Genomic DNA, 132,210 nt, shown 5'->3' with positions numbered 1-132,210 from the left:
AGCCTCCTACAGTTAAGTGAGTGGAATTCAATGTTGTAAATGTACCACTGTTCTAATTACAGTAGATAGAGGCATATATATATATGTATAGGTAGATGCCTCATTCGAAAGCTCTAAGCACATAGACATGTCCGCCATCTTGCAATGGTCAACTTGACATCATTCACAATAATAATAATAAATGAAAAGAAATGGTATAACCTTTCACGGGTGAAAATGTGTTGGTTTGTGTTTTTAAATGTATTAACTCGATATTACAAGTTTTAAAACATTGGTAAGATTTAATGTTGCGAAAGCGAACATCCTCATCTATTTTTATAGTTATATCTACACAAAAACAATAACATTAACATTTTTTAATTAAAAATAAGTCAAAAAACACTTTGTCGGGCTCTCAGCTCACAAAACAAAATATTATAATTTTATTATATTTTTTAAAGTTATAAACATGTTTTCCAATATTCATTGATTATTATGGTAAATGACGTCAAGTTGACCCTTCCAATATGGCGGACGGCTTACATATAGCGGTCAATAGAAACAGTCGCTAATTAGGCATCTACAGATACATATCTATGAATAGAGGTACACGTGCATTTATTGCTGCCGTAAAACAATTAGCTTTTTTTGCGGAATTTTGTACCCGCTAATCAAACTTACACACTCCCAGAACTGAAATGTGGGGGGAAGTGAAAGAAACGTAAACCATTCGCCTAGTTAGAAGTCAATGTACCATCAGAATGACATTACAAGGTAAAAAAAACTTACACACATTTGCTTTAAAATAAACAAAACAGGTAAAAATAACAGGGTTTAGCCAAAAATAAATAGTCAGTGAGCAGGTGCTTGTTAGTTATATATATATATATATATATATAATTATATATCCTTGTAAAAAAAAATATATACATAAAAAAAAACATATCTATTGTCAACAAAAATTATCCATTGTTTTAGAAAAACAAATGGACACAAAAAGTGCTTTATATAATCACCTTGTTACGCCTATTTAATTCAAAAAAAAAAAAAAGCATTTTATAGCATCTAGCTTCAAATTTAAGTCAACATATGATAAACGGTTGATAAACATTGATTAAAGACTTGTTATTTAAATTACCATAGAACTTATTTCCAGATGCCATCGGTGACTTCTTCCTAAAGCAGCACATTCATTATTATCACTACAGTGTGTTTGATCATGCTGTCGTGGTGTTCACTAATCGAAATGTTGCAATTAAGTAAGACTTCAAATCATGATTCGCCCACCTCAGTGCAGGTAAACATCCATCATCTCTCACTCCCCCAGAAGAGGCCACTGCAGCTTAACAACCTGCCCAAAAACACTCACATGAAAACAGCTTGTTGACAAGCAAGTTTACATTGGGGTAATTGGTTTCAGGCACAAACCAGACAAGTTAATTAATTTTAATTACTCACTGTGAACGGCAGGGGTCAGACAAAAAGAGCAGGCGGGGGTGGAAAGAAGTTTAGTTTGCCACCAAGTTATTGACTAAGAAAAAATACAAACTTTGTTGAGACAAGAGGGCGGGTTGTTGCAGCTACTAATCTTCTCTGTGTCTGCCTCACAATTTCAAAGCTTGTCATAATATTTATTGTACATCATGATTGGGGTAGATTGAAATACTAACATTTCTCTAATACAATCATTTGGATTAAACTATCTGATGTTTTGATGTTACAAATCATAAGGCTTACTGCATCTTATTAGACAGCTGCAAAAAAAAAGCAAATTGGAATTACAGTTTTTTAATGAAAGACAGAAAAGACTCCAACAAGATGTACAAATGAGAAAGATCATGATATACCACCCTTTGTTAGACCAGAGAGATCATTATAATTACTTACATGGTCTAGTAATTACATGATTGTGTGGAAGATGGCGAGCCAGTTACAGCAATGAATGTAAATTCATGCAGTGCAGTGATTGCAAAAGAGAAGAGATAAAGCACACAGATCTGGGTTCGTGACATCTAAGTAAAATCTCATGCTTAGACAGAAAGGACACTTAGGTTGAACAATAAAAGAAGGTGCTTTAAAGTCAACTTGAAATAGTTTCACAAACCATTTACTGATCTAATCCGACATTTACTGATCCAATCCGTCTTATGCATTGTGCTGCTTATTCCCCCCCTCCCTTTTTTTGTCTCACGCATCCTTACCAATGGATCCTCTGCAGTAAATGGGTGCCGTCAGAATCAGAGTTCAGCTGATGAAAACATCACAATAATTTACAAGTAATCCACATGACTCCAGTCTATCAATTAACATCTTGCGAAGCATAAAGCAGCATGTTTGTAAGAAGTGATGGTTTAAAGTTAAAAAAGCATCCATCGGTGAGCAAAGATGTAAATTTCTTGAAATCTGTTCTGATCCAAAAAAAACAAAACAAAAAACAAAAAACACTAATCTACATACTGTATGGCCTGAGGGTGAGTTAATTTTCAGAAAATTTCTGTGTGAACTATTCTTTTAAAAGAGTTTAAAAAACCATGCCTTTAAGTATATATATATATATATATATATATATATATATATATATATATATATATATATATATATATATATATATATAAAAAATCACCCGATGACTTCAATAGCTCTGCTTGAAAAAAAAAAAAAAAAACCTCAATGATTGGGGTGATTTTGTAGGTAAGTAAATCAGTATACAAATTACAAGCACAGACAAATATAATACAACAAAGATACAAATTAAATAAACAGTGCTTTATATTTTTTCAGGTAAGTCTAACAGTATTCAGGTACAGAAACTGAATAATCAAATGTAAAATAACACTAGTCTTCACTGTATAAAATAAACCCAAATAAATCTGTTAAAGTTACAAAAGTGATTTTTCTCTATGTGTTTTGTTGTCTGATTAACATTCATGACACAGAAAGCAACAGGCACATTAAACTGCTGTGAGCCAATATACTGTTACCCATCCGTTTTCTTTTTCAGTTGTTTACCTTTACCCAAGCCATAAGCAACTGTGTTTACAAGGATACTTGCAGAGACATGCATTTTGGCATAATTTTGCCTGTAAGTGTCATTTCAGGCACAAACAGACAAAGTGAACGGAATTCGGTGTGCATCTGTGTGTGAGCAGAAAACAGTGCGTGTTCATAATTGAGCTCTATTTTGCACCTTTGCATGCTCAAATGGTTTAAAATACCCCAAAACACTAAAACATACAGCACCAACATCCTGTGATGTGACTATTGTGGGAGCGCAAATCACGATATCATGCAGCCCTAATTTTCAGTGACCCATTTTTTAGGTTCAGATATAATAATAAGAGATAAGCCTCTCTTATTGAGTCATTCACTGAACTGACTCATTTAAAACTCTGATTTATTCAGGAATTACACATAATTGTGATCCTGCAGTGACTCTGTTTGGAACTATTTTCACTGGTGGAGTAGAAACAAAAATAACAGGCAATAGTTCTATTGTGTCTTAAATAAAAGTTAATTAGTATTAACTTCTTGTTTATTGAACTGTTGTATAAAAGCAGCATCACACTGGCAATCATTGTAATGTATTCATAATAATCTGTGATACATGAATATATTTGATGTATTTTAACAAAGCATCATTCATCTAATCCAGATACTAGATGAAAAACAACATATTGATCACAATACCATCTAGCACAGCTAGTGCATTGATTTGTTTCAGATGAAAGACCAGGTTTTCCCAAATCATGACTTATCTGGGATGGGAGGATTTGTGTCAACAGCACCATTCTATCCTGAGGCCTGTCAGCTGTGAAGCATGGGATTGAATTTAGCTTGTAATCGAACAAATCATATTGTCTCAGTCTAGTAATGTTGTCTTTTCATGCAACTGAAGAATCTGTTCCACAAAGTGATTCTCAAAGGAGAAAAAGTCGAAGATTTCCGCTTCATTTTGGTTTTCTCTACGGTTTGTTAGAGCATTGTAATGGAGTCTGTTTGTGAAGTAATGGCTATACCTCAAAAAGAATGAAATAAAGTAAATATACCACACTCTGACCTTTTGCACAAAGTTTTGGAACAAAAGATTCTTAAAAATAATTACCAATGATATATAAGTGAAGTGAATCCTGGCTATCAAATTAGACAAGTGAGACGCAGTTGTCAGTTGAACTTGACTTGTTTCTCAGGAGCGTTTCTAATGTGTAACTCCATCAGGAATTTTAATTAAACTGCTGCTTAATCTCCGGCGTCCATTTTTCTTTCTCTCTCACACACATTTTGCTCTTGTTCTCTGAATGCTGTTGAATGAACACAGCCACATTATCGCTTAATTAATTTCTATCAGCCATGCCACAATGGCTTCTAGAGCAAAAACAGCATCTTTCAAAATGACAACAAGCAAGAATCTCTTGTTTTTATGGAGGGCTGATGTCGCATTCTCATTTTCACAGACCGTTCATTTGAAGCCTGTGATATTAAGAAAACTGACAGTCACACTGGATATTAGGTGAAGTAGTCATCTTGAAAAATAATGGGTATGGCACTGAACTAAATTGTGTTTCTTTGTGCAAAAATAGTTCAGTTAACATCTACATACATTCTTTTATTATATAAATATATTATTATAAGCATAATTTTTAACTACATGACAGTTTAAGGAACAAATCCGCACAGACAACATCTCTGTGTCAAAATAAGAGATAGTGAAAGAAAGAGAGAGACAATAGTAGCTGCTGACCACTGAGAGCAAATGCTAGACCAGCCAGCACAAATTTCCTCCGCCCTCAGCCATCAGTAATCAGACACAATGTAGGAAAAATTACTAATGTTTATCTCTTGCAGTGCCTAGAGGAAACTCAGCATGGACACCTGCTAACCAATCAAGAAAGCATCTTCCAGTGGTTTGCTTCATATTACCAAGAGGAGTGAAATGGGAACAGGTCTGTTCTCTGAAATGTGTAATATGTGTCCAACACTATTTTTAACCCTCATAATGCATTCAAAATCTGCATTCAATTTTCACATTAGAGGTCCATTTGGGCTCAAAGAATCATTTTATAATCGTTGTTTTATGTTTTTATGAAATTTATGAGAACATATAATATGGAAATGACCAGTCCCAAAAACATGTGAGATACAAGTAGTGTATACTAATTAGATTATTGATTATTTCTAGGTGATAAACCTGTTCAAAAATGTACATGCAGCAGATACAAGAAATTTGCTGTGCTTTCTTGTATCTTGCCACGGTGGTGAAAAGCATATTATGTTTCAGAATTATGAGATTTGATGGACACTAAATATTATATAGTTAAATCTTTCATACATAACATGCTTCGCTTGTAAAGATTCCCATCTCGGACTGAGAAAATTATAATTCTGGCAACAAATAAGTGCTGTGTCAAGCGTTGTAGGTAATCATGTGGAGTATAGTATCATTATAGCTTTGCTGCCAAGGTGCAGATCAAACACTTCTAATAGCTCAGCCTCGATCAGAAGTCGTAGAGAGAGAGAGACTGTGTGTAAATGAACTGTGATAACACCCTCTATCACAGATGGTTTCTGCAATGGAGCAGACCATATATGCAGCCTGAAGGCAGAAACTGAATTCTCCAGAGCAACAGTTATGCCCATAAATTTTTTTCTCAAGATGGCTAATGGGAGTCTGTCTGACTGCGCATAACCTTTGCCAGACTCAGAGAATGAGCTTTTAACATCTCACACCTGGCACCTTTAAGTACAGGCAGATGGGTACTGCGATTCAATTAAAATGGAAATCTTGTTCAATTAATGTGGTGGAACAAAGGATTTTCTGGTGGTAACAAGAAACTGGGGGCCGCTGATTATCTGAGGCTGTGTTGATGAGCCAGACAATGGATTAACATGGCACGCATTCACAGGCACAGACAGACGCACATACATGCACACCAAAAAACAACCTACAAACCCAAAATATCATGTGTGCCTCTTGTATTAGAGCTTACAGCAATGTAATACAAAAATGAAATCAATCAAAAAAAAATTAAATTAATATTAAAAGTGTGCCTCTTGTATTAGAGCTTACAGCAATGTAATCATTCAAGAAAACGTGAAATTGATCAAACAAAAATTGGAAATACATTTAAATACCTTTATTGTTTGTTTATTATTGTTATTACGACTACATAATAATATATGTGTGTGTGTGTGTGTTTAAGCAATACACACATATACAACATCAAGCAAAGAATATATATATATATATATATATATATATATATATATATATATATAATGTTCAAAATGGATTGTACGGTCATTGCTAAGTCAGAACAAAAATAGATTAATAAAATAAAAAATGTAATAAAACAAAACCTAAAACTTACAAAATAAATAAATATATTATTCTATTATGTTTCAGATAGATAGATAGATAGATAGATAGATAGATAGATAGATAGATAAAAAAATAAAATAAAATAAATTAAATTAAAGGAAATAGATTTTTTTACTTTTTAATTTATTATTACTAAAGTTGCATGTGGATTTGGAAGTCAGAACGAAACAAAACATTTAAAAAAGAAAATAAACAAAGGAAAACAAACAAAAGATTGTAGGAATTAATGAACAAAAACAAACAAACAAATAAATACAAATAAACAAGCAAATAACTAACTAAATAAATCGTTTTTAAATTCATTACTAAATTGTCATACAATTCATTATTAAAGGTATGGATTTGACAGTCACTATTGAGTCACTGTCTGCTTGTCTTATATAGGATCAGCATTACATTTATGGTTTGGCTTACAGGTTTGCATAAATCTAAACTTTTCGAGCTGTATAATTATTTATTAGTGGCTTTGTCCCGCAACTCATTAGAGGAGTCAATTTCAAAGAGTATGATATCCCCACAAGTCTTTGTCATAAGTTAGAAACAATTTTCCATTCATGAAACCCCTCCCTATTAATTTATGTTAAAGGGGTCATATGATGCCATTTCAGTTTTTCATTTCTCTTTGGAGTGTTACAAGCTCTTGGTGTATAAAGAAGATCTGTAAAGTTGCAAATATTGCATTTGTGATTGTTTCTCTGATCATAAATGCAGACATGGTACATTTGTAATGGGTTTTATTGGTTTTGTCTTGTCGTGCCAAGACACACGGAATCACAGTATGTTAAGGGGCGTAACATTTTCATCAAATGCTTGAGGTATTCAGCTAATCACAATGCACTGGATAACAGGCCAATCAGCATACACTTTTCAAAATGATGAGCTTTTTAAAATTGACGTGTTTCAGAAAGGCGGGGCATAGAGGAGAAACAATAATGTAAAATAATGTGTTTTTTTAACCTTAAACCGCATAAACACATTGCATTACACAAAATACACAACAATGTTCTTTTTAGCAACGTCATTATACCCCTTTAAAACATTGACTCAGCACAACAATAAATCACTTCTGCAGCAGGTAAATTTTGTCTTTGCACTCTCGTGTGTCTAATACTTCAAGTACCACTGACCTTGAATGACTTTGCTGTCCTGTTTTGAATGTATAATTAAAAAAAGACAAGATTAATCGTGTCAGTGTTTATGAAGTAAACCTGGCTGACAGGATGTTTAAGACAGTGAGCCAGCAGTTTTGGAGCATCTTTGGCACAAAGCTTTTCATCTGCTGAGAGTCAAATCTGCAGTACGGCCAATAACGAACCTCATCTAAACCTTATTTTGTAATTAACAGAGGAATCGCCCACAGTAAATGACACTGCAAGTCTGTTTAGAACAAGATGGCACCAAAGTCATTTTGAGCTAAATGTCCTCTCTCTCTAATCATACGGGTCTCCATACAGCAGGAAGCGCTCGCCCACAGCACATCTTGCTTGGAATGAATCATAATTAAAAAACTACAGAGAGTCTCATAAAGCCTTTGCCCTTACAGCAACAAAAACATTAAGACAAAGCAGCCTTTCATTCTGTGTGCTAATTACAATGGCATATGAATTTTACTAATTTTACACATTTGTATGATTATTTCTTTAAAAATCTGTTTTGAAAATGTACTGGTTTGTCATTGCATTACATGTTATTGTGAACTTTTCGTTTAGATGCTGTAGAAACATCAGTATTGTACGTTTTTTAGTGTCTATGTAAATGAAAGTAAATTTACGTTTTGTAGAACATTTTACGTAAATTACATGCAAAATTTCCCCAAAATGAAAATTTGCTGAAAATGTAATCAGGCCATCCACAGGGTTTCAGTGGGTGCTTAAAAAGTCTTACATTTAGTTGTATCAAATTTATGGCTATAAAAAGTCTTAAATGGTACAATAAATGATTTCAGGAGGTCTTAAATTTGGGGACTTTGTGTTACCAGGGAAACTGCTATATTTTTGCCGTTCTGAAAGCATCACCTACTGGCAGAGAATTAATTTGCATTTTTTAATAAGCCCATCTGCTGTTTTTGTTCAGATCAATGTGTAAGGTGACCCAAGAAGCTAATGCTAATGCATTATAAAAATCTGAACAATTAAGGCAAGATATATATATATGTTATTTAATTAATATAATAGCATTACATCACTTGCTCACCTATGGATCCTCTGCAGTGAATAGGCGCCGTCAGAATGAGAGTCCAAACAGCTGATAAAGACATCACAATAATCCACAAGTAATCCACGCCACTCCAGTCCATCAGTTAACTTGTGAAGTGAAAAGCTGCATGTTTGTAATAAACAAATACATCATTAATGTCTTTCAAACAGTTCACACTTCTAACCATTGCTTCCGGCTAAAGTACAAGTCCATAACCCATCAGTTTGATTTCTCCAGTGAAAAAGTCACCTCATCTGAATCAAGAGAGAAATATGCACAGATCAACCATATGTAAAAACAGTCCAAAACAAATATATTAGTGGATTTTGATGTGAAAGGGTAAAAGGGGATGGACTTTCACTGGATGAAGTGTTATTATGGATTATGGACTGGTATTTTAATCAGAAGCAGGTGTTTATATTTAAAACATCTTAATGATGGATTTGTTTATTACAAACATGGAGCTTTTCGCTTCATGAGACATTAATTAATTGACTGGAGTCATGTGGATTACTAGTGCATTATTGTGATGTTTTTATCAGCTGTTTGGGACTCTCATTCTGACGGCACCCATTCACTGCAGAGGATCCATTAGTGAGAAAGTGATGTAATGCTAATGATTTATTTATTTTATTTTTTCATTTTTGGGTGTACTATTCCTTAAAATGACAACAATACGGCAATATAACACAATTCCCTGTCACAGCTACGTACAATAGTCTGATGCGCCTTGTCTAAAGCATGAGACTGCAACTTTCTGCACTCATAAGTGTAACTGCATTTGAGGCTAACAGTACTCCACATATTTATGAGGATGGATTTGCTGCCTTTTTCCAGCTAGAGCACACAGCCACTTCCTGCCACACACCATCCACAGTTCTCGCAACTGGATGCTTATATTTTTATTATATGATGCATCTTCACCCATCTGAATGATACTCGAGACATCTCTTTAAAGGCTGTGAAACCTGTTCACAAACTATTTGGACTCTATATAATGACATTTACAAGGTTATTCGGTTAGAAAAAAAAAAGAAAAGAAAAAAGTAGGATGTAGGGTAGAAACTGTGACAACAGAAAAGTTAAAAACGATTTTTTTTGTTGAGTCAGACGTCAAAACAAAGCAAAAATGAATAATAAAAAATACAAATAAAGTCTTTATAAAAAATGTAATCATATACATTTATATCAGATATAATATAAAAAATATTTTATAACTTTGGAGTCAGTAACATTTTGAATGTTTTTGAAAAAAGTCTCTTAACAAGGCTGCATTTATTTAATCAAAATACTGCAAAACAGTAATATCATAAAGTATTATTACAATTTAAAATGACTGTTTTCTATTTTAATATATTTTTAAAATGTTATTTATTCCTATGATGCAAAACTGAATTTTCAGCATCATTACTCCAGTCTTCAGTGTCACATGATACTTCAGAAATCATTCTAATATGCTGATCTGTTCAATAAACATTTCTTATTATTATCTATGTTGAAAATAGTTGTGCTTCTTAATAATTTTCTGAAAACTGTGACATTCTTTTAATCATTATTTTATGACCTGAAAGTTAAAAAAAGTCACTTTTCATCATTTTACTGCATCCTTTATGAATAAGTTTAAAATCATATTAATAAAAATCTTGACACCAAACTTCTTAAAATCTTTAAGATATTCTTTAATAATAAGAAAATCTTTCATAAAAAAAAAATTTATATAATCAAAATAACATCAGAAATTATGCAAGCATTACTTTATTTTTCAGGGTCCTTTTTACACATGTACTTAGTAATAACAGTAAGTTATGCATAATTACATGCAAATATCCATAAACCAAACCCTAACCCTAGTAAGGATATGCTGTTAAATGTGTAATTACACTGTAAGAAGGACACCTTAAAATAAAGTCTAACCAGAAATACAGGTTTGCAATGACATGATGGTACATAAATTATAACACAATTAATTTTTTAATACTTGGAATATTTCTGGAATAACAAATTACATCTAATGCTAATGTACAATAGTGCTTTGTAAAATCTATTCTAACTTTTAACTTTTGATAATAGTATAATTTTTGCGACAAATTTTAGTATATTTATCCTCCTACTGCTAATATCAAAGCAGCATTTAAACACAAGCTGCTACAGACGCTGCAGTTTGGGCGAGAGTTTAAATTGGTTCATACCCTCACAAAAACTGCTCGGATAAGAATAATTCTGACATTACATTTTCTGCTCATCCGATAATCCTAATGAATACTTGATAAGCACACACTAGCGACCGAGATGAGGAAAAGAGACAGAATGGGTCAGCTTTGGTGCCTCAAGAAAGATTTGACAGAATCAGAGGAAGCACAGATGAGTCAGAGAAAATGAAAAGAAGCTTCCTCAGCTCAAGTCTAAATTGGCTGACTCATTTTTGATGGCTGATATGTGCGTTTCATTTGTTTCTCACACCAGACCCACATGACTAACACTGATGATGGCTGCAGGTGCTGGCGGCAACACCTCCAGTGTTCCTGCAGAGTGGCCAAAAGCAAAGTCACTTACCTCCTCTTGAGTGCTTCTGCCTGCGGTGTGGCTTATATGTTCCTGTATGAGCAGAGGAAGAGAACAGGTACAATCACTGCTCATTAAACCCTGAGGTTACAGCTCTCTTCAAGTGTCAAACATATTCCAGGCGAGAATTAAAGACACCTGTATGCTTTTAATGTTAATGTTATCAACATTAACACTGTAAATCACACACAAAACAACCTTTTCTACATTTCCCATCTACACAGCCTGATGACAATATATAGATATATATATATTATATATATATATATATATATATATATATATATATATATATATATTTATTAATTTTCTATATAAAAATACAGTGTGACAAAAATGTATTACACACACACTATGTTATATACACACACACACACACACACACACACAGTTTTTAAAGAATTTACTTGATCAAAAATACGGAAAAAAATACAGAAAAAATCTTGTTATTAAAATGTAAAAAATAAAATAACATTTTCTTTTTTTAAAAATATTATGTTAAAATAACATTTAATAACATTTTATTAAAAATAAAATGTTTTTACAATATAAAATAATGGTTTCTATTTTAATATCCTATAAAATATTATTTATTTCTGTGATGCAAAGCTGATTTTCCATCAGTCATTACTCCAGTATATAAAGTGCCACATGATCCTAAATAAATTATTCTAATATGCTGATTTATAATTAGAATTATCAATACTGGCAACAGTTGCGCTGCCAATTTATTTTATTAATTTTTTTTGGAAACTGCTATTTTTTTTAGGATTCTTTGATGAATCAAAAGTTTAAAAGAACAGCATTTATTAAAAAATAAATATTTTCTAAAAATGTTCCTACTATCACTTTTTATCAATTTAACAAATACTTGCTGAATAAAAGTATTAATTTCTTTCAATATTACATACATACATACACACACACATACATACACACACACACACACATATATATATATATATATATATATATATATATATATATATATATATATATATATATATATATATATATATATATAACTTTTTACAGATAGGTTGCTGTTTTATTGCATTCTTCATCTAATAAATGCAGCCTTGGTAAGAACAAACATTTTAGCAGGTAATTATTACATATACAGGAGGTTCTTTTCATGAGCATCATATTTTTGTTTCTTTGTATCAAATTGTTAGCATAATATTGACTTTTCTGATTATATACATTTATTATATAAAATGTTGGGGCATGGATGACTTAGTTGACCAAAAGTGGCATTTGAAAGTGATTGATAAAGGTCAGAGTAATTCTTTGGGCAGGCTGAATCTCCAGCTAACCTCTACATTACACGCATCTCCAGCATCCTCTTGACGTGTTTGATTTACAATTGCTGTGGTGAAAGATCTATTGTAGTACAAATAGTTTAAAACATTATGCAAAGCTGCATTCTACAGTCATAAGTTAAAGTTGTAGCGAATGCCAGGAGCCGCCCACCTCACGGATTCGACTGAGACTCGATCATCCTACACAGGAGAGTAAGAAGCGAGGCGCAGAGGGCACTGGCTCTGCAGGGTTATGAATATGGAAATATGGAATACACAGCCGGCTGATAAAAATAAAAACCTGAAAGTCAAGTTATCATAAAGTTGTAGAGAACTTACAGGAACACATACAATGTGACAGAAAAGGTGGAGCTGAAGAATAATGTACTACTGCCCCCTAGTGTTGTTAGAAAGTAGTGGTCAAATTATGACAACTACTTGTGTCTTACTATTACTGACTTTTATAGCAACTGTGAACAGCAAGAAACAATGAAAATACGCAGATTACATACTGCTGTTCCAAAATGTTCAGTATACAAAACAGCATAATGTACTTAAGATTTTCCAGTAGATTTCCACTATGAACAACAAACAAGTCATGTCTTCTGGACATACTGTAAGGTTGGACTGTCAATGGTTAAGAGTTATAAACACAATTTTTTTAATATCATATACTTCCTGTTTTAATTAAAAACAGAACACTGCATGCAATATATACTGTTCAGTATGCAGTTGTCAATTTCCAATACTGAAAATGCATGCAGTGAATACTATACGATATGCAGTATTCTATTATTTCTTGTTTTTCGTCTTGCAAATTAAAACTTTTATCGAGCAAGAATGCATTATATTGATCAAAAGTGACAGTATACATTTATAATACAAAATATTTCAATTTCAAATAAAATTATGTACTTTTGAATTTCTCTATTTATCATAGAATCCTGAAAAAAAGGTTTCCACAAAAATATTAAGCAGCACAGCTGTTTTTAACACTGATAAGAAATATTTCTTGAGCAGCCAATCAGCATATTATAGTAATTATTATAGTATTCAAATAGAAAAGTTATTATAAATTATAATAATATTTCATAATATTACAGTTTTTGATCAAATAAATGCAGCCTTGGTGAGCAGAAGAGACTTCTTTCAAACTTAAATAAATTAATGAATCTCACCAACTCCAAACATTTGTATATTCATTATTCAATTTCGAACAGAGCCTATGTACTTATGATAGTTACTTATGGTGAAATAACAGATGCAGTGACCAAATATATCTTTAATCTACTTTTTGACACTGATAAACAAGTATGAAGCTTGTCCATCAAATTTGTTGGAAAAAAAATGTTGCTTTCAAACAAGACACAATTCACCGATCTTTATTTTTGAAAGAGATTCAAAGGGTTTTCCCATAAATACAAAAATAGCATATACAGTACTTCAGTTTAAATGAGAAAATACATGTTGCAGGATTAGCATTTTAAATCAAATTATGATTAAATGAAATTATATAGTGAAGGACCAGGGCGATCGGGGGTGGGGGGGGGCAGAACTACACACATATTCTAAAAGCACACTTTGATCACATCCTTTCATAAAATAATTTGATCCCATTATGTGAACCTGATATATCGACAACTACACAGAGATGACTTCATGCGCTCACCAAAGCACAAACATTTTCACAAGGAAGTTCTGTTTGAATTCATCACACACTTAACATATGCCATACCACACACACATACATACATACGTATGCACACACACACACACACACACACACACACGAAAGGACAAACGAAAGGTCTACTTCACACACACACACACACACACACGAAAGGTCTACTTCAGTTAGCAGAAATTGTTAATAAGGTCACCGTGATCTCAAATGCATCAGTGTATTACAGTTAACCTGATAAGCAATACAACACAAAGTAGGACCGCACACATTTACACAAGTCATAACCATTAGCCACACTATCCACACCGGCTCTGCTTGATTCGGGAATATTGGACACTTACCAACAGACGGAATTAAGGCAATTACAACACATTAAAAGTGCTTCAGGGCAAATGTTTTTCTTTTTATAATTGTCATCACATATAAACTGAGGTTATAAATAAACCTGAGGCTAGACCTCTATACTTTAAAGAGACAGTTCAGCCAAAAATCGAAATCCTGTCATTTACTCACCCTAATTTCATTCCAAAACACAAACGGTTGACTTACTTTCTGCTCTGTAAAATAAAAGATATTTTGAAGAATGTTGGTAACCAAACATTATAACTGACGAAGAAATGGAAGAAAAAGTCACACAGGGTTGAAATGACATGAGGGTGAGTAAATGATGACAGAATATTAAAGGAATAGCTCACCTAAAAATGAAAATTTGCTGAAACGTTTAAAGTTAAAAAAGTCTTGATGGATTTCAAACAAGCATCTTTTCACTTTTTACTTCACAAGACATTGATAGACTGGACTTGTGTGAATTACTTGTACACGGTTATACTTTTAAAAGCTGTTTATACTCTCATTCTGACGGCACCCATTCATTGCAGAGGATGCATTGTTGAGCAAGTGATGTAATGCTAAATTCCTCCAAATCTGTTCCGCTAAAGAAACTCTTCAACATCTGGGACGGCCTGAGGGCGTGTACATTTTCAGAAAACTTTCATTTTTGGCTGAATTACTTATGTGAACTATCCCTTTAACCCTTTTTTAATTAAGAAAAATAAAAAATTAAGAAATAAATGTGTCGACAACATTGTCTAAGCAAAACGTGCTCGCTGCTTGTCACCAATCAACCCACTAGCCTATTTACAGTTCCTCAAGCAGCCACATGTGATCAACACTACTGCAAAGAAATGACGGTGAAAGTGACTTTAAAATATTGAAATGACTGCGTCTGATGTATGGCTATGCGCTGTGGTGTTGCTGGAGGAAATGAGCATAAGGCATGGGTGAACTGAAGCACCAGTACACCAGCGTGGGCAGAGCAGTGCTCGACTCTGCCAGGAGATGGCATCAGGCCAGTCTCATTCTTTATACTGCATATTGCGCACTATCCAAATTCTCTCATGTCAAGAGAATGAGCAAGATCCACTGCCAAAGTGAAATCTTTTTTTTCTTTGTATAATTTGCTTGAGAAGAAAATAAGTCCAGATGGAAAACCAAGACCTAGAGGAGCTAAAGCTGTTGCTTAGCCCTTGTTGTGTTTCTATAATGAAAGAAGTCTAACTCGACCTTCCCTCTGGCTGTGATTGACTGTGGCTATCTATTTGCTGATTGGCTGGAGAGGTGATGCTGGGCGTGTAAGGGGGTGGGGCATCGCTAATTCCACTGGAATCGTTGCCATCTGGGATGGTGATGCTCAGGGATGCGTCGGTTTCATCGTTTTGAGCGTACTCACTGTACGGTGGAGGCTTCAGGTCATTTGCTGCACAAAACAGAGGAGAGTGCAAAGGTCATGCAAAAGGTTTGAAACAGAGATGCATGGAGACTTAACAACAGTTTATTTCATTAAGTAATGTAGTGTTAACATGCAAAAATTTGACAGCATTTTACAGTAAAATTACATCTTATGCAGTGTTAAACCATTTACAATTTTTTACTGTAAGGTAACTAACAGTTAAACAGTTTTTAAGTGTAGTAATTTTTTTTTTTTACACATTTCTGTGGAAATTATTATTTTTTTAATTGGTGGATGGAAAGATAACAGAACACAAACATCCCAACTTTTATTGACTCACTAAAAGTACTAGATTTAATAAAATAAGAAAACACAACACTATTAATGCTAGCCACAAACCTTTAGCTACCATCTGCAGAACCAAAACTTCCAATGACTCAACAGTTTAACGTGCATGCTAAATAGCAAGGCCATTCTTAAAAAATTACATAATTTCCTTTTTCATGTTGCAGGCCACTGCAACCATAAATGCCTCATTTGGTCTTAAACAGCAAACAAAAGCAAATACTGCTAAACATTTTCACGAAACTCGTACTATACGCAAAGCTTTTGGGGAAAATGGGGGTTTTCCTTTACTCAAATATCAAGAAACGTTAAAAATGCCGAATGATGTGGCAATGAAGGTTGGCAAAAACCACATCCTGCACTGGAGACATCATCCTTCACTCTTCTAGGTCGAAGGAAACACAGTATATGGTTGGAGTTCTTTTAGACAGATCTACTTACTGAAATCTGGTGTCCATAAACTCATGAGACATTGTTAGAGATGATGAGAGCACAAATGGAATAGAAAAAGGGGGAAAATGCAAAAAAAAAAAAAAAATGCAAAAAAAAAAAAAAAGATACGGGAGAATGGAGCTGTGAGCCAGAATCTGCCGTTTGCTGCCAATCCACACAAAGAAGATTTCCTTCTCTGCTGTTGAATGAACAATCAGTCTCAGCTCAGAAAGTGAACTGATGCATAGAGCTTTGATTGCCAAACCTTTTCCATGCTTTAATGTCAATATCTGGCATCTGGTGTACATAAACGTCCTTCTCAGCATGTCAGTTATGAAACCTGCCAATTAAGAAGCATTGGTCTAATTTGGGATGGCTAATGTCCCCAGGCCCACTCTCCAACTGTTTGTTCCCTCTTGTCATAAAATTGTCCCTGTTAACCATTTACAGAGCAACAGAGTGGGCGAAAACACAAGACTTTCCCTAGAGATGTAATGTGACTGAGATGCTGTTTCTCAAATTAGGGTGAAGAGACATATTTACTGTTAAATTTACCCTTGAGATCTGACAGTCTCCTCACCATACCATATATGTATATATTCTTGGTGATTTTCTTGTAAACATATCTAACATTACTGTATTAAGCTTCTCATGGAAAAGTTTTTAGGGATGAACTAAGACTTGTGACACACAAGAGAGCGTCAGTGTAAGAGCTCATAGTTCAACACATATTTAATCATTTACATTCCAACTGCGCTCTGAGCGATCACTTGGAAAAGCACTTTCAGGGATGATTTTAAGTGTGACAGTCTACATATGCACTGCAAATAGTACCAGGATTTGCCATATACACAGAGAGCTAAAATAAAGCTAAATCCATCCTCCAAACACAAATCACGTGCAACTAGAAAATGATTAGAAGACAAATTCCTATGTTTTGGCTTATGGTTAACTTTTTCGCAACACTCCACTGACCAAAAAAATCCACGACTGTATAACAGAGGAATAAAAATGCCTTCTTAACAGAACAAAATGGTTCTGTTATAGGCATAGAGGAGAAAAACAATAAAAGCAGGGATAGGCAAACTCCGGTTAACAGCCAATCCTGCAGAGTTTAGCTTCACCCTCAAAAAACTGTATACAGTAATGTGGAAAACACTGATTTTGTTCAGGTGGTGTTTAATAGGGTTGGAGCTAAAACTCTGCTAAGTGGCCCCAGGACCGAAGTTGCCTATCCCTAATGTACAGTATGTGGAAAACAATTTTTGAACCTTAAAACGCATGAACACATTTCATTACACCAAATACACAAAATATTGCTATTTTTAACCAAATTTCCATAGAAATATTTGATTCTGTTAAAGAAATACTATTAATTTTCTGACTCCATTTGTCTGTTGTGTTTCCTCAACACATGACGACACAAGTCCTGATGTCCCTTACAGAGAAAAATATTGTTTGCAAAAGAAATTCATCCACCACCTTAAAGCTTTGAAATGGTCCTGAGACAACTTGAAAAAAATGTATACAACTGTATTAAAATATAATTGATAATTACAAAATAAACTGCCTGAAGTACCTCATTTGACAGATTTTTGAAATTACATTGTCAGCCCTTAACACTGTGGCATGTATGGTCTTAAAAAAATATCACAAAAAGAGCAAAAGATTCACAAGAGGAAATAAAACAGCAAACATAAAAAAAAAAAAAAAATCAAAAGAAGAAAAAAAAAATAAAAGCAAAAATTAAAAAAAAAAAAAAAAAAAATTAAAAGAAAAAAAAAAAAAAAGTTAATTGTTGGGTACCAGTGGCCTTTAAAAGTGTTCCAGTAAAAACTTATCAATTTTCTTAATTATCTTGAAATGAATCATTTCTGTCCCAGTGCAGACTGGGGTGTTGCCGTACAATGAGTCAGTCTTACCTCCAGACACTGCCTCATATGGAGGAGGCATGTCCAGATGAGAAAGTGAGGATGATGGTGGAAGAGAGGCGGAGGGTTCGCCCACCGAGCCGTCGTCCTGTGCTTCGTACCAACTGGGCCAGATTGATGTCTGTGGAGCAGAGCAGCAGTGGGAGTTAAACACCCACAATCAGACGCGAATCAAACACATTACACACAACAAGCTTCTGAGGTTGACTTCTTCTGTTAAAGACGACTTTAAATACATGTGGCAGCGAAACCAGATCCGGTCGATGCTTGCTATTAAATGGTGGAATTGTGCAATCACATCCTCAGGCCTACATATTGTGTTTATTACTTACAAGACCTTGGAATCTAAGTTTTGCTGGCAAACACAGTATTATCTCAGTTTCAGTAAGGATATGAGACACTTATTTTCTGTGTCATATGCAGCTTCATAGTTCTCACGAAATTTGCTTAGAGAAGGTTATCTTCTAGGTTGGATCTTAATGGTCTGGTATTTCCCTTCTTGATTATGCTCAGCAAAGCATTTTTTTTTTAAGCATTAAAGAAGTAACCATTGTAACATACCAGCACACTATTATTCCCCTAACAAATGATCTCATAAGACAAAATGCATTATAAAACTGCTGTACGATCGACAAAATGACTACTGGCACGTGCAAGCAGGCCAAAAGTTTATCAACTCCCTGAACTGTTTGTTTTGTCAAAATGAGGGCATTTCCTGTGTGGAGAGCTACAGGCAGCTAGGGTTTCTAAAAATAGGCCTATGTATCATTCTCACCATGTCTGAAGAAACTGCAGTTAAATTGCTGCATAATCTAAAACATTATATCCTATTAAAAATCAGTTTGCATGAGTATGATGGGGTAATAAATGTATAGTAAAAAAAGATATCAGTCTATTTTTATCCAAAATATCCAGTGAAATATTAAAATAGAAACCCTACTTTAACAGCAAAGGTCTTTGGCTTGATATAGTCTTCAATACTTGTGCTCCAAATTACTTCCAGGTGCTTTTCTGAACATAAGACGCTTTCTTTTACAAACAAAGGGCTTTTTCTGAATTCAAAAAGCAGCATTACAGCTTCAGAGAGAACACATTTCAGACTCTAAGAAATCCCATTTATAATACATTCACAGATGCCATAACTTGACTGTAAGAGTGAATATTCTTTAGTCAAACTGCCCCCCCAAAAAATAAAATACAACAAACAAACCAATAACATTACTAAAAATTTTGTCAGCCCTGTCACGGCCCTCAGCTATGGGCCCCGCTCGTTCCATCAAGTCTGCTTCTTCTGGCTTCTTCAGGCTTTTTCACAGGCACCGGTTAGTTTTGACAAGTGCTGAATACCAAAAAGATAAATGATTTTCTAAAACAGAAGAGCTCATGCATTTTAGTGGCCTGTGTGAATCACATGCACCCGAGGCCTGACACTCCTGCCCTCAGTTTGGTTTAACAGATCCTTGGTTGTAGCTTTGAGTTTAGAGAATGAAACATTTATAACATAATGAGTCAAAAAAATGCAGAACACCAAGGTCAAAAAATAGTTTTGTGAAACAGTAAAAGTGGAAGTTCACCAAAACCCTTGCTGTAGGTGAATGAAACATACATAGCACGCACAGAAAATGCAAATTGCTAAATTTCCACCGAATGCACACTTCCATTCAGTTAGAAAACTGACCAAACTGAAACCTGTGAGCAGATGTAAATTTCCTGTGTTTAGATATTAAAGATTCCCCTACAGGGAAAAATGTGGTTTTAAAATATTCAGAATTTTTTTCTAATTTTATTTGTTCAAAAATTCTATACTAAAGGGTATATTGTGAAATATTACACTAAAAAAATTATTTATTAATAATTTATTCCTGCGATTCCTGTCATTTTCAGCAGCCATTACTACAATCTCCAGTGTTACATGATTCTTCAGAAATCATTATTTTATGCTGAATTTGGTGCTAAAGAAATATTTCCTATTGGTGCTTAATATTTAATAAACATTAAACATTTTTCAGATATCTTTGATAATTACAAAGTTCAAAAGAACAGCATTTAAAGAAGAAATTGTTTGTAACAGTCACTGTTGATCAATGTAATGCATCTTTGTTGAATTAAAGTATTTTTTATTTATTTTTATTTTTTTAATAAAATTTTTTTAAATCTTACAGACTCTAAACTTTTGAACAATAGTGTATATATACAGTATATATAATGTTTAAATTAAAGAAATTGAGCGTTGTTATCATTTATATATCATCCCAAATATTTAATTTTATTAGATGACATTAACAGTTTCAAACTCAAAACTAAAAAGAATCAGAGAGAAAAAGACAAACTAATATTTATTTTGGTGTAATCTAAAACTGCCTGAACAGTGATGAGGGTTACACAGTGGATTTAAATACATCTTCAGTGCTTAATCACAACATCCTTTTCCCCCTTACTTAATCAAAGGGAAAAGAGATTTGTCTATCAGCTTATATCAGTGTCTCTGCCATTTACCTAGTCAAAGCTGAAGTCAACAGAAGATACTATATCTTATTACACTTCAGTCTTTACTATATCATATTACACTTCAGTCTATCTTATTGTTTTGCTGAATGTACAATGAGTTAATAAGACCCACGCTGTACTCCACAGGAAGCTAAACTATGCCATGTTTCCTAACATTGATTATATCAGCAGCAGCTGACGCACAGCCAAGCTGGCCACACCTCGAGAAAAAAAGAAAAAAATTATTCTGATTGAACTGAAATTGTAGTTTACTCACATTTTGTCTCTCGCAGACCTGGTGCAGGTACGCTCGTCCTCCAACAATGACGATCTGAGCGTTTCGGGGATTGCTGAGGTATGCAGCCAGCTGTCTTTGCCTTGAGCGATACCAGCAGATGTAGAAGAAGATCTTAATCATAATAAATATTATGACGACTCTAAAACAAGACAAAGAACAAGTTCAAAGTCTCAAAGGCACAAGCATGACTTGATACTGTTACGTCACGTTGCGTGATACATGCCATAAACAAAAAGACCAACTAAAGTAAACTGAAAAACAAAACAAAATCAACACTGATACAATGTTAAAGCACAAATGAGGCAACGCAAGTGTAATCACATCAAAACTTACATGTACCAGTACAGCTCCATGTCTCTCACCAGTTGGTATCAATTACCATAATCAGCTTCCAAGCTGTCAAACAGAAATATGAACCAATAACAGAGCTTGGTAAGATCTGGAAAGGAAAACGTCAATTTGAGATCTAGGCAATATTGATTTATTCATGATTATAATAATCATCCAACCCATATAATCACTCAAACAGTTAACTGATCTCTTGTTTAAAGCAGCTCAGATTCTTATGGTCACTCTAGAAACATTTAAAACAGACTTTATTTTAAATATACTGTGTAACAAACAAAGTTGGGTTACTGTTATAAAAGCAGAAGACTGAACACAAACTCACAAGCACACGCTTAGCTCACCAATATAAACAAACAAACATCGCACGGGAACACCAACCCTTTAAATTCACCCATAGAGCTTTTTCTAGTTCTATAATGTTAATATAACTTGTCATAAAGAAAAACAGCTCACCTTAAAAGCGCTTTAAGTGGCGTTATAATCCAGCTTTAGGCAGCTATCGAAGCCTCTGCTCCTCATGTAAGTTAGTTACACGGAGGAAGTCGCTTTGCTAACGGGCTTCAAAATATGTTTACCTTCATAAAACAGAAACACCGACTCCTGGGTATAATGTTTCGAGCTGCTCGGCCTTCGCTGTCTGCTTTCAGTCCGAGTGTGGCTCCTCGCTCTGTTGGTAAATGCTAATACTTGAGAGCCTCAAAGGGCTTCCGAGAAATCTTGAGCGCTGTGTGTTTTTTCCATGAGCAAACCGAGGGATTTTCATGTAGTTCTTCTGTCTCGCCAGGCGTCTGCACTTCCGTGGAGTCATGGGAGAAGAACGCCAAATTAAAAGTCTTTCATCGTTTATTTGACGTTTTGTTGTCGTAATTTACTTATTTAGGTGTAAATGTATTATTATTATTTTTGTCATTATTTAAGTTCAGTTTAAAATCGTAGATATGGTACTAAGACCTTGCGAGCGTCCACAGAGTAGCTATATATTTTATATGTAATGTTTTATATCATCTTAAATATCATTCGCCTGTTGTGTTTCGTACTGTATGAACGGTTCAAAAATAGAAATAAATCGCCACCTACCGGGCACAAGAAGCGTTCATGATTGCAAGGTTAAATTAATAATAATAAATTGATATATGTGTGTATGTTATTTAACAATCTCATGTCAATGGAGTATTGTATCATATTGCACGTGGGAAAAAATTGGTCAATAAAAACGTTTGAAGTTACGTACCTGTATATGCAAAATGAAAGTTCATTTAGTTATATATCTGTCAGTTACAAATTTTTGCCATTATTTGTCCAATTGCTAACTTTCTTTTTTTTGCCATTTATTTTTCTGTATAACAGTGACAATACACATTTGTAATATATTTTCACTAAATTTAAAAGAAATATATATCTATATATATATATCTATAACTATCTATCTATCTATATATATTATAGATATATTAACTTAGTATAGATGAATTTGCATTGCATTAAATGTTTCAAAGGAAGAACAACATAAAGGTATCAAATTGTTTTATTAACCTATATTCCGGTTACAGTTCATTGAATAAAACTGCTTTTCTATATCAATTCTATAATTGATCTTTATTTCAAAGCACAGATTTTATAATAAAAACACGCAAATCCTTGTGCAAAATACAAGATGTTTCAGTACAGGCACACTCATGTCCAAATATCTAGATCAACACAAGTTAATGTAGACTAATCTGTGGAAGATCAATACAACAAAAATCAAACGTGACAAATTTCAATTCAATTATCAGAGCTACTGAAATTCCCAATACTGCATAACACTGTTAAAAAACATTTTATCTGTTGTCTTCAATGACGATTGTCCTCCTGGGATACGCGTCTATGTCTACAAAGATATACCTGAATTCATATTTTCCAGTCTCAGGATTCTGTCGGAAGAAGCAGTAGATTGTCATAAATGTGTCAACGTAAAACTAATATAACCATTTTTATTGAGAAGTTGTAATGTACCTCCTTTGATTCAGAATGAACAGTTCCCCGTAATCCTGGTTCAGATCCCTCAATGTAAAACTTCAGCCGCATGTACTTGAGTCCATCCTTCATGTACTCACCATGACTGAAGGAAAAATCTTGTTAAACCATACGTGAGGTATAACAGAAATGTTTGTATTAATTTATATTTTAAATTTTACCTGACTTGTTGTCTTCTTCCACGCCGACTGGTCTCCCCAAAACCTTTGATGGGCTCTCCAAAAGCTCCAATTACCTTTACATACAGCAAAAACCTGATTTATTCAGTCATTTAACATATTTGGTTTGTATATCTTTATAGTTTAAAATGAATGAATCACCATATGCTGACCTCTGGGTGAGATCTGCACCTCTCAAAAGCTTGCCCATAAATTTTGCTCGGGCTTGAAGAGGAAAACAGCTCTTGAAAGACCACATACAGTAGTCCACCTAATAAGGACGACAACCAGATCATTTATTACACTCATAAACGTATACAATTTAATTTAATATTCTTTTATTGAACTCTATGATAATACCATCATCAAATAGATGTTTGAACCAGAGCTGGATCATGGTCCAGTAAGGCCCTGGGTACACATCTTTAGATCAGTGTTGTTAATGTTAACTAAAATAAATAAAAATATATACAGTACAGGTCAAAAGTTTGGAAACATTAATATTTTTAATGTTTTTGAAAGAAGTTTCTTCTGCTCATCAAGCCTGCATTTTATTTGATCAAAAATACAGAAAAAAAATGTAATATTGTGATATTACGATTTAAAATAATTGTTTTTAAATTTATTATACTTTAAATTATAATTTATTTCTGTGATGCAAAGCTGAATTTTTAGGATCATTATCACATGATCCTTTAGAAATCATTCTAATATGATTATTCATTATCAAAGTTGGAAACAGTTCTGCTGCTTAATATTTTTTCAGAACATGTGATACTTTTTTAGCATACTTTGATGAAAAAAAATAAAAAAAAAAAGAAAAAAAAAAAGAAGCTATGTTTTTAAAATATAAATATTGTGTAATAACAATATACACTACTGGTCAGTAATTTGGGGTCAGTAATTTTTTTTCTTTTTTTTTTTTTTAATAAAATCAATACTTTTATTAAGCAAGGATGTGTTTCCAACAGCAGAACTGTTTCCAACACTCATAATAAATCAGAATATTAGAATGATTTCTAAATGATCATGTGATAGACTGGATGTTACGTGTGACACTGAAGGCTGGAGTAATGATGCTGAAAATTCAGCTTTGCATCACAGGAATAAATTATTTTTTTTAAAGTATATTCAAATAGAAAACTATTACCTTAAATCCTAATAACAATCAACAATACCAATATCTTTTCTGTATTTTTGATCAAATAAATGCAGGCTTGATGAGCAGAAGAGACTTCTTTCAAAAACATTAAAAATAGTAATGTTTCCAAACTTTTGACCTGTACTGTATATATTTCACAAAAATTATTAAAAATGGTTAACTACCTAAAATAAAAGTACTAAAATCTCTAAAACTGAAATAAAAATAAATTAAAACTAAATAGAAATATTAAAAACTAAAAAAAAAAAATGACAAAAACACAACTACTTAAACTTAAATTAAAATAACTGAAAAGAATAAAAATAAAAAATCTAATTCAAACATTAAAAATAATATGTAAATAATACTAAAATAAACCCAATCATCATTATTAGGAAATTCATTTTGGTGCCTAAAAGTCCTTGTGGGATGAACCCCAGGCCCTGAAGGCCCCTGGTTAAGGTCCCTCGGCATGATGGTCCACAATCCAGCCCTGGTTCATGCCAAATCAAACACGTCACGTCACCTGTTACACTGAGTCCAATGAGCACCACAATCAAATAGGTGAAATCTTTGCCAGCTTGCTTGACTGTTCAGGAAAGACAAAACAGAATCAGACATTTATACAGGTCCTTCTCAAAAAATTTGCATATTGTGATAAAAGTTCATTATTTTCCATAATGTAATGATAAAAATTAAACTTTCATATATTTTAGATTCATTGCACACCAACTGAAATATTTCAGGTCTTTTATTGTTTTAATACTGATGATTTTGGCATACAGCTCATGAAAAACCCAAAAATCTAAAAAAATTAGCATATTTCATCCGACCAATAAAAAGAAAAGTGTTTTTAATACAAAAAAAAAAAAAACAACCTTCAAATAATTATGTTCAGTTATGCACACAATACTTGGTCGGGAATCCTTTTGCAGAAATGACTGCTTCAATGCGGCGTGGCATGGAGGCAATCAGCCTGTGGCACTGCTGAGGTGTTATGGAGGCCCAGGATGCTTCGATAGCGGCCTTAAGCTCATCCAGAGTGTTGGGTCTTGCGTCTCTCAACTTTCTCTTCACAATATCCCACAGATTCTCTATGGGGTCAGGTCAGGAGAGTTGGCAGGCCAATTGAGCACAGTAATACCATGGTCAAGTAAACCATTTACCAGTGGTTTTGGCACTGTGAGCAGGTGCCAGGTCGTGCTGAAAAACGAAATCTCTCATCTCCATAAAGCTTTTCAGCAGATGGAAGCATGAAGTGCTCCAAAATCTCCTGATAGCTAGCTGCATTGACCCTGCCCTTGATAAAACACAGTGGACCAACACCAGCAGCTGACATGGCACCCCAGACCATCACTGACTGTGGGTACTTGACACTGGACTTCAGGCATTTTGGCATTTCCTTCTCCCCCAGTCTTCCTCCAGACTCTGGCACCTTGATTTCCGAATGACATGCAAAATTTGCTTTCATCCGAAAAAAGGTACTTTGGACCACTGAGCAACAGTCCAGTGCTGCTTCCCTGTAGCCCAGGTCAGGCGCTTCTGCCGCTGTTTCTGGTTCAAAAGCACACGCCTGTGCACGGTGGCTCTGGATGTTTCTACTCCAGACTCAGTCTACTGCTTCCGCAAGTCCCCCAAGGTCTGGAATCGGTCCTTCTCCACAATCTTCCTCAGGGTCCGCTCACCTCTTCTCGTTGTGCAGCGTTTTTTTGCCACACTTTTTCCTTCCCACAGACTTCCCACTGAGGTGCCTTGATACAGCACTCTGGGAACAGCCTATTCGTTCAGAAATTTCTTTCTGTGTCTTGCCCTCGCTCGCTTGAGGGTGTCAATGATGGCCTTCTGGACAGCAGTCAGGTCGGCAGTCTTACCCACGATTGCGGTTTTGAGTAATGAACCAGGCTGGGAGTTTTTAAAAGCCTCAGGAATCCTTTTGCAGGTGTTTAGAGTTAATTAGTTGATTCAGATGATTAGGTTAATAGCTCGTTTAGAGAAACCTTTTCATGATATGCTAATTTTTGAGATAGGAATTCTGGGTTTTCATGAGCTGTATGCCAAAATCATCAGTCTTAAAACAATAAAAGACCTGAAATATTTCAGTTGGTGTGCAATGAATCTAAAATATATGAAATTTTAATTTTTATCATTACATTATGGAAAATAATTAACTTTTATCACAATATGCTAATTTTTTGAGAAGGACCTGTATACTGAATAACAGATATAATGAATCTTAAAAAAACAACAACAACATCAACATAGTGACAACAGTTCGGTAGTGTAAGATATCTGACTTTCTGTTAATTATAATTTTTTTTTTTTTTTTTTTTGTAAAGTGTATCTAAAGAATCATTTCGTTTCAATACTTTTTTCTAGTGACAGTGGTTGGTAATAGCGATTCCTAACCCTAACTATGGTATCTTGGTGGAAACTAGTTATGTTAATTGTGTGCTGCACGTACCTTTCTGTGCTGCAGACGGGCTTGGAGGTGTGTGGGAACTTCTGGAAACTGACACCTGGTCCGTGTCCTTCTGCCCATCGTTCTTACTACAGAAATGAACTCCTGTGTAAAGCGAGCGAGTGTGATAAAATGACCACGTGGACGCAGTACATCGGGTTGTTTGAAAAACAGGTCGTAAAGCGGAGATCTGCTGTGGTAGTCTGACTTGCACACGTTTTAATATATGCTGCAGACACTTTGTCGTTCGTTCGACTCTGAATATTGAATACATCATGATTCCTTCTAGTACAAATGATCTGTTTAGAACGTTAACCTAAACGAAGTACCGTGCATAACTCTAAATTAAATAGTTTTAATGCTGACTTTCATATGTCTTCTTATCGTTTACAGGCAGTCATATTGAACTGCCATTAGTTGTTGGCTTCACGCTTTCCGCCTTCAGTTTTCAAAATAAAAGTCCAGATTCACGTTAAGAGGTGCACAGATTTTTATCACTGGACTTTTTCTTTTGGTAGTAAAATATTTAACTGTAACACTAACAAACGTTTTTACAATATTTCAAGACGTTGCATTTTAAAATTCTAGAAACCACACATATAATTACAATAATGTAACCAAAATGGTGAAAAACGTGGTGGACTTCAGAAATCTTTCTTTCTTTCTTTCTTTCTTTCTTTCTTTCTTTCTTTCTTTCTTTCTTTCTTCTGCTGAAAAAACAAACAAAATAAAAACAGCTAAAACCAGCCTAAGCTGGTTGTCTGGTCTTAGCTGGTCTTCCAGCCTGACCAGCTAAAACCAGCCAAAACCACTCTAAGACCAATCTGCTGCCCAGCTATGACCAACCAACCAGCTTAGGATGGTTTTAATCATTCTCTCTTTCTTTTTCTCTTCCTTTCTTTCTCTTTCTTTCTTTGTCTGGAATTCAGAAAAAATACTTCATTCATAATCACATTTCTTCAAGCAGCAGTGAAATACAAAAACAAAACTGGCCCAAACTACATATTTGTATTTATGTTTTATAACATAATCTGAACCTTTGAAAGTTTCTAAAACATAAAAATACTGAAATACAATCAGTTAAAATTGTGGAACATTATTTCTCTACTTTTAACAAACTTCATTAGCAAATCTCCACCAGCAACTTAATTATAAACATTCATTTAGTTTTTGGAATTACTCATAGTATTTTAACTTAGTGAATGAAAGTCAATAAACAAAATATATTATGTATTCATGTTGTAAAGATACATTGCTGTCTCTTTTGTATTGTACATGGCATCTTCATTTTTGTAATGGCATATCAGCAAATTTCTGTCTAATATTTTCCATACCAACTCTGATATTTACAATGCTATTTTCATTATTCAGAAGTTACAAAGCTTTGTAGGAACATCGTTGATTTATTCGACATTTGTATTCCATAATCTGCTCAATTTTGTTTCAATTCCCATGTCCACGGCATATAACTTTATTAATCAGTGTATACATATCAGCCTATCTTACCAGATAACACATGCTTTAAAAACTAATTTTTTTGTTACTAGAAAATCACTTTCAAAGTAGTCCAACAGAATGTTTGTATCACTTTATTTAAAACAATCTGTCCAGCGTAAATCAAATATATTAACGAAATACGTTGTGTCAAATTAATAGGTTTCTCAAATTGTAAGTAGAAGGGAAATAATATGATATGTTGTACAACTTGATACCAATTCTTTGAAAATCTTGCTCGGCACACTTACATTATATGCATAGACATGACCGTAATTGACCTTAATGTTGAACATTAAGAGAATAAGTCTTGTGTTTAAACATCTGAGATGTTAGTCAGAGACATCTAAGTAGGCAATAGTCAGAGTAAAATCACTCCTGTAAAAGGAGGATTACAGACTACACCTGTTTATCAGTTGGTTCAAGTATCGCACCGTATGGTTTGAGAACATTTTAAAGGTCTTGAACTATGCTTCTCGCAAAGTGAAAACGTTATGCACCCACTCAGGACATTACAGTTTGTATTGAAAAATAATCTGAGCATTACAATCATCAAATCAGAGGAAACAAAAACATGTCTCTTATTCCACTGAATGAAAAATGTACATCAGTTTGTATATTCAGTTTCAGCCGAGTGTCTGAAAATTTGTTTTATTCCCCAAGAGCTTCACAGTATCAGCTACTTTTAGAAGAGTCTGTGTCAAGATATTCCCCATCAAATTCTAAAAATTGACAAAGTAGCAAGTTGTCACAAAGTCGCACCCCTTCAAATTCTTTGAGGCTGTTTCCACAAGATGTCAGTCGGGAGAGGTGTAAGGTATGATGTAACAACCTGCAAAGAAATGAACAGACTATTAAACTTCAGATCTAAAAATGTATTTCATTCATATTCAGGTTTAAATGAACGAATGTGTTGGTATTTACACTACTGTTCACAAGTTTGTGGTCAGATTGGTAGGATTTTTTAATGATTACGAAAAAAATTATCTTATGCTCACTAAGCCTGCATTTATTTGATCAAAAATAAACACAGTTAGTACAAATTAAAATATTTTGTCATATATATATATGAATAAAATATTCAATATATTTTAAAATGTAATTTTTCAGCATCATTACTCCAGTCTTCAGTGTCACATGATCCTTCAGAAATCATTCTAATATGCTGATTTTGTGCTTAAGAAGCATTTCTTAGGATTGTTTTTTTTTTTTCTCCAGGATTTTTTGATGAATAAAAAGTTTAAAAGAACAGCACTGATTTGAAATTTAAATCTTTTGTAACATTATAAATGTCTGTGCTGTCACTTCTGATCAGTTTAATGCATCCTATAAAATTATTAATTTAGATTGTAGTGTAAATGCTTCCTACTGTACATGGAACCTTGTTTTCACCACTGGTAAAAAAAAAGAAAAAAAAAGAAAAAAAAAAAAAAAAAACGAAATGTCTATATATATATTATATATATATATATATATATATATATATATATATATATATATCTATAGTATATATATATATATATAACTCACATATATATGCTATAAACTCTTTGTTCTAAACAGTAGATCTAAAACATATAGATATAAATATAAACTCACAATTACATAATATAAGCTTGCAATTCTATCAGAATTATAAAAAATTAAAAATCCAAACATATAAACTTCTCGATTTTACAATTCTGCCTTTTTTCTCAGAACTGTGTAAATCAAAACCAAAAAAAAAAAAAAATATTATCAGAACTGTGTAAATCACAACTTAAAAAACAAAAAAATATTTTTATTAAAAAACTTTTCTTTTAAATGTATGCCACACATAAAATTACATTTTAAACTAATAAACATAAAACATTTAAAAGTATAACATCAAAATGTATAAAAGTAAAAAGCTGGAACTAACCTTTTGTGCCTTCCACTTCAGATGATATTTTGTCTACGTATAACAAGAAAGCATAAATTCACCCATAATGTAAATTCATTCATTAATTAAAAACATTTATATTTTACTTTAATTATGTAGTTTCAATTCTAAAACAAAAATGTCAAGACAGAAACACTGACAATTCATGAATTAGTATGTTAACTTTAGTTTAAAAATGTAGCTTGAAAAACAGGGACATTTGACATATATTCTGTGTCTGTGTTCGTGTGTGCGTGTGCGTGTGTGTGTGTGTGTGTGTGTGCGCGTGTGTGTGTGTGAGAGAGAGAGGTGTTTTAATGTCTTGTATTTGAGGTTTTATAACATTTTGTTAATGGATCACATAAAAGCATGAAAAGTAAACATAAGATTTATAATAACTAATGTCATTATTAAATGTCATAAACTCATAAACTTGTTTTGGCGATTCAGCTGTTGAACAAATCATCTACAAAAGTTTGAACACCGTTAACATACAAAGTTTGTGAGCTACTAAAATGTAGCAAATGTTAACTTACAGCATTTGTCCTAAACAACAGCATCTGAAAGTTTACAGTATTTCAAAAATTGTTTATGTAATAGAATGTTCCCATAGTTTAATTTATTCATAGATGGTATATTATAAATCGTATGATTTATTGAATTATGATTGTTAGCATGCAGTTAGTAAGTATAGCAGTAAACTAGGGGAGGGAAAGGGCTTAGTGTCAGTCTATTTGTTACATATAAATATATATGTGTGTTTTATATATATATATATATATATATATATATATATATATATATTATATCATATATGTGTGTGTGTGTGTGTGTGTGTGTGTGTGTGTGTGTGTGTGTGTATGTGTAATTAAACCTATTTACAATAAATTTGTCTTGGGTTTGATGCTGTACCTAAATGCACAGTCACTCACTTTAAAAATGAGAAAGAAAGCATGCATACAAATCATAACATTAAAGTGACTGACAAATATGTGGATAAAGAGTGTTTGCTGAAAGTCACAAATATCTTAAATAAAAGCATTTTAACAAACAAAACGACAAATTTTGGTGGCAAAACATGGCAATAAAATGCATGCACTACAACAGTCCTGAAAGTACTAATTCAGATCTATTCACATAAATGAACAAACTTTCATGTAATGTTCTGCAATCCTAAACAAGTAACCTTAAAAAAGGCAATGTGCCTTAATTAGGAACTACACGTTAAAGCAATTTTATCACAGTCACTTCCTTTGTTACTGAATCCACGTCCTCCTTTACATCTGCAGGGTTTTTTGAAAAATTTCGCTTTAAAATGTCCATGTTATTATCATGCTGGTGTATATCTCCAGTCGACATTTTCATATTTCATTGGAGCCCATTCGTACTGATCCAGGATTGTACTATTTTCAAGAAGTCTACATGATGGAGACAATGCATGATGGGAGATGAGAAAAAAACACAGCGTTGCACATTACAAAGTATGACACACACAAAACCATTTGCAAAGCACAAACATAACAAAATCACCATTAATATGAAGAAATGCTGCTCTTTGTAGATGAAAATTAAGACTGACAAAAACTTCATGTCATGTTTAAAAGTATAAAACACATCAGTATAAGTAAAATGCATAGGTAAACTGTCTGGAAAGTTTACACAAATTTGTGTTTCTTTTTAAATTTAAAGCTATCAAAGACATTTTAAATTCCTTTCTTCTGTTCAACACAAAAAGGTGAATTTTTGTAGAATATAATGAAAGCTAATGATAGTGTTGTTATCGTTAATAATTAAAATTGTAATTGAAACGGTAAACCTAAAAAGTGTGGTCAAACTAAAGCTAATATAAGAACTTAAAACAACAGTAAAAACTTCAACAAAAACTGCAAATGTTACTTTTTTTTGCCAGCCAACTGAAATAAATGTGTTTAAGTGCTAAAACTACTAAAGTAATATGTAGAAATTCAATATGTAGAAATAAGAAAATGACTTTAAACTTTGAAATCTAAATACATACATATATACACAGCTAATTCTAAATATGACTAAATACTATAATAATACATTAATATTAATAAATACTGAAATAAATAAATAAATAAATGACCAAATCACTAAAACCTTAATTAAAATGAAATCTAGAAATGTCACCTTAATTTGCAACTAACTGACATAAGTACTATAAAATGACTAAATCACAAAAAAAACTAAAATAATTATATATAACGAAATTATTATGTATATACATAAAAACACAAGGTGTGAGTCAATTCAAAATATTAATAAATATTAAAACGGTATATAAATAATACTAAAATAACACTGGTGAATGATACTTTAATGGTGCTCTAGTTATCATTTTGGACAAGGTAGCCCAAATATTCTACAAAAATTCACCTTTTGTGTTTCACCGAAGAAAGTCAGTCAGGGTGAGTAAATAACATTTTTAAAAGCACTCCTATTTTTGTTCACAAACTACAATTTCCTTTCATTAGGGTTGAATGATGGCAAAGTGTATGTAAGACGAGCACAGATGGCCCTTGAGGAAGTATTGTTCTTCTGCTGCCCATACTTTTTACCATCTTGTAAGGGGTACTTAAATTTGCCTTTGACTGGATCTGAAATGCCTTTCAATTTGGATATCCTTAATAAAAATCATCAAATTGATTCCATGCATATTAGAACTGAAGATGATAACATACAAAACAAATGAAAGAAAGCTAAAATGACAAGCAACATATAATAGGACCTCACCAATAAGCAAGATGGTCAACAAGTCCTAATGATGACCATCTCAATGACAATGAAGGGTTTTGACAAAACAGAAATAAAATAGTACAAGAAAAAAATAAAATAACACTGACTCACAGTGACTAGACAAACATTTAAATACATTGAATTAAGTGTGTTTAAAGAGTCTTACCTTCAGATTGTCTGTTACACCCTAGTTGTGTTGTACTCAGATTCATGTTTGTTTAGAGACCCAATGAGGCAGAACCTGGAATATTATTGCTTTTATGTTAAATATCATGGTATTTTTGCGTAAAGGAATTTTAATGCACATTTCATTTGTTTGGGGTCTAGTTCTTTTGCATCCTGTCAGGAGAGCATATAAACATGCCCGAAATGTGCATATATAATCAATTTTTTTATTTTTTATTTTTTTTTTTACACTGAAAATCACTTCAAAAAGCTTTAAGCCATTTTCAAGAATTGGACGAATAGAAACACTCTTTTTTACTCTCTCTTGGGGATGCTTATTTTGCAACTGTTCAAAAGTTTGGTGTCATTAAGTTTTTTAAATGGTTTAAATGAAAAAAGTCTCTTATGCTCATCAAGGCTGCATTTATTTGATCAAAAATACAGGAAAAAAACAGTAATATTTTGAAATATTTTACAATTTAAAACAACTTTTTTCTATTTTAGTATATTTTAAAATGCAATTAATTCCTGTGATGACAAAGCTGAAATTTCAGCATAATTACTCCTGTCTTCAGTGTATCACATAATCCTTCAGAATTCCTTCTAATATGCTGATTTGCTGCTTTTTAATGAATTTTATTTCAGGATTCTTTGATGAATATAACAATTTAAAGAACAGCATTTATTTGAAATGGTAATGTATTCACTGACATAACAAATAATAATTTAGTAATTTTACTTTAATTCTTTGTATTTATTATTATTATTTTTTTTTACATTTCAGAATTTCAGTAAGATAATTTTTTTTTTTTTTTACATTTTTTATTTAAAAAGTATAAAAATAAAATTTTTACTGACCCCAAACTTTTGAACACTATATATCATTATCAAAACTGAAGTCATTTAGATAATTTCAAATATAATATTCTCTCTGAAAATTAACCTCTGAAAAAAAAGTGTTTATCCCTCAGTTCCATCTTCATGCAGCATGCCTATGGCTGAACATTAATCTTAAGATGTCAGCTTTGTTGATAGAGGCCTGTAAACATGCAGCAGGCATATTCTTAAAGTATCTTCTGCATCTCTTTTAAATCCAACTCTGACTGTGACAGCTGTCTTATTGACAAGAAAGAGAAGATCAAAGCAAAAGAAAAAAGAATAAAAAAAAAAACAGCTAAAAGAAAAATCAGTGTTAGGCTGAGTAGAGAAGCTAAAAAGGAATAAAAAACTAAAAGTGGGAGTAAATCATTCTAAAATATGCAATAAGTGGATTTTTTAATAATCAAAAATCAATGGATACTGACCGCTGCACTGCTTTCTCGTGTCTGGACAGCCTGTGGCTGGTGGTGGGCACTTCCTCCAGGTCATCGTCCAGGTCACAGGCATCCGCGGCATCTTGTGAGTAGGTGTGTCTCATTACCAGAATGTTCCTGCGGTTGGCTTGGGGAGGAAGCTGCCGCATGGGCTGCGGTGGGAGGTCTGTCAGGATGGCTGCCGTCGCCTCGCGGGCGCTCAGGTTGGTGCGGCTGCCCTTGCTGCTGGACAGCTGCGAGGACCCGCAGTGATGCTCGTGGACGCAGCGCGAGGAGGCGCACCGGAGCTTGTGGTAGTTCTCAAAGTCCTCGGCCAGCTCGGCCAGGTCCGCGGAGGTGGCTGCCGCGCTCCGGAGAGTGCAGAGCTCGTAATGTGGTGGCTCCTGGAACACCTCCTGGAACATGGTGGGGTCAAAGTCCTCCCGCCTCAGGATGTACTTCTTTCGCGGCTGCTTGATTTGGACGACCACCGATACGACGAGTAGGATCAGTACGATGCAGCATGTTACGCCAATGATGGTGCCGTTGGTGTTGTTGAGGTTGTCCAGGATGTTGGCTTTCCGCTTTTCTGCAAAACACAACAGAAAGCGTAATAAATTATTCCTGCAGGCATGCAATGTCATCGCAGGTTACCTTCTGTTGAAACTGTTGTACCAAAGAGATTACAAACAGCACGCAGAAGTAGTAAATCATTCTAATGGGAGAGCTTTGACATTTATGTAGCACAGTGAGTGTATAACATCTGTGCTGGCTTTGGTTCAGCGGAGAGGAGCATTTGTATTCAGTGGTGCAGACAAATCACAAATGAAGGCTTTATGATATGTTTCCAAAATGAAATATGACGTTATTGTACTAAAACCAAAACAAATTATTGAAATATTTTCTGCATATATTTTTTTGTAATTATTTAGTGTTATTTATTGTAGTATTGTAATTATTATTATTATTTTTTGTTCTTACCGTTTATCTTGGTCTAAGAAAAATATTATATAAACTGCACTGTATTCTAAAGCTGACATGTATTATATGATATGTAATACATGCTATTTCCATTAAATAATTAAATAATTAGGCTTTCATAATATCACTGTACTAAAACTAAATTCAAATTTCAAATATTATCTTTGTATATACATATTGTACAAATAATTTTCTTTGTATATATTATTTTTTGAATAGTAATTATTTGGTAATATTTACAATATTATTGTAAGTATTGTTTTGTTTTTTACTTTTTATTTCATACTGTTCATCTTGGTCTGGGGAAAATATTAAGTATTTAAAACTGACAGATATTATAAGATACCTGATACACATCTAATGTATTGTTTCCATTAAATACTATCTATCTATCTATCTATCTATCTATCTATCTATACAAACTAATTATTTAGTAATTTTACTTTTTTATTTCTAATTTCTTACTGTTCATCTTGGTCTGAGGAAAATATTAAGTACTGTATTATAAAGTTGACATTTATTTTACGTTCTTTGTATTTATTAATTTTTTAAAACATTAATTACTTAGTAACATTTATTTTGTATTCTTTTGAACTTTTCCTTATATTTTACTGTTATTCTAATAACTATTTTAAATTAATGCTAAATAAAAAGATGTGATTAATATTTCAACCAATCTTTAGAAAGCAAAAGCAAATAGCAATAAAATGTACTTTGTCAATGTGTTAAAAACATGTTAAAAACAGTTAATTAATACCTGAAGTTAACATACAAAGACAAGCCTAAAAAATACATTTTTATATGTTTTTTCATCTTAAACTTTCAATAAACTCCCAAAAATAATATATTTAAATTAAATTAAGTATTTATTATATCAATTAAGTTATACATTTAATTAAAACCAGTAATGATGGACAAAGATCAAGGATGCTCAAAGTTTTAGTTGAAATATTTTCTGAATAAATGAGCAAAAAATAATTTTATTTATTTAGTTACTTATTATTGTAAAAAAACAATCTGTGCTAAAACACCACTCCCGTATCCTCTACAGAAGCTCCCGGCACTATTTCCAACATTCATTTAATTCAGCTTGGACAGCTTATGTGAAATATAAGCACAGATATAGCCAAACTGCATTTAAGAATTGATGCTATTATTCAAACCCAGTCTGAGCCACAGTCATTCACATATACAAATGGATTTCTAGTGGCCAGATCATTTTTCTTAGCGACATTACAGTAGAGTATGCAAAGTCAATCAATAAACCCCAGCACAGAGGTTCGAAAGCTTTATAACAAGGTCTTTTTTAACAGCTGTATGTTTGTGAAAGCAGTGAGAGTTTGTTGACTAGCTATCAAGCGTGAAAGGGACAAACATTAAGACAATGCATTTCCCCAAGTATTGATTTTCATTTAGAGAAAAACGAAGGCCAACATATCCACATACAAACCTCTAAACATTGAGAGGAGCACAATTTACCTTTGCAGTGGTTTTCGTCCCAAGGGAAGACGCAGTTCTGGACTCCGTTGCACACCAGCGTGTTGTTGATACACATGTTACTATGGCAAAAGAAAGTATCTGCCTCACAGGGAGCTGATTAGAGGGAAAAACAGATAACAGATAATACTAATGTCATATTACACTTCATTTCTTCCTGTTAATAAGATGCTGTCTATAATTTTGCACTCTGAACACAATTAATCTCACAAATCACACTGGATGTCTATCTGACTATGTCTGTGCATCAATGCAGTTCAAATTTAGAAATCCATTACTCAATCCAACCAAATCAAATTCTGTTGCCTTCTGCTAGACATGAATTTTAATCCAGCTTTTCAAATATGCATGGAAACAAGTCTGTAGAAACTGTGCAGATATTTTGTAATATTTCTATTAATATTATTCTGGTTTAACCCCATAGGCATATACAGTGAATTAAAATCCTTAAAGGGATAGTTCACCTGAAAATGAATATTTTGTCATCATTTACTCCCCTTCATGTTGTTCCAAACCTCTATGAGTTGAACACAAAAGAAGATATTTTGAAGAATGTTGGTGACCAAACTGTTACTGGTAGCCATTGACTTCCATAGTATGGAGAAAAAAAAATTACAAATACTGGAAGTCAATGGCTACCAGCAACTGTTTGGTTATCAACAAATTCATACAGGTTTGGAACAACATGAGGGTTAGTAAGTGATGACAAGATTTTCATTTTTGGGTGAACTATCTCTTAAAATAGATTACAGATTCTGAGGTAATTTCACAAGTTTCTCTTAATTGCCTAGATGTAAAGCAGACACAAACTGCACACATAATATTTCCAAAAGTGCTAATTTCACTCAAGATCAAAGAAGATTAATCTAATATTTGTGTCACGTGTAAAAAATACATTAGGGTGGGTGTTTGAACACTCTTCATTTGAGCTTAAAAAAGAATAAATGTCTCTGAAATCATTGAATGGGAAATGAGAAAGTATTCATGAAGAGAACCTCTGTAACATTTACACTATCAGCAGACTCAATTAAAGTCAAGGTGACTTTCAGAATGGGCGGAGCATCGGCCTCAATCACCTCGCATGCCTCACTTGCCATGCTTATTTTGCAGTCTGTAGAGGACAAGTTATTTTGCGGTCTGTAGAGGACATAGGTCATCCAGTTTGTAAAAAAAAAAAAAAAAAACTTAAAATAACACAGCTTCAAGGTTGAATGGATGTACCTTGCGGATTTATTAATGACCTTATTCCCAAACTGTTCCCAAGTGAGAAATAACGTAAATTAGGATGAGTCATCATTCAAAAAGTGCTGTCCTCAGGACTCTGGACTTCATATTCTGATTCAGTTTCACTTTCCACCACAAGGAAGCGCTGCAGGCCTGTACTTCTCCTAAGTAAGTCACTAAACTAGACTGGACTTTATTTAAAGTTGATTCAACCTCCATATATATTAATTTCTTGAGACCTTGAGAAACACTTTACAATAAGGTCTCATTTGTCAATCTTGGTTAAGGCATGAGCAAATTTTAACTACCATTTAGCAATATATATATATTTTTTACAGCATTTATTAATATTTGTGAATGTTGATATTGCTAATGAAAACAGATAAAACTTTTGATTTAAAAAATTTTAGTAAATGTTAAAATTTATATTAGTCAGATTAAGAAAGATGTTATGTTCATTGTTAGTTCATGCTAGCTATTTTAGTTAACCAAAAAAAAAAAAAAAAAAAAAAAAACAAACAAACAAACAAACCAATGAACAAAATGAAACCTTAATGCAAGAATATTACTGTGAAAGTAGCCAGTAACCAGTGCATTTAACCATTTTTACAAGAAAAAAAACAAAACAAAAAAAACATCACTTTCTAAAAATAAAAGTCCAGAAATTAAAAGATTAAAATACTTTTTGGTTTAATTAATTTATGTAAAAATCTGGACAAACCACATCACGAAAAATAGCCATTTGACACGAAATGCACAGCAAAATGTTTTATTTAATACTTTTTGTCTTGTTTTCCAGTACAAATATCTACACATTCTTAAATCAAGATGCATTTACTTAAAGGGGTCATGTAATGCGATTTCAAGTTTTTCTTTCTCTTTGGAGTGTTACATGCTGTTCGTGAATAGATAAGATCCCTAAAGTTACAAAGAGTAAAGTCTCAAACCCAAAGAGATATTCTTTATAAAAGTTATTACCTCGTCGAGCCGGGACACACGGCATTTTTTGTCTCGTCGAGCCGGGACACACGGCATCACAGTATGGTGAAGGGCGTAACATTTCCATCACACGCTTGAGGAATTCGGCCAATCACAACGCAGTGGATAGCTGACCAATACACCTCGCTTTTCAGAATTATGAGCTTTGTATAAATCGACGCATTTCAGAAAGGCAGGGCATAGAGGAGAAACAATAATGTACAGTATGTGGAAAATAATGTGTTTTTGAACCAATAAACACATTTCATTACACCAAATACACAAAATAATGTTCTTTTTTTCACAACGTCATATGACCCCTTTAAGAAGTAAAACAATGTAAAAGTCAGGCCTTGTTTAAAATTTCAAATGTATAAAAATGAAGTTAGCTTATGCTTAAAACAATAAAAGAAATCTTATTTTTCCTGAATTTCTTACCCCAATGACAACTATTTTACAGATAAACTTATATTTATACTTATATTCAAAATATATATAGTATATCTGTAACTAGAAACATAATCTTGTTTGGCCTTTGATTAAATTTTTTATTTATTTTTTTAATTAGGAAGAATAAGATACGTTTTTTTTTCTTATTTTAAGCATAAACTCGTTTAATTTCTATATATTTAAATTTCAAAGTAATTAAGTAATTTTCCTTCTAAAAAATGTAACTTGATTTGAGTATTTTATATATTTGTAATGGAAAACAAGACAAAAAAAGTAAGCACATTTTTGTTTGCTTGTTTTTGCAGTGTGTGAATGAATTTTGATTTGAATCCATTTAATCATTAATATAAAAACATAATATGCTTCTGTAGTAGAGCGAACACGTACAGTTTGATTTATTTAAAGCTATTGGGCAAAACCCTTTTCAGAGGATGGTGGCTTCCCCCATTCAGCTGCTGAGTCAAGCAAACCAGAGGGAGAAATGGAGTGAGGGAGTGAGTGGGGGGGGGGTGCATAAGTAAGTGCCTGAACAAGTTATGCAGGGGTGTTACCCGGGCAACCGCACATCCTGTGTTTATTCACTGGATAGGGCTGCACAAAGGACACTGGGCTCCTACACAAATCCACCTATCGCCATTCACGAGACTGACGCAGGCGCGCAGCTGCTTCTTTCTGTCTCAAAAAGAGCATTTTGTGTTTTCTGCACCCTCAAGGGCTTCAGCACCAAACCACAGACTCACTCCCTCAACCATTCTTCTCCCGCATGCTTCAGGATATCCGTCTCTCTCTTTAAACGCACACTAATGTCCATTAAAGCCCAGCAATCAATCAGAGCAAGTGGAAGCTGTGCTGCTATGCTGTAGTCTGGAATTGGGCACAAATTTGCTCATTTACTATTCCTGACGCCAGGGGTTTTCAAACTTTTCGAAACCAAGGACCCTCAAACATGATGACTGCATTGAAATAAAGAAAGCTATATATTTGACATGTATTAAATGATGAGCGTTATTGATGAGTGGGCTACAAGTCAAACATTAACCCCCCCAATTTATCACCCTATATCCTTTCTCTCTCTCTCTCTCTCTCTCTCTCTCTCTCTCTCTCTCTCTCTCTCTCTCTCTCTCTCTCTCTATCACTCTCTCAGTACTTCCTCTTATAGCCAGACACTCAATCTTTATTGTTCCACTCCTGTTCCTCCTTTCTCACAATACTTCATCCTCTTTAAGAGCATCCATCCTTCACATTCCTTCTTTTGACTGTCTCTCCTCCCTCATTACGTTTTATAGTGTCTGACTCTGCTAGTGCTGCCCCGACTGTGCAAGACCACCCAATCAAAGGCGCCCGGGTGGCGGTGTACCACCACAGCCCCCATGCTTCCTAGAATCTGCTCCGTCCCTGCAGAAACAGCTCATCCCTTAAATTAATAATCTTGTAATTCTGTGCATCTGTGGTCTCGTCTAAAGGCTATTTAGCAGAGGAAACAGGGGAAGTGATCTTTATATTCGACATGGAAAGGTATGCAACAAATGTTCCTGTTCTAATTTAATAACAAATAGTTTATGTGTCTCATTTTGAAACAATGTTAATTTTGTTAACAATTTTTTTATTTTTTTACATGACTAAAACAAGACAAAGATGATGTCAACACTGACATCAATAAACGCTCACTCTGATAAAATTTTTCTATATTTTCCATAACAAAAAGAGGAGACATACTATAGACCAACACAAGTTTTAATGGGGTTGCCATATGTGCAGAGTTTAAATCCCCTTACAAGAGCTTCTCTCTTAAAGGGATACATTAGTTCATGTAAAAATGAAAATTCGGTCATCATTTCCTCACCCTCATGTTGTTCCAAACCTGTATGAGTTTCTTTCTTTGGTTGAGCACAAAAGAAGATATTGTAGCTTCTGGACAAATCAGACACACTCAGTTATTCATTATCTTTAACAAATAATCCAACAGACCCTCTCACCCAACAACCAGACTGGGTGCAGAGACGTCTGTGAACATCCCCCCGGCACCTGGTTACCATGGTAACCAAACCATTTCAGCTAGACCAGATAAACTTTACGACTTTAAAGTATGTAGAGAGAATCTCCCTCCTACTCAATTCCCTCTAAAACAGACAAACACCAATATACCAAAATAATTATTTAAATAAAAAAAAAAAAAAAACAAAAGAAAAAAAATTCTGTAAATGATCATGCACATCCCCAGAAAACTGTGTGCATCATTTTTGTATGTTATACTGTTGTATTATGATAGATCACTAGTTAATATAACCTCACCCATTCCATGTTTGGCATTTTTGAATTCATATTATCATGATCATAAATGAGAGTGTATATTATATGTTGATACCTATGCAACATATTAGTGTTCTAAGAATCTTTAATAGTTTTGCATCAACACCCAATCCAGTGACATATGCAAAATACCATGCTTGAAGACAAAGAGCCATAAAATTTCCCTCCAAAGGTACCATTCCTCATTGGCTTACTCTAATCCTGAGGGTGTGACCCCCTCACACTTTAAAGATCACTGATGACCAGATCAGGGGGTTCATTTAAATTCTGAGAAGATGAGATGAGATGTTTGTTTGTTTAGATTAGTTTTGTATTAGTGTTTAGTTAATAAACTTTTGTGCACAAATTACTTGTTTGGAACACTCAAATTGAGTTATGGCATCCTGCCTTTGTTTAGCCAATATGAAGTTATGGTGCCGGTTTGGAGTTATACGGTGTTCTGCCTTTGTTTTACTGTCCATTAAAGTCTGCCACATTTTACTTACGGTGTAGACAAACGAATTAGATAGATTGCGATCTACCAAACAGTTCCATATAACAAAGCACTGTTAAGACAAGATACCTTGTCAGAAATACGTAGACTAATCGTGAATAACCTTTAATTATTTTTTCTTTTTTTTTCTTTTTGTAATGCAGATTATTCACCAGGCTGTCACTTCTTGTTGGGACGCGTGTGGACTTAAATGCCGTAGCTAGCATGATCAATCATAAAATCAGTAGCCTACTAACAGTTCACAATTAAATCCATATCCTACTTTTTCTTGTAACCCGATAAAATCAATCCATATCGATGAACGTCATCAGAGATGTTTAATCCACATGCTTTCTGAGCATTATTCCTGCTTGCTGGTGTAATCCACAAGTTGTTCTTTTAGGTTAGGCTATTTTATTCAAGTCAATATAAAAGCAATATGCTATGTCTAGCATTCTTTTACGTAACTGAGCATAGCAAATGAATTGGTATCCACGTTATCCACTCACATGTCTAACTTAGTCAGCTTGTTACGGTCAAAAAAACAAAACAAAAAAACCTTAATACAGTCACATTACTATATGCAATATACTGTATGAGACAGCCTATGATCACTAAATTTTATACAGGTGTTACTATAACGATTTTGTAAATGATTATGATGATGATCATGATGATGATAAATGATGATCAGCAACCAAATATTGAAAATGTGGAAGTTACTGCCTTTTGCCTTGGTGTGACTTCTCATGTTTTGCCGACAATGCAAAGGCAGAGTACATTAACTTCAAAATATGGGTAAAAATTTAGAACATTTTTATGAAATGTTTTTAAGATGACGGAAACTGTATTTAGTGTGATCTCAGTTTAATAAAAACATTGTAAGCCTATGTTAGGCCTATTAATTGTAATGATTTAATGTCCATGGTTATTCAAACAATAAATTATATAGAGAAAGCGAGCAAAGAACACAACAGAGCTTTTTGAAACTCAGAATATCAGTTAAATCATTGCATCGCAAAATGATTCACTGTTTCGAAGTGCTCCAATCGGATAGTGTATCATGAATCATTTGATTCAGATCGGGATTTCAAAGCGTGTATCGCGAATCAGATCGGAACGTCAGAGCGGGTTTGTGGGATGTTTTTATCCCCACCGGGAATAAAAGTAATTCAGCAGAGGCAGGGATGCATAGACCAGAGGGGGGGAAATACCCCCACCCCCCCCGGCAAATCGCACCCTGGTCCTACTTATAATTAATTTGGCTGGAGAAGTAAAAAACTTAAAAGTAATTTTCCTCAGTTTCACATTCTAGCGGGTTAAGGTCTTTTGCAGGGCAGCATAGTCCAGTGGCGTCATATATATATGCAAATTCTTTCTCTGCCAGCACGAGGCACTGTTGGAGTGGTAGAGATCGAGGTTTCCCCAGTAACGGCTGTACTCAAAGCAGCGCTCCGCTCACAAACGCTGCTCTACAAGAAATAACAAACAAAAATAAAATAAAAAAACATCCAAAATTTTCTGAAGACAGCCAGTTTCCTTCAGAAATACAGTGATATAAAAAAAATACTAAAAAACGTTGATGATCTGAAAACATCGACAAACATACACAGGCTGTTCCATATATAGTCGTTTGCGCTGTTTGTTGCTACTAAATCTGCCATCAAACACTTTCCGCGACGAACTGTAATAAATCCACACATAGATCTTACCTACTGTTTGCGATTGAGGTTGCTGAACAAATGCACTTACGTAACCTCTGTGCCATACAAAGTATTTTTTGTTGTTACTTTAATTTAGCGCAAAATTATTGTGATTATCTGTTTAACCATTACGAAGCATCACTAAAATGTTTTAATTGACTAAAACTAGACTAAAATTCCCAGACTTTTAGTCAACCAAAACTTGACCTAACTAAATATGATTTACTAAATTCTTTCAATAAATATGTTCACTAAATATGATAAAAAATACATTTTTCAAAAAGATTAAAGGAATAGTTAAAAAATGGAAATTCTGTCATTATTTACTCACCCTCATGTCACTATCCCTTCAAACTTCAATTTCTGTTGATGAACAACATGGCTGTGCAACTCATAAAGCTCATAAACCACAAAAAACAGTAAAAACTTCTAATTAGAATATTTATAATTTCAAAATTTATACAAAAACAATAGTGTGATTGTGGCTCAAATCACTGGGAGAATGTGACCAGCTAAATAGATGGCCCGTGTACCTTTAATGGACACATGGATGAGCTGTTTTCATTTTCCAGGTCCTGCTCGGTTTAGCGTTCTGTCAGGTATGAATGTGCTGGTGAAAATGAGAGTGAAAGAGTGTGTTTAATAAGTGAGTGTTCATAAAATAGGGAATGAGTGCTGAAGTGTAAGATGTCAGTGGTTGTCAGATTTTGTACAAACATGTACACAAGGGTGTAAACCCAACCGTGCTGTGAGGTGAGATGGGCTTCATGAAAATTGTCAAGAAATGTCTATGTCTTATTTCAACCTAAAACCAATATACAACAGTTTATTCAACAGTTCGTTTTGGTTCTCAAATCTGATTGGTTGAGAACCGTGAGATATTGTACTGGTATTGCTACAGGAATGCCCTTCCACCCTTTGTATCACTCGGCTTCCCGTATTTCTCACAGCGAGTGACACCCAAAGTGGCTGTTCAGCACTCATGAACCCGCCGAGAGCAGCCTCACCTTGGCCAGATCTTCTGGAATTTGCCACAGGCTCTGATGTCTGTATAGTGGTTAAACATGAAATATAATTCATTTTGGGTAATTCTAAAGGGCAGTCTTTGGTCTCATTAATCTATTAATTGTTTCAGAGCAAATAGATTTAGCTGAGGGCAAAATCTCATCACGTTATATTTTATGTTACCTTAATGCTGTATATCACAGCGCTGCCTTTGTACTTTTGACTGAATGACTAACAAAATAATAAATACATTGTAAACACACGTGAGGGTTAGATAGGAGAGCTGTGTGTTATGACTTACGCTCTTGGAAGGTAGTGAAGAGTATCCGGAAGCGGCTCTTTCGGCTGCCCTCGTCGGCCCACATGCGGACCACGCCCAGCGCGGACACCAGCATGATGTCGTTGGCCACCGTGCTGCAGAATTTATTCCTCAGGTCTTCCACCGAGCTGCTGCCATCGTACACCGCCACAAAATTACGTTTACACTCATTGGAGTTCTGCATCTCGTAGTCTAGGATACGCAAGTAGATCTAAGAGAGAGAAGAAAAGAAGGAAACACAGACTTTTACACCCATTGGAAATCTATTACTTCTAACACACAGGGAACATGATTTTCACAAAGGAAATGGACACTTCTTTCGAAATAATATTTCGAAATTTCAATGCACCCATCCCAGCTGTGAAATCAGTGACATCTAGATTACCTGGTACACTGTGTTAGCTTTAACAACAGATCTCTGTAGTCAAAAAAGCCTCACATTGATGATAATTGCACAGATAGATCAATAACAAGAACACAGAGGGTTACGTTTGAAATAGCTGGTACACAGAATTGAAAGGTTTCAAAAAGTTGCAGTGATGAGCTCTCAAAGCACGGCAAAAAACTACATTCACTCACACCAGCTCCTTTGGGCTCTCTCAAAACCAGAGAGGTGTTAGAATGAACCGTCTGTTCTCTTCTCACTCAATCTAACCCTAATCAAGCTTACTTCACACCTCTCCTCATCCAGACTCCTGTTTACACCATTTGAAATATTAGAAAATTCAGACTAAATTTTTGGTATGATATAAGGGCAAATGACAACATTTTAATTTGGAAGTGTACTTTTCCTGTAAATACACTGCCAGAATTATCCTCACCATGATAAACCAAGTAACACTATTTGACAGAATCAAAACTTATATTAACACAGAGTGTTCTCCTTTCAGCGGTTTGAGTTGAGCACTTGGTGTCCCATTATGACAAGTAAATGAAGCAACCTAGTTCAACCTAGTCTCACTAGTCTCAGTGACCAATGGCTTGTGTGTTACTCAACAGCTCAGTAAATCTTCTCATTGTAATAACATTTCGTTCAGCTCATTTCCACTTTTATAGGGGGAGTGGTCCGTGTATCATTCCAGCAATGTTGGTTGCTTTGTCTTTGCCACCCCATAATATGCTCAGACCTACAATATAAGTAATGAACTAGTGACACCATAGTCTTTCTGAACTGCTGTGGTGTGTACAATCTCTCATCATCAGCAAAAACAGGGGGTGTCACGTTAACCCACACATAAAACCCCACTTTCTGTACTCACTCACATTTAAACAAATGAAACATACAGTATGAGGCTTTCCAGTTCCCTCAGAGAATCACATGAAAATGATAGGAGAATCTCTACAGTATGTGCCAGCTTCTTAGAACTTGTTAGGCACAATTTTCTAGGCAGAATATGAGGAATGTGCGAGATGGTAATTAGACAGAATTGATTATATAAAGCATTAAGAAACCCGACCGGTTATTAAGACAGACTCGTCTAATAATATAATAACCTTAGGGCAGCTGAAAGCAAAATCCAGAAACTGATCCGGAAAGTACATCCACTGACAACCAAGTAGCCAATCGCTAACACTGCATTATAAACCCTAAGGTAGAGAAATATATAATGTGAAAAAATCAAATATTTAATCAAAAGATTTGGGCTGTCCTCAGATTACACAGTCTTATCATTGAACTCTAATTAATGGTGCTTGCTATTCCTCTTAATTTTTATATTTTCCACTCGAAATTTGACACATAACTCATGAAACACCATCTGTGATACTAACTAAATAAAAGGTCTGTTTGTGATTTTCTAAGTGATAAGACAAGACAAAACAAAACAGCACACGTTTCAAACACATTTGAAAAACACTATAAAATTTTAAACTTTAAATCTAGTTTATATCAATATTTTTTCGTACTGTTAAATACCATAGGTATAGTAAAAAATACAGTCTATATATATATATGTATATAAAAATAAAATTATATATATATATATATATGTATATATGTATATATGTATATATATATGTATATATGTATATATATATATATATATATATATATATATGTATATATGTATATGTATATATATATATATATATAATTAAAATGATATATATATATATATATATATATAATGCGTATAAACATTATTATTATTATTTAAATATATACTGGGAAAGTTGTCTGACTAGATTCAGCATAGTATTGTGAGTGTTGCCTGTGAAAACGGCACTCACAATTCTTCTGAAAATGCAAAAATGTAGCATGCAAATTTTTTTATAATTGTTTCTTATCCCACTGAAAGCCGAACTAGAGGATCCCAATGACCTTCAACATAATATGTGAATTAGTGAAAATGACTATAATTACAAAACTCCTGCACCCCTCCATCTGAAACAAGCCCCCTCCAGACTCCAGAAGCCGGCTTGACTGTTCAAATACACTCTAATTAACCAGTAGAGTTATTGTATCTCAATAACTCAAGTTTTTTTCCATTCTACCACTCCTCTGGAACAAATTAGTCAGGGCTGCCTGACATCGAGACATCAACCTCTGGCCAGTTGGGGACTGCTGTCTCTTCAGGGCATGTGGATGCGTTTGAGGTGCTGTTCACATCCCCCTCTGCGCTGACTTATTTGTAGCCTACATCCACTGATGTTCCCACCAGAGCAGACAGAAAAACCGGGAATGGTTGCAGGTCAGAAATTCTTATTCTATAACAGACCCCACCCCTTTTTTTCCCAATCAGACAGTAAATCAAATAAGAAACAACAAGATGAGATGTACATGTCTGGAAGGTTATAAGCTTGTGGAATTAATTGGATGAGATATATGAAGGACTGTGAGAGATGTGGCGAGGAGAGCCATTTGAGCAACAGTAGCTGGTGTCTAGAGGAAGGCACAATGCTTTCCCCGCCATCTGTGCTTCAAACAATCATCCCTGTGAGATTCCAGGGCCAGATAAACATGACACCGATTTAGAGCTGCTACAGAAAATCATTTCAGTGAAACAGAGAATATAACACTTAACATTTCAAAAACAGAAATCCCCAAAACTATGTATCAAAGTCAGTAAGTGTCTTCAAACTAGATTTAGATCTATATTCACATTCAGAAACTAGATCATTCCACAAATCTGCCATCCTGAGCATTGCAATTACTTTAATTACTTAATTTTTCTGTGAGTGGTCCATATCCTCCCCTTAAGGCCTGTTCACACCAAGGATGATAACTATAAAGATAACAATATAGTTCTAAAAATCATTCTAAATATTAAATAATGGCAAAGTCAATACCACAACTATAACGATAAAGGCACAGAGAAACAATATCGTTTTTCCAGCTGATGAACAGTAAAAACATTGACAGCCAATCAGAATCAATCCTGCTATAATGAGCTCGAGAATTTAAAGTGGCAGACGAGTGTGTGCTTAGAATAAACAGACAATAGCGTCCGCTGGTGTGGACGCTAATATAGTTCCCTTTATAGTTATCGTTCTTGGTGTGAACGGGCCTAATATCCCTGCTCACAGTCTGCTGTATAAATACTGATATATCAGCCAACACTCAGTGAAGTATCCGGAGGAGAAAAAGTTAAAGTCTTCATAATAAGCATTGTGTACAAATTCCCACAAATGCACTCATGAGTCACAGAGCTGAAATTTCCAGTCTCCTTTGAGCAGTGCTGGTGGATGATAAAAATGCTTGAATAGCTGTGTGAAACTAATCTCTGTGAAAAAGACAAGGGCATATGCTTTTGATTTGTGCCTCTGGAAGGACATCAGATAGAACAAAAATCAATTTCTGAAGTAATAAATCACATTAAACACAAATGTTATCACAGAGCCATGGCATAATACAGACTTTTTCCTCTCCAGTCAACACTATCGCTATATAAAGAAATACAGGAAATGGAGGCAATTTATTGTGTTTAGTCATATGGCTACAGATCGGTTCCACAGGTAACTTAATAACTCTGAGCAAATCCATCTATTACAGCTGAAGTGTTTTGAGTTTTTGATGCTAAAATACTTTCTTCTTTCCCACATAACATGCGGGGAACATTAAAAAGAAACAAAGAAGGAAAGAAAGAAATATTTTTATTCAGCAAAGACACTGACACTGAAAACACTGACAATATTAAGAAATGTTTATGGAGCTCTGAAGCATATTAGAATAAGACTGGAGTAATGGGTGCTGAAAATGTAAAAAATATTCCAAATTACAAAATATACTGTAATAGCACTTTCAGTATGAGAAAGGCATATTAAAAAATATATATATATTTATTATTATTATTACTAAATTATGAAGTTGTTGCTTTTACTGTATTTTTGATCAAATAACTGCAGCCTTGGTGAGAAAGGTTTATCAAAAATATTTAGAAATCTCCAACCCCAAACTTTGGAACATAGTGTCTACAGATAATCAGTTCCCTGGGACAATGGTCAGTTATACAGTTTAGAATATTATACAAGAATATGTGACTGCAGAATTATGCAACTGACCAATCAGAATACAGTATCCCAGACAGCTATGCAATAAATTATCCTAATGAGGGTGCATTTATTTTTTTCCCATTTAACTACACAATAAAAGAGAAAAAAAGAGCATGATCTATTTTTTTTTTACTGCTGTACCACAAAAAGACAAGGGCTCCAATTAAAAAAAAAAGAAAAAAACTCTGACCCCAAATTAACTGCACCACCTGACCTTTCCCACATAAAAACAAAGGAACCCATGCGAGAGCTCATTCTGCTGTATATCACACACCCAAAAGCTGCCACATTTTTTTTATCCTCAAATGAATTCCACCTAAACAACATACAAATTTGCCCCGAGATGTTTTCGCAGATCATAATGCAAACGACTGCAAAATAGGAAGCCAAACACTGAAGCGTGTTAGGCAGTTACTGCACAGCTTGAGGCAGATACAAGCTGTCATATGTCAGAAACGTGGCAGGCAGGGTAACAGAACAACAAAAGGAAAACAACTGGGGTGATATTAGACAGAGTGGGGGAAGTTGGGATGGGGGCTGACTGCGTGGGACTGACCTTGGAGCGAGGAGGGGCACGGATGTACCACTTGCAGTCCACTGCCTCAGTCTGCAAGGCTTTACCGTCTTTAGTGATCTGCTGCGATTCAATGATGCCTTCAGGTCCTCCCATCTCAAATTCACAAACTGCAGCGGGGGTGACATAAGAAGACAAATTACAAAAAAAATGGAAAGCCATTAGATGTATTCATATGAAGGATTCTTTTGACGAATGAATAATACCCACAGGGAAGAGGTTTGGGGACTCCTATGTCTTTAAAGTCAGGATCTGAAAAAAATAAAATAAAACAGGATATAAAAACAGACTTAATTCAGATAACCAATAACCATAAATATCATGCTGTGTTAGATCAGCTGAACCATTCAACATACAATCGATGCCGTTGACGTTTCAAAAATGATGCAGTTGCAGTTTGAAGTGCATTCTTTCAAAGTGGTATGAACAGGAATTAAGCATTCAATAAACAGTGATTAAACTGCTCATTTAGCAATAGCTTCCAGTATTTCTCATTTGACTGCTCTGTAGAGGCTTGTGAAAAAAATGTAGATATGTTTGGCAAGCTGTCTGTAATGGAGGGGCTAGAGGAGAGGATATGACAGAAAGATTTAAAAGAAAGCAGGAAAGTGTTTGTTTGTAGTTCTTCATCCTAAACCTTTATTAATAATACCACAAAACTCCTCATTATTCATCAGTATTCTATACCCATGAAATACCTTTAACAGTATAGTAATCTTTTCCATTTTTGTGGTTCACAAACTTATAATAGGTTAATTATACAGCTGGACTGGAGTGTCTAGAGAGTCTTAGCAAAAGAATGCAGCAGGAATTAGATCTAAAACCGTGACCGATGAATTGGGATATCACTTCGATAGACCAATCTACTTTGAGTGTAAACTAAACGAGCCAGTGCACATTGGGATGCAATTATTGCATCCAGCTACTTCTGATCACTGCGTGAGCATAAGAAGGCAGTAGTTGCAATGCATACCAGCTTTTCGCTTTGGAGCCGAGCAACAGTATCGTTCTGCTCTACTGAGTCTACTGTGAACTACGAGTTCAGCACGCTCTGGGAAGCTTCCTGTGTTGGCGAGACGGCGCTTCAGCAGCAGTCGTTCCAGTGTTGAGTGGTTTGCGCACTTCAGGCTGCACTACTCCCTGTTGTGTTGCAAGCGGCCATCTCCCTTGTGTGCCTCAACACTGAAAGAGCATTTGCTAAAGAATTTCCTCTAAAAGAGCTCCACGGGTGCATCTTTATAAAGACAACGGATTTTCCTTATAAGGATGCCTTTTCACCCGTGCGTTTCTGTGTGCGGTCATTACCTGGCACCGGGTGATGGTCACGATCGCTGCCTCACGTGTCTGTCAAGCACGCTGAGGTGGCCTTCATGGATGCGTCATCTTCCCACTGCGGGAAGATCACGATCGCTGCCTCACGTGTCTGTCAAGCATGCTGAGGTGGCCTTCATGGATGCGTCATGTTCCTACTGCGGGAAGATGATCATCTCAGAGCTGCGAACCAATCTCCGCTACCTTCAGGGGGGCAGAGTCCTGTTGCCTCTGTCGCAATCTGGGGCTCGTTCTGGTGGACAGACGAGGACCACTTCAAGCAGTAGCACGGGCGGTTTGAGGGTCACAGTGGTGGCAAACCACACAGGGAACCAACCCTCTGGGAACCATCACTCCTCTTGCACCTCCGATCCAGTGGAGCAACCCACGGAACGTGCTGGGCCCTCTTCAAAGAGCGTACCAGCGGTATCCAGTGGGTTTCCCCCTGACCAGATGTCAACCTCAGCATCGGAGGGAGAGCTGTCGGATGAAGATTTGGCCACTCTGCCGCCCTGCGGGACAGTGGCAAAGCCTGAATCGGATCTGGAAATGGCAGCTATGTTTTCCCGGGCCGCTGAGAGGGTAGGGCTCGAGTGGAATCCAGAGGATCTCTTTTCTTGATATGGAGTTGGATTCGGTCGAACAGACAGCACGCCTCACAGAGGAATGTGCGCAGTCAGTGCTAGCCTGCTTGAATATCTGAATACGTCACTGGGTCCAAGTTACAACGGCCTGTCACCAAACCCTCACTCCGTGGTCAGATCTTGCATTTCTCCGGGCAGGGGTGCCCCTAGAGCAGATATCAAGGCATGCTGTGGTTCAAGTCTTGGGCCGGCAGTACCAAAACTGAGGTGCCCTTGAGCAAGGCACCAAACCCCAACTGCTCCCCGGGCGCTGCAGCATAAAATGGCTGCCCGATGACCCCGTGAATGGGAAGTCTCTAGGTAAGCATGACCTCATCATCAGGTTCCTTAGAGGGGCCTCCTCGGCCCCCCTCGATACCCTCTTGGGATCTGTCTCTGGTGTTAAAATCACTACAGCAGGGCCCATTCGAGCCTTTGCATTCAGTTGAGCTAAAGTTTCTTTTATTGAAAACTCTGCTCCTGCTTGCACTGGCCTCCATCAAGAGGGTAGGGGACCTGCACGCATTTTCGGTCGACGATTCGTGCCTAGAGTTTGGGCCAGATGACTCCCGGGTAATCCAGAGGTCCTGGCCTGGCCACGTGCCCAAGGTTTCCACTACACCCTTCAAAGACCAAGTAGTGAACCTGCAAGCGCTGCCCCTGGAGGAGGCAGACCCAGCCTTGGCTTTGCTCTGTCCTGTCTGAGCATTAAGATGCTACGTAGACCAGACACAAAGTTTCAGGACCTCAGACCAGCTTTTTGTCTGTAACAGAGGCCGACAGAAGGGGAATGCCGTTCTAAGCAGAGGATGGCCCACTGGATTGTGGATGCCATAACCCTGGCTTATCAGGCACAGGGTGTGCCCTGCCCATTCAGGTTGCGAGCTCACTCAACTAGAAGTGTTGCATCCTCCTGCGCGCTGGCTTGTGGTGCCTTTTGATAGATATTTGTAGAGCTGTGGGCTGGGTGACCCCTAACGCATTCGCTAGATTCTATAGCCTTCATGTAGAGACGGTATCCACCTGTGTTCTCACCTCAAACGGGTAGTGGCACCAAGAGGCCCTGGTTAGTGTCGGCTTGCTAAAACTGCTCCAGAGTGTCCGTACTGTAGACCCTGTTGAGATCCTTCATCACCCTAGCCAGCCGGATGCAGTGGAACTTCCGGTGCCAAGCCTTCATGATGAATTCCTTGGCTGGGTTCCATATTGAGACCGGTACTCGTATGTGTATAGTCCACGGTATAGCCTTAGAGCCTGTGTTTCCCCGGCAGACTTCTGCCTTCCCAAGAGGGTTTTAATCACCTCAAATTTCTCCATATACACCTAAACAGATGCTATATGTGTATTTGCTTCTGAAAACTCCTTCGGGAAGGATGGGGCTTCTGCAGCATCCCTGCTCCAAGCAGAATGGGTACGTTTTCACAGTGTTATCCAATTTCACCCAGTGAGGTAGTGCTTTGACAGTGGTGAGTGGAACTACTAGGATACCAAATAGGGGCGCAGGCGGCTCGCAGAGGGCACTGGAAGGGGCAGCATCCATGGTGCTTTGGTAGGGATCCCAATTTGTCGGTCACAGACGTGATGTCGAGAGTGACCGACTGAAAGGGAACATCTTGGTTACATATGGTAACCCTCGTTCCCTGGAGGAGGGAACGGAGACGTTAAGTCCCGTCGCCATGGTTGCTGTACCACCGCTGAGCCGCCGGGTCACCAGCTTGGCTCCTCAGCGAAAACCTGGTATGCACTGCACCTGCTGCCGTCTTATACTCATGCTGTGATCACCAGCAGCTGGATGCAATAATTGCATACCAATGTGCATTGGCTTGTGTAGTTTACACTCAAAGTAGATTGGTCTATCGAAGCGATATCCCAATTCGTCGTTTACCGTCGTGATGTCTCCGTTATCCCCTTCAGGGACCGAGGGTTACCATACGTAACCGAGACGTTTATAACAGATTCAAACTGGCAACTTAAAAAACAAACAAACAAAAAAAAACTATCCAACAAAAATAACTCACTCACAAAATCATTCCACACAGACAACCATAAAACACATTCACCAAAAAAAACTGATTCACTAAAAAAAATGACCATTTTTGGCCATTTTTAGTGCAATAACCCCATTCATTGAACAGCATTTGGTCCATTGTGTCTGCCAACACAATTTTTATGTCTTGTGCTTCTATACAGTCCTACTCTTCACCATAACATAAATGAACATATTCTATCAGAAGCAGCATTGTGCTACACAGAACTTATAGATGAGCAGTTTAATTACTCTCACCCCTCTATGATTAGATTGGCTTATATTTAGTATGGGTGATATTTCGCTCTGTGATTCCCCCCGTTCATTTTGATATTCATACATGGACAGAGACAGTGGCATTTACAGAAACGAATCTCATTAGAAAACACACACACACACACACACACACACACACACACACACACACACACACACACACACACACACACACACACACACACACACGAGAGTCTGAACCCATTGAGAGACAACTGGATTGAACCTCAGTTACCTTTACAGGAGAGACTAATTGATTTGTGGATTGATCTGGTGTAAACGGCTGATTTATTTTTCTGTCATTTCACCCTCCTGTGAGCACTTATGTGGGTCACTGTGTGCATGTTCGCAGAGGACACCCATCACTATTATGACATATTCAGTCCTATTTTAGAACACAGACACGTGGTTCCTGGCAGTATGAGACTGTAGGATATGAAGCAAGACACTAATCATGTAATATAATAATGTCCACTTATAATGTTAGTCAAGGTTTCTTACAGCAAAAACAATTGCAATTCAATTGCACGACCATTATGTCATACTGTACCTTTAAGACTTCTTTATAAATGATCTCTGTTGTGATTGGCTAATCTTGGCGTCCCAGTGTTGCTGATTCGTTTGGAGTCAAAGGGTCAATGTATGGCTAGTTAGCGTGCAAATTTATTGTAAAGGTTCTGTGCAACCCATCTTTGTTTAACATTTCACACATTGCACATGCTGCTCAACATCCACACTAAAAAATTGAGATCAGATCTCGAACCAGCAGATGCACTCAAGTAATGTAGGATGAAAGACGTATGAATGAGAAAGATTACATTACAGGACTATGGTAGGGTAACACAAGAGAGAAATGAGATTCATTGGCAGAAATAAGATAAAATGATTGGACAAAGAAGGAAATGGTGTAGAAACAGGATCTGGGCTCTGCCATCTACATTCTCACTCTGTGGCTAAATTCACACAGCAGAACATTGCGTCATAGTGCAAAATCTAAAGGGAGTCACATCAGTTATACACATTTTTAGAACTTACAACTGAATTTTGAGAGTTAGTTCAGGTAACAGAACCACAATGAACAACTAGTTGTTCATTATACTGTATTATAAAAGCATCTTATTTTTAAAGCAGTTCTAATACTTATATCTTACCAAGATGCAAATTTATAGATATTTTATACTTTTTTATTATACACACAAATGGACTAATGTGAACATATTTAGACAGGTTGTGAACCCTGTTTTGTTTTCAGACAGCTGAATATAACTTTCAAAAAAGTGCAGTACAAAACGTTACTGCCACTCGTCAACTGCGGCTGTCACAGTTGCTAGGCGACAAAAGCAATCCTCCATAATCTAGACTGTCCCATTTAACAACACTCACTTCGACTTCAAAGTCTGCATCCTTCTATGGATGCAGACCCTGAATTGGGATGCAGCTACAGTCACTGTCACAATGGTTAAGGGCAGTATTTACAGATTTGTATAACTGAAAAGGAGATTGGCTACTGGTTTATAAAAACAGTATCAAAGTATGAAAAAATACAGGGTATTTTATTTAGAAGGCCATATTGTGCATTGCACATTCTCCCAATCACAAAAATATGAGTGAACCATCTTTGTATGGATACAGTCTTTGAGAGCATTTAATCCACTCCTATAAACAGAACAATTTTTACACAGTTTATTAGTCGTTATAAAGTTTGCCTTATAGATATTTCGTAATGTCATATTCATTCTAATTAATTTCTCTTGAAAATGGCATCTACATTTAGTCCACAATAATAACATTTTAGTTGACAAGAAAGAACAAAATTAAGCCAAATATTCAAACATTTTCTAAATTAATCTAGATTTAACAATAACAATACGTGAAAAAATGCAATCCTGAACTGCTCAGATATCACTGTGAGTACACTATTGCACTGTTGTGAAATTTTCATCTAGTTATTCATAGTCCATGTTTTAGATGGAAATAGAGAATTACAGAAACCAGCATGTGCTATAACTTCATTCACTTTTGTCACATTTTTGTCAGTAATTTAGCCTCTGTGTGAACGAATCATGTGGACCAGTAGTAGGGTTGCCAACTTCAGAAAGGGAAAATAAGGGACATTCATGGTTTTTCATAGAATAATAAATGACAGAATAAGGGACACACAGGCCTTTATATATGTAAACATGTATATATCTTTTAGATTCGTAATGGTTTTTAATGTAGTCTTTTATGCTCATCAAGGCTGCATTTATTTGATCAAAAAAGAAAAACGAAAAAAGAAAAAAAAAACTTTTGAAGAAAAAAAAAACAGTAATATTGTGAAATATTATTGTAATTTCTAATATTAGTTTCCTATCTTATTATACTTTAAAATATAATTTATTTCTGACAGAGCACTGAATTTTCAGGATCATTACTCCAGTCTTCAGTGTCACATGATCTTCAGAAATCATTCTAATATGCAGATTTATTATCAGTGTTGAAACTGTTGTGCTGTTTAATATTCTTTGGAACCTGTGTTCCATAAATAAAATAAAAAGTTAAAAAGAACAGAATTTATTCAAAATAGAAATCTTTTCTAACAATATCACTTTTTTATCCATTCAACACATCCTTGCTAAATAAAAGTATTCTAAAAGATTCTTTAAAAAATAGTAGTGTATATTTAACACACAATGTTTTATTTATTTATATATATTTTTTAATAAATACTGTTCTTTTAAAATTTTTAGTTATCAAAGAATCCTGAAAAAATATCACTGGTCCCAAAAAATATTAAGCAGCACAACTGCTTTCAACATTGATTATAAATCAGCATATTAGGATGATTTCTGAAGGATCATGTGATACTGAAGACTGGAGTAATGATGCTGAAAATTCAACCTTGCTTCACAAGAATAAATTATATTTATAACAGGATTTATATATAGGCTATATAAGCAATCTCCCTCATGAACAGTTAAATATTTTAAATATTGTGCAATAAAGATATGTGCAGTAACCTTATAATATTTAGCACCCTACATCCTAGTACATCCCTAAAACCTTTTTTATTCTATTCATATTCTACAGTATTTTATCTATAGCACACCTGTACTATTTAGCCTGTAGTCTTTATATGTGTGTGTGTGCTTTATATTTATACATATGTGTATTTTATTCACATCTTATTTTTTATTATCTGTGTGTTGTTGTTGTTGTCTCTGTGTACTGGAAGCTTGTGACACTACAACAAATTTCTTGTATGTGCAAACATACTTGGCAATAAAGCTCTTTCTGACTTCTGAAATGTGTGTGTGTAATAGGCCTACTACAGTATAGCCTATATGAAAATGCATATTTTTCAATTGAAGATAACTTCTAGAATTAAAATGGACTGCTTTAGGTGCTTGACACTTCATTGGTCATTTTGTGTTTTAATAATGATATTCAAAGTTAAGAATACGTTAGAAGTTATTTAAATATCAGGTCTGGCCATAGCGTTTTGGGGGCCCTAAGCAGATTTTCAAAAGGGGCCCCCATACCTACAGTTATACCGAACCACCCGCATCCCATCCCAATGTACACATCCTACACGGACACCTAACTGTAAAGTTTTACCAATTTGTTTTACTCAATATATTTATCTTTCAAGATATAGATAGAAAAATATAATTGTGTAGTTGACAATTATGTAGTAAAAAACACTTTTTTTTTTTAAACACTATTCTGGCCCTTCAACTAATTAAAGTTGTCCGTGGAGTTTGAAAACAGGATATGCTATCACACCAGAGGACAAAGTTTTCACTGACATAATGTATCAAGTTCATATGCTTTTAGAAATATATGGATAAAAAAATGCCAATTACTAAAATAGACACTTGTAAAATTATGCCTGAGGTATTTATTAACAATTGTATGCTTTTCTTTTTAATTTATAAAAGTTGTAATTTATTGAACATCCTTGACACAGTCACACCATAGGAAAATATTGAGATTTAGCTAAAAAATGTATAATAATAAAAAAAAAAATTAAAATAAAAAAAATAATAATAATAATAATAAATCTAACAAAAAAAGCAGTTTTATAACAATATACATTTTAAATGATAATATTAATTATTTACATTTTTTATCTTGTGTGACAGTGAAAATGACATGTCATGTCAACAATCCATTTAAGCAAACTTTTAAAACTAAAGAGTTTAAAGTTTTAAATTAAAGAGTTTAACAGTTGCTTAAGAGAAATGTATCAACATTTTGTGAGATCAATACTTTAAGCAAAAACACCTGGTTATGAACATTACATTAGAGAACATAATAATAATAATAACAACAATAATAATAATAATAATAATAATAATAATAATAATAATAATAATTTATTTTCTGGTCTGACATGACAGAACATATTAAAATGCAAAAATAATCAAATATAAGTGTAAACACATTGAAACAGATTTAAGCAACATCAAGGTGAAGGCAAAAATCTGAGACCAGACACGAGATAGGGTTCACAAGAATGAGAGTAAACAAGATTTTTACACTATTTTAAGAAATCTTCACTAATGAAAAACATGCCTTGAAAAATAGTCTGCAGGTGCATTTGAAATCTTTCAATAAATGCCATCTCAGTTCTGGTTTCTGAGTATGAAATATAATATGCAGTAACAATACTCAAGCATTGTAAAATATTTTGCTGACTGCCTTCTCTTTTGTATGATTTCATGAGTCTCTTCAGACCTGTAGAATTGTACTAGCAGGCTATGAGCTTTTAATGTTTGACCTACTATCTGAACTTTTTTTTCACAAATTGATCATTAAAATAAAAAATAAAAAAAACAGTTACTCTCTCAATATTCAAATCAAAGCGCAAACAGAAACCAAAATTTTCTGCAAGCATGATACAGAGCTAAGAGATGGTTATAACTACACATCCCATTATAGTGTGCATACTAATTACAGCCTAGATATTGTATGCAGCCTAATATGCATGCATCAGAGAGCCACAGCCGCTCTCAAACTGCTGGAATTGAAATTGCATTGCCCGCACAAGTCCTTTTTAGTTTCGATTTCGCGATCGGGACCGGAGGGTCTGAGCGCGCATTGCGTAAGTACAGCATCAGAGAATGCTCCAGCTCAGCTCTGCTGTTGCTATCTCCACCATCATCTCGCCTTACTCCCGTGATTGCTGTCTGAACTCCTGACACGGGGCCCCCTGGTGGCCACGGGGGCCCAATGCAGCCACTTATATCGCTTATTAGGTAGGGCCGGCACTGGGGTTCCATATAGCTTTCATGCGGAACGCTTCTTTGGTGCCTTAAGTATTATATGGAACGGTTGGCAACCCTAACCAGTAGTCAACACAACACAGCCTGTGTGAATGAAAGCAGAGTCTTCAACTCTGTCCAAGCATTCTTATCCTCTGAAATTCAAAGACAATTTATCTCCGGTAATATAGCGATCAGCTAAAACAACACTGTGGAAATAAATTGCATCCTTGTTTTGTTGTAGAAACCAACTGTTACTCTCCTGCTCACAGTTTAATCAAAGGTAGCTGCCACCCTATATTTCAGTTTCCACAGAAGATGTGGATCCTTTCTCTTAGCGATCGAGGAAACGAACAGCTGCTTGAGTGGAAGGGTGTTATCTGATTGTGCTTGTGTGTCATCCTCCCTATTCTTTATCTGATAATCTCCTGAAAGAGAAGCACCGACACTGTTTACCCACCCACAGTGTAAGAGGCGTGAGCCCCAGGAAAGCGCTCTCCCTGCGGAAGGGCCGCCGTAGAGTTGAGAACAGGCTTCTGTCCGTTCAATTCTCCTTTGCCAGAGATCTGACGCCTATTTGAGAGTAAACCAGGGGCAATGGGCTGTCAATCAACATGAGAGAGAATGTGGCTGCTTCCAAACACAGCCAAGATTTATGAATCCTGTAGATCAGTTAGAATATTACCACTTCAAGAATCTGTAAGGCATAAGCAATAAAGTAAAGGTATGTGCACGTGTGCATGTGTGTACAGTATGTGTGTGAAGAGATAGGAGCACAGCAAAGCAACGACTACTGTATTTGTGGGTAGATATGAATGGAAAATTTAGAGTGGCAGGAAGTTAATGAAACAATGACCTTCAGGTCAAGAGAGCTGGTTGCCGGACTGATTTATGATTTAGATGTGGCATCACTTAACCCACAAGGTCCAGCAAAGCCCATGTGATCAGTCATCAGCCACAGTCGTGTGTAATACAGGATCCCTTTAAAGGTTATCTTAGGCATCTATCAACATGAAGAGTTGAGCAAAAGACACATATACCTTTAAATGGGAGATAGAAGATATGGAATGACAATGAATATGTAAAAAGGTTAAAGGCTTTCTTTTGTGTGGCAATTCAGCATATTTCAAAATAAAACATCTGTACAGTGGATAAGTTGCCTGATCGCATTTGCTATCTCAGATACAGCCTTTAAAAATACAAATAGACTTTGATAACAAAAGCACAAAAACAAACAGTAAAGATTGAAATATAATTAAGAATAATTATCTTATTAAGAATAATTTTAGTCAAATGACCACAAATAACTAAGACTGTGCCAGGAGTTAATATGGTGCATGGCCAGAGATTCCACATTCGAAACATTGACACATCCACCATCTTGGAATGGCCAATGTGTCGTCACTCACAGTAAAAAGTTTTTCAAGGTGCCTCAACATTACACAGCCTCTGATTGTAAAAATCATAGAGATTTGATTTACCATTTCCTGCTATTATGATTCTGTATAAAAACATTGTGAAACGTTTAAATGTATTTGCTGCTTCAGACGTTTGGTTTCTCAGTATGGAGAAATAAACCTCACTATGTTTACAATTGCATTATTTTATGATCAGTGATTCTGACTGCTAATTGGTAACCTCTGCTAAAGAAATATAAACACATTTAACCCCTTAGCCGTCAAAGATCGCAGACGGCCCCAGATTATTATTTCACAGCACGTTAAACATCACTCTCTTACTGATCTGGAGAAACATCAGATGAAAGTTTAAAAGACTCTAGCTTCGATATTTGACACTGTTTTGATAAAACATTGTTGCAGTGCTTTATTAATTTATGTCAGGAGTGCAAAATAATTAATCCGTATTATGCCAAATTTTGAATAGAAATTCACCACTCATTCATATTCAGTCACGTCAGCAGTGGTTTATTTGTGTTCACATAGACTCACTGAACAGCGTCAAAAAGGGTACCCTGACCAAAGATGCATATCTACGGAGATATATTGATAGCCGCTTTACTGATGTTTACTTCATATTTCTTCAGACAGAATAATCATTTTCTATTCATTTTCCACTGATTTACGCGATCTGATGATAAATAGCCTCTCCCAGCGCTGTATGTGTGTGTGCCGAGCTTCGTGCACGCGCTGTGTCTACACAGACTCTGATTCGTCAACGCCTGTCATCTTAGAGTCCCATAACAAGACAACGTCACATCGTGTCACATGCTCATGTACACTTCCGCATGGATATCTGACCACAACAAACACAGATACACCTCTGTACCCACGACATATCCAAACAATAAACACGCGATACGATAGGTATGCGATTTTCTTGAGATTTGGGGCGCATTTTTATAGAAAATATTGAAAATGACATCTGAAAATGCTAACTTGTGCAGCGATGTAAAAGGCTATAAATAGCATATTTTACAACAGTAAACGACCAAATTCCACTTGGATGCTCGAAAAGGAACTTATTACAAACACTCGATCGGGGTTTAAAGTGAGTTTTGAGTTAAAAGTGTACTAATAATTTCATAAATAGTCTGAGAAACTGGATGCTAACGTTAGCTCTAATGCTGCTAGATAAACAGGTGCGGTTCTTCTTCATAATGCATTTTTTCATAATAATTCACGTAAGGTCGTAAGAAAAATGTTTTATTGTATTTTTTTATAGTAAGGTTTAATAAAAGTGGGGCAAATGAATACTGGAAACTGAATATTTGTGTCTTTGTAGACCTTAAAATACCACAACAAAGGCTAATAAGTGGCGGAATAAAAACAAAAGAATAATGATAAAAGAATAATGCGGATAATGTGTCATACCTGGCGGAGGTGTGAAAGGATCGTTTCGTGAGAACAATAGAATCATGAATGGAGGATCGTTCAGAGCCAAATAAACATGAGAAAGCATAAATGAGAGCTTTACTTGTGAGTTTACAGAAGATGACAGGGGTCATAAATCAATCCGATTAGCCTTCTATAAAAACCACACGACCATGGCCTTTGAAAATATTTCATAAAATTCACAGTTTTACAGATTATATTATGAAATTTCAATGAAGCATTGGTAGACTTGTGGCTTTAGCTACACTATGTTTCTAAACACATATCCTACATCAACAATTTTTAAATACATTTAAAAAAATGTTTTTCATATTTCTATTTTTGTTTTATGTTTGAGTTTATATATCTTTATTATCATAACAGTCTGAGTAATTCTGATTCCTGAACAGTAAACTTTGAAGTGTCAGCTTTGTGAACATGTTGATTATGTATCTAATCAGAAAGAATCATGAGCAGAACCCTTTTTATTTTGGGTATGTCATTTCTGTCTCTATGCTGAAAATGGGGGGTAACTGGTAAGGGGGTAATTAACATAAACTAACCCCAGAAGAAACTACCCAGAAAAAAGAAACGAAGGAGCCGTGGATAAACGAAACTGTAATTTATTAAATCCAACACACAGGGTAAACCCACACTTGGAAGGGAAGACACACGTACACAATTGGTAGACCCGACAAACACAGACTGAACAGACTGGGGCTTAAATACCCAGGATAACGAAGGAACTGTGAGGAACACAGGTAAACAGAATGAATCATTAGACAGGGGAGAAACTGGGTCATGGAGCACATGGGGAGGGAAAACACAATAAAGACAGTCCAGGGGCGTGACACCAACATTAGAGCTAAAACAAGATAATTAGCAAAGTGTTGAACAGTTGAACTTAGTACTCCCAGAATGATTCATGATTCATGATCCCAAATGCATCAGGTAATAGAACAATAGGAACTGTTAATCACAACTGAAAATCAAGAGTTTGAATTAACTTTATACAACATAAATGCAGAGGAAAAATAATGCCACCTTGCCACACTTCCATACCCATGTACACACACACACACACACACACACACACACACACACACACACAATTTGCACACCCAACATAAATCCTGCAGATATTTTTCACAGTTATAAAGCACTGTGAGAGGACAATATGGAAGCTGTAAATCCTCCCACACTGAAATCATGACCTCTGTAAAAAATGTCCTCAGTATCCTAAGAAGGCATAATCTGACTAAGAGGAAAGCGGTATTATATAGCATTTCTTGCCTCATCTGTCATCAATGGAAGTGTGCGTGTGTTTATATGTGTATGCATGCACAGAATACTTCCAGATTCCCCTAGTTGCTTGTGTGCAGCCTCAGTTTGTAAACCCAGGCTTAGACTATAATCTTTTGAAGCTTACAGTATTTACCCATAACAACCTAGAGGAGATTTATACTTCTTCAGCCTTGGAAATTGTGCCTGCAAGAGAGCAGTGAACTGTGCGAGGAAGTAAGTGGGGTCGTCATGTGACACACAGCAGCCACAACAGCACTTTATTTTTCATTCCCAAATGCATTAACTATATCATGAAATATCTTGATTCTCACCTTTATAGATTATGCTATCTCTATCTATAGTGGGCGATGGTCAAAGTAACCTAATAATGTAATGTATTAACTATGCATAAAAACCTGTCTGTTTACTAAATTAACAGATATGGGTCTCATGCCAAAACATATTTTTTATACGACTGACTTTATATTTAATGTGAATTTGACATTGAAAGTTAATGTGAATAAAAACATTGCAAGTTAGGCTTATCATAACACTTTCAATGTACAGAAAGAGAGCAAAGTACATTTACATTATCAAAGAACATTTTCACTGACAGTCTAGTTCAAGCACTCTCAAAAACTCCTATTAAAATCACTGAAGCTGTTTACACTATGAAATTGATATCTTACAGATCCGTACACACATTTGCACTTTGTTGTTTCTGCCGAAAGAATTCGCCAGAAAGAGGTATTTAGTCAGCAAGCGAGTGAAGAAAACACCGGCATTTTAGCGATGACTCATCTGAACAACTCATCTGATTGGTCATTGCATTCATAAGCTCAACAGAATCGTGTGTGATTGGTTGTAATGCACAGTTGCATCTGTTTCTGGCACATATCCTTCCAAAACCACATTTTAAAGAGGTACAGACTAATAAATTAAAAAGTGTTATCCAAACAACACAGTAATTTCGTATTTTATATTTTTATTGTAGTTTTATCGTAAATTAAAAAAATACTATAAATAAAATTATTTATTATATATAGCACACTTAAAGTACAGTCAATGCAGATGCTGCATCTATTGTGTTTGACATGTTTTCTCACTGACACACTCCCAACTCTGAAATTCCAGCCTTAAAGAAAGTTCCCACTGATAGATACAACTTGGTTGTGGCGTTTATATAAATTCAATTCAACTCAACTCATACATATATGATCTTTCTGAACACACTGTTACTGAGTGTCTGTGTGTATTTCCATGGATAAAGAATTCCTGGGAGCATCAGCGCAGCATCCTTCTGTCTTTAAAGCAAACTGAGAAACAGGATAATTGGCAGACATTCAAACACCATCTCGTACTCAAAAGGACATGTACAAGAGTTTATAAATTGCTTTTAATTTCAGGGTGTTCATAATGGTGGTTATGAGAGCTCTCTGTGTTTCTGAATGTCTCAATAAGCCAATCCTACAATCCAGATGATCCATTTGTGAATTGCTACTGAAGAGACTCAATTTCCCACTGGAATCATTTCCCTTCCGCTGCTTCCAGGTGACATTTAAATAAGCAACTGATTAATATCTTCCAAAGTGCTAAATTGGTAGATCAAACTAATGAATGAATCCAATTAATCAGCCCATCCCCAGCTGGAGGAGGAATCAAATCCTCTCTACTCTGCCAGTTTTTATGCTCTACTGTCTTATCGGTGCTGCCTGATGGCACATGCTGCAACCTGCCATATAAATGCAAGCATGCACACATAAACACATGAGAGTCTCTCTCTCACACAGAGGCATTCAGAACAGCATACTGACATATTATTCTTACTCTTCCTGTAGTGTACAGCATGTTTTCAAAAAAAAAAAACCCTACAAAACACAAATAACACCACGATAACTCAATAAAACCCCAATGACTAACAACAGAACTACATTTTACAGCAAAGAAAAACATATTCCACAATGCGATGTGCTCGGCTTGACCTTCCATTTCCAGTTTCTAGCTTTAGCATCTACTTTTTGATTCATTATTGGATCTGACTGCCAAAAGACAAAATGTATGTAAATTAGGGCTGTCAAATCGATTAATCGTGAATAATCGCATCCAAAAAAATAGTTTGTGTTTACATAATATATGTACATAATTTAAGACCTGTATGTAATATACACATATATATATATATATATATATATATATATATACAATATCCCCCTACACAAGCACCCTGCCACACACACACACACACACACCACACACATACATATACATTCAACAATATTTCTCAATATATATATAAAATGTTAATCAATAATAACATATCATGTAAACCCAGACTTTTATTGTAGATGTGATTAATCACGATTATTCAATTTAACAACCAAACGTAAATTAAAATGTTAATCAATAATAATATAAACAATTTACAAAAATATGTACATAAATATTAAAATGGTAAATTAACTATTTTATTTCCAAGATGATTGCATAATAAATGGATGCAGCTCATATGTGATGATGATGACGTCATGTGACAACTATTGTTTCACTCACAATTTTTAAGAACCGTGGCATAAGGTGCTGTGCAATAAATAGTATGCTAACTCCATTCCAAACATAACCAAATGTGTACAAAATACTGCATACTGTGCTAATTATAGTATATTCTGCTTACTATATTTTATTATTTGTGTAGAGGATTTATATATTCTCTATACACTACTGTTCAAAAGTTTCGAGTCAGTAAGATTTTTTTTTTCTTTTGCCGGAAATAATTTAATAATTTTATTTAGTAAAGAGGCATTAAATTAGTGAATGATTATAATAAAAGATTTTTATTTAGAATAATTGCTGTGCTTTGGCTTCCACAAAAATAGTAAGCAGCACTATACAACATTTCAAACTGCTTTCAATAAAAAAGTTATTTTTAATGCACCAAATCAATAAACAAAACCAAAACAACATCTGAAAAAAAATACTACAATAAAGACTGCAGAAAATACTGCTTAAAAATCATCTTTAACAAAATAATAAAAAATTATATATATTGTTTTTAATTGTAATAATATTTAACAATACTTTTTAAATGTTTTAACTGTATTTTTAATCAATTTAGTGCAGCCTTGATCAGTATCTTTCAAAAACATAAAAAAAAAAAAAAAAAAAAATAAACGTTCTGACCCTAAACATTTGAATGGTAGTGCATACAAAAATAATACGTAAAACAGTATCGTGTAACAATAAACATTATAAAATAAATCAAGAAGGAAATTTTAAAATGACCGGTTGAGTGCACTGCATTGTGGGATACATTTTACTTTTTTTGTACTCTGGCTTAACACTGAACATGTAAGCAGATAATCCGTAAAAGGCTGCATACAGTACATAGTAAAGTTAATGCTACAAAAAAGTATGTATCATGAATTAGTATGATCTACCATATACAGTATATTAAGCAGATTAGAAAAGATAATTCACCAGACACTTGTTAAAGAGAGAGTGTGTGTTGATGCAAAACAGACCTAATCAGTCGTTAGTGATGATATTTACTTCAGAGTTCAATAGAATCTGTGTGTGACTTTGGCAAAGAGTCGCGGTTTGGATTGTGTGGTTTATTTCCAGCTTGTCATCCACCAGTCTTCTACTAAACTCAACTGTGCTTTCAAATAAGTAAGATCACATGTTTAAGACAGTTTCCAATTCATCATATACTAAATTACATCAAACCCTCACTGCTACATTTACAGGAACCATAACAAGCACCTTTCACCGCATTAAAACCACATGCAGCTTTTGGCTCATTTATTCCACATCTCACTGGGTCTCAGCTTTTTTGCTTTTGACAGAGTTACTCCTCATCAGAAGAGAATAGGTGTCCTCCCTGTCATTGATCAAGCTGTTAATTTAGCAGGAAAGCACTAGAGGGGCCACAGTTTGGCATTCCTATTTCCTGGAGTGTAGCTGAGGACACATATTGTGTCTTTTATACCGATCAATACCGTCCAACCTTTCACCGCTCGGAGAGAAACTCCAACAAGGCAGTTGTTCACATGCTGACGTTTTGTTTAAATAAATGCTTTCCAATAGCCGCAATAAAACTGCTTATATTGAGCTATTCATGCAATAAATCAGCACAATACAGTATACCTCTTTCATTGTAGTAATAGTGGAGGCCTGGGACAGACCGAATATCAAATATAATTTTGAAAAGAGATAGAGCATCAGATTGCATCTCGAGACCTTGTACTCTATAAAGGACTTTCATTTTCGCTGATTCACTCACTGCAAATATGGCAATAGGCTGTTAATGCATGTATGTTTTGCATCCGGACATTTGATACAGAACTCACTGTGTTCTACTGAACACACTTCAAATGCCAAACAGACAGGCTTAACAACTCTAATACGTAAAAATAATTCCAAATCCTTTGTTTGAAATGTTGAAATGGAGCATAAAGATTCATCTTTACAGGAGCTGCTGATGTGTTCCAGTGAGAGTTTGTTGATATTAAAGTACCAGAATCCCTTTGCCGCGCAACTTGCGTGCTAATGTCAGACTCTCTATTGCGGATTGATGTGTATAAATTAAAACTGACATAATTAATAAACTGCTCTGGAAGACTGCCGCGCTTGGCTCTGGTAAACAGAAGGCTTTTTCTCACAGTATATGTTTTTTCTTCAGAGTGGACACCGCCTTACATACTTAACTGCACTGTGCTGTCGAGCGTTTTCATCGCTCCACGGATCCTCGCATAGCTGCACAAAACCAAATGTTTTCAGAAATCATCAAAATGGTCAAAAAGAATTTTAAGATACACCTAAGGTGACAAGCTTTAGGTCTGAGCACACAATTATTAAAAGTGAAATTTATAAGAAATGATTTGTAGACCGTTAATTTTTGTCCAGGAACAACACAAGTTTATCAAGGTGCATATGTGTGTGTGTGTGTGTTTGTATTGGAAAAAAATAAACCATAATAAACATTCTCTGAGAACAAGCCTTGATGTCTTATGCAGTTTTGCTTTGCAAGTACAAAAAGTACTGATTAATGATTATTAACAGTGACCAGCATTCAAAACACATGCTGGCAAGCAGCACTGCTGGTAGATTCAGAGGGGAGAGATTACGCTATTCAAGGTTATTTATGAATCATTGGGAAAACAGTGAAAAGTGCTCTTTCTCATTTAGAACTTCCATTATTTAAATGCCATGAAGATGCATCATCGAAATCAGCTTCAGCTCCAGCAAATTAGTCAAATCAGAGCTGTGAACTTTCTGTTGTCTTGCTATAGCGGCCAAAATTGCTTATAACATACAATTAAGTGCATCGTTCCTCCTTCCTCCCTGTCCACTCTCCAGCTCTATTCAAAACATTTAATCTTGCCCAATTTAGCGAGTCAATGTGTCATAAATGTGCAGCAAACTGTTCCTGATAAAATCAATTCATGCAACGAATGAATTGCTGTCGTTAATTTGTGTGTGGTGTGCCAGACATGCAGATGCTCATTTCACTGGATGCATTAACCTGTAAAAATAGGTCTGCCTCAATTAAAAAACAAAAAAACAAAAATCAACATCTTAGAATGATAAACTACACTGAGACACACTCTTGACGTCAACGGCTGAAAATGTTGAAACTGTATAAAAGCAATAGTTGAGAGAGTATAAGACTCGTTCAAAGGCGTCATTTTAGACACTGTCAGTTTAAACACAAACAGCCCAATTATGCTTCACTACCTACAGTCCTGCAGTCAAAGTAAATAAAGTGTTTCACTATACAAACTATTTATAGAAGCAGGCCTATGTTTTAAATCCATCTGCTTCAAAACACAATTACACGATACACTCACACACCTCTGAACAGAATGACAGCTTATGTTTTTCTTTTCAAACAATTTGATGGAGCTCAATAAATGGTGTAATGGACCGTGACCAGGTGATGTCATGCTGCTCATCATTAAATAATGGAATATCACAGCGCTTTAATACAACCTCTCATGATCCGCCTCATAAATTGTCATTGCAAAAGTGTCCTACATTCGAACACAAACACATGCATGAAGATAAAAGGGGTTTTTGACTCATCCACAAATAAGAAGTGTGTTGCCTTTTGTAACATGAAAGAAGACGTTTTGGAGCAAGAAGAAGTGAGTTGCCTTTTCCCTGCAATTGCAATGAATATGGACCCAAGCTTTCCAGTTCAACAAAGGATGCAAAAACACCATAAAAGTAAAAGAAATACGGACTGTATAATTCTTGGTGCTATATTATAAGTCTTCTGAAGCCCCCAGACAGCAGCCAGTGTCAGCACTGATCCGGTCCACATTTGGCCCCCATGGAATTCATGCAGGCCAGATATGGACCGGATCCAGGCCAACACTATGTTGCTGTCTGGTTAATGATAGCTTTGTGTGACAAACAAACAAAAACCCTCTTTTGCAAATTCATGAGAGCTGCTTGAGAAGTATCCTAAACCAATTAGAAAAATAATAAAAGAATAATTTTAATTTTAAAATAAAAAAAATTATCTGGTTCTCTAGCAAATTGGCAACTGACCAATAAAATGAGTAAGAGCTGAAGTTAGTATGAAAATTACTAAAAAAAAAAAAAAAAAAAAACAAAAAAAAAAAAAAAAAACCTAGTTACCTACAGTTAAATAAAAATAGCAATAAATACAATTACAAAAACATAACATTACATTTTGATTACAGTGATGTTTTCTTTTCTTTTTTTCAGCTGTTTAAACTCTCATTCTGACGGCACCCATTCACTGCAGAGGATCCATTGGTGAGTAGGGATGTAATGCTAAATTTATCCAAATCTGTTTCAATGAAGAAACAAGCTCATCTTGGATGACCTAAGGATGAGAAAATATTCAGCAAATTTTAATTTTTGGGTGAACTATTCCTTTAAATGGGTTTTGGTCCATTGAAAATGCATGAAAAAAAAACAAAAAACATTTACATTTTTCATTTATTTATTTATTTTTTTCTAAGGAAGAAAAAATCATAAAGGTTGGGAATGACACAAGTAAATGATTTTAATATTTGGAAAATCCTAATTCTTTAAGCACACAGACTTATTTTCAACTTATTGGGCTCTACTAAAAACTCAATATATCTTTCAGACAAGAGGGTATGATCTCTGGGTAGTAACTTTCTCAACAGGAACGTGATGAAAAAGATAATTCACTATTTAGAGAGAGAAGAAGAGCTCTGTTCTCACAGTTTTTCTAGACAGTGTTGATCAAAAGTTCAATGGCCAGGCCTGGTGCAGGTCTTCACTTCTCAAAAGTTTGATTTAGATCAAAAGAGCGGCTTTCACACATTCCCTCATCTAACTGTGGACTGCAGACAGATTTATCAATAAACTCAGATTCAACTGATGTCCAGAGCAGGATTTATGGCTCAGCACAGCCTCAGTGCACCGAGGATAAGTCAATCACAATCTTAATACTCTATGAAAAACACTTCCCTCGATGTACTGTTTTATTCATTTGTTTTATTTATTTAGGAAAGACGTTTCTGTTTCAAGGTGTTTGGGCTCATAAAGTTTTGTCTGTAATCATTAGATCTGTATATTTAGCTTACAGTGCCCCTATTATGGATTTTTGAAAATTACATTTCATGCAGTGTGCAATGCAGCTGTATGTGAATGTAAACAGTCTGCAAAGTTGTAAAGCTGAAAGTGCATCATAAATAAAGTTATTGTCTCTCAAAAGAAAGAGTCGACTCTGAACTGCTGAAATGAGTCGCTTTAAATTCGAATCTCATTCCTCGAATTTCACACGTCACAAATTGTTGCATTTGCATAGTGCTGCATTGACATCCCGCAAAAACAAACTTCAACCGCTGTAGCTTGTTCAGCGTTCAACGTAGGATTCGCAAAACAGTTGTCTTTAAAAGATGAGTCAGTCCCCAGTTTGTTTAGAACAGTTTGCTCCTCCAAATCACAACCTGTAAGTTTACAATTAATAATTGTTGCTTTGATGATCTGTCGAGCATGTAAAATATGTAGTTTTGTGTGTTGTGTATATAGTCAGTGCAGCTGTAAGTCTCTGGCTAACTCATGTTACAGTTCTGCTAATCAGCTGTGGGCCTGCTATTGTCTAGAAATGTGTCAATTAATATAGAATGTCTGTTGTACTTGGAGTCATGATAAAGGATGGTTTGTCTTGAGTAGAGTAACATTACGCAAAGGAGGTGTTTGGAAAGATGAATATTTGAACGAATCGTTTGAGAGTTGTTGAGAAATAATGTAAAATTAAATTAAATGTTTTTGACCTTTCATGCATGTAAACCTGTTGTCGGGGACTCCGAAAACCAAATTATAAACATTTCAAATAGCATAATGGGGCACTTTAAATCTTTTTTTTTTTTTTTTTCATAAACCCTAAAACACAACATAAAACTAAACATTTTAATGTGCTTCTGCTTCTAAATATTATCCAGTAATTTTACAGACTTTTCCGTTAACCCTAAAACACAACACAATGAAGTGCTAAATTCAAAATACAGGTAAAACACCTTATATAATCAATAAATACATAAAATTCCTTCATATTAATACAACACATTGTGTCCTATTTTTATGGATTTTTTTTACAGTGTAAATTAAACTAAAACATTAAAATGTGTGTATCTGTGTATATATTAACATTAACCATAAGAAAAAAAAAAAAAATAAAAAAATAATGTTTTTTTGAAAATTAGTTTTCCTGTTATGCATTTGAAATTATGTTTTCCTGTTCTATGCAATAATAAAAATAAAAATTTTAATTTGGATTTGTATATATGGATAGAAAAAAAAAATTCCTGTATGAGAAATGATTTACTGTAGTAGTAAATGAGAAAAAAATAAAGCCTAAATAAAGTCTGGAAAAATAAAATAAAAATAAAAATAAATAAAATATACTGTATGGATAAATAAATAAACAAACAAACACCATGCATGAAACCAAGTTTCTAAATCACTTCCATATATGTTTTGAAATACGAGTTAAATCAGATTTTATAACTTTTTGGTAAACATTATTGCTATATATGGATCAGCAGTGACTGAAGGTAACCACAGATTACCAGACTGAATTCAATCATTTGTATAGCAATAAAACATTATTGCTATATATGGATCAGCAGTGACTGAATTCAATCATTGATATAGCAATAATGTCAACAGTAATGGCTGAATTCAATCATTTACGCTCATCTGTGGCATTGAACGAGCGAACAAGTGAGCATTTTTAGACACAGCATTGGTACGAGAGTGTAAATACACTAATCCTCTGATGCTCATGTTGCCGATGCGCCTTATGAGTTCAGCACTGTAGAGAGATGACGACAGACACTTTTGCTGACGCTTCAGACATTACTATGGCAACTGCTGTAGATACTGTACGCCAGATATCGACAATGCTTGAACAAACAAATCTTATTTCATCACTTACAAAATGACAGTCGGTAATAAAGTTTTGAAAAACAAATTGGATTTACGTGCAGTGTGAACAAAGCCAAGGAGAGAGGTGGAGAAATCAACAAGATATCAGTCTCACTCACGTCACATTTCTCAGAGGTATCTTATCATTAAAGATGGCAGAACAATAGCTCATTTTGAGAGCTTGACACATCAGAATCAGGAATAAATTTCAATAGATTTCCTCAGGCTGTAATAGCTGTTAGTGTTATACATGTGTGCTCATTTTGTTAGCGTACTCAGCAACATTGTTCTTCTATAACATGGCGTATTGTGATAAAAAGCAACATTTCTGCAGTTTCAGCACATTTTATTGCACGTACAGCTTTACCACAGAATGAAATGGGGTAATCCAATCTGATTTCATCAGAAAATGTAACTATTTTATAAGTTAGTAAGAATTTCTACAATAAATAAATAAACAAACAAACAAGCATGAAGGTCCACCACTAAACCTAACCCTCAGTGGGATGTTAGCAGATTGTATGAAGATAAATGATATTGTTCAATAAAAAAAGTCACTGCTTTTGTTCCTGAATAAATCAATGCTTTGAATGAATCAGTTCAGTGAATTATTCACTGACTTAACCATAAGACATCAATAGTTTAGTTTCTGAATGAATCAATGTTTTTTAACAAATGGTCGCATGAAAGTTTCACTGACTCACTCATAAGGAGTCAGTGGGTTAGTTAGGGTAACCATACGTGGCATTTTTCCAAGACACGTCCTGGCTAGGATTTCTATATTGCCTAAAATATCCAGGTTTGTTTGTTTATGCTGCGCAGACCGATCAGTGTATGATATCGAACTACCGTGAAAGCTATAGAGAGCAGACAACTGCTTATGCTTTTGAATTGCTCTGATGGTACTTTGATGTCATACTGTACAGTACACCGTTTGGTCTGCGCAGCACTGCTTCAAGTCGGAGAAGCATCTGCTTTCTATAGCTCTCATGGTACTTTGATGTCATAACACTGATCGGTCTGTGCAGTGCAAACAAAGCCAAAACCTGGATATTTTAGGCAATATAGTAATCCTAGCCAGGACGTGTCTGGGAAAAAGTGCACGTATGGTCACCCAATAGTTACCACTATTACTACCACTTTTTGTTAGTAATGAGTAGTGTAGCTAAATACATTTCAAGTATTATCTTGACTGTATTTCAACTACTTTAGCCAAATTAATATCAGCTTGTAGCTTGGCAGGTTCCAGTTTCAAAGTATTTTCTAAAACATTAATTCCAACTCTCTTGAACTATAACCACTTGACTGAATGAAAACATGATTCTACATTGGTTTAAAAGCTAATTGTACTTGAGAGTTGTGCTGCACAATAGTCAATCCAGTCTAAAATAATTTAAAATCCCTCAATCACAAACATGCTTCAAATAACATAAATCCAATACCCCCTCAGGAGATAATTCCATCTTTTAGTGTTATAAAAGACTTCCATTTAAACCCTACAGAGCCTGAAAGTCAAGCACAAGCTTTTATTAGACAAGAAAATGACCCTATAATCTCAAACCAGCAAGAGGTGCTGAATCACTTGGAACGGTACACAAATCTTTTAAAGCTAAGAATTTTGCCTTTTATTAGCTTGTATAGTTGAAAGCATAATGCAGTCGTTGGGGAAAGAAGAGGAGTCAGATTGGGACTTGAACCTGCGTCCCACAGGAAAACCAAAGCCCCCATTTGTTAAAAGCAGTGGTTTGTGAAAATGAGGAGGTCCTCGTCTGCGTTTGGGTTTTTAGTCCAATATGTTCCAGTTCCAGATGATGTTTCCAGATTTATGTCATATGTAAAACTGAAATTGAACCTTTAAATTAACTGACTTACAGCTGCTCTCCTTTTTTTTAGACAGAAATTAAAAAGGTTTAAAAGAGATGAAAATGTAGTCTGGTTTGCTGAAACATTTGGCACATGTAAAAGCAATCAAGCAGCTCTCTATAAAGCCACAAAGCTACCATCCAAAGTTCAAACGGTTTCTGAAGCAGATGCTCTTGTAAAAAAAAAAAAAAAAAAAAAAAAAAAGCCAGGAAGCATCAGAGAGTCAAAGACAGTAACTCAAGCCGTCCACTCATTCTCTTCCCTGGAGCAGACGTGCTGCAGCTCTGACTGTATTGTGATAAAGGCCAGGCAGACATTTGTGCTCTATGCTCATAATTGATTGGTGTTCTGATTGAATGCAGAATAAGAGGCTGGAGTGGGCAGTCATCCATTATAGGTGACCTTGGGGAGCAGAGTGTTGCAATCACATCACTTCCTCCCCTCTTCTGTCCTCCTCTTCCTCTTTTCCTTTCCCTTATCACTCACCCTCACATGTGAGTCAAGTGCAACTTCAAATGCAACTTCCAAAAAAATCCACAACTTATATTGCTTTTGATGACTAATTTGCATGATTGTTAATGAAAGAAAAAATAGGTCATGCCCTATCCCTATCAAAAAATATGTTAATGATTTTACTATATGAACACTTTAATCTATGAGAAAAATACAGATACAAAGGTTCAATGGTTTTGCTAAATCATAACTAAGAAGGCAGATTTGAGTGTGATCTGAAACTTCTTTTACATACGTATTTTTACATGTCACTTTAATAAAAAACAAAACTATTCATACCATGGTCTATTCTGCATAAATTAAATAATTTTGAATTACTTGCATGAATTAACAAATACACACATGTATGTATGAGGAGTTATTCAGTTAGGATTTTCAAAACTGTGCGATTGTAATGACATTTTCACTTTTTGAAGAAAAGAAAAACCCTTGGCTTTACTGGCCCATTTCCAATTAAATTAATTCAAATTAAATACTAACTAAATTTCCAACTTAAATAAATAAATAAATAAATAATGGTTGTTATATCTGATATTGTGTGTATTTGTATTGTCTCTGTTGTATAAGGTTCTGGATGCCTTAATCATCATCATTGTCATCAAATAAATAAATACCTAGTGTATCTGAAATATACTTACATTCTAAGCAAAAACTTAAATGCATATTTTTAACAATCCTAATAATTTTTCTATATACATTTAGGAAATTACCCATCTAATATATATATATATATATATATATATATATATATATATATATATATATATATATATATATATTAGTGTTTATAATAGTTTGCTGTAGAGCAGTCCTGCAAGCACCCCTAGAACCTCACATTTTGTATGTCTCCCTATATCTGACACACCCATTTCAGGTCTTGCAGTCTCTACTAATGAGCTGATGAGTTGAATCAGGTGTGATAGATAAGGGAGACAGAAAGTGTGCAGTCCTGGGCGTGCTCACAGGATTGGTTTGAAAGCCACTGCTGTAGAGCAATGCTACACGCCTCTTGGCATGCATGTATTGATCCATATGCTACATTAAGTCCATCTATAGAAGACCTTCCAGCTACAATACGTGACTGTGCCTATTTCTTTGGCTGCGTTCTATAGCTGCAACACAAATCCTTCAGTTCCTATCTCTGGTGTTTCCCTAATTCCAGATCACAATGGATGTAGGCTGGAGAGATTAAAGCGATCAGGGAAGTTCCTTTGCAATTATCTTTGTAGTGCAGCTACATCTTCTTAACACTGATTAAAACACCAACCCCCATTTTGTAATAGAGAAACTTTACTTATAGTGCTGGACATCATGTAATTTTAGAAGGGCTTTCCTTAGTTAACATTTAATATAAACAATTTCTGCAAAAATGGTATAATTAATGCATGTATTACAACAGAAAATGCTTCTTCAGTCAGAGGAAACATGATAATTAAGCTAATGGCTTAGGGGAATCAATATGACCTTGTTACTATTATGATTAAAAAAAGGTCACTGAGTACATGTAAATGTTAAATGTTATCTGTTCAATTTAAATGTTCAGTTAAATGTTCAAAATGTTTTATCAATTAATATTGTAAATAATTACACTGCCCTGCAGCATATTTGCTGAATGAAATCTAATAGGCTACTTGTTTCCTACTAATTTTTACTAGTTTTACTCTATCACACTTTCTCACAAAATATACACCATATATACACCCCAAAACGAAAAGTTGCTGAAAATGTACTCACCCTCAGGACAACCAAGATGTAGATGAGTTTGCTTCTTCAACTAAACAGATTTGGAGAAATTTATCATTTTATCACTTACTTAACAATGGATCCTCAAATGGGTGCCGTCAGAATAAGAATCCAAACAGCAGATAAAAACCCACAAGTATTCCTAAGTTTTTTTTCTTTTTTTTTTCTTAAACATGCAGCTTTTCACTTTACAAGACATTAATTTATTGACTGGAGTCATATGGATTACTTGCGGATTATTGTGATGTTTTTATCAGATATTTGAACTCTGACGGCACCCATTCACTGCAGAGGATTCATCGGTGAGCAAGTGATGTAATGCTAAATCTCTCCAAATCTGTGAATTGATATTCAAACTCAACAACATTTTAGATGGCCTGAGGGCAAGTAAATTTTCAGTAAATGTAAATTTTTGCATGAACTATTCCTTTAAGTCTTTAACCAGTTATATCCAGTGCATAATGACTTTGAATTGACCTCAGCAGTGGAGTCGGCATGGGACATGACCATAAGGGATTCACAATGGGCACACATGTATGTGGTATAGTCACTCTGCAGGGTTTGTCCTGTCACTACTGCTGCCTCATTACCGAGTGCCAGTAGGGAGGATGCCACAGACCATGGCCTCCCCCTCTGGTTCATTTATATGCCAGCATGCTCTTTTAACTGGAGTCCAATCTGCCTCAGATTTCAGCCAACTAGGGAGCACCTTGTTTATCAGCAGGGGAGCATATGTTGCCCTGTCCCTCATACTGAGGTGCCACTCGAGTGCGTCTGGGAGGGCGATATGTGTGTATGTGTTCGTGGGATGGTGGTGCGGTTGTTTGCATGAAGTGTTGGAGAACTTGATTTGAAACTGTTGCTTGCCAAGATAAGAGCTGCTACAGCCAGGTTACTTGGTTAAAAGTAACTTGTTTTTAGGAAAGGTACATAAAGCAGAAGTCTCTCTCTCTCTCTCTCTCTCTCTCTCCATATATATTTGTGGTCAGTAAGCCTATTTCTTTCTTTCTTTCTTTCTTTCTTTCTTTCTTATTAATAATTTTATTCAGCTCAAATTTTGTTCAAAGTAAATGTAAAAATAAACAAGTAAATTATATTTTGAGATTTTTAAGTGAAATAAGTGATTTAAATTAGTGAATCAGTTTTTTGATTCACTGAAAAGTCATGATTTACTGAAAAAAAAAAAAAAAAATGATTTACTGAAAAGTCAAACAAAATGCTGGCCTAATGTCATGGAAATGAAAACGCAGTGTGTGTGTGTGTGTGTGTGTGTCTGAGAGAGAGAGAGAGAGAGAGAGAGAGAGAGAGAGAGAGAGATAACAGAAGACAGGCAGATTTTCTGCTAGTGTTTTGTCTGTAAGTGTTGAATGAAGAGTGTATAGTGAGAGTTTGCATGTGGGAGTGTATGACTCTCTCTGAATGACTAAAGGGTCACATTAATGAGTTTCCAAACACTGGATTATGCCTGTTTAATGCACTCATGTATTGTCCAATCATTTTACAGTGCTTGAGTGCTGAGAACAGAAGAGTTGTGCTTCAGTGAATGGATGACACATCATTGAGTCATACACTCACTGCATTTCCATCACAACACAAACCACAAGCACCCCATGACAGACACATCTACCTATATTAGATATCCTGAGCAAATCTGATTCAGCAATCGTGCTAAATCTGATATGCACAGTGAGGATCATCTGAAAGCTATATGTGACATTTACAGTGTGAATAAGATCTGTCTTCTATCCCATGTTAATACAAAAAAGTATTGAAATATAATTTTCCCCCCATCTGATCTCATTTAATTTTTATTTTTATCTTTATTTATTTATTTTTTGCTTACCATCACCATGTCCCTATAGTTTAGATAGCAACTTCTCTGTAATCCATTATAATTTATTAGACAGAAAAACATATCTGCCAATGTCAGTAATATAAAAAAGCCAAATATTAGCCAGTATATAAGAACTGGTGACCATTATACACTATACTGCATGAAAGTTAAATATTAGTAACAAACTAAAAATCAAAAATTAAAATCTCAGTCATTATTTTACCAATAATCCTCCACTCCAGTGAGCAGATCAGTCTGATTTGTGAACCGGATCAACTGAATCATTAAAAAGATCTGACTTGAAAAGATTCATTTACAAATCAGATATTGATATGTCTCTCATAACCTCTCATGAAAGTCTGTTCCTCACTCAAAGCTATCATGTGGCTACACAAGACTTGGAATATAGTGCATGAGGCATACAGAGCACTTCTGCATCTTTCTTGATTGTTTGGAATCAAGCGCCTAATACAATTCTTCAAAATGTCTTTTTTTTGTGTTATATAGGTTTGGAAGGACCTGGAAATTACAGGATTTTGGATGAAATCCACCATTTAATGTTTATACAAAATGCTAAACATTTATGTGTATTCAGTGCATTACTGTTAATAACATCAGAGGCCTTGTACAAAGCAGACACACACACACACACACACACACACACAGCCAGGTGGTGTTGGATATTCTCTCAGAGCCTGTCAGCTCTCCTGGTTTTGAAAAACAGTCTGTTGGAACAATTCCTAGGAAAGTCCCCCAGCTTGTGAAGTTAAGTACTGCTACACCCCATTCTACAGCAAACAGACATGATGGTGTTATTAGTACACATCTTGTAAATACCTGTCACTGTATCCTGACAGCCAGATCCGCCTCTCAGAGCCCAGAGTGTTTATGTTTGTGAGTGCTGCTCTATTCCCAATGCTAAACAAGTGGAATAATTCTACATACTGCATATATTCGCTATTGGAGGCAGCTGCCATACTGATGTATTCATAACATATACTTCTATCATTCCCATAATAAAAAAAAGCTGCATAATATTGCACTTTTACACTACTTTATGAAATGGTTGGAAACACATTTGCATAGCAAAATGATCACTTCTAAAAAAAAAATGTCATTAGTTCATTTGCTGATCTTTGCATTTATTCACTAATCTAAAAAATCCCAGAATGAACAGTGATAGATGCAGGGATGAGGTTTTTAAATTGAAGCTTGATTTCAGGCTTTCAGCAAGAATGGCTGCTTTATGCCACAAAATATCAACTAAATATCAACAAAATATCAAATATCAAGTGTGTTATTAATAATGATGTTTGAATGATTTTTGGACATTTGTGATAACAATGTGTTACTGTTTACAATTCTGACTTACAAGTGATCATATACTGTACTCTAACACTGAGCTGATCAGCTTAACAATCTTAACCATTATACCAATGTTAAAATATCATACATGTATTTATTTAATTGTTCTGTATTCACATTTATCTGTCAAACATCCACTTGCTTCAGTCATCATTAATCAGCTCATCATGTCATGGCCTGTTTAATTCAGTTTTACTCAAATATTATGAAAATATGACAAAAGAAGTTGTTAAACTTAAAAAAAGAGAGAAAAATTGGCAAATGTTGAAAGATTTAGCTATTTAACAAAATTAAAAAAGATAACAAACATTACTGTCAGTTTTTACAATTTAAATGAAAATCCAGATGAACAAAAGATGTTAAAGAATGACAGAAGTGAATAAAAAGTAACACTCTAAAAACTTCCAATGATTAGTGGTACAATAATGATTGGAAAATATAAGAAAACTAATTGAAGTGAAGAGGAAATTAAACTTTAAAACTAGCTGTAGCAAGGAGCTTGTTCTTTTAAAAATGGAGTGTTTTGTTCGAGTGTTTTCTCCCACACCCAAATCACTTAATCGATGACCAGTGAGCGGGAACTTAAACAAGCCAGAATAGCACTTGAGAGGAGTGATTAAAAACCTAAAAATCCTGCAGATTCAATAAAATACACAGTTCATTCTTGCCTTGCCGTGTTTATTACAGGATTCCAGTCTGTGTGTTTCTTAGCGGCACTCAAAGCCTGATGCTTTGGCCATACTGGGAACATTTCCATCGGCAGAAGAAAAAAATAAACAAAGTGTTATGTCAAATTTGGTCTTAAACATTAATTATTCAATATTTATTCAGCAATGTCCAACATAACTTTTGAAAAACAATATTATTTAGCTTTTATCTGTTGATTTGCCATTCTTGTCTGTATTTTTTCTCATTTGTTTTTACTTTTGCCTATATTTTTGTCAATTTATTGATGTTCTCAATAAATTATTACCTTTTCAGTATTACCGTAGCCATTTCAGTAGTTACTGTAGTCATTCTGTGTGTGATAAAGTGAGTTTAATTTCAAACCCGGCAGTATCTTAGTAACTTAGTGCTAGGTTGCCAAAATGAAACCCCCCAAATCGGGTTGTTTTTAACCAATCATTTTTTAGAGTGCATTGCGCTGCTAGAAGGTAGAAGTAAAGACATTAGATTGCAGGTTTTATTACAATACGTCAGTAAAAAATGAATTCAATATCAGAAAATTACCTTATTCCATTGAAATACAGCAAAATACTAACTTTGATTGTTTTAAGTTTATGTTAGGTATTCTGTAAAATAATGATGCCTACCACTATTTAAAACAGTGACTCCCATTCTCAACAATCTTGAATGTAGACAATACTAATATAAAAATCTCCACCATGTTATATTCAGCGTGGTAGGTTTTAATCAGTACACATCTATAAACATCTAGTTAAAGTCTCATCAGCTGTTCTGGGTTTTGCGTTTTATCTACCCTCCATTGGAGCAGCTGATAAGATTAGGTAAAACCATCCCAGAAGCTTCACTTCGGGCTTTAACAAGGTGTCCTGTTTAAATTATCCCTCAGCTCATTTCAGACACCACTTAACATTCCCTCAATACCAGCACGGCGGTTCCCACCAATTTTGCCCCTTTTGCAGTTATCGATTCCGCTACATTTGTTCATGTATCACCTCAGCATTAACCTGCTCTCACGTTCTGGGTCTGCCTGACTGGCTGCCTGTGTGATAATTGCTATGGAGAGTGAGACTGAGAAGCCGAGGGTGAAGTGAGACATGTCATGAAGACAGAAAGAAGGGACTGAAATGAGAAGTAGAGAGACACAGAGGTGATAAACAAAGACATGGACAGATTCTGCTACAACATAAAAAAAAGCTGTGTAGGGAGACAGAATGAGTGGAGAAACAGGACATCGACGGAGGAACGACAGATAGCTGGTGCAGAGATCAATACCTGTACCTCTAATGAAGAGAGTGACAGGAAGAGAGAAAAAGAGAGAGAACACATGTGACCCTGGACCACAAAACCAGTCTTAAGTCGCTGGGGTATATTTGTAGCAATAGTCAAAAATACATTGTATGGGTCAAAATGATACATTTTTCTTTTATGCCAAAAATCATTAGGATATTAAGTAAAGATCATCTTCCATGAAGATATTTTGTAAGTTTCCTGCCGTAAATATATAAAAAATAAGTGTCCGTAAATATAAAACAAAAAAAAAAAAGTTTAATTAAGTTCCTGATTAGTAAAAACTATGCATTTCATGTAATTTTTAACAAGTACTTTAATTTTAGTTTTAGAAGAAATAAAAAAAGAAACTTTAAAGGCGATATTCCCAGAATTCCCTGTGTGACGCTCCACAAAAGTTATTTAGATTTTTTTGAACCCCTCAGATTCCTTCTGCTGTTTAGATTTTCAAAATTGCTGTATCTCGAACACATATGGTTTTTTGTGTTTGCATGAATGACTTTGTGCACCTTCTATATATTAATATAAACCATTGTGGCGATAAATGGAAAGCGTCTTTCTTTTTCAGCATTCAGATTTAAAGGTACAAAATCTCAATTTTGAAAAATTAAAAATTCCTCACTTAAGACTGTTGTGGTCCAGGGTCACATTTGTGTATTTTTTATGCTGGCAAAGAGTGCCAAAATTATGTTTGTACTACAATACTTTTTTTGTGTGTGCCGTAAATATATATTAAGTACTTCATATAACTTTAAAGGCGATTAAAAAAAGATTTTCAATTAGGTCACTAAATAACAAAAGCACAGGAAAGATAAAACAAATGCAATTTTGAATTATACATGACTTTTGTTTACATATGTGTATATGCTGGCTGAGAGCATAAACAATAGATTTCTAGAAGTAAAAAAAAATAAATTAGGTTCACTAAATAAAAGCTGTAAAGCTGTTTATTGCACACATTTTTATTTCTCAAAAAAAATACATTTAAAGGAATCTTGAACAAATATTCATCTTCAAGGAATAAACAAACTTGTCCCCTGTAATATTAAATATGCTCGTCACATTGTATTGCACACATTTTTATTTCTCAAAACGTATATTGAGCACTTTCTACCTTTGTAAAACACCCCAGTCTGTTAGTGTCAAAAATATAGGTCTCTCTCTCTCTCTCTGTCTCTCTCTCTCTCTCTGTCTCTCTCTCTTAAATCTGGTCGTATTGTTTCCATCTTTTTGTGCAAATTAAAAGCAGCACTTACAGGTGAAGAGGAACGAATGTTGAAGGACTATCATTCTGGGGAAAGTACCCCCAATGCGCAGGATTCATTTACTTGGTTAAAGCTGCTACCTAATTTAGATTTTTTTTTTTCTTTTTCTTTTTTTTTTAAACCTTGGGAATCTTTTTGATTTGATTTATTTTTAGCTTAAGGTAAAACTTTGTATAGTGCTTGTGTTATTGCTTTTAACAAGAAAAGTCTTGAAAACAAATTTGATGAGTTCTTTTCTGCAGAGACATTTATTTTGGGTTTAAAGTACAGACGTAACAAGAGGTTCACTTCTCAGTTACTGAATTTCATTTTGGGTGAAGCTAAATTTGCAATTTATATCAGTAGGAAAAACAGAACTGAGAAAAAGTCCTGTCAAAGTGTTGTTAACTGCTTTTTAACTTTTGTAAAATCAAGTGATGACTGATTTTGAGTTTTATAAAACTATGGAAGATCTGTCAACTTTTGAAATTATTTGGTGCAATCAAGGAGCACTGTGTACTATTTTGAAGAAAATCTGGTGTTCTCCTTATAACTATTGTTTGTATTGTCACTTTAATTATAAATAAAGTTTTTTTCAGAATTCTAATTCCCTCTCTCTCTCTCTCTCTCTCTCTCTCTATATCTCTCCCTCTCTCTGTGTGTGTGTGTGTGTGTGTGTGTATGAAGCTTGATTGCTTGAAAGAGGCATGTGCATCAGTTGAAATCTGTGGAGGTTTTGAGATTTTTCTTCACAGGGTTTTCTGAAAACATTATGGCCCAGGGTGTAATATTGTAATTATATAATAATAATAATAATAACAATAATAATTCAGTGTAGAATTTTAGGTAACACTTTATTTTAAGGTGTCCTTGTTACATATGTTACACGTACTTACTATTATAATAACAATGTTTAATGCAAGTGAATGGGACGTCCAAAAATGAATATGACAGACAGTAACTCATACAACCCCTGTTAATAAAACAGTGTATTTTTAAGTGAAAGGATAAATACAAAAAAATACAAATACCAATATTTTAAACTTGACCATCATGTTCACTTTGTGTTGTTTCTGAAGTGGTCCTGTCCATTTGCATTATACAGACTAAAAATCTTTTCCTGTGTTCATCTGAAGAAAGAAAGTCATAAACATCTTGGACATAGAATTCATAGAATTAAAACATACTGTACAACATTAACATTTTGAAAGGCCACTTTTTTTGTGTTGTCTATTCAACATCACTGTCTAAGGATAATTATACTTTTAATTGTTTATTTGAGGTATTTAGAGTTTTTTTCTCAGCAAATAATGATTAATAATTATTTGTGACTAATTAGATTAATTATTAATTAATCATATAATTATTAAGACACAAAAAATACTCACTGACAAGTCTTAATTGCTACTCAATTTGTCATCTAATGACATAATACCCATTACCTGGTAAGAACATAACTAAACATAAATTACAATTTATTTAAGATAAAATGTTAATTTAAACACTTTTTTTTTTGAGATTTGTAACATCTCATGAAGTAGAAATGTGCATGCTTGATGAGTGAAAACAATCATCATTGGTTCTCACATCAAGCATGCACATTTGAACTTCTGTTTACCATATTTATTGTGCATAAGATAAAATAAAAATGTAATGTACTTTTTAAGATTAAATAAAATTGTAAAAATGAGTAAAAAGTACTGTTTTTTTCTACAGAAATGTAATCAAGTAAAAGTACAAGTAAACAGTTTAAACTGCACTTGAATAAAGTACAAATCCCTCAAAATAATACTTAAGTAAAGTAATCAAGTAAAATTACTCAAGTATTTTACACCTTTGATAATACTCAGTACTTATATGTATAATTACTCTGGAACAAGGACACCTTAAAATAAAGTGTAACTGAATTTTATTGTAAGATATTATTCTTAACTTACAACTTTTTTATTACTATTACTACTACTAATAATAATTTGTTATATTTATATTATACCTTTATTCATATTAATAAATTATACAACTATACAACTAAAACTAAATATACAACAATGAATGTTCATGTTTAATTTAATGTGAATTTCATGTATAATTTAATTTGCAATATATATATATATTTATATTTATATATATATATATATATAAATCAGCATTATTATTATTAGTAGTAGTAGTAGTAGTAGAAGAAGTATTTTCTCCAGTTGGTTCACTACTGACCACTGCATCACCATTTGCTTGATGTATGCTTATTTCTGAATAAAAAGTCATTTTATATAAAAGCGACAATGCAGAAACCTTCTGCATACATCATTAACCTTTCAAGCACAATACTTACCAACTCTAGTTGAAGTCCAATTACATCAATTCTCGCTATCCCACGAATATCTGTGATGTGCGCCCTGACTGGCCTTTGATGTGCACATTAACTAGCCCAGACCGTTTGAGTATTCAGGGTGACTTTGATATGCTCCATTAGTGTGAATCTCCACTCCCCCCACTCATACTACCTCAAAGGGAAACACGATATTGTTTCTAACAATAAATTAAGCCAGTGCTGTTCAGATCAGAGGGACTGTGTCAAGTCATGGTAGTCATACAACATGACCTCCGCCTCTTTATGTGTCTCTATAACTGCCATTGGCAAGCAGAGAAAAGAGGAAAGAACTATGCTGCCATACAAAGGCAAAACGCAGTAACTGGACTAGAGAAACATTATTTGGATAAGACTGAACGAGTGAGTGAATTAATTAATATGACACATGACCCGAGAATGACCCAGCAACATATAAAGCACAACCCATTCAGACTTTTGTTCTATCTAAGTTAAAAAGAGTATTTATAATCAACCTCAGGAGCAAAAGTTAATGGAAATTGTGATGCATCAATTGAGTTAAATTAAAACGTCTCTGGGAAGAAGTGATAACAGCATCCCTTTTAAATTATTAATAATTTTCTAATATTGGCTTTTTGTCTGAAAGGCACACGTTACTAAGGAAGCAGTAATCAGCGAATTAGCTGGGATTAAAAGATCTCGTGAAAGAGATCAAAAAGGGTTTCTCATGCCTGTAATGAAATCATAAAGAAAGCTAAAGAATGGCTACTGTAATAATTACAGCTTAGAAACTCAGCCAGGCATGTACCAGGAGAATCGATAGACCCTTGTCTTCCAAGATTGAAAATAGGTAATAACTCCACACAAATTCGTTGGATTTACCCTGATTTCTGCTTAAATTTTAGGTTCCACTTCATATTAGGTGTCTTTTTTTGAATTCATGTTGTATTACAAACTTTTGATGCTATTGATATGTTTGGGGTTAAGGACAAGTCTGGTTGTATAGTTAGATTTAAGATATAGGGGTATGGTCAACAGTGTAATTATTTAAGATATAGGGGTATGGTCAACAGTGTAATTATAGCTGTATCTACAGAAATTAATTACAAATGTCAATACAGGAAGGAATTATTAAATATAAGTACAATGTCAAAACATGTATGTACACAGTAAGTGCATTGTAGCAAATGATTAATTTAAATGTAAGTGCATTGTAGTTAAAGACACTTAAAATATAAAGTGGTCCAAATTTTATAATAAATCATAATAACAATAAATGTTTTGTGGCCAGGATGGTCAACCAATTATTAAAGGGTTCACATAGTTTTTCAATATTCAACTATGAATGGTTGTATAACATGTAGAGAAAAGACATGAAAATAATTATATTGTTTTTGTCTTAAGTAGACTGTTCTTCTGTTGTTGTGATATAATGGATTTTTTTAGACTACTGTTAAAAAGATTGAGGTCAGTAAGATATCAATGTTGAAAATAGTTTACCTGCTTAATATATTTGTTGTACATTTTAGTCGAGATTCTTTTATGAATAGGAAGTTTAAAAGAACAGCATTTATATTAAATAAAAGTCTTTAGTTTATAACATTATCATTATAACATTAATATTATAAATGTCTTTTCTGTCAATTTAATACATCCTTGCTGAATAAAATAAATCTTTACTTGAAAAAAAAAACCTTTCGAATGAAAGTGTAGCTAAGTTAAAAAAAGTACATACTTTCTCTTGCAACTGCATACCCACAATAAACTTGTTCAGACTTGTCATTATCCATATTGAACAGTGACAATACATTCAGATGGGTTCTGTGGTCTAATACAGTGACGTTTCTAGAATGAACCCTGCTGCAGTGAGACTGTCAAGGGCATTCCTGTTCCTTATGGTTTACAATCTTTATTTTGATCAGCACAGTCATGGGAGACATTCAGATGGATTCTGCCTATCTGTTAGGCATGCAGTCTTCCACCTGAGCTGTTGTTTATCACATTTAACTCCTTGAGATAACAAAGATGCTTAGGAAAAGAACAAAAGCTATCAGTAACAAGCAATCTTCAATCATGCATTATGTTTTTAAAGCTTTGCATAAATCATTCTACTTTAGTAAATAAGTCAAGTGCGGTGTTCGCTTAAATAGAGAGATTGCAAATGTATCATAATTAGTACTAATAGACACCTAGTGGTTCTATTTTCAGCCACATCATAAATGATAGCCTTATAATACAATTTATATTCGTAATATAATTAGCCTCCAAGCAGGTGGGGTCATTTTACACAGTAAATGTGTAAAGCTCAGCTCTTTTTCATTCCAGCAGAAATACAACAGAACAAAAAAGTATGATTAAAGCCTACTAAATTAAAATCTAATATAAAGAAGGCATGCAGGTGCATTGCAAGATTAAAATATTTAATTTTTAAATGGAAAGGGTCATAGTGTTCAATCAATGTGATCTCAATTATATTCATAACATATGTATTTGTATTTAAAAGTGCCTACATACATTTTTGCATGTTTAGACCTTTTTAGTAAATCAAAAACATACAGTGCCATCAGCTTAGTACGATTACTGTATAAATATGTAGTGAATCAAAACCTCAAAGCAAGTTTTGGGACACACCTATTAGGCTACGTCTGCATTAATCCGGATACATTTGAAAAGGGCTTTCTGTCCACATTATCATTTTCAAGCATTTTCCAAAAGTTTCTCATCCACACTGGACAACTAAACACTTTTGGGATGAACTGAAACAGAGATTGCACGCCAGGCCTTCTTGTTCAACATCAATCCCTGACCTCAAAAATGCTCTACTGGATGAACAGGAAAAAATTCACACAGAAACACAATCCACAAAATCTTGTGGAAAAACTTCCCAGAGGAGTAGAAGCTCTTATAGCCGTAAAGGGGGACCAAATCCATTTTAATGCCAATATATTTAGAATGCAATGTCTTTAAAGTCTCTTTAAAGTTGGTGTTTTGGTGTATATATAGTATATAAATAATACTAAAATAAATAGTATAATGTTTTAGAAGCCGTCTATATGTTGACATCAGTGTATGTGTGCTAAAGCCACACTTTACATATGAATAACTACGAATACTAATGAGGTCACATTATAAAATTGCAGTGTGGGTTGAAGAGCTCAGTCCAATTACACACCCACCCACCTCCAGTGTGTATAATCAATCAAAGGGGTGTTGATTGAAGAAAGATTGATGCACAAAGCAATCAAACTCGACCGAGAGACCAAACAACGTCACTTATACAACATGATGTCAGCTGAAAAATCTATGTTGGCACAAAATGATTTACCTGCACAAAACTTAGTTTATTAACAAAAATTAGTCATCCTGCATTGTAGATCATCACATTTATAGTTCAAACCAGCTTCTCCTAATGTTACGAAAAGTATGCAGTAACTGAGAGAGCCCTCATGCTAACCCAAACTCATATAGAGTGCCTCATAATAATACATATTAAATCAGCAGCCATTTGATGCGTGCTGGGAGGTTTGGTTGGAACAGCAAGTCTATTCCTCAGTTCAGCGGTACGCTGGAGGCTGTGTATCTAAGCGCTAGCTGCGGGTTTACCAAGCCTGAGCTTAAATCCACTGCACAGCTCTCGCTCTCTTTCTCAGATGACAGGGTAGGAGCTTGTTCAGTGTTTCTGGCTGCGCCTCCAGTCAAACTGTTCATGTGAACAATTCAATTCTGCTCCCTAGAGCAAGTCAACAACCAGATTGACGTTGACTGAATTTTGAAACAGGCCTTGTAAAGAAAGAATCCAAAGAAAACCCCCAATGCATTGGCATGTTTTATGAAGCATACAAGCTACCATCAATGTGATACCTACATCAAACTAAAGCATAGCATGGGTTGGCATTTAAAGTGTCTGTTCTACAAAAAATATGGCTGCAATCGAAGACAGCATGAAATTAACCCTATTTACATATTTCCTGGTCTTGTTGTAAATGATTCATCAGTGCATCAAAAGAAAAATATTGTTTAGTTTCATAATCTTTAATCAAAAGTAATGACTTGCTTTTACTCTGAAACAATTATCTTTTTTTGGGTCATGTCACTTTTGTGGGCTTTTAGCAAAAATTCATCTACATAACCCCGTTTTAAATTAATAAAACAATGTATTGTAGCGTGAACCAGACAAATTAAAGATTCGATCGGGAGCCTGGTTGAAACATGAGCCGAATTCCACAGAAAGGCAGGATGTTGTAAATCAACTCCCAGCACCACAATCTGATAACCAACCAACTCTTTCAGAGAACAGCTTTCAACATTAACACCATTGGAACAATTATTGACAATTTCAATTCGAAGAAGAGATTGTCTAATTTGGGGCAAGTAATTGAAGAAATGGACAGTCTAAACCTCCCATGTAAAGCCATGAGATTAAACAAGATCATTGGATTGACTTCCCCCCACCTAGCAAAACCAGACTGAAATTCCTAAGGAGACCTGTTAACCCCTCTGGTCTCCACAGGACATATCCTTACTCCCCAGAATGGCACAGAGAATGCCTTCCAATGCATATATGCACCAAAATGAACTCAAAAAAGACTTCTAAATGGATATCAGTCCATTGCTCAACTCCATATCATACATGTAACCCCCACATTTGATTTTAATGTTTCTAATCATTTATTGTGTATTATTTTTTTTTAAATAACTCTTGAATAGCTTAAGGGATCATATTCATGTTTAGTATGTGTGTGTTCGAATATTCTTGCTTGAAACGTTTCTGACCATTAGTTATTTGTCAAATGTATCATATTCTTGTTATAGGAATCATATCCAAATTATACCCTGCAAGAGCGGGAAAATTCGGACCACGAGCTTGATAAGATAACATATGATTTATGAATGGGTGGGACAGACAATGCAACACCCTGAGAAAAGACAGTATCTAATTGGTCAGGACAACATTTGAGGTGTGGCCAAAAGGCCAGGTTTAAATACTCAGGACACCATCAAATTAGGCTTTTAGCTTTTGTCCAGCTTTTGTCAAGCTTTTGCTATCAGTCATGCCGGCTTTTTAGCTTTGCTTGTAGTTTAAGCTTTTAGTCATGCTTTTAGCGTTTAGCTTTTAGCTTTGAGCTTTTGCTATCAGTCATGCCGGCTTTTAGCCTGCTTTTAGTCATGCTTTGTCATCACTTTTAGCGTTCTTTGAGCGCGTTCCAGCGTGCTTCGGCCTGCACGCCTGCTGCTACTTAGCCACGATGAGAAGAAACACCACCTAGTCTCGTCAAACTTTACTTCTTTTCTTTTTCCGTTTGAGAGTTCGTGTTCTGAGTTAAGTTTTGTAACGCCGTGTCTCCGAGTCTGACCTCGAGTGCCCGTTCAACTTCAGCCAGCCCACAACTCCGCATCTTCAGCCAACGCCCAACCACGGGCTTCCCAAGACGTCACTTCAACGACTACTGAACTTCCAGCCAATCAGCAACTTCGGGAAACCCCTTTTTCAGCGACAACAAAGGGAACCCCGTTAAACAGGCAACGCAAGTAACCTCCAGACTCACATCTGTACTGGTGTTATCTAATATAATTTTAACCTCATTGAGAAACTCAGTGCGAGGGTTAATTAAGTGATTAGTGTTTGTTCATGTCTATGCAATTTCACGTATTGCTGTAAACTTGGGATTTCACATTTTCATTCTCTTAAACTCACTCTTTCCTAACTTTCTATCTTCCTGCAACTTGTGTGAATGTGTGAGTGCGTGTGCTTATGTGTTAGATTAGTTTATATGTCTTAGATTTATCTAATAAAGCCTTATTTATATTGAAAAGAGAAGTATCTTGAGTTTTGTGCTCACAAGTTAATGTCTTAAACTGCCGATCTTGTTACTGTGCTAATTAATAGTGTTTTCACTATACTTTGGATATTAATATCCAGCGCAGATTTGATGTTAAACGGCTCGTTCAGTGAATCGCTGGCCGTTTCAGTGATCAGCCATGAAACAGTGATTCTGTTCAAATTCCCTTTAAAATCTTAAATGATTCCCTTTGAGCTAAATTGACCTGTTTCCCTTACAGTATCCTTCTGACGCATCACTTTTCTTAAAAAAAAAAATAAATAAATAAATTGTGATTCAATTGTGTGGTATAATTTTGTTTTTGTGAAAACCTGTTATCTCATCCTGTATCTCAATCGTCTACAACATAAAAGAAAGCCATTATAACATGTACTTGAAAAATGTAGAAACACTGGACACAACTATGGGGCACCATTGTGCAGCAGCAAGCATCACAACAAAAAAAGGAACCTCAAGGCTGATTTAGGTCTTATATATAATTTTTGGAGGTAGATTTTTTTCAAGTTTGACTGTAAATACAGAATTTTCCAAAATACTTCTATTTCAAACAAAAGCTGTTCTTTTGGACTTTCTATTCATCAAATAAAAATCTGAGGGATCATGTGACACTGAAGACCCGAGTAATGGCTGCTGAAAATTCAGCTTTGCCATCACAGGAAGAAATTACATTTTAAAATAGATTAAAATAGAAAACAGTTATTAATTTTAATAACATATTCACGCTGTTACACTGTATTTTGATCAAAAAATGCAGCCTTGGTTAGGATACATGCAAAATGTCTTTGCTCTTGGAAAGCACTATGGAACTGTTAAATAAGGAACAGTCACAGACCAATTTTCTAGTTCTGGTTCACAAAGAATTTTTCAGATGATTCTGTGAAGGCACACTGGCCTATTTTATGGTCAGAGTTGAAAACTGATAGTTGTCCTTTTTACAAATGGTGCAGGATTTCTTGCCAAGCCCCATGAATATTCAGAGGGAACAGGGCCTTAGGGAAGCACACTAGCACAGAACTGTTATCAGACACTTCTCTCCTCTACAGAGCCATGATACTTTCTCTCTTTCCACCCTCTTTCCCCCTTTTTCTCTCTGAAAAGCTCTGCGTTTTCAGGAAAGGGATATAATAAAAGAGGAGAGGAGGATTTCCGTGTGACTGGTGTGGTTAATTGAGCCTGGCAAACAGAAAATAAAAAGTCAGTGGAGCCATATTGTTCATTGGCTTGTTTAGTATTTGTGTGCTAGAGACGATGAGCTCACATGATCTGCAGCCACGACGTTCCGCTCTAGGAAGTTAATATTCCCACTGGGAAAGCTTGGTATAATTGACTTTCTGGACTCGCACGCTTAACGGTCAGCGGCCAAGGAGAATTCGGCAAATGGCAGCATAACTAACAATTTGTGCTTGCATAAACAAATGCTGCCAGCCTTGATCAAACACACAGACTCCCACACAAATGGTGAAAATGTCACACTCTGAAACCCCTCCAGGAACAAAAGGTGCTGTGAGATCAATTAATAAAGTAAGTAGTGGCAAAAAGTGCTGCAGTGGATTCAATACACCTTAAAGCAGACACTTTTAGGTATCAAAAGATGTCAACCTTTAGTTGGAAGCCTTAGAGCCCAATAAAATGCTAAAAGCTGACTGTTCCTCATAGCTGCAGGGGAGAGCAGGTTGCATGGGATAATATTTAGCGGGGCCCTGACCTCACCGGGCCAAGTGCCATCATGACTATGAATGAGATGCGGATGAGTCCAGACATTCTTGGGGAACTTGGCCTCATGAATGCTGAAGAGAAAAAGCTTTAATAAAAACTCGAATGGCAGATTCAACCCCTTGACACTGCGCTATGAAAAGCTATCAGAAAGAGCTAAACCAAAAAATTTAATATTGTGAACTTGAGGCTTGATGGAAATTTTGGATACATCCAACACTTTTCTGTAACTGCCTGGATAATAGATATATTAGTGTACAGTAGGTAGGTCAATGATGAAGGTCTAATAATAGATATAAAAAAATAAAAAAAAAAAATCAAACATAAATTTATTTTATAATAATCTCTTATGTTCACTAAGGCTGCATTTATTTGATCAAAAATGCAGTGAAAACAGAAATAGTTAAATATTATTATTACAAATAAAAAAAATTACATTTTCTGTTTTAAAATGTAATTTATTCCTATAATAGCAAACCTAAATTTTCAGCCACATGATTCTTCAGAAATGTGCTCAATAAACAGTTCTTATTATTATCAGTGTTGAAACTTAAAAATATATACAAAATATAAATATTTGTTTGGAAACCGTGAAACATTTTTATAGGATTCTTTCATAAATAAAAAGTTAGAAAGAACATAATTTATTTAATATAGATGTTTTTTAATAACAATATAAATAGGTCACTTTAGATTGCTCTAATGCGTTTTGATCATTTCTTCTTCAAAAAAATAAAATAAAATAAAATAAATAAATAAATAAATAAAAATCTTACTGACCCCAATGACCACAAACTGTTTCACAAATTTTTACTTAACTTGAATCAATTACGTGAAATAACTAATCCTGACAAATTTACTGTAATATAATAAATCACATTAATCAACATTTCCTGAGTAATGCCCCTTAACCAATAAATGATTTATTTTCATATATGAACATGTATGTACCTATGACTGGCCATTTTGAAATCACGTTTGTCATTCTGTCTGCTAATATCAAGCATACATCTTTTCAGCATCCATATCAAAGCTCTATGAACCTGCTTTCACCATGCCACAAAATCTATGCTGAAAGAACAAAATATATACATAGCAATTATAGAGATTTTCATCGAACTAAATACAGGGCCAGGGGCATCACAGTAAATCTCACCTAAATCTTTTGCCTGTATGTGACACGCTAATGCGTTTCTGCAGCGTGTTCAGGGATATACCATTAACCTCCTGTATTCACAGCCCCGCAGTATAAGTTCCTCTTTACGGCTAAATGGGTGTAAGGATTAGCAAGGGAATAATAATAAACCACAATCCCTACTTAAGTTCCCCTTTCAATTCAGCTAGCTGCCAGTTATTAGTTGTGTATGCTGCTTGTGTTACCAGTTCCCCTTTCAGTTCAGCTAGCTGCCAGTTATTAGTTGTGTATGCTTCATTTGTAACAACTTTGTCTTTGTGCGCCTTCCTTCAACAAGAGCGTGACAATCTATTTGGATGTCAACTTGGTCTTCGTTGCACCTTCCTTCAACAGTAAGAAAATATATTTATTGAAATGTCAATAAAGAAAATATAATAATTATTTTATTTTTCTTAAAGGGGTGGTTGACTGTTTTTTTTTTTTTTTCTAGGCTTGATTGTGTTTATGGGGTACAGTCTAACATGTGCTCATGCTTCGTTTTAAAAAAAAAACACATTATTTTTTACATAATTTACCTTTATTCTACAACGATCTGTCCCTTCTCTGACAAATGCCTTGTTTATTTCCTGTTTTTATAAAGCCCCTCCCTCAAAAATACACGATGGGCTGAGATTGGTCAGCTGGCTCAGTGTGTTGTGATTCGCTAAACCGCCTCTAGAGCGCGTCTGAACATCCCGCCCCTCAAGCTCAGAATGTGCTTCGGTTGTATTGTAAACAATAACGTCCTCTATATTGCTTATCAATTTGATTGAGACGCAGAGAATATTAATCAAGATGATCAGAACCCATGCAAGCACGGCTCTTAATGGTATGTTTGTTTGTTGTTGTCTCAAACTTTTAGATACACTGCTGTTTGTAAATGCTACTGCTTCTGTTAGCTTTTAATATACGGTTTTATTCGGATTAAAGCTTTAATACAGCACAGTAACAATACGCACGTCCATGTATAACGCTTCTCATTGCTATGTGAAAATAAGTGTATAAACAGTTTGTTGGAGCTGATATAAAGATATAAATAAAGAAGAAGAACAGAGTGAAGCGAAGATGCAGAGCAGGGTGAAGCGAGGAACAGGACTGAGAACCACTGCTTTAGAACCTTGGTTTTGAAACTTGTGAATCCATTAGAATCGTTAGAAGACAGAATCGCGATTCATATTTGAACAGATTTTTACGTGCACCCCTAGTTTTCTTTTCCTCTAAAGCAGTACAACATGGTCTCGCCCCCTTTGTTGCGTGTTCCCGGGGGCAGGGTTTATCTGGGTTCGTGACGTAACGGACCTGGGAAGAAGCTCGTTGTAGTCCCTTACCAGACGTTTTTTTGTAGGCATTAAACTGCCAGAATTTAAAAGATGATATCTCCATTTGCACTGAACTTTCAGTGCTGCAACTTTGCAGTATTGTTTATGCTCAAACAGCAACATTACACACTAACTAATCTTAAAAAAGTGAAAGCGCAAACTTTTTATATAATGATATATACACTGTATAATGTTACATATTATTATTATTATTGTTGCTGTAATTATTATTATAATTATTATTATTGTTATTATATGCTACTGTAGTCCCAAAAGTATATTATAGTATATTATATAATTTTTATATGCATTTTAAGCTCCCTTTTCTGAGGGAGGGAGCGAGGGAGGAGGGGGTTGGATTTATTTTTGTCCAGTGAAATTGCTGTTAACACCATATTAAAAAAAGAAAAGAAATTCCAAACATGTATTTGTAACATCTAAGAGTGATTGCAATAAAGAAAAGATTCTAAAAAAAATGGTATTTAAAAATTCACTCTTGAAATGTCATGTTTAATGCCTCTAAAATGTCATGTGTTCTAAGTAGCCATTAAGCAAAATGTAATAACACATTTTTCTTCCACCTTAAATACATGTGAGTGAACACCTCTTTATCATTATTTTCAAATTAAATATATATTTTTGTTTTAAATTCAAATAAATTCAAAGTATTTAAAACATTTCATAAATTAATTTATAAATATTATCTTGTTTTTGGGAGTTTCACCACAAGATTTGTGAACCTGAACTAACCTTTCTATGTCACAAAAGATCAAACTGTGTAATATTTAAAGACACTTTATTATTATTATTATTATTATTTAATTATTTTATTTTTGCCCTGTTCCAACTTCCTGTAGAATATATCGACATAGGAAAGAAAACTGCACTTGTCAAGCAAATTCATAGGGTATTTAGAAGCCAATAAAAAGGGGTGAGATCTCTCTCTCTCTTGCTCACTCCTCCTGTCATTCACTCTCGCACCATCTGACTGCAAGCACAGTTAGTCCACATATTGATTTTGGGGGTAATTGGCTTTAGTAGAGAGAGAGAGAGAGAGAAGAAAAAGAAAGAAAAAAAAAACAGGTCAGGAAAGGGAGATAAAAATGTTGGCGGCTAAATAACGTTGTACTATTGAATTCTTTAAGTTTTGGTTGGTGACTGCGATAAACACAGTAGATCTCCCTTGAGTGAAACGCAAGGTTCAATAAGCTTGTGCACATTCTGTGCTTCTGGAATGACCTCTGTATTGCAGCCAGTGTGTAATGTAACAGTCCATTGAACTCTACTACAGAGAACAACCACATTATTTCTACATCAGCCTATATTATGCTATGTTAAAAATCCACAGTAAACATAAAACCTGACAAAATTGATGTTACACATAATACAATTTACAAAGAGAAGCGTTTTCCAAATTACAAAAAAAGTACTGCTCTTTAAAACCAATTCAATGCTCCATTAAGCAGTACTGCACCTGGCTCCCCGTTACCGAAACAATGCAAGCAGCCAAATAAGTCTGGAGGAGATAAACAACAGGAACAGGAGCACTGCCGTTCTTCTCCACCTTGTCTGTGTGTGCTTGTGCCAAACAGCTCAGTCTGAGAGCATTACTTTAGCAAATTAGATCTGCTCTAGGCATCTCCACACTCCACTGTGTGGCATATCTGGATTTTTACATGACAGGGCACAATGACGTTTTTTGATAAGCACCCAAGATAAATAAGAAAAAACATAAACAAGCATGTTGGAGTACACTCAATAAAGTTGTCATAGAATCACCTGCCTTACCAGCCAAACCAGCCTCCTACACCCGTTCACAGTCACTTTATTATTAATCATGGACACCTGCATCCACTTACCACACCTTTTAAAAACACACTCACCACGGTCACTCGTCGGCTGGTCTCAAGGTTACAACTTTCTCAGTGGCTCCCTTGCCTACCTATCAGCCTGTCAATCCTGTAATCCTCTGCTATCTATTGAAGGGCTAGAAGTTTTAGCAGATAAGACTGTTTTCTCTGCTTCCATTGATCACCAAAGTTTTGATTCTCCTATGCTGGAAGCTTTTCCTCAGTTGCCTAAATAAACTTACCTGCTTGTCTGAATCTGCCTGTTTGCCTCCTCAACCAGCTGTGACAGAAGACCAGCCCCGTAACAGTATACTCAGCAAAGAGTCGCATGGATCCTCGGAGCGCATCCTCATCGGACACCTCTGTCAGATGAGGTGCCGACTGTCACCACATCACCACCAGCCTGTCCCACGGCCCGGCCAGTGAATTTCTCTGGTGAGGCAGCCCCTGCAGGGGGTTTTTGTTGCAATGTTCCCTCTATTTTGAGTTGCAACCCCATCTGTTTGTGACTGAACGGGCGAAGGTGGCATTCATCATTTCGTTGCTGTCCGAAAGAGCCTTGCAGTGGGTGGTCACCTTGTGGAATTCGCAGAGCCCTCGGGTTCACTCATTGGATAGCTTTGTTCAACACTTCCGGAAGGTATTCGGCCAGTCAACCACCGAAATCACAGTGCATGATGAGCTTTTCCAACTGCAGCAAGCGGATTTATCAATCCACAAGTAGACGCTTCACTTCTGCACCTTTGCCACCAACAGCGGCTGGAATGAGGCTGCTCTGCTCTTGGCCTTCCGCCGAGGCCTGAACCCCGTCTTACGTCAACAGTATCCATCTACGAGGATACCGTGGGTCTCGAAAGCTTTGTCCAAAAGGCAACTCGCATATCTAAACACCTAACGGCTTGCCATATGGAATCCATACCCACTGCAGCTGCCTCACCCAGCCTTTCACCTCCAGCATCAGAGCCCATGATCATGGAAAATTACCATCTATCCTCCACGGAACGGTCCCATCGACTCACCCATGGCCTCTGTCTCTACTGTGGATCCAATGAGCACAAGCTCCGCACCTGCCCCGTTCATCCACCACGCCCAGCGGCAAGTACTATCCAAATCACTCCAGATGTATCTTGCATGCCTCATATAGATGCACTTCTAATGTATCAAAACCAATCCTTTCCAGTCAAAATCCTTGTGGACTCAGGAGTGTCTGAAAATTTAATCTCCTCCTCCCGCAGCCTTGCTGGATTCAAAATTCCCCGCTGCAAAAATGACACCAACTACCAGATCACCACTGTCCAAGAAAAACCGCTTGGCAAGGGGCTGGTGCGGCACCACATGCCAGAGGTCGTTCTAAATATTGGGTGCTTCCACATCGAATGGATCTCGCTACTGCTGCTGGAGGAGGCTGTCGTGGACATCGTCCTGGGACACCCCTGGCTCTCCAAACGTCAACCCACCATCACCTTGAAGTCCGGAGAAATTCTTAAGTGGAGTGCGGAGTGTGAGCAGGAATGCTTAAAGGATCTGCCTGTCCCGATCTCGGTCCGTACCAACCTCTCCATTTGCTCCACCTCCGTGGAAAGCCCAGACTCACCGCATGTCACTCCTATTCCTCCAGAGTATCAGGCATTCCAGGACGTGTTCAGTAAGGTCACAACCACTCACCTTACATCTCACCGGCCATGGGACTGCACCATTGACCTGCTGCCTGGGGCCAAACTACCCAAAGGACACGTCTACCCACTGTCGATCCCGGAGAGAGCCGCTATGGAGGAGTACATTCAATAAGCCTTAAAACAGGGGTTCCTCCATCTGTCCACCTCACCCGCAGTGTCTTGCTTTCTCTTCGTGGCTAAGATAGATGGGGGTCTGAGGCCCTGCATCGATTACCGTGCACTCAATGACCTGACGGTAAAATTCGCCTATCCCCTTCCTCTGGTTCCAGCCGCCTTGGAGGAGCTACGCGGTGCCCGAATCTTCAGCAAGCTTGATCTAAGGAGTGCCTTTAACCTCATCCGCATCCGCAGAGTACCGGGTGATGCCCTATGGGCTCTCCAACTCACCTTCAATCTTCCAAAACTTTATGCATGAGATTTTCAGAGAAATGCTCAACCGGTTCGTCCTCATCTACATAGATGACACACTCACATACTCACATAATCTAGAAGAACACTGTGGCCATGTCACACAGGTACTCCAACGCCTCCGCCAACGTCACCTGTATTTAAAAGCTGAGAAATGTGAATGTCACAAATCCACCATCCACTTCCTGGGCTACATCGTCACCCCTGCAGATGGACCAGAGGAAGGTGGATGCGGTTCAGAACTGGCCACAACCCACAATGGTCAAAGAGATGCAGAGGTTCCTGGGGTTTGCAAATTTCTATTGCCACTTTATCGCCCATTACAGCCAGAAGGCGGCACCGCTCACCTCTCTCCTCTAACAGAAGGCCAAAACCCTCACCTGGACCCCAGAGGCACACCAGGCCTTAAATCCGCCTTCTGTACGGCCCCAGCTCTTTCACATCCAGACCCCAATCTCCGCTTCATGGTCGAGGTGGATGCGGCGACCCTGGGAGTGGGCGCCATTCTTTCCCAATGGAAGGGTGAACCCCCCGTACTCCATCCATGTGCGTACTTCTCACGGAAACTATCCACGGTGGAACAGAACTAATTAAACATGATTTTAAAGACTGAAATAGTATTTTTACTCTGTAGAAGAGCTGTATCCAAGTCATTGTATCCATGAATTGTATTTTAATATTTATATATATTATATATATATATATATATATATATATATATTCATATGAACACAAGAGCAGGCCAAGATCATTAAAGCACAGTCAAAGTGCTTTTTATTGTTCAACAACTTCCTTTGAAATGGAAGATATGTTCAAGGTGATGTTTTCAAAGATACAGGAATTCAGTTTTTCTCATTCAGATTCCTCACTGTGTTTGCACTCTTCAAATGAAATTAATGCTGTGCTGACTTAAGGTTCTTTCACAGTGGGAAAACCACATTTTTTTATTCCTTATACTCAACCATCCAGAGCAGAATCCATTTTCTGAAGGGAGCAGCATTACGTGTGCCTCTCTCTGAATTTTCCTCATCGTAACATCTGAAGTGAAACACAAAGCATGCAATTTTCAACCCCAAGCTTCCAAGACATCATAATGGCTAATAAATGCTGCCATGTTAAAGTGTTCGCATTCACATATTCTAGGCATTGCAGGAAAAGCATTAGACTCCTTCCAGTTCTAGGACACTACTGTTAATTTACATTGAATTTTCCAATTGACTCAAGCAAAAAATGCAAATTGTGCAATCACAATTAGAACTGAATTTGTTTAGCTTCCTTTATACCACCAGTGATGCAAAATCTACATCAATTTGTTATTCTGCTTTCATTTATTTAGTTTCTCCGCTAATTACCATTCTCTACCCTCAACATTAATAGAGGGGAGGACATGAACCATCTTTAAATAATAATGACTGATTATTGTGCTTTGAGATGAAATGTTGCTATGTCAAGGACTTCAGAAAATCGATTCAACCTTTAAGAGCCTGAAATGTCGATTGCACAGAGGACTAGATTTTATTGGACCTGAGGCCACCTAAATGTCCCGAAAGTTCATTCCCTGAGTTCAATTTTAAAATTTTCAGTTTGAATCCATCAAGCCTCAATAATATAGCTGGGGTCTTGTGCACAGTGGGGCCATATATCCAGCTCCCTTTTCTAATCTCAGATGTCGTTAGAATGATTTAAATTCAATATGATCTCGAGTCCACAAATTAGAAGATTAAATATCTCCAGTACATCACGGCCTTATCAGAATTATTGCACTTGGGATTACTTATTTCTGCTTTTGCTGCATCCTCTACATGTGCAAATAGAGTTGAATATTATTTGTTATGAGCAAGAAGCATGCAGGAGTGCTGTGAATGCTAATAATATTTGAGTAAGTATACAACAACATGCACAGCATAGTAAATAGATTCAAATGCAGAGAGAAAGACATTGTACAAAAAAGGTCATAACATGAAAAATTTAATTTTCTTTGGTTCAGCATAATGCCAACAAACTCTACGTTTCAGACCAACAGCACGACTGCAAGTGCAATATTGCTTTTATTCAACAGTTCACTGAACAAGAAGTTAATACTAAATTAGGCTGTGCCTAATTTTTCTCTGTCAACAAAAACATTTCCAAACAAAGGCAAATCCATTGTTTCATATCAGAGCAACATGCAACTGTATCGCTTTATTTTCTGAATGAATCTGTGTTTTTGAACGAATCAGTTTAATGAGTAGTTCAATGACTTGTTCATCAAGACACATAAAAACGCTTGTTGCCACCTACTGGCATACCAATATAACCTGCAGAGTTGCTGAAAAATCCCCACCCATATACATTGTTCAATAACCTACATACATGCCATTAAATGTACAATTCAACACATTTATATATAATTTTTAAACACACATTTTATCCCATATATAGCTAATATCTGACAATTCATATTCATAGATGCTAGAATAAATGCATGTCCTATTTTATCAGTATTGCACGGTTTTTATTTTCCTTTCACAAAAAACTAGCATGTGCTGTGATGGTAGTGAGACCTGTTAATTAATGGTCTTGTATTTGGCCCTGTATCTGTCAACAGTTGCTCTTTGGAAGTTCAAATTAGCTGTTTATGACTTCAGGGCTTATGCAACGCCTCAGTGCAGTGAAAATCAAGCCACACCAGCCGCAGGGCAGTCAGGTCTTATTAGAGCAGAGGCAATAATGATGACCGGAATCTGCAATCATAATTTGTGTCAAATCCAGGGTTTTATGCACTGAATATGGTGGATATACAGAAGGCCAAATCTCCACCAATCTCTTGAAAAAAGGATGTTAACACTCATTTTGAACAAAGCCCTAATCTAAAAAATCTTTTGGTTTTGCAGCCCCTCCATTCCAAACCCCTTAAATAAAACCCAACATTTTGTGCTTCTCAAAACACATAAAGTCATACTGATATGATATAAGAGTGACTGAACACAGATTTTTCAATAATAATATAATCTTTAATATCCATAATTTCACCTGGCTGGTCACGCTATTATGTGACAGCTAAAAAGCATACAGCACAAAACATCAAAGGCCACAGAACTATATTTCTTAATTGGCCCTGACATTTGGATCTTAGGGACCGCTCTCAGCTTCTGCATTCAACTTCCTCCTTCCTTTCCCTGCATTCGGCAAACCTATTGAAAATGAAAAGAGGAAAAGGCCACATGAGGCTTCCCCTAAACAAGGTTATTAAATGGCCACTGGATCAAGAAAGCGGTCACTGAAATGCTTTTTAGTCTACTTGTTTTTCTTATTACTGCTACGTCTGTTTACTGCTGGGACAAGGCTTCAAACAGCCAGTGGCCTAGAGAAAGACACATGAGGGGAGCAGCTCTCCCTGTTATTTAACTCAGCCAGATTTTGTCTGGTAACACAGCTTTATCTCTCAGAAAAGAGGAGGTGGGGTAATAAGGTCAGTCAAGCCCAGGAGACAAGGAAGTGAGACTCAGGAGAATGAGCATGTGAGTTTTCTATATTGTGAGAAGAAGAGAAGGACAGTTGTACAGAGAGTGAAGGAAAGGACAAATGATAGTCACTAAGTGTCTGTTCACAGCAAAGCTTAATATGTTGACTGTCCTGTTTTTACTGCTTAATCAAGACAGATATAGTAGAGTACTGGGAGGAAGTCTGTCTACAGACAGCAAAATCTGACTATTGGAATGAACTCATACAATATCTGCATGATATTTGCATCTGAATGCTGAGAGTGACTGCACAACCATTTTTATTTTCACACGATATCAGGAAGTAATTACACACAGTGTGCACATCATTCTACTTTTCTATCATTGAGCCATCCAGAAGTTTGGCTTCAGCAACGGATTATGCCATGCATCTACAATTTCAGATGAAACTAACCTTGGGTGAAAACACCTTTAATTACTTTATAACCAAATTGGGAAACTCAAGTATTAAAACCATGTGATGTTCGAATATCCTACCTATGTTAGGATGCATGTTGTCCAGGTTCAAGATTTACAGCAGTTTATAGCATTCCCACACCTTCTAAACATTTAATTTTCCTTATTTTAGAGAGTCACAAAGACAAATTTCAATTAAATGCTTTCAATTTGACTATAAACATAAAATCTATGTTTGTAATATAAGTTTCAATGACTTTTTAAAGATTTTAGTACACTCAACAATTAATGATAATAATTATCAACAAAATAATTCATAATATTCTAAAAAACAAAAACTAAAAAACCAACTAATAATTCTAAAAGACATAATTAGACATTTAGCCACCCAAAAATGAAAATTCAGTCATTATTTACTCACTCTGATGTTCTTCTACTGCTTTCTTTTATAGACCACAAAAGGAGAAATTAAAGGGGTCATATGATGCGATTTTAAGTTTTCCTTTCTCTTTGGAGTGTCACAAGCTGTTTGTGAATAGATAAGATCCCTAAAGTTGAAAAGACTAAAGTCTCAAACCCAAAGAGATATTCTATTTAAAAGTTAAGACTCGTCCACACCTTCCTAAAACACCTAATTTAAACACGCCCCCACATGTCTATGTCACTGTGTGGGATTTAAGAACAACTCTCCGTTTAAGAACAACATAACAGAGTATTGTTTCTTGTTTCAAATAGTCTGACAAGACAAAATGAATGTCCAGCTGTTCAGTGAGTGAGTCAATCAGTCGTAACGCCCTGCTTGAGCTTTATGTTTTTGATTCACTAAAAAAGAATCAGCTCATAAGAGTCATTCGTTCAAGAATAGGACTACCCTAGTCACGCTGTTTGTTTCTGATTTATTTTATAGCATCTGCTCATAAGATTTATTCCCTACAGAACTGGACTTCACTAGTTATGTTGCAATTTTTGAATCACCAACCAGCTCATATAAATGTCAGTCGCTTGAGAATTGGACTTTACTAGCTGACCTATACTTTTCTGATAAACTAGACAGAACTGACTCAAAATCAGTTGCTCAAGAACTGGACTTCACTGGTTCTTCTGTGTGTTTTTGATTAATTAAAAAACAGCTCATAAGAGTCATTAGCTCAGGAATTGACGTCACTGGTCACTTTAAAGTTTCCACTCTGAATAATAAATAATGCCAGGCACTTTCAGGTTTTTATTTTTTTTTTTCTGTTCCCATCAGTATTGTCAGAAGAAACTGTGAGAACAGTTACGGAAACAAATGTCATGAAAAACTTTTTGGCATTATGGTATTTTTTAAACATTTATTCAGTTTCCAAACCTTTGACTTGTCCAGGCCTCAAATCACACTGATATGTTCATGTTTTTCATGACTATATGATATTGATCATGGCTCCACACTAAAATAAAGCCTTGAGATCAGATCCGTAATTCAGTTGTACATCCACTGATGTATTCGATTTGATATGACTGAAGCAAGCAAGTTAATGAGGTCTCATGCAGGAAATTTCAGAACTTATGCCGCCCAGAGCCCCAGCATGACGAACGTAGAATAAATTCCTCCTCTCTCACACTGCAGACGGGCACAACTTTGATCGAGGGGCCGTTTTGTGATAAAAGCAGCATAAATTTTCAGTTAAATAAAGTAATGTTCTTTTCTGTAGCGAAAAAATTTTGAAAAAGGAAGATGAATACATGCAATTTTAGCCTTCCTCATCCACTGCTTTTCATTCATCTGTTGTACCTTCTGCATTAGCATGTGTTACCATTGGCTACAGCACAGCAGATGCGCTCTCCACTTTTTTGGGGGAACATCAAGGGAAGTGAATTCAGGGACTTTTATCTCCTTAGTTATGTAAATTATATGCCAGTGATATTCCTTATCAAGACTAGAGGAAGCTGTGTTTCGTCCCTGGCAAGTTGTGAAGCGAGAGTCTGAATCCATAGACGCTGAACAGTTTCTCCAAACTTGGCGAAAGAATTTCCTCCTGACTCACAATAGGATGGAAAAAAAGCCTCGGCTCATAACTCATTTCTCAGATACAGTATTACTCTAAATCAGTGCTACCTTCAATTGTGTGCTACTTCTTCTTGCACCCAGTGCCACAGCTGTGCAATTCTTCTGCAAGGCCCTTAAAGCTCGACCGTTCAGTGACATTTTTCTGCATTTACAACTTTAGTTGCAGCTTTATTCAAATATTGCTTTTGGCATTCTTCACACAATATCTATCACTGCTCTGCACCATTAACGCAAACATCTCTCACTTGAACTCAGGTACAGTATTACTTGCCGTTCAGACTCACTTCAGAGATTCACTTGTAAAGGCAAAAGAGCAGAAAGCAGTGAAGTTTAATAACACACTGAGAATGAGACGTCTGATAAAAACAACCGTTGTGCAATGTGCTACATATTTTCAAAAGATTCCATTACAGGTAATTGAAATCAATTATATGCGGAATGATGTTGCTGTTACCACTTAGTATCTTATTGGCAAACTTTAACATCTAAATCAGGTCCTGGTAGGATTGTCAGCATTCATTGTGGTACTAAAAATGTATCAAGGTAAACAATTTAAAAGGTTTTAGACAAATTGGGACATACAGCCTCTTTATCACTGCAATAGAATATGATTAATAAGCTCAACTGCATATTAGGATCATTGACAGAACCAACATGGACTCACAATATTCGCTATATGAATCAACAGCATGGATTTTGAAGAGTAGTTACTGATTGCATCATGAATTCAAGTTGACATGCAGAGGATAGCAATATCCTGAGGTTAGTGAGTTATAACTGGATCCAGAACTCTAAAAGAGCATCAGCAAAACCCCAAAACTCACTGGTTTAAAAATTAATCAATCTGTCATAAACGTAAACGTTACTGACACTGCATAAAGGGAGCATAAAACTGTATGTACCTGCTGTGAAATTGTAGCTTGCAGAAAATCCCATTGCTTCCAATTCACCATCTGCAACAAATTTTATCCATAGGTAACGGCCGCTCGATCTGATATATGGAGGGTTCTGTTGGCCGCAGTAGCGTCCAATTATTGGAGAAAAGCCAAAGGGCCCATCCCGGACTTCAATATGGTCAAATTTACATTCCCATGAAGGCTCTATTGAATACTTTTCATCAAAGAAAAGATCGATGCATTGTCTCGGGGGAGCTGCAAAGGAGAAAAAAAAACATAAATCAAGACTGACATCTGTAATATATGATGGATGATGTCCAACACACTCTAATGGCAAGTGTGATTAAGTTTTTTTTTTTTGTTTGTTTGTTTTTCTTAAATATTGTACATTTCTGTATGAATCACATTCATATGAAAATCTCGACCTTGTAAAATAGTTCTGAAGTTTAAACACCACATGGGTTTAATAGTGTGATTTATTAATAAGATCTCATAATATTTGTAATCAGTGCTGGGTAGTGGCTGATTACATGTAATCTGGATTGTGCAATCAGACTCCAAAAATTAGTTACTTGTAATTAGATTATATTAGGCCTACATTTTAAAATACTCACAATCAGACTACAGTTACTTTATTATTGACTACATGAATACATATTCGACATTGCATCAACTACTGATGAGCATTATTTTTTTATTTGAATTATTACTCAGTGGGTTATTTAACCATGTATTACTATGTATTTGGAAGGCGTTTGTCTTTCAAAAACATTAAAATGCAAAAAATAACCTTTTTAGTAAGTGTTTTATTTTGATTGTTGTTTTATTATAATTTATAATTTATATATTATTTATTTATCTACCTAGCACTGTTTGTAATTTTATTATGACAGTAAAGAGATTATCACATATAAACCATCTGATTACAAGAAAATTACTACTAGCTTCAAATTGATTATTAGCTAGCAGCAGCACAGTATCCTAGCAGTCCAACAGATGCGACTGAAAGACAACCTCCATTTTTTTGTGGAAATCTAATTGCGTTAATCAAATTAACGTTCAGATATTGAGAGATTGCTGATCTATAAATCCTTCTGTTATGAATGCAAATGAAACACTAGTGCTTATTAGCATCAATGGTGCTGCATATGATAAACGATCAACTGATTGCTCCTGCATCTTTCACTCCAAGTGCCACTGCCCTGCTGAACAATTCAAAACAACCCCTACCATCAGAGTGTCAAATAACAAATTTGTCTCTGTTACAAGTTTTATTTATTTATTTATTTTTTTACCTTCAATGATGTAGATGCATTCTCGCTCTGGAGGATATTTGTTTGGGTAATTGGGTGAGGTGAAGAGGCCTCCCTCTGGTTCTTTCACCCAGGTTCCACACTGCCCTGCTGGCTGCACTCCTGAATTCACTTATTCACTGAGAGAGAGCAGTCAAATGTCAGAGATTGCCAGGAAACATGGAGATGGAGAGTGGGTGGGTATTCTGTGACAAAACATCATTACCTGTTTCCTTCTTTGTTGCCCCAGACAACCCAAGCATGAGAAGACCTGCAACAACTGTGACAAAAGATTTAAGATCAAAACAGCATAGAATCATGTGGACTCATTATGAACATACAGCTGGACTGAAGGATGCCTATCCTACATATAATCATGTTGCACTAAATCGAAAAACATATATTTGGAAAATGCATTTTAGTAATGGATGAAACTTAAGATCTAAAATCGTACCTTTAAGGAATTTGGTCTAAACCTGGATAAAATTTCTTGTACTTTTAGTTCTATTTGTTGTTATTTATTTTCGTCTTTATTTTGCATTTATTTCCCAGACTGATTCATTTATAATGGATGTACTGTAAATTTGGGAAACTGATGATTTCATAATTACATCTTAATCTGGTAGCTGTTTTGGAATATGGTAATACAATTGGTCACTGGTTGGTTGACTAGCTACAAACCAACTTAAACTCATTTGCCCATCAAGCAGCCAGTTTGTTGCTGTTCCAAGATGTCCTACCAGTTTGAACTAGCTAATAACCAACTTTTAACAATTTAGGCTTAAGCAACCTTGTAAAAACCATCTTAAAAAGCTGGTATGACCACCTCATAGATGGTTTATTGCTGGTCCAAGATGGTTTACCAGCTTGTGGACTACCACATCACTAGACTGGACCAGCTAATAACCAATGTTGCACCAGCTAATGATCAGTTTAGACCAACTAGAAACAAGATACCAGCTTAAACTGGATTTTCCAGCAGAAAACAACACAACTGGGAAAATATGATATAGACTGCATTGTCATTATGCATATGCAGTTGCATATCACTCTAAGTATATCAAATGAAATGATTTCAATCATCTTACAATCACACAGAAAGTTCCTAAAGGAAGAAAGCGAGACAGACCGGTAAATGCGAATAGACCTCATGCGTAAAATGAAACAGACTAGAGAGTGAAGTTAACTGGCAGCTGGACTCACCGTGAAAGAACCTGTTCCCATGTACCATGTCTATTCCTTTCACAAAGGGCTTTCTCAACTAATTCCATTTAGATCGGAATACTTTCAGAAGAAAATATGGATATTTGCGAGTAAAAAAAAAGAAAAAAAAAAAGAAGAAGAAGCAAAAATCACAGCGAATATGTTAACAGCCCTGAATTCATTTCACTATATTAATCGATTACAATGGTGATTCCAGCAGACATCCACAACTAAGCATTAGTAGTTCCGTATAAAACCAGAAAAAGGTGCAAACATTTCCATCCAAACGCTTCCAAACCCCTCTGGTGCTTTTGATGGATTAATAGGTCCGTCATTAGCTTTTCCTGAACGCTCCACCTTTCCAGACTCACGAAAAAGATTCATAAAGGGGAAAGGTTGGAAAATCTTCCATCCATCTCTAAGGAACACTTCTAAAAATATCCCTTCCCATTCATTTTTCCATTGCTGAGAAAAGCCAACTTCAACAAGAAAACTCAGCGACAAGAAACGTGTTTAAAGCCTCATTCCCGTTTCCTCGGCGGTATATGCAGTATAAAACCCCCTTCCTGCTTCCCTTCACATCAAAGAGTTAATTCATATCATCGCTCCTCTGCGGCCATTCATTAATTTCAGTTCTTCAGCAGAGTTATGTCAACATGATGCGGCAGCACACGGAACTGTTCGTCATATATCCACTAAAGATATTGTTGATGATGCTCTTGAAGACGCACCGCAAACCCGGTCAGAATGCGGGATTCAGTGAATCCAACACCTCACGCGGCAGCACTAGAGCGTAAGCAGAAAAAAATAAAAGCTCTATGTGAGGAAAAGAAACAAGCAAAGAGATGGATATCTAGCCAGAACTACTATCAGCATCTCCGGCATTAACTGCACCTGCAGTGCTGGATTGGCGAAGAACATCTGCAGCCTGCGGACACTTGGAGTGAAGTAGCGGAGCATGCAGACACTATAATTCATTCGAGGGTTTATACGGGGCTGGTTTGAGCCAACTAGCCTCTTTCAGGAAGAATCACCATGTTTATCTGGCTTTAAAAATGTTAACTTCATTCATCAATAAACTTGATGCGAACTAAATATGGAGGAATCAGTCGCTCTGTTTTCTCGCCAATTTTCCATTCTCAGTGTGCGCAGTGTTAAGCCATTATTGTTAACATGAGTTCGTTTTACACGTGTGGTCCGTAGAGTAATGTTGTGTGTGGAATAAAGAATTGTTGTTCTTAAATTATCATTGAAAAGAACAATATAACCACATATAATTGGGAAACATATTTTCCAATTTAACAGCCTTAGTCTTTTTTTAATGGGTATCTAGGCTCAACATGCATTAAAATACTTAAGGCAAAAGCACAACATATTTAGTCGTTTTCAGAGAAAACGTATTTATTTATTTATTTCAACAGTTGAAGCATAAATCTAAAAAATATATTGCTTAAAATAAGAAAAAATCTATATTGGAAATGGTAACATTATAATAAAAAGTTTATTGTATTTAACTGGCAGAAAAAAAAAGAAAGAAAAGCATTATGGGATAAGATGACTGTATGTTTAAGTTACATGTTATTAAATTTCTCCAACACGCTCCAGTGTATATGACTGATAACAAAAACTCATTAAATAAAACCCAAACAAATGTGATTCTGCATAAATTATAAGACAATACCGACTTTTTTCTTATAAAATAATGACTGTATTTTTTGTGATAGAAAACACTGCTCATTATACTTTTATAAGTTTTTGTGAAATAATAGATCATGATTTATTTAATAGATGATGAGAATCAGTCATATATTATTCTTGCTGCTTCCAATATATACACTGCCCATCCAAAAAAAAAGTGACACGCTCTAATATTTTGTTGGACCGCCTTTAGCTTTGATTATGGCACGCATTCGCTGTGGAAACACACGCATAAGCTTCTGAAATGTCACAACATTTATTCCCATATAGAGTTGCATTAATTTTTCGCCAGGATCTTGTATTGATGATGGGAGAGTCAGATCGCTGTGCAAAGTCTTCTCCAGCACATCCCAAAGATTCTCATTGGGATGAAGGTCTGACTCTGGACTCTGTGGTGGCCAATCCATGTGTGAAAATGATGTTACATGCTCATTGAACCACTCTTTTACAATTTGACCCCGATGAATCCTGGCATTGGCATCTTGGAATATGCCCTTGCCATCAGGAAAGAAAAAAATTAATTGATGGAATAACCTGGTCATTCAGTATATTCAGGTAGTCAGCTGAACTCATTCTTTGGGCACATAACATAATCATCCATGCAGTAATTATCCAATGGGAGGATCTTAAATATTTGCTTAGTTAAGTCCAGGTGGTGACTTTTTTGTTTTTGTACGGGCAGTGTATATAAAGCATATGCAATAAATGCCAGACCCTTTCTGTTGCCTAAAGTAGCTGCATGGTCATCAAAATACTTTGGCAACCTCCATTTCATACCAGCAGATTGATAAGCATCAGTTCCAGCTGCATTGATAGAAAGTACCAATACACAGTTTCCTCATCACTGTATTTGAATATATGCATCTTCAAAGTTACGAGCATGCAAAATTATTTTTATACTGTACATAAGCCTTTGCATTAATATTCCTTTTCCTGATGCTGTAATCTCATTAAACACGTGCTGTCAGAACATCAGTCTCCTTTAAGCATACTAATGTGAAGTACACTGCAGACAGCTGATCTTTATAGAACATGAAAGTCAGCACAAAATCAAAAAGGCTTTTGCACATACTCAGAGTCACAAATCAAGTTATTTTAAGAAATTGCACTTTTTTAATGATAAAAAACACTTTAGGAGCTCAGAAATACTTGCATAGTTTTTCATTAAAATTGTTAAGATATGGATTTAGGCTTATGATAGATCTTAAGTGTGTCTGCGACCCAAATAGGCTGTCTAACAACTAAGAGCGTATTGATGTTGACAGTAAAAAAGCAGTCTGCCCTGCCCTAACAGTCCCCCTACTCAGTAGCGGCTGCTTTAACAGAGCTAATGATGAGACACTCCATTAAAATGCAACTCTGAGAAGCAAACTCTGTCACTGAATGTATTAATCTTTAGAGTGATACACGCAATTTTATGTTGATGCTCAGAAAAAGGGTTGTGATTGAATGTGGGGTTTTCCCAAAGAGAACATAAAGTAATACTGTAGCTCACCAAAAAAAAAAAAAAAAAAAAAATTAAAATGTGCTGAAAATGTACCCTCAGTCCATCCAAGATATAGATGAGCTTGTGTCCTTATTGGAATCTATTAGGAGAAATTTAGCATTAAGTTACTTGCTCTCCTCTGCAGTGAATGGGTGCCATCAAAATGATGCTGATAAAAACATCACAATAATCCACAAGTAATCCACATGACTCCAGTCCATCAATAAAAGTCTTGTGAAGCAAAACTTCAAACCTTCCAGCTAAAATATGAGTCGTCTATCCATAATATTGCTTTTTCCAGTGAAAAAGTCATCTCATCTGAATCAGGAGAGAAATATGCACAGATCAAGCACTTTTTGCATGAGAAAGCAGTCCAAACAAATGAACAAATATTGTGACCTTTTTTTTTTCTTTCTTTATCAGCTGTTTAAACTCTCATTCTGATGGCACTCATTCACTGCAGAGGATCCATTGTTGAGCAAGTGATGTAATGATACATTTCTCCAAATCTGTTCCAATGAAGAAACAAACTCATCAATAACTTGGATGGCCTGAGGGTGAGTACATTTTCATTTTGGAGTGAACTATTCCTTTAAAGCTCAATTTCTTTATATCTTATGTTTTAAGGACAAATAGTAAGAACATACAGGACCATAAATATCAATCGCAGGGATATCATGGTATGCGATCAGTGTAGCAACAGTAGAACTCCTGCAGGTTAGTTTTGTTGGAAAATTCCAGCAGTTATGAACACTCAATCAGCTTTGTCTCACGGCAATAGCACTATAAAATTGAAAAGTGGCCTCAGGACTTGTTTTATTTCTTTAGACAGAGAGCAAAAGAAAAGAAAAAGAAAAAACAGATCCTTTTCATCGCTATCAGCCAACCTGATAGGAAAGCACAAGAGAGGCCAGATTGTTTTTGTCGAGTGGTGATAGTGCTTCTCGAAATTGGAATTTCCCCAGGAAAAACTCTGCAAGAAACTGAATATCTTGCATTGGACCTTATTTATGAAAAGATACTCACTGTGATTTATGCAGCAGTTTATTATTGTTACCATGCATAACTGACCATAAAAACACCAATCGAAGGATTTACTCATCAAAACTTAAAAGAGCCTTTTAAAAAGTGTGGTTAATGAATTAGCATTCACCACTTTGTAGCAACCAGCAAAGTTTTTTGTCCATAGTTTCACTTCAACAAGGCGCTGTCAGAGGGATTTGAATGTAAATGTATACACGCTAATCCTATTAGGGATCTTTTTGTTATATTTCAAAAGATGCTGCAAGACTTTGCAAAACCAGTTTAATATTTTTAACGTCCAAATCACTCAAAATTCAGCTCACCAATTGGTTATTTTAGGGATGACTAATGACAAAATGCCAATTATGTAAATAAGGGCTTATCTTGCTTACTGTATGCAACACCACAACTGCAGAGTTCAGTTGCTTCAGCTCATGTGCAAAAAATATACGAGGAAATGTGCATCCAATGAAAGTAATTCATTCTTCTTTCACTAAAAAGCAACTTATTAATGAAAGGTGTGAATCTCTATCATTTGAAGTGAGATAAGCAGAGTTACGGTTCTGCTGCTCTGAGTTTGTAATTAAAAAGCTCAGGGGAGATGGAATACATGTATACACATATTAATAAACACTGAATTTATGAGCAAATGAGAAACAAAGACTATGAGTATAGCCTCCCACTGAATTTAATTAACCTTTTCTGATGCATATTTCATAATATTGGAAAATAAAACTCATTTGACAAATTTTTCTGTACTATGTTAACATTTAAGAGTTTTAACTATGAACATGACTTGCTATAGTTGGGAAATTAATTTTCTTGAGAACATTTGATTGGACAAAATAAGGGAGTGCAGGATGAGTCATCAAAACTTTTTTTGTGACTGTAATTTTTTTAAGGCATAGTTTACTCTAAAGTGAAATGTTTGTGATCATTTGCTCAACCTTATGTTGTTCCATACCTGTATGAATTTTTCTTCTGTTGAAAACACACACACACACACACACACACACACACACACACACACACACACACACACACACACACACACACACACACACACACACACACACACACAGTTTTTGAAGAATGTCCCTACTGACTTCCATAGATGTTTTTTTTCTCTCTCCATACTATGAAAGTCAATGGCTACCAGCAATTGTCTGGTTACCAACATTCTTCCAAATAGCTTCTTTTGTGTTCAACAGAAGAACACAAAATAACAACAGAGGGTAAGTAAATGATGACAGCATTTTCATTTTTGGTTGAACCATCCCATTAAAGGTGTTTGTCTGCTAAAAAATTAGTTTGGTCAACTTTTTGGAGTACGTTTTCATAGTCAACCTCAAAATAAATTCCATCCTAACATATGAACATGTGAAGTGTATTGATAGATAAGTGTATATTCTTGTCAATAAGATTAGATTTACTTATGTTAAATTCAACAAAACAGCAAATGTCTTCAAGACATCTGGGTTGACTGAGAGACCGAAAAGCTTTGTTTTTGAGTTATATTGTAAAGCAAAGTCTTATCCCTGCTGATGCCTGCCAGTTTCAGGTTGCATTTTAAGACAAAATCAAGGTTAAATGAAGTTGAGTTCTGAGAGGCTGTCAGTCTTCCATGCAATGCTTAACTTATCACTGTGACACATTATTCACTATAAGACTTTTGCCTAAAGCTGCCGTACCACATTTTCCCACTAGAGGAATAGCATTTATGAGCTAAGGAGTTCTTGAATAAAGAGCGCCTTTGTATGAAGCACAACATAAACAACATAAACTTCAATTTTATGAGCCAACAGGTGTCTTTTCTAACCCAACACTCTCTTCTGAAGACCTTCAGCCTTAAAAGGAAAGATAAACAAAATTAGAACCATTGAGATGTTCAGCAATGAAAACAAAATTTATCTGGAAGTGAAAAGACAGAAATCACTCCAGTTACTAACATAACCTCGGTTCCCTGAGATAACGGGAATGGGCATTGTGCATAAATTCTTATGGGGAAACTCCTGTTTACTCTGAATAGTGAAGCCTTATTTGTTCACGATGTGTAGCTGCACTAACAAATGGCAATTTAGCCTGCCAAAATGGGCGGAGCCGACTGCCTATATACAGTAAGTCAGCTCTGAATGCCATTTCATCAGAATCTTTCGACTGATAGCGACAGTCATCGTCTCACGTGCAGCTTTATAATATGGCAGACTATGCAACACTCATTCCCATTATCTCAGTGAACCAAGGTTATGTTATGTTAGTAACTGGAGCGTTCCCTCTCCCATTCCATATAGACACTTTTGGGGAACACGTCAAATAGTGCCATGCTATAAGCGAGTGCAGAACTAAGCCACTCTGTGAGCCCAGCCCCAGAGCGCCCGTAATGAATTGGAGTGAATTGGAGTGAATACCCTCATTTTATTATCCCCATGACCCATCTCGAAAATCTGGGGATGGCCTGCCAGGCCTCGGCCCGCATGGCAAAGGGTTGGATTAACTCAAGTGACTGGCCGCATGGGGGCAGAATACTTGTGAGAAATAGAAGAAGAATTGCTCTTCTATTTCTCACAAAATGTTTGCGTTTTATTTTTCCCACTATAACAGCGGTTGGTTGCTTTGGCGCTTGAACGGGCCCAGTGTTTGAAACAAACACATTTCCCTCTGTACCCAGGGTTGAACGGGGTGCTAGGAGGATTAAGAGAGGCTGCTTGGAGGGCGGTCTGGCTGCAGCAGGACTTGGCCCCATCCTATTCCTGTCTCGCAGATCAGGAAGACGCCTGAGGCACTGGGTCCAACGCTTTCTTGGGTCGGGGTCCCTGTCGCTAAGGAAGAGGGTAGCGTCTGGCCGAGTGGGAGTGACCTCGTGTCTGCTGAGTCTTAGCAGGCTGAACGGCAGGGGCGGCAGGTGCTGGCTTCGCAGGCTGCTGAGTCAGCGTAGACTTAGGGCGACTAGAGGCAGCAGCGGAGCTGGAGCGCTTTGGCAGGAAATGTCGCATAGCTTGGGACAATTTCTGTGCCTCTGTGAAGCACTTGACGAATCCGCGTCCAGTCTAGAATAAAATGAAATATGATTCTGCTTCAGATTGCCAAATAAAAACAATGAGATTCTGATAATCAAGATCACAATGGAATTCTTTTTAATTGCTTCTGGGTGTCTTGCTTTACCTCATATATTCTTTTCATGTTTTATCTAATCAAGACTATGTCTTCAAGATGGTTTTTATCCCATTTTCTATCTATATACTTGATGTTAGCCATTTTGATATCTGTCATAGGCCTATTAGTTGGTGCAGACAAGGCTGGAATGTGAGGCCCCTGGGTACATCTCTTCAAAGGCCCAAACATCTGTCCCTAAACAATGTGAGCAAACACACACACACACACACACACACACACACACACACACACACACACACACACACACACACACACACACACACACAAAACGTTAGAAGACTGAAAATAGTAGTCTCTGTTAGTCTTAAAATGTAAGGTAAACTAGTTTCAACCAGCTTTGTATTGTTGCACTGTTGGTAGCATTAGTAGGCTAAATGAGCAATGTACATCATCTTTTAAATGTCACCTGTACCATATGAGCAGAAGCCCCTTCCAGTCTGATGTCCTGGGTCACTGTTCGCATAGCCTAGTCCATAATCCAACCCTGGTTGCTGACATGGAAACACGAGTATTAATGTGTGCACATTTTGAGTATGACAGTTTTCAACATATTTAGATCTAATTTCCACTCTAAATGGTTACAGACTGTAGTGAAAACAAGGCTGAGTTTGACAGAATGCTTATTATTCAACCCTTTCCCACGTTTGTACACCATATTGACATGATGAATGTAAAAGGCACAGTTGTACTTTTCAAGCATTATTGCTAATGAACACATCATCCATTTTTACTGGGTTTGCAAAAATATTTGTAAAACCATGAGTTTATTGTTTGGATCTGCACAATATGAAATTACTTTTGCTTGCCAGATACTATTGCTGACAATATTAGTGACAATAATAAGCAAAAACTGCTGTCATTTTCTTTTAATTCTTTAGCTTTTTGGGCTAAATATTTTGCTACCGAGTAGTGCAGTTTAAAACATACCAACAATATGAAATAGTAAAATAATGGCCAGGTCAAATTGATCCAAGAAAATAATTTAAGTGAAAATTTAAAATCGCAAAACCCCAATTGCATTTAAAGTGTTGTGCACCTGTAGTACAATTACAACATTTAAGAGGTTGTCACTCCATATGCCATGCCATTAAATTAATTTCCCTTGGTTTTTGGGTCAAAAAAGACTAGCTTGTCCTGGCCGCTGGCTTTTTGTGTGTTCTGCTCAATCTGGTCCTCATACATTTTGCCCCTGTAGTTTGGCTCTGCAATTCATCACTTGACCTCATTAGCATGACGGTGGGGGAGACAGAGCCGACTATCGAGTGTCACTCCTCGGGCCCCATCACCTCCACAGGGGAAAGGGAGAGCCACTTCGCCTCTTAACCACAGGAAGCTGGAGCTTCTTGCTCTTTTTGAAGAGGAGTAAAAAAAAGATTGAACAGCTATGCACTTGTTCTCTTTTGCCCCATCCATCTTGCTTTTAAGGTACATTCAGACAAAAATATACTCCACTACCTCCAGCACTGAACCACTCCACACCTGACCCTGCTCTCCTCAGCTACTGCAGATGGCATTTACTGGATAAGGTCTAACTACATGATTTATTCTGAAGCACATGCCGGTAATTTGTGGTGCTATAAGCAATGAATATATACAATTAGTTTTGGATAAAAGCATTTGCCAAGTGCAAAATATAAAAGAATAAATTAATACAATATTTTAAAATAAATAGAAATAAAACCATTTATTTTTAAAATATATTGAAATGTTTACGTAGAATGCAGTGTAAGTCACTTTTAATTATTGTGGCAAACACTTCAATGTAAAAGAATAAATTATGAAACCACCATCCAGTCTAGTTGAATCATGAACAGAAAGTCTGCTCCCATTTGCACAGTTAAAATTCTAAGCACTCAGCCTCTAAATAATAACTGTAATTTGCTAATTAAAACAAATGACTGACTGAACTCCTTCTAGCTCTGTTAATAAAATTTACATTAGAACTTATGAATACATGCATTTGTAATGAGTACAGTGCAAATACAGCAATATGTGGCAGCTCAATAATTTATCCCAAAATGGGCTCCACCGATCTTTCTGATTTCACATTCTGCTAATATATAGCTGTTTCTCTCTCAACACACTTTCACTTTCCAAAATAAGTTATTTTTTTGTGTATGAAACATCAGTATATACAGAAGTGATTTCCAGGAATTAATTAAGGAATTAAATAAAAATGTATTTTGAAAATACTGAAGTTCAGAGTAATATTTGAAGGACAATTCAACATAATAGGCATTATTCATGAAAGACAAGCAGATTGAAATTCTGTGTAAATCGTTCATAAATCCATTCAATTTACAATTTACGTGCAAATTGTTGTACTTACAGAAATGCATTCTGCTAGTGTTTCACAAAAAAGGCCTAATACCTTAAAATGGAAGGATGACATGGACAAATGCTGACCATTTTGACATGGCCGCATTTGTTAGCAGCAAGTTTGGAAAGCTATGAAATGCCTCATAAAAGTGTTTAGGGAAAATATATAGGTCAAAAGCAATTCCCTGTGTGTAGAGTGGGGCTGTGGAACCTCGAATTGAGCACCTACATGCTAAAAGTTAGAAACTATTGATTATAGTTGTGAAAAAGATAGTCAAGGTGGTTAGTGAAATTAAAAGAAGCTTCCCTGGCAGAAGACCTGACAGAGCAGATGGCAGAGGTTCATGCACTATACTGTCCTCCAGCTAAACTCAGTGTGTGTTTGTGTGAGGAATGGGGAAGGAGGAAACTAAATTGGATCACGCTCTATACAAAACATAAGAAATACACGATTTTAACCCCAGAATGCATAGCTAGATTTTCTCATTACTGTATGTTATTGCACAATTACAGTTACAATTACATGTATATACTTTTTAAACAACTTGTTTTGTCAATAAAAATACATTTGAACAAGAATTTAGACTGTGTACCTAACATGCTCCAGGGCACTAATCAGATTTGATCTTTTGTTCCCTTCCTGGCGCCAGGCCTGCCTTTCACAATAAATATGCCAGAAATTTCATTTGATATACACATCTGCAAATTGCAAATTGTAATTTACATCCTAAGTATAAATCTGAATATTTACAAGCTATTTATCACTGCCAGTATGCATTTACACTACCGTTAAAAAGTGTGGGGTCGGTAAGCTTTTTAAAAGTCTCTTATACTCACCAAAGTTGCATTTGATCTAAATAAGTAATTAAATAAGTATAAACAGCAATATTGTGAAATGTTAGAATTAAAAATAACTTTTTTTCCCTCTCTATTTTAGTATATTTAAAAAAGTAAGTTATTTATGTAATGGTAAAGCTGAATTTTTAGCAGCCATTACTCTAGTCTTCAGTGTCACATTAATCATTCTAATATGCTGATTTATAATATTTCTCATTATTATCAATGTTGAAAACAGCTGTGCTGCTTAATTTTTTTTTTCAGGTTACTTTAATAAATGCCAAGTTAAAATAAACAATTTATTTGCAAACCTTTTGTGCTATTATATATGTTTGGAGTACTAATACAAACTTGTTTTATTATTAAAAAAACCTGCAAATTAAATAAAACAATAAGTTCACATGATCAAATTAAATTTAACTGAAGAACTCCTTGTCAGATGGAGAAATGACCATGTCAGCAAAATAAGTACAGACAAACAAATGCACAAACAAATCCAATCAGAAGTAAGCATCCCTTTGCCCTTTTTGTAGAGCCCTTGAAGAAGGGACTTTTGAGGGAGCAGGGCACTTATGTGTGATAAGGAAGACATTTGGAATGCCATAGTATCCCCTTCCCATGGTGCCTTCAAGGGTGCATAAAGGTGTTTGGCCTATTCTGGTGTGGTGTAGTTACACCAAGCTACTTCAGGAAGGTCACCCCTATTATAAGTTCAAGGCAACATTGCGTACGTCATAGAAACAAATTATATTCAGAATGACTATACCACATGGTGCAAACCAGGGTTAAGTGTCTTCAGTGAGGACAGAAGGGTTATAGAGCAGGACAACAGTCTCAGTAAATCTTTCTCCTCACCTACCTTGAAATCAACCATCCATCCATTTGTTTAGCAGTCCAGTCAGTTACATCAGTCGCCAACATCTCATTTAGTCCGACACTCTGCAGCCCATTACGACTCCCTATCAGTCTCCTATAATTGATCAGAGAATACTTACAAAGTACTTAAGCACATAGGTAATACATCAGTATATAATGCTTGAGAGAAAACACATTCAATCAGCAACAGATAAGTGGAAAAATACATGCAATTGCTGTCAGCTTCAGCTATTGATCTGATAAAGTCAAGAGACTGGTGTATGTTTATTCAAAAAAGTCAAATTTTACAAGATGAATGTGCAGGAAAGATGGCAGAGGTACTGTCCATTGTGTTGACTTGCATCAGGTAGTTTGTTGACAACTGGGTAATGATCCTCTCAGCCAGGGATTTACCATGGATGCCAAAACAGTTGTTTGACCAATAGAAGATCGGCATGACCTCTTAGCTGAATTCAAACAAAGCAAACTTTAAATTGGTAGGATTGCAGCGTTGAAGTAAAATTAAGTAAATTACATATTTTTACATTTTGGATGTAGAATATACATGTAGAGTTATGTCTTTTTAAAAAGATGCCGAAGAGCATGACTTCACATTATTATTACTATTTTATTTATTTATTTAGATGGAATCTTGGTTTTCTTGGTACACTTGATGAAATGAAACAGGGGGAAAATAGGTTACAAACAGGAAAAAGTTGTAAAAGTACAGTGTTCAAATAGATTTAGATATTTTATTTGAATAATTTTTTATTCATTTTAATACATTTTATGTGCTAATATATTATAGTTCTTAAAAAAAAAAAAAAAAAAAAAAATTAAGCAGAATCGCGATTCAACAATCAGCTTGCAGCAGCAAGTTCACTCAGAAAAAAAAGGTATAAAAGCTGTCACTGGGGTGGTACCTTTTCAAAAGGCACACCTTTGTACCTAAAGAGTCCATACTGGTACCTTAAATGTAAAAATTAACATATTAATACATTACATCACAATAAAAGGTGTACATATTAGTACCTAAAAGGTACAAAAGTGTACCTTTTGAAAAGGTACCACCCAGTGACAGCTTTTGTACCTTTTTTCTGAGTGTTCACTGGTTCAGTTTCAAAATAATTATTTACCATAATTACTTTTTATAACTGATACATGTACATATATATTGAAAAGCAAATGTACGGCAAATGTAAAACCATTTGAGAAGGCATAAATGTAAATTTAAAAAAGAAAAAAAGAGATTTAAATGACAATAAATGATGACAAATTTCTGTTTAAAACATCAATGGCCTGCTGAAGTTATGATTATACTGATCATTTCTGCCTCAGTGTTTTTAAGACAATTTCTTACCAAGAAAAAATAAGACATTAATTAACAAAAAAATCAATAAAATAAAAAAAAAAAATAAATACTTTTATGAATGAATAATTAAATAAATAAATAAATAAATACTTTTTGTGAAATTGCATTTTAAATTCTAGCTAAATAAATGTCCCATTCTGAGTGGGTATGACACTCCTGCCTTTCGTCCTGCCACAGTAATTCAGCCAATGCTTTTAAATTTTAGTAGGAGGCGTTATTATGGGTGGGCCGACTGTGTCCTTCATTCAAGATGAGAAAAAAGTTTTTCTTCCAAGGTACACGCCATAACCCTCAGTTCAATTTAAGACACATTCACATTCCATCAGTTTCCCTCAGGCATCTGTGCCTTATCAATGAATGTCAGAGGCTTTGTCGGTTGGTGTACTAATGTGCATTAACCATGGTGACATTGCCTTCAAGAAGACTGCTGCTTTGTCTCCCCTTCTCTCGCTCTCTCAGAGCTCCCATATATCTCTGCACATTAAAACACAAGTCATCCTTTCATTTGTCTCTGGTTTAGAGGCATCCATCAGTACAGATATGAAACAGCTTCCTTTTTTTCCCCCTTTTTTCTGAGCTGCACTATATAGAATGATACCTCAAAATAGTCCCAAAATGGCAGTGCTAATTCAAGTTTAATGACATCCACTAGAAAGCTAGTGAAAAAGAAACATAGGCATCATACTTCACGTTGGGCGCAGCATGTTACAATACTCTAATTTTTAAATATGATATAACCTGATAAACCACTAGATAATGAAAAAGAAACATTAGGCATCATACTTCATGTTGGGCGCAGCATGTTACAAGATGTTATGTAATTTGATTCATTTTCTAATTTTTAAATATGATATAAATATAATTTAAATATGCACTCTAATTTCAGAGTTACTATTTCAGATTTAAAAAACAAGCATTACTGTTATATTTATAATTTAATTGTATTTTTTTACTGGTTTTAAATAAACTACCAAAAAACACTACCACAAAACATATATAAATTATTATATATTATTTACACTACTTTAAAATAAGTCCCTTATGTTCACCAAGGCTGCATTTATATGATCAAAAATACAGTAATATTGTGAAATATGAAGCAATATTTTCTTTTTTAATATTTTTATATAACAAATTCTAAAAAACACTCTTAAAATAACCACCTTATTCACACAACTGATCAAAAAAACAAAACAAAAATACAAAATAATAACTGTTTTATTGAATTTTATCAAGGATTATTGAAAAATAACAAATTCTAAGAATTATTTTCTTTTTTTAAATATTTGTAAATGTAACATACATAAATTATGTCTATTGCTTTGCCATCACTATATATAAATAATGTAAATATATATATATATATATATATATATGTGTGCGTGTGTGCAAAAATAAAATAAAATAAAAAGAAATAAAAATAAAACATTTTTAATAGTTTCTACACACACACACACACACACAAACACACACACAAAAAAAAACAAACAAACAAACAAAAAAAAGGATTTTACATGGTTAAGTAAATATTAAAAGATAACTATTAAATCTCACACACACAAACGCACGCGCGCACACACACACACACACACATATATATATATTCGCTCTCCGAAGGAAGTCTCAGTCAGCTGACAGTAGAAATTGACATAAAACTCACTTTTCATAATATTATTATTAAAATATTCTAAGTTTCTTGAAAAACAACATTCCTCAACACTTATACTCAACACATTTTAGTTATCCTGAATGCTTTTGTCCTGGCCAACGCTTGTCTTTGTTCTGCACTTATCACTGCACACAAGCACTTCTCCTGAATAGCAACTTGAGATAAGTGCAAGGCCAGCAGAGTCCTTGACTGTGTCTGAGGCACTATCAGCTCCGTTACAACTTTCACCTGGAGAGGAAAACAGCTCGATGGGAGCCTGCCTGCTGCAGGATAGATGACCAACCCCTTCTGCATCTATTTTACCTGCAAGAGCAAGGTGGAATAGTTCTTGAGGGAACAAAATTGGGGCAGAAACCAGGCAATGTCACCCAGAGATATTTTCAGATGTACAATGCACTATTCAGCCAAATTCTTCTTATCATCAGCACTTCATCAAAAGGGCTTTGTAAAGAGCTTCATTAGAGTTAGCATTTGCACTTTCAAAAAATATATCCTCGGCTCCTATGAACTGGAACTCCAATTACTGCGCCAGACATCTTTCTCTCTCTCTCTGCAGTTACTCAGAAGAGCAGCAGCCACTAAGAATTTTGTGGCTTATGATTCTGCTTAATTAATGACTCATCCCATTACAATAGGTCTATAGATGCAGGGATATTTATCCTTTTGCTCTCACAGTTCTGAACTTGAGCATATTTGGTCTTGTCTTTGCTGGTTTTGGGTTAAAAGCTTTATGACCCAAAGTGTAATGGGGAACATTAAAATCACCCAGCTTTAAAGGAACAGTTCACCCAAAAATGAATATCTGCAGACAATTTTCTCACCTTCTGGCCATCTAAATTATACATGAATTTGTTTCTTTATCAGAACAGGTTTGGAAGAATTTAGCATTACCTCACGTTCTCACCAATGGATACTCTGCAGTGAATGGGTGCTGTCAAAATAAGAGCCCAAACAGCTGATAAAAACATCACAATGATCCACAAGCAATCAGCATTACTCCAGTCCATCAGATAACATCTTGTGAAGTGAAAATTTTTTGTAACAAACAAATCCATCATTAAAATGTTTTAACTTAAAACCATAGCTTCTGGCTAAAATTAGTCCTCTGTCCATTGCGTTCTCCAGTGATAAATTTGTCTGAATCAGGATAGAAATACGCACAGATCAAGCACTGTTTATACAAAACAGTTCTAAACAAATATAATGTCAGTGGATTTTTTATTTTTTATTTATTAAAATCTGTCCGATGAAGAGACAAACTCATCTACTTGACCATCTTTGATGGTCTGAGGGTGAGTACATTTTCAGCAAATTTTCATTTTTGGGTGAACTATTAAATGTACACATGTACCTTCCTTTGAGCATTTTACCAGTAATCTAAACTCCGGAACGCAAGCCTTCTCTCCACTGGTCAGGGGCTAGAGCTGATCTGGAGCTGTGCTCTGAGATGGGTGTATGGTCTGGATGGGGTTTTCATATGGGCTTTGGACTGAAGGTAAACTTGGAGTTAACTCACTGGTACAAGTGGGCTCTGGTGCAGATTCATGGGTTAGAGTGAGCTCTTTAATGAATTCTGGGGTTGGAACGGACTCTGAAATTGTTTGGACTGTAGTGGATTCTGGACTGAGTTTGATGAAATGAGCGGACTCAGGGTCTGGAGCGGACTCAGGGGCTGGATTGGACACTGAGAAAGGCTCTGGGACGGCAGCCATTTTGAATACAGACTCGCTACTGGTGGCCTTAACAGGTAAAGCTTCCAGAACAAAAGCCAAAATGTGTGTTATTTGGCGATCAGAGGCCATGATTGGTGATGACTGAAGTTCAGCGAACCTAACTCAGGATTGGTGGCCATAATAGGTGAGGACTGGTGGTTAGCGGCCCTGATAGGTGATGACTGAAGCTTGGCGGCCATGACAGGTGCTGATATTACCGGAAGGCTGAGTGGTTTTTCCAGAGTGGACCAGCTTAGTAGAAGGGCATATAGAACATATTGTTCAGATGTGCAATTGGTCGTGTTCCAGGGTATCAGCGAGTAAAATGGTTCATCCAAACCTATTTTAAATTCAAACCCACTATGCTAAATTGATCTCCAGACCTCTATATTTAAGTCTCATTGGAAATGACAGAAGATATGTTTTATGCATAGGATATATGTATCCTGCAGCAATCACACCCTAGAGATCTCTGCAAGAGTTTGCAAAGCTCTTCTTCACACAGACACCACACAGAGATCGCAGTGAGATGGACTGTATGTGGGCACTGGTTTGACTGATAATTAGACAACATCAGTATTCATTCCAAGCTGACAAATAGATTGCAGCTGTCCCTCTAGTGCTGATATCAAGCCCTGCTAACATAGATAGATGGTATCTTTTCTCTTTTATTAATATATCAAGGAATAAATGGCCATCATTTATCAAAATCGACTGTGTAATTATGATTTTTTTTTTTTTACTAATAAAAATCTATTTATTTAGAATTGTTCAGTTTGTTTAATACATCCCTTGTCCTGTCATTCCGATTCAAACACCAATTCAGTTCAAATTCCCACTTATGAATTACAAGCCAACCAATTCTTAATTTCAAATGTGTCTAAATGGCAGTGGGTTACAACTGAAGGTTCTTCAGAATAAAAGCTGAATAGAACCGTGGGCCGTGGCTCAGATGGAGTATTGCTGAGATGAGTCATCTGAGCAAGGGTGGAAACTGCTCATTATGATGGTACACAGCAAAACCCGGAGGCTTTATTCTCACAACCAGTATGGTCTTTATGCAGGATCCTAAATGCTCTAAGCTAAATACATAGCCTTTTTTACCTGGTATCTAGTGAGGGACAAACTTACATCAGCAGCTCTTGTATGGAGTTCTCAATAAGGAAGTCCTCTTAACCCATCTGCTGGTTGTGTACCACAGGCAATCTGACCTTTAAAAGGAAATGAGCAGTGGTTTACAAGAGTATGTGCCAAAGGGATAAAAATGCATCACATATAATTCCTAGTAAGCTGTCTATGAGGGCAGAATTTTAAAGCATCAGGTTCTAAATCTGTTATTTAGAAGATTCTCTGTCAATCATGATGATGCTAAAAGAAACACAGCATCATATAACCTCCAGTGGTGAAAATCAGGTTTTTTAAATCATTTACATGTTTCTATCTGGTGTTTTTTACATGCTTAAAGACAAACTATGTGCAAAATCATCAGTCAACAGCATTGCTCCTTAAAACTGCAGTGTACCAATGATGGTTTGAAACGGCAACCCTTGTTTCCTACCGACACAAACATGCAATCCCTTCAACTTGCAGGGTGGGGCTTTTCATATTATTAGCAAAGAGTTTCTAAGGATGTAGAATTTTAGATGGTTTGCATTAACATTAGCATCACATTATTAGGGTTTGATTACATAGTCTAGCCAAAAGCTAATGATATCAATTACTGTTATGTGTCCAACTTTGTAGAGACTGACATAAAATGTCTTACCATTCTGATGCATTGACTTGTAGACGACCCTGTATAATTCAGTTTTCTTCCTTTTCTTCTTCAGAATCAGTTTCCGGTTCAAACTTACAGTATATGGCTAAATAAATCCAATATTTCTATTTGCTATTGTATAGCATTTATTAGTTAACCAAGTGAAAGTGGAGCAGGTCCAAACTGGTGCAACTGGGTAAAGGTGAGGACTAATTTGCATATTAATGAATACTCCAAGACTAATTTGCATATTAATGAGTACTCCTCGGAGTACTCCAAGAGTAGTCCGAGATGGTTGCTGCCTAACAGTCACAGAGATCATCACTGTCCGGGCCAACCAGAAGCCGTGGATGACAGGGGAGGTCTACGGACTCCTGAAGACACGGAACGCTGCCTTCAGAGCTGGAGATGAGGTGGGCCTGAGGACAGCTAGGGTCAACCTATCCCATGGCATAAGATAAGATAAAATACACCACTACAATAGCACATCCCATCATTTAAATAAAAACACAGACACTCTGACACTGTATAAAGACAAACATCCATTATCCCCCCACCACGGACCTGTGACAGCAACATCTCCCTGCTGAACGAGCTGAACGCCTTCTTCGCTCGCTTTGAGGAACAAAACAGCACCACTGCACAGAAGACTCCACCTCCTCCCGGTGACCAGGTGATGATGCTGACCCCAGACAGCGTGAGGAGATCCTTCAGCAGGATCAATGCACGCAAAGCTCTGGGTCCTGACAACATTCGTGTACTGAGAGACTGTGTAGCGGAACTCACTGATGTCTTCACAGACATTTTCAACATCTCCCTTAGTCAGGCTGTGGTCCCCACATGCTTCAAAGCTACCACCATTATTCCAGTCCCGAAGAAGCCGTCTCCATCCTGATTCAATGACTACCATCCAGTTGCACTTACTCCTATTCTCATGAAGTGCTTTGAACGGCTAGTCATGCACCATATCAAGTCTGCCCCCCCCACTCCCTCGACCCCTTCCAGTTTACATATCGGTCCAACCGCTAGACCGATGACGCCATTGCAACTGCCCTCCACTCAGCACTCACACATATAGACAAAAAGGACTCATATGTCAAAATGCTGTTCATAGATTCAGTTCAGCATTCAACACAATCATACCTCAACAGCTCATTTACAAACTGGTCTGGCTGGGACTCATCACTTCGCTGTGCAACTGACTGTTGGACTTTCTGACTGGAAGACCTCAGGCAGTACAGGTCGGCAGTAACACATCCAGCACCATCACACTGAACACTGGGGCCCCCCAAGGATGTGTGCTGAGCAACCCCCCCCCTCCCTCTTCTGCTCCATGCACCACTGAACTATGAACCCCCCCCCCCCCCCCCCCAGGTCCCACATCCCCAGGTCCTTCCACTCCCCCCTCCCACTAACATATGGTGACATGCACCAGTCACTTTGTGCAGCATTGGTCTGCTCAATACCTCATTCAGCATAGAACAGATGTCATTCTACTACCTCTGCTCTCTGAGCGCTTTGTCACTTTAATCAGACTGAATAAGCTTTTTTGCACTACAATCTTTTTATCTGCACTATTTGTTCACTTCACTGGTTTTCACTCTATCTGCCATGTGCCTTGCGCTGCTTTATTTAACTTTATTTATTTATTTATTTATTTTTACATGCCCTTATTTGTATAGTTGTATTTTATATTTAATCTGTTTATTTAATCGATACCACATAAAGCCGTAACAAGAACTGATAAAGGAATGAACAATACAGGGAGTACTTATACACAGAGAACTTAACTAGAAACAGCTGGGATTAATTAGTAACTGAGACTGCAAACAAGAAGTAATAATTATAGAAATGAGAGCTGAACTGAAAGGACACACAGGAAACACAAGAAAAGGAAGAAAAAAAACACAACTTAACCCTGACAGGTGCAGAGTTTTATTCAAGCCTTTTTAGGCATGAAGAAATTATTTTCACAGGAGAAGAGAGAGAGAGAGAGAGAGAGAGAGAGAGAGAGAGAGAGAGAGAGAGAGAACTTTTAAATACATAATTTTGATTGTTAAAGATAAGTTTTAACGGATAAAATTAGTGACTGCAAGGGGACTTTAAAAGAGGAATAATATTCTTTGAAGAACAAAATACAATCTATTGTCTAAACTACATTAAGCTTACTGACAGATCCAGAAGAGATGTTCTTCTATTACATAAATGAAACAGATAGTCTGACCCAGAATGTCTGTTTGAATGCTTAAGATTCGAGTAGGCTGCTATTTTTATTCATCTAAAGCTTCATTCACACTAACAGTGATTTTATTGGTGGAGGTCAGCAGGTCAATGTACTTGGGGTCAGCAGGGGCTTTTTAAAATTCAGATCACAAATGAGAAGCACTGCTGGTAAAAATGTCAAGAAATCAGTTTTCTAGTAGCTAAAAATGAACACTGTGCAGAGACGAGTGTTAAATTGCAGCAGTACATTATTACACTATAACATTAACAAGTTGGACGATTATCATTCCATAACATGTTTTCATGCATGTTAGTTAAAATCAGGGATTTGGACTCCTAAAGATGTGTGCCAGAGGTCTTTAATTTTTCATTGCTTCTCTTGCAGACTTGACTGTGATGCCAATACATTATGCAGTTATTCCATGTTATTATATTACAAAGAACATGGACAATGATGCCCTAATCATGTAACCGAATAGATTTGATTGATTAGCACCTTTATAAGTACAAACAGAGTGTTCTTACTGTATCCACTGATATATGGGCTCTTCCATCTGTGCATCATCCATTAATGTCTCCATTAATTGGACAAATAACAGGTATAATCACTCAGGAAGCACCTCATCCTGATGAATGGTCTTTGGCTCGAACCTGAATTAGGCAGCATTTGGATGTACATGGACTGAGCAACAGAGTAGTTGAAAGGCAATCAATGAGGTGAAGGTCCTATATTTAGTAATAATACCCTTCCTGAAATCACTGGATCAAACAAATCGATCCCCTTGAGTTATTATGCCTTCTGGGTGAACATAATTGCCAATAAAGCACGATGTGAAATTTCGAAATTCTGGGATGAAGTTCAGACAAGATTGATTCCTTTTTTAAATGCATTTTAAATGCAGCTTGTAGTGATGTACTGCCTTGTAAGAGACCACAAATACTCATTCTATCTATCTATCTATCTATCTATCTATCTATCTATCTATCTATCTATCTATCTATCTATCTATCTATCTATCTATCTATCTATCTATCTATCTATCATTTCAGACTGGTTCCTTGAAAAAAATGCAGTGAAAAAAAAACTGAGTTAGTCTTTGTAAATCCCCTGAGGTATCAAATCACTGTCAATGATGGAGATCCCTTTCTACCTCCCAAGCACCATGCTTTGTAAGCATCTTTGACTGACCCGAAGTTCTGTCTTTCTAACAGTAACACAGTCTCAACCAAAATGTCCAACCAGAGACTTCCAGCCAGGAGAAAATGATCCTGCGCTCTGCAATTATGATGCAAGGATAAAGGATGCATGCCTCAGGAAAACAATATACCACACCTGCTCACAGAGCAAGAGGTCTGAGGCTGATATTCAGCTGATGAGAGAACACATGCTGATTTAAGAATGAGCAAAGGTTACAGGTGTGCTACACACTGACGTTGTTGTTCTCCTCAATATTTGTCACAGTGGATGATTCAGATCTTGATTTTTCTCTGTTAAAAAAAGAAAGAAAGAAAGAAAGTCTATGTTTAATTCTGTTTCTGTTGTGGTAGATAAATTTCCCTTAAATAAATAATGCACTTAAAGGTGCTGTATGTAGGATTGACACTGAGTGGTTGAACTAGGTATTGCAGTCCAAAATTTTTTTTTCACCTGGCCCCACCTCCTCAGACTTGGCGCACACGCAGGTTGCCAGATTGACAACACAAACAGGAACAAGCACAATGAATGAAATGAAATACGCTGTGTTTTCTGCCAACTGGCAACCCGGGATGGCGAAATACAATTGGGTAAATTGGCAGTGGGCGGTTTTCACAAAACAAAACA

General features: G+C 35.6%; 2 protein-coding genes across 2 annotated transcripts; both read right to left on the bottom strand.

The window, feature by feature from the left end:
• Positions 1 to 23,175: 23,175 nt before the first annotated feature.
• Positions 23,176 to 27,884, bottom strand: LOC109050143 (mitochondrial import inner membrane translocase subunit Tim21-like). Its single transcript, XM_042714242.1, has 6 exons — positions 27,445 to 27,884; positions 25,510 to 25,572; positions 24,016 to 24,113; positions 23,846 to 23,919; positions 23,664 to 23,769; positions 23,176 to 23,581 (listed from the first exon to the last, which is right to left on the bottom strand). The coding sequence occupies exons 1-6, from the start codon at positions 27,716 to 27,718 to the stop codon at positions 23,489 to 23,491; spliced, it is 708 nt and encodes a 235-aa protein (XP_042570176.1). The 5' UTR covers positions 27,719 to 27,884; the 3' UTR covers positions 23,176 to 23,488.
• Positions 27,885 to 33,758: 5,874 nt separating this feature from the next.
• Positions 33,759 to 111,278, bottom strand: LOC109046919 (neuropilin and tolloid-like protein 1). The gene is made up of 10 exons (XM_042714241.1): positions 110,265 to 111,278; positions 109,288 to 109,341; positions 109,065 to 109,193; positions 107,776 to 108,024; positions 51,264 to 51,305; positions 51,036 to 51,163; positions 45,971 to 46,199; positions 37,510 to 37,623; positions 35,062 to 35,638; positions 33,759 to 33,833 (listed from the first exon to the last, which is right to left on the bottom strand). Exons 1-10 carry the CDS (start codon positions 110,290 to 110,292, stop codon positions 33,773 to 33,775), a joined length of 1,611 nt encoding a protein of 536 aa, XP_042570175.1. The 5' UTR covers positions 110,293 to 111,278; the 3' UTR covers positions 33,759 to 33,772.
• Between the last annotated feature and the right edge of the window lie 20,932 nt (positions 111,279 to 132,210).

This window comes from Cyprinus carpio, chromosome A24, assembly GCF_018340385.1.
Source record: "Cyprinus carpio isolate SPL01 chromosome A24, ASM1834038v1, whole genome shotgun sequence".
Taxonomy (NCBI): domain Eukaryota; kingdom Metazoa; phylum Chordata; class Actinopteri; order Cypriniformes; family Cyprinidae; genus Cyprinus; species Cyprinus carpio.
Note: the sequence above shows the minus strand (reverse complement) of the source record. Positions and strands in the feature narration are given on the sequence as shown.

Excerpts from the sequence above, each read along its gene's own strand:
- LOC109050143 (XM_042714242.1), bottom strand. The coding sequence starts at position 27,718 with ATGATGTATTCAATATTCAGAGTCGAACGAACGACAAAGTGTCTGCAG. Across the intron at positions 25,573-27,444 it reads CCCGTCTGCAGCACAGAAAG|TCAAGCAAGCTGGCAAAGAT; the intron begins GTACGTGCAGCA and ends TTTCCTGAACAG. Across the intron at positions 23,770-23,845 it reads GGAAGAAGACAACAAGTCAG|TCATGGTGAGTACATGAAGG; the intron begins GTAAAATTTAAA and ends TTTTTCCTTCAG.
- LOC109046919 (XM_042714241.1), bottom strand. The coding sequence starts at position 110,292 with ATGGTACATGGGAACAGGTTCTTTCACG. Across the intron at positions 51,306-107,775 it reads AAGCTACAATTTCACAGCAG|ATCCTGACTTTAAAGACATA; the intron begins GTACATACAGTT and ends TATTTTTTTCAG. Across the intron at positions 37,624-45,970 it reads CTTCACTACCTTCCAAGAGC|CTCCCTGTGAGGCAGATACT; the intron begins GTAAGTCATAAC and ends CCCTCTAATCAG.